The sequence below is a fragment of the Sminthopsis crassicaudata genome, chromosome 3 (assembly GCF_048593235.1).
Source record: "Sminthopsis crassicaudata isolate SCR6 chromosome 3, ASM4859323v1, whole genome shotgun sequence".
NCBI classification, from domain to species: domain Eukaryota; kingdom Metazoa; phylum Chordata; class Mammalia; order Dasyuromorphia; family Dasyuridae; genus Sminthopsis; species Sminthopsis crassicaudata.
In genome coordinates this window covers 152,726,132-152,870,310 of record NC_133619.1, presented here as the reverse complement: position 1 = coordinate 152,870,310, position 144,179 = coordinate 152,726,132, and the positions used below count along the sequence as shown (strand labels likewise).

General features: G+C 33.8%; 1 protein-coding gene across 2 annotated transcripts; it reads right to left on the bottom strand.

Annotated features, from left to right (window-relative positions):
• Positions 1 to 50,831: 50,831 nt before the first annotated feature.
• Positions 50,832 to 129,397, bottom strand: TM9SF2 (transmembrane 9 superfamily member 2). 2 transcript variants are annotated; one of them, XM_074299444.1, is made up of 17 exons: positions 129,009 to 129,397; positions 96,622 to 96,689; positions 94,444 to 94,537; positions 92,459 to 92,586; positions 80,952 to 81,081; positions 80,056 to 80,180; positions 79,229 to 79,340; positions 77,864 to 77,943; positions 77,214 to 77,322; positions 70,983 to 71,115; positions 68,668 to 68,787; positions 65,566 to 65,623; positions 59,599 to 59,758; positions 58,143 to 58,294; positions 57,300 to 57,411; positions 54,292 to 54,463; positions 50,832 to 51,543 (listed from the first exon to the last, which is right to left on the bottom strand). In XM_074299444.1, exons 1-17 carry the CDS (start codon positions 129,165 to 129,167, stop codon positions 51,476 to 51,478), a joined length of 1,980 nt encoding a protein of 659 aa, XP_074155545.1. In that variant the 5' UTR covers positions 129,168 to 129,397; the 3' UTR covers positions 50,832 to 51,475. The 2 variants fall into 2 exon arrangements, with proteins under 2 accessions (XP_074155545.1, XP_074155546.1); XM_074299445.1 differs by lacking the exon at positions 50,832 to 51,543 and adding an exon at positions 53,067 to 53,157 and having other exon boundaries at positions 54,257 to 54,463; positions 129,009 to 129,396.
• Positions 129,398 to 144,179: the final 14,782 nt, after the last annotated feature.

Sequence of the window (144,179 nt, the reverse complement as noted above, 5' to 3'; positions counted from 1 at the left end):
GGACACCAGCCCACAACACTCAAGTGCTATCAGAACCTCATTAAAATATAATTGGGAAATATTAAAAAATAAAAATACAATAGAATATAGATAATATTAATATGTGGTTTTCCAAGTCAGGGATCCTTAGGTATGATTTAGTGGTCTTCCTCTCTATTTGAGTTTAACATTACTGTTCTAGGCAACTCTTAAACTCATAGAGGAAGTTCTCTCCCTGTACCAATGCAATCACAGGTCTGGTTCTGAGCCTGTAAACAATTATAAGAGTAATATTTGGGACACAGGGGAAAAGGCAATTACATTCCAGAAGTAAAAAGGGGGAAGAATCAGGGAAGGTTTCCTGGGGATGATGTTTAGATTATACTTTGAGAAATAAGTAAATATTCAACCAGCTGTGGGGAAGTAAAGGAGGACATTCCAGGCACAAGGGACAAAGAGCAAAGTCATGAATTGGAGAAGGGCAAGGCATTTTCTGGGGACTTGGATGAAGAAAAGGCCCACAAGACAGAGTTTCTGTGTGATTAATAATGAATTTAATAATCAGTAATCAATTAGGCTAGCAAATAATAAATTGATGATTTCTGGCCACCTGGGTAACCAAAGATAAACCACTGGAGATCTTTGAATGATTGAATACCTCTGGAAAGAGAGGTGTCCCCAAGTGGTAAAAATCAAATCTGGTTGGTAAATAATGAGAAGATAGACATGTTCATGAAATGTTGGGCTAAAAGTCTTCAGCTTCTGCTGAAAAAATGATTTGCTCATGTACTCAGCCTCCTCAACAACCTGAACAAAGGAATCCATTTCTACCCAGACCATTCTGGTTTTCTCTTTCATGAGCTAGGTTATCCTGAATTCCAGTGGAGGTTGCAAGGACATATAAAAACTTCCTAAGGTGGATGATTTATCCCAATTGCATGGGGTCCTACCCAAGAATACAGAGCAAGTACATAGAGGAGTTGGGTAATTTCATCTCTCAGCAATGTCCTTCTGATTCAGACATACTGATGTTCAGGAGCTGGTCCCTGAATAAGGAAAGAAAAAGGAAAGCCTTTATCCTAATTTAATAATTTTATTAATATAATAGGAAATAATAATTTCTTTCAGGATGATGAGTTTCCCATTTTGCTATTCAAATTGTTAACATACTCATCATTCTTGTCAAAGTTTGGTCAGATTGTGGAGGTTTCCATAGAAGTTTGCTATGGTACAGCAGAAAGACAAAGATTTGGAGCCAGAAGTCAAAGGTTTGAATCTCAGTTCTACCAGGAGTACCAGTGTGGCACAATAGAAAAAGAACAAGATATGAAACCCTAAATAGGGTCATAAAGAGTCCAACATGACTAAAATGACTAAACGACACGAAACCTCAACTCCACTACTGCTGTTCTTCAGTTGGTCTGACTCTGTTACTTTATTGGGGGTTTTCTTGGCAAAGATATTGGAGTGGTTTGCCATTTCCTTCTCATACTTGTTTTACAGATGAGGAAACTGAAGCAAATAGGGTTGAGTGACTTGTCCATGGTCACCCAGCTAGTGTTTATGATTCTATGGACTTTCCTTGTGTGACAATGGGCAAATCTTTGGGTTTCTGCTTCTTCATCTGTAAAATAAAGAGGTCCTCGCGATCTAAGTTTATAAATTGTGATCATAGTTCCTTTAAAAAATGGTATTGGATATATATAGAAGAATTGCGCATGTTCAACACATATTAGATTACTTGCCATCCCCCAGGGGTGGGAGAAAGGAAGGGGAAAAAAATTGGAACACAAGGTTTTGCAAGGGTGAATGTTGAAAATTATCCATGCGTATGTTTTGAAAATCAAAAGCTTTAATAAAAAATAGCATTTCATTTTCCAAACATATGCAAAGATGTTTTTCAATATTCACCTTTGCAAAACCTTGTCTTCCAAATTTTTCTCCTTGGAAGATGTGTGTTTGAATCTAGGAAGAGAAATCATATGGATCAAAGCTTGGTATTTTCACCTTTTTTCTTTTCCTCTCTCTCTCTCTCTCTCTCTCTCTCTCTCTCTCTCTCTCTCTCTCTCTTCTCGTTCATTTTTTCTTTCTTTATTTATTTTTCTTTCAGTTTTTTTTCATTTTAGGTCTGATTTTTCTTGCACAACATGACAAATATGGAAGTATGTTTAAAACTACTGCACGTATTTAGATTACATTAGTTTATTTACTGTCTTGGGGAGGGGAATGGGGAGAGGAAGGGAGAAATATTTGGAAAACAAAGTTTTACAGAAGTGAATGTTGAAGGCTTTCTTTACATGTATTAGAAAAAATAAAATATTATTGAAACAAACAAAGAAATCATTACAAGTAATCAAGAAACTCAAGGATCTATATTATAAAGTGATGATTATGAAAACAATCTGACACTGGCGAAGAAATGGAGGGGTGGATCAGTGGAATAGATAAGGTACACAATATATAGTATTAAATAACCACAGTAATTTAGTGTTTGATAAATACAAAAAGTCAAGATTTAAGGGTAAGAATACACCATCTGACAAAAACTTCTGGGAAAACTGGAAAGGATTTTGGCAGAAATTAGGCAAAGAGCAATATTACTTTTTTTTAATAAAGGCCTCATTTCTCAAATGTAGGGGAAATTTAGCCAAATTTGTAAAAATGAGACTCAATCTCCAATTGATAAAAGATTCAGGCAGTTTTCAGAAGAAGAAAGCAAAGCTGTCAACAATCACTTGAGAAAATGTTCTTGATCACTATAGATTGGAAAAATGCAATTAAAACAAATCTGAGATATATCTACCATATTGAATAATATAACAGAAAAGTAAAATGGCAAAATCTGGAAGTGAAATAAGTAGTACCAAGAAAACATTGTACACAGTGACAGCAATATTATAAAGATGATCAACTATAAAAGACTTAACTACTCTGTTTAAGACAATAATCTAAGGACAATTCCAAAATATCCATAATAGACAACGTTATCCATTTCGTAAGAGAAAACTGATAACTTTTGAGTATAGATTGAAGCATACTTTTTCTTGAATTTTTTGTGTTTTCTTTTGCAACATGGCTAACTAATATGGAAATATGTCTTACATGACTTCACATATATAATTGATATCATATTGCTTGCTTTCTCAAGGGGTGTATAAGGAATGAAGAAAATTTGAAGCTCAAGTTTTTTTTTAAAAGAGATATTAATAATTTTAAAATTAAAAGTGGGAAATATTTAACAAAATAAATAAAAATATATTTTAAAAAGAAACCTAAAGTGAAACTACAGGAAGTGCTTTTGCCAGTCCAGGTCCATGTAGAAAGATCCAGATAAATATGGACAGTAGAGAAAGGATAGAGCCACAAAATTCTGACCTGGCATCTCAGGGAATTTTTCCATCGCCAGAGTCATAGGTGAACTGGGGAACCCTCTAGCCTGAAGCTATATGAGATATGGGAATCTGGATCAAGACTCTGGAATCTGCAGCTGTGTTTCTTTGACCTCAAATCCCTCTGAAGCCTGTGGGGCTAGGAGGATGATATCCAAAGTGCAACCTGAATTAGATTCTGAAGCAGCTTGCCCCTGCTAATGACTTCTAAAGCAGTGTGCTATCAGAAGATGCTCCTGAGATCCTTAAAAGCACAGAGTGATCATTCCCAAGCTCACTCTCCCCCATAATAGACCAGATTAAAAGATGCTTTATTATTCTTTCCAGAAGTGCACAGAGGTTGACTCCAATTTAAAGTCCTAATTCAGGAAGTAAGGCTGGAAAAATGAATAAACACAAGCAAATCTTTGGGAATCTCTGGGAAAGTAAAAGATGAAGTCACAAGGGGATTGAATGCAACTAAAAAATATAGAGAGGTCATTGAACTTGAATCTTTACAAGTAATACAGATTTTCAGAGAGCTATGGGATTGAAATTCATTCCTTCAGTTACTGTACAATATTTAGTACTGATATTCTTGACATAGTTTAAATTCGTTTCCAGATAAGTAAACAGTGATACATTTATTTTAATTCTCACTTATAGAATGAATGATCATAGACTAATGCTGTCTTCCTGAATTTGAGTCAGGGACTTTTTTGAGTTAAAATTTTTCAGGAAATGGAAAAATAAATACTTGTCCTCACTAAGCTTAGTAATCTTCAAACACATGGATTCCACAGTCATGCTTTTGACACATTAGCACACTTTAAAGAGCCATTGGAGAAATATGTCTAGTCAGCACCAACTTTCCTGTAACTGTTTAAAAATTAAACAACTTTCAGTTCTTGAAGGTTTATGATTTTTTTGGACAAGTTACTAATGAATGACTATATTATTCACCTATTATACATATTCACTATTAATATTACAAGCTACTTGTTGTAGCTCTTAAACCCTTCCATATCCCTACCTGTTCATAGTCTAAAACTGTCTTTTACGGGTAACTCCTGAGTACATCTTTGCAAAGATGGAAAAGGGTGGTCTATAATGTTTATTGACTATGAAATTCAAAGAAGGAATCCCAAACCTGAGGCTAGGGCAGTATGGGGGCTATTGGCAGACACCCAAAGCATGTCATTATCGCTCTTTGATGCTTTGCTCAGAGAATAATTACCATTTTGGAAAAAGTCCACTTATTCCTATGATTTTAATGTCTTTTAAAAATATAAATAAGTGATATATTTTGTGTATGTTATTTATACATGTGTATGTTATTTATACATATATATGTTTGTGTATGTATGTGTATACCAATTTTGTGATTTTATTTTTATTAATATAGTTTATTTTATTTAGAATTTACTTACTATTGAGCTGATCCTGTAATCCTGTTATAAAGTCCATCAAATTAAAGCATACAACCTTATAAATATGTTGCAGTGGTATTTTTACTAATGCTAATGGTTTCTTTTCTAATTCTAATTAGTTATTTTACTCAAATCTTTGCATCAAAATTAATTAAGGATATCATTTTATGGTTCACTTTCTAAATCATATCAGTGTCAGAGAAAAAAGTTGATAGAATCCTTTCTTTCCCTATATTTGCAAAAAGTTTATATAATATTAGAATTCATTGGTCTCTGAATTCTTTGTGGAATTCACTTATAAATTCATCTAATCCTGGAATCTTTTGAAAGTCATCTATGGCTTGTTCAGTTTATTTTAAAGGATTGTAATATTTAAATTATCTAGTTCTTCTTATGTTAATTTGGGTATTTTATATTTTTTTGTAAATTTCTTCATTTCTTCTGGTTTTACCTCTTAGGCATTTTTTGATCCATAATCTTTTTTTCATTGTGCTTGGTATCTTCTTTTGTTTATTCATATTTTCAGATTTAATTCCTAATTTGACCACACTCCTCCCTTTACTTCTAGATGATGTGAACAGACTTCTCTTTAGTCCTGTTTTTCATTTTTCTCTGCTTTTGTCACTGACTTCCCTGGTATTTCTGCATTTAGTATATTGGTAGGTTTTGTGTCCTCCTCATGCACACTAGAGAATACCAGCCCTGGAGTCAGGAAAATTCATCTTCCTGAATTCAAATATGTTCTCAGTCACTAGCTATGTGGCCCTGAGTAAGCCACTTAACCTTTGTCTGCCTCTGTTTCTTCATATATAAAGTGAACTGGAAAAGGAAATGGCAAACCACTTCAATATCTTTGCCAAGAAAATCTCAAATGGAGTCATGAAGAGTTGAACATGAATAAAATGACCGAATAACAACAAAGGATCATCCAGAGTCAGAGTGTTAAGGTCATCAAACCCCTTTAAAGTCTCTTTGGTCAGAGAATTATAGTTTTCAAATCCTCTTGTTCAAAGAACTGTTTTTTCAAGCCTCCTCCAAGTAACTTAATCAAAGTACTGACAACTTCCAGTCCCTCTGAGGGTTCCTTATAGACCTGTTGGCTCTTGACACTATGGAATCCTCAAAGTGGAGGCTTCAGGTACCTTCTCTTCTTCAGGCCCATTTCTATTTCAAGCAATTGCAAGTCTATTTCTTTGTGTTCTTGCTAAATCCCCTGGTGAAAGCCCTTTCTCACCACTCATTACCTCTATCTTTATGAGTTTAATCCTAGGATAAATGAATATATTTAATTTTTTCCTTAGGATTTCTTGATCATTAGTCAAGCTAATGCCTTTTTTAGATATTTACTGGAATATAAATGGGAAGGAGTATTTCATAATGTATAATGGTCTGTGAGGGCAAGAACTTTTCTGTTTTTCTGTGACAGAAATTTCTTCGGGGATATAAAGGGCTTGTTTCCATTGGGAGAATGCTTTCACATCTTATTTCTTGGAAATCTGAGAACTTGACTATATGACACCACCCAATGTGTTGTTACGCATTCCTCTGCAAACACAGATTCACAAAGCTCAAAGACAATTTATTTTTAGGTTAAAAAAAAAAAAGAGTTAGAACTCTTATCAGAGTTCATGGAAAAATATCAACATCTGTCAATAAACAGTCATTCCTCAGAGACCTCTGTGGTCTCAGTTATTTACTTAGTAAGCATCCTAGCAAATCTAAAACTTCAGCATATAACACCTGCTAAATCCTCTTCATAATTTCTAGAACTTGGTGCCTTTCCCTTTCTCTGTAAGAGATCTTACAATAACCCATCTCAAGGAGGCAGTATTAGTATCATCACTACTTTACAGATAAAATGGCATAGGGCTCAAAGAGTTAAACTTCAAAATGAAGTGACAGAGAACCAAACATGACTGAATAACAACAATCACATATCTGAGATACATTTAAATATGAAACAGTATTTTTGTCTCGGAGTCCTGACAACCTAAGTTCAAGTACATGTTCTGAAACATACCATTGCCAGAATTCTGAGCAATCACTCAGAGCCACCAATCAACCCTAAAATAATAAATTATAGAACAGTTGCCAATTTGCATGAAGGAGCTCCCTCATGTGGAGCACACCAAGTCACAGATCAAAAATTATGTCTTTCACTTTCTTCTTAACCTCTCAAAAACATGAAATATGACCTAGTACTCTGCTCAAGGTAGATACTTATTATCTCCTCTTTCCTTCCAATCTCTGATGAAAAGGTGATCTTTTCTCCCCAAACCAACCCCTTAGACCAGCACATATACTCCTCGGCCCTATCTGCTCATGATACCAATAGATTGTTCTTATTGTCATCTCCCCTTCTCTATAAGCTTTCTTGTTGTCTCCAAAAGCATTCAGTTTTAAAAGTCCTAAATAATCACTCCAAATCCCTTAAGTATGATTCTATATCATTCCTTGCTCAGCCAAACTTCCAGAAAAAAAACATTTGTTGCCTCCCTTCCTCTCCCCTCATTCAGTCATCAACTCTATATTACAGCTTCTGACCTCATTATTCAACTGAAACTACTCTCTCTAAAATCAAAACTTTTAGTTGCCAAATCTGATAGCTATTTCTCAGTTCTCCTCTTTCTTGACCTTTTTGTAGCATTTAATACTGCTAACCAACCTAGCCTCCTGGATAATATCTCTTCTCTAGGTTTTTGTGCTATATCTCATTCTTGCCATCTTTTCTCTACCCATTCTATAGTCTTTCACAATAGTGTCTCAACAGCTTCCCATTTCTATGTAGATGACTCCCAAATCTATATATCCAGCCATAGTCTCTTTTCTGAACTTAGGTCCGACATCATCAATTGCCTGTTGATGTCATAGATATCTCAAACTTAGTGATATAGAATGTGTGCAGGAAAAACTAGTACCCCTGTCTGAAGGCTGCCAGGCTCTTTACAGGATGCTTTCCACCTTTGGTGTCCATCTAATCCACCTAACTTTCACCTGTGGCTTCAAGAAGCTACAGCATGCACAGCAGACTCATCCCAGTAAACTGTTTCAGCAGACAAGCTAAATCAAGTTGAGGGAAACCAAAGGGTCTCCAACCCTATAATAGAGAATTCTGAGTTCATACTGATCTGATCAATCACAGTTGGACACACTGTAATTTGACTCTAACATAGTGATATCATTTTGATTCTCTTTGAGAACAAAGGACAACAACCATCTCAAACTCAACAGGACCAAAAGAGAATTCATTATTATTTTTTAAAAAACTCATTCCTCAATAAAACCAAGAGTTGGTTTTATGAAAAAGCCAATAAAATAGATAAACCTTTGGTAAATTTGATCAAAAAAAAGAAAGAGGAAAATCAAATTGATAGTCTTACAAATGAAAAGGGGGATCTTTCCACCAATGAAGAGGAAATTAGAGAAATAATAAGGAGTTACTTTGCCCAACTTTATGCCAATAAATTTGATAACTTAAGTGAAATGGATGACTTCCTCCAAAAATATAGGCTCCCTAGATTAACAGAGGAGGAGATAAATTGCTTAAATAGTCCCATTTCAGAAAAAGAAATAGAACAAGCTATTAATCAACTCCCCAGGAAAAAATCCCCAGGGCCAGATGGATTCACATGTGAATTCTACCAAACATTTAAAGAACAATTAGCCCCAATGTTATATAAATTATTTGAAAAAATAGGGGATGAAGGAGTCCTACCAAACTCCTTTTATGACACAGACATGGTACTGATACCTAAACCTGGTAGATCGAAAACTGAGAAAGAAAATTATAGACCAATCTCCTTAATGAATATTGATGCTAAAATCTTAAATAAGATATTAGCAAAAAGACTTCAGAAAATCATCTCCAAGATAATACACTATGATCAAGTAGGATTTATTCCAGGAATGCAGGGCTGGTTTAATATTAGGAAAACTATTAATATAATTGACCATATTAATAATCAAATTAATAAGAACCATATGATCATCTCAATAGATGCAGAAAAAGCATTTGACAAAATCCAACATCCATTCCTACTAAAAACTCTTGAGAGTATAGGAATAAATGGATTATTCCTTAGAATAATCAGGAGTATATATTTAAGACCGTCAGTAAGCATAATATGCAATAGAAATAAACTGCAACCTTTCCCAGTAAGATCAGGAGTGAAACAAAGTTGCCCACTATCACCATTACTATTCAATATAGTACTAGAAACGCTAGCCTCGGCAATAAGAGCCGAGAAAGAGATTCAAGGAATTAGAGTAGGAAATGAGGAAATTAAACTATCACTTTTTGCAGATGACATGATGGTATACTTAGAGAACCCCAAAGACTCTGCTAAAAAGCTACTAGAAATAATTCAAAATTTCAGCAAAGTGGCAGGATACAAAATAAATCCACATAAATCCTCGGCATTTTTATATATCACTAACAAAATGCAACAGCAAGAGATATGAAGAGAAATTCCATTCCAAACAAATGTTGAGAGTATAAAATATTTGGGAATCCATCTACCAAAGAAAAGTCAGGAATTATATGAGAAAAATTACAAAACACTTGCCACAAAAATAAAATCAGATTTAAATAATTGGAAAGACATTCAGTGCTCTTGGATAGGCCGAGCGAATATAATAAAGATGACAATACTCCCCAAACTAATCTATTTATTTAGTGCTATACCAATCAGACTCCCAAGAAACTATTTTAATGACCTAGAAAAAATAACAACAAAATTCATATGGAAGAATAAAAGGTCAAGAATTGCAAGGGAACTAATGAAAAAAAACTCAGAGGAAGGTGGTCTAAGTGTACCTGATCTAAAGCTATATTATATAGCAGCAGTCACCAAAACCATTTGGTATTGGCTACGAAATAGACCGGTAGATCAGTGGAACAGATTAGATACAAAGGACAAAAAAGGGTACATCTATAGCAATCTAATCTTTGACAAACCCAAAGATTCCAACATTAGGGATAAAAATTCATTATTCGGAAAAAACTGTTGGGAAAACTGGAAATTAGTATGGCAGAAATTAGATATGGATCCACACTTAACACCATATACCAAGATAAGATCAAAATGGGTCCATGATTTAGGCATAAAGAGGGAGATAATAAATAGATTAGAGGAACAGAGGATAATCTACCTCTCAGACTTGTGGAGGAGGAAGGAATTTATGACCAGAGGAGAACTAGAGATCATTATTGATCACAAAATAGAAGATTTTGATTACATCAAACTAAAAAGTTTCTGTACAAATAATACTAATGCAAACAAGATTAGAAGGGAAGTAACAAATTGGGAAAATATTTTTAAAAACAAAGGTTCTGACAAAGGTCTCATTTCCAAAATATATAGAGAACTGACCATAATTTATAAGAAACCGAACCATTCTCCAATTGATAAATGGTCAAAGGATATGAACAGACAATTCTCAGAGGAAGAAATTGAAACTATATCCACTCACATGAAAGAGTGTTCCAAATCACTACTGATCAGAGAAATGCAAATTAAGACCACTCTGAGATACCACTACACACCTGTCAGATTGGCTAAGATGACAGGAACAAATAATGACAAATGTTGGAGGGGATGTGGGGAAATTGGGACACTAATACATTGCTGGTGGAGTTGTGAAAGAATCCAGCCATTCTGGAGAGCAATCTGGAATTATGCCCAAAAAGTTATCAAACTGTGCATACCCTTTGACCCAGCAGCGCTACTACTGGGATTATATCCCAAAGAAATACTAAAGAGCGGAAAGAGACATATATGTGCCAAAATGTTTGTGGCAGCTCTTTTTGTTGTAGCTAGAAACTGGAAGATGAATGGATGTCCATCAGTTGGAGAATGGTTGGGTAAATTGTGGTATATGAAGGTTATGGAATATTATTGCTCTGTAAGAAATGACCAGCAGGAGGAATATAGAGAGGCCTGGAGAGACTTAAATCAACTGATGCTGAGTGAAATGAGCAGAACCAGAAGATCACTGTACACTTCAACAACAATACTGTATGAGGATGTATTCTGATGGAAGTGGAAATCTTCAACATAAAGAAGATCCAACTCACTTCCAGTTGATCAATGATGGACAGAGGTAGCTACACCCAGAGAAGAAACACTGGGAGGGGAATGAAAATTGTTAGCACTAATATCTGTCTGCCCAGGTTGCATGTACCTTCGGATTCTAATGTTTATTGTGCAACAAGAAAATGATATTCGCACACATGTATTGTACCTAGACTATATTGTAACACATGTAAAATGTATGGTATTGCCTGTCGTCGGGGGGAGGGAATAGAGGGAAGGGGGGTAATTTGGAAAAATGAATACAAGGGATAATATTATAAAATATATATATATATATATATATAATAAAAAAATAACTCAAAAAAAAAAAAGAAAAAAAAATAAAAAATAAAATAAAAAATAAAAACTCATTCCTCTTCCACTTCCTCACTCCTTTCATATAGGGGGAAGTTTGACCTCCCCATTCAACCAAGTTTAATGGATAAAACTTGAATAGAATCAGGAAAATTTGAGTTCAAATCCTGTCAAACACCTACTAGCTATATGAAATTGGGCAAGACATTTTAATTCTCTCAACTTCAGTTTCATCATTTGTAAAAGAAGGATAATTAAAGCATCTGCTTCCTGGGGCTATTGTAGAGATAAAATGATATAACATATAAAGTAGTTTGCAAATCTTAAAATGCTATATAGATAATATTATTATTATTATTATTATTATTATTATTATTATCCTCAACTCCTCACCATTACTCATACTGTATATCCAATCGGTTTCCAAATATTGTTCTTTAGAACATTTTTACATCTGTTTCCTTCTTTCCCCTCATATCACTTAGACTAGTACCATAACCTATACTAACTTGTGTTCCTGCTTTGTATTTTTCCTTTATCTAAGCCATCCTCCAAATTGCCAAGTGATTTTCCTAAGGTGCAAGTGAGACTATATCACTTCCCTTTTTAATCAGTTCCAATAAATCCTTAATATCTCTGGAATAAAATATAAACTTATCTTTTTGGTATTTAAAATCTTTCTTAGTCCTGTTCCAACCTTTCTAGCCTTATAATAATAATATATAATGATATCCCAATGCCTCGAACATTATTTGTCTTTATGAGCATTATTGGATATTCAAATTGGCCTTCTTATTGTTCCTCACTTACAACATTACATATCCTGACTTTATACCTTTGCACTGGTTTTCTTTTATGCCTAGAAGGCATTCTCTTCTCATCTCTGTTTCTCAGAATTCCTTCACATCTTAGCTCAAGCACTTTTTCATCCATTAATCCTTTGCTGATTCACCTAGCTGCTACAATCTTTCCTCTTAAAATTACCTTGTATCTATTTTACATATATAAGTAGCTATATGGTACAGTAGACAGAGTCCTGGAAGACCTGAATTTGAATACAACCTTACACTTACAAGCTGTGTGATCCTGGGCAAGTCACTTAGCCTTGTTTGCCTTAATTTCGTCATCTGTAAAATGAGTTGGAAAAAGAAATAACAAACCACTCCTGGATGTCTACCAAGAAAACCCCCAACAGGGTCATGAAAAGCCAGACATGACTAAAAATGACTGAACAACATTTTTCATATTTATCTATGAAAAAATTATATATAGTTTGTGTGCATGTATATAACATGTATATGATAACATGTGTATATACATACACACATATGCATGTAAGGGCTGTCTTTCCCAGCAAGATTGTAAACACCTGATGTGTAAGCAACTGTTTCACTTGTATTCATATCTCCATCATCTGACACTTGACAGACTCTTAATAAATCCTTGTTTGATTGAATATAGTTGACTGGTAGGGATTTCTTAGCATCTCTTATGAATTGGGTAGTTGGTAACATAATAGAACTATATGATACAGACTAATTAAAATCTTTAAGATACCAGGGCATTATATTTAATATATCAGACAGATTGTTAATAAGCCTTGTCACTGACAATTTCTGATACCAATTTCTGATTCTTGTACCTGAGTTATTCTGAGAATTATTAGGATACTGATGGGTCATTGAGAATCTTGGCAGTCTCTTTCAAAGAAAAACCAAATCTATTATTAGAATTTGTTTATTGGTGAAAAGAATATGGCTAAGAGGCATATATATTCTGTGAGCTTTTTTCAGAGAGCAAATAAATATTATAAAAGATTTGTTTATTTTTTAGCATCCTACAGGAGTCAAACTTTTCTGTTTAGGTCATTGAATTCTGATGATTTGAACATTTGGGGACTTTTAAAGTTCTCTTTATTTAATGTCTAATACATAAATGTTATGATCAACCCCCACTTACCCTCATCCAATTTATTAACATCCCACATACATGCCAGAGTAGACAACTACATGTATTATAAAGAGAGGAAAGCAGTAAAATGACAATCTGGAAGCTTGTGTTTTGCTCAAATTATATTACTAGTTTAATTAATTGTGCTGCCTTGTCAAGTCAAGGGATGCAGAGAAATCCATTTGGATTCAGGAAACCTAGGTTTGAATATTAGCTCTTCCTCTTATTTTTGGTTGGTTCTAGACAAACCCATTAACTTCTTTGGGTCTCTGTTTCCTTGCATGTAAAACGAGGGTGTCTAGATTTTTTTTTTTTTTTTTTGAGGCTGGGGTTAAGTGACTTGCCCAGGGTCACACAGTTAGGAAGTGCCAATTGTCTGAAACCAGATTTGAACTCGGGTCCTCCTGAATTCAGGGCTGGTGCTCTATCCACTGCGCCACCTAGCTGCCCCCCGAGGGTGTCTAGATTAAATAATCTCTTCCAGATCTAAAATTGTACAGTAATTATTGTTCTATAAGAAATAACAAGTAGGCTGATTTCAGAAAAGCCTGGAAAGACATATATACTGATGCTAAGTGAAGTGTGCAGAACAAGAGAACATTGTAAATGGTAACAACCAGATTATGTGATGATCAACTGTGATGGACTTGGCTCTTTTCAACAATGAGGTAATTTAAGGCAATTCCAATAGATTTGTGATGAAAAGTGCCATCTGTATCCAGAGATATAACTAAGGAGACTGAATGTGCATCAAAGCACAGTATTTTCACCTTTTTGGTGTTGTTTGCTTGACTTTTTTCTCTTTCTTATGTTTTTTCTTTTAATCTGATTTTTCTTGTGTAGCATGATAAATATGGAAATATGTTTAGAAGAATTGCACATGTTTAACCTATATTGGATTGCTTGCTGTTGGGGAGGGGAAGAGGGAGAAAAATCTGGAACACAAGGTTTTGCAAAATTGAGTGTTGAAAATCATTTTGACATGTATTTGGAAAATTGGAATACTACTTTAAAAAATAAAATTGTAAACTAGCTAACAAGCTATTGTTTACATATTACTGTATCCTTGGACCTTTTTAGCTTGGTCTAGTAGAAGGAACATAGAATTTGAAGTCCAAAGACCTAGGTTATAATCCTAGCTCTGCTACTTATTGTCTAAATGACTTACTTAAGAGAATTGCAGTATCTCCAAGTTGTAAGTCCCGCCTAAATGGCATCTCTTTGTAACAACTCTGACAAGTGGTCATCTAGCTGCACTTGAATTTCCAAATTCTCCATCATTGGGGAATTCAAGCACAGATTAAAACTCCAAACTTGTTGTTCAGTCATTTTTTTTTCCTCAATTATATCCAGCTCTTCATTATCCTATTTGGGGTTTTCTTGGTAAATGCACTGGAGTGGTTTGTCATTTTCTTCTCTAGCTCATTTTACAGATAAGGAAACTGAAGCAAATAGGGTTAAGTGACTTGCCCAGGGTCACACCTCTACTAAGTTTCTGAAACCAGATTAAAATCAGGATAATGAATCTTCCTGACTCCAGGCCCAGAATTTTATCTATTGTGCCACCTCCCTAAAAGTTACACATCCTCATTTCCTTCAGAACTCGGAATATACATCTTTTCATTTGAAAATAGGCTTGTTAGAGTCAAGTTTTTTCTAGATCTAATACAGTAACAAATCTATGCTTATGGGAATAAGCATAATGATTTCTATTTCCCTTCCTTCAATCTGAAATTAAATATGAAAGTTTTAATATCAATTAATAAATATCAGTTTAATAAATTGATACTTCAAACATGAAAATAATGCTTTAGCTTTTTTTTTTTCTCATTGACTGTCACAATTTCCCCAGTGATATGTTCCCTGGGATATTATTTCTAAAGCACTATGTTTAGAAAAAACCAAAGTTCAAATTAGAGGACAAGTTCTTTTGATATGGCAGAAACAAAAGGTATATGTAAAAGGCTTCAAGAAAAGTTGTGACAAAAGTTTTAGGTCATGAAATTGAGTTTCTAAAAAATTAGACATTCAAGTTCTTACTATCTGAAAACTTAAAAAAAAGATTCTTTGGTTAACTTTGAAGAGCATCTTTCACACCACAAGTTTCTATGTGAGAAGACATCTGAGCAGTCCTTCTATTTTATTCCATACCAAGCTAAAAGTTTGTGAAGTCTAGTTTTTGCTTCTTTTTTCCCAAAAAACCCTTTTAATTTAACTTATTGACCTTGGTATTTTAGCTCCATCCATTGCTAGGATCAAATCGTTACACTTTTCAAAAGCATTCCTTTAACCTAAGGTCGAATGAATGTGAAATTTGAAGAAGTTATAAAAGGACTTGAATCCAGAACAACTTTAACCCTGATGTACTTTACCCAAATTGTGATAACTTTGAAGTATACTGAATGCAGAGCTTTTATTTTTTTTTGAGCCAGAGGGGAAAAAAGAATAAAGAAAAGATCTTTCCCTTATTTCTTTAGTCAGTCCCTCAGCCCAAAAAAGGAAGTGGAGGGAGGTGGAGGGAGCCAAGTGAATCCAACAAAAATAAACTGCTGCCACTATTTATTGATAGAAAGATTTCTTGAGATGTATGGAACTAAGAAATCACAAAGAAGAAGCCTGACTCAAATCAATATATGTTGCTTTGATTTCCTTGAGGAGAGATTGTTTAAAGGATATTTCATTTGTAAAAACTACCAATAAGCTTCCTTGCAAGGAACTAGGCAAACAAAACACTGGGGTTTTTGTTTTTTTTTTATTGTTCTTTTTTTTTGTTTGTTTATTTTGGTGTGAGTTGGCAGATGAATAGGGATGGAAGAGGGGGTATTATTGAATTTTGCTTACTGTGAAAGTACAGTTTATTTGAATGAATACAATTTTAAAATCTTTTAATGAAGGACTAATTTACCATGTGCCAAGCACTGTGCTCAATTTTCTGCCTGTTTTCAAGAAGTAATCCCTCTTTAAGATAGGAATCCCAATCTTCTGAGACTTCCAGTGGTTTAGAATAGAGGTTTTATGTTAAAGAAGACTTCAATGCTTCAAGGAGTCTGTCTTTTGTTGGTGTGCGTTCTCTCCAAAGAAACAGATTGCTGCCCCTCCAGAAGATAGTCTAAGAAATACTGTAGCCAAGAAGAACAGGCACAAAGCCTTTATTGAAAAATGCCAGGTGATAAAGACGGATAGATAGGAGTGAACAAAATAAAGATCAAGCAATTTAGACTTGATTCTTTGTGCAGTGTGGCATTTTATGTGAAGAAAGTGATATAATGAAAATGATCGTTTTAAGAAGATTAAATGAGTAATCTGGTAGCACCAAGCAAGACAGATTGAGAAAAATGGAGACAAGGATCATAGAAGAAACCTCAGAGATCAGCCAGTTCAATTCCCTTATTACCTTATTTCCTCCAAGATCAAATATAAAATACTTTGTTTTTTAGAACCCTTCATTACCTGTTCCTTTCCTATTTTTCCAGTTTTCTTTACTCTCCTCCTAGTGCTGAGATCCGGCAATACCATCCTCCTTACCATTCTCATGATACATGAAATCCCAGACACTTTCACTGGTTGTCCTCCACCCCCGGGGAATCTCTTCCTTCTTAATCTCCTCTGTGTGATTTTCCCCTTATACAAAAAGTCCTTCCCAGACCCCTTTAATGCTGGTATAAATTGAAGAAGAGTAAAATGAGCAGAACAAGGAAACAAAGACAGAAACAAAGAAAAACGTTCTTTTATCCTGTTTGTATATTATTTGTAAATAGTTGTTTGCACATAGTCTCCCCCATTATATCAAGAGTTCCCAAGACATTTTTGCATGACCATATAAAAAAATATATATATATATAAATCATAATTTCATGACCTCACATTCAAATACAAGACACAATAGGGGGTCATGACTCATGTTTTAAGAAGAAGAGAAGTCAGGATGAATGATATAGATCTGAAAGTCAGCCAGATGGATGAAATTTGGCCATTGAAGTAAAAAAGCGAAATAGCTTTTTTGGAGAGACTTCAAGATGGGTAAACTTAAGCTCTAAGGATAAATCTACAGTTGGAGAACTTAGCAAGAGATAAGAATTAAACTAATACCACTATACACATACACACACATACATGTGTGCACATATACATATATGTACAATATTTTATATGCACATACATATGTGTACATATATGTGGGGATTAAAATTATCCCACCTACAATAAAAAGAGACTGAAATAAAGTTCTGAGCCAATGGCACTTTATTAAAGGGTCAATGGTTCCCTTTAATGAAGTGGACTTCAGATCTTTCTAATGATCTGAGATGCCTCCTCTTTCCAAAGCCCTGTTTTTATAGGGCTAGATGTCCAGTCATTCTGGAACAGCTATATCAAATATTTCAGATATTCAGATATTCCAAACATACCAGAATAATTCCATTCATTGACATGTGATGATACATAAGCTAAAAGAAACAAAATATTATATAAGCAAGGTCATAAGCAAGCAATATCTTCATACAAAATGGACAGGTTTCTCCTTAATTTGGCAGGAGGAAATAATACAAGCTGTCATAGTCAGTGGCCTGAGTGATCCTAAGACAGTCATCTGCTCCTGTTGGACTAGTGATTGGTCCAGAGGTACAAAAATATTTTGAAGGACTTTCCATATAGTTGTGATCTCTGCCATGTTGGGTTTGGTCACCATCACTTCCTATAGTTAAGTAAGTGAACTTAGAATCTGCAGTTTATAGCTTTGGGGCCTTATATACAGAACTTTGAATTGATTCTATTAAATTGCTTAATACTGATTGAATAGAATAGGAGTCCAAAATGAATTATTTCTCACATTCATATATGTATGTACATAACCTTATATATAATACACATATATAATATACGTGTGTATGTATAAAGGTTGTAAATACCTAAGAGGAAAGGTGTTAAGGACCACCACTGGACCCTCTTTTTTTTTTTAATAGTTTTTATTTACTAGATATATGCCTGGGTAATTTTACAACATTGACAATTGCCAAACCTTTTGTTCTAATTTTTCCCCTTCTTCCCTCCCCCCAGATGGCAGGTTGACCAATTGACCGCTACTACTCTTCCTTCTCAGACTGTTGCCACTGTACTTCCAAATTTCCAAAGGCATACATTCCTCTCTATACTGACTATGAAGATTTTTTTTCCCTTTTAAGTTCTTCAGAAATACAATTGAAAACCAGGACACTAATATATTGTTTGTGATCTAATCATTTAGGAGAGTAGTTTGGAACTATATTCAAAGGGCTATCAAACTGTGCATAACCTTTGATCCAGCAATGTCTCTACTGAGTTTGTATCCAAACAGATCATAAAAAAGGGAAAAGAAACTATATGTACAAAAATGTTTGTAGCCCTTTTTGTAGTGGCAAGGAACTGGAAACTGAAAGGATGCCCATCAGTTGGAGAATGGCTGAATAAGTTATGGTGTATGAATGTTATAGAATATTATTGTATAAGAAATGATTAGCAGGATGATTTCAGAAAAGCCTGGAAAGATTTATGTGAACTGATGCTAAGCGAAGTGAATAGAACCAGGAGGATATGTACACAGCAATAGCAAGATTATGTGATGATGAATTCTGATACATGAGGCTCTTTCCAACAATGAAGTGGCGCAGGCCAATTCTAATAGATTTGTGATGGAGGGAGCCATATGCATCAAGAAAGAAGACTATGGGGACTGAATATGGATCACAATATAGCATTTTCACCTTTTTTGTTGTTTGCTTGCTTTTTGTTTTCTTTCTCATTTTTTTCTTATTGATCTAGTTTTTTGATTTGAGGTTTTTTTTTTTTTCTTTTTTTTTTTTTGGTATAACATGATGAATACAGAAATATGTTTAGAAGGATTGTACATGTTTCGCCTATATTGGATTTCTTGCTGTCTTAGGGAGGGAGGAGAATTTGGAACACCAAGTTTTGCAAAGGTGAATGTTGAAAACTATCTTTGCATATATTTGGAAAATGAAATGCTATTTTAAAGAAAGCCAGCAGAGTAACTATCCTCAAGCAGAAACAAAATGTAGAGAACTATTTACATACAAGATATATGCAGAATAGATTAAAGACAATCTTAGAGAGAAGGCACTAGCAGTAGGAAGGGGTTGGTTAGAGTTGGAAAGATTGGGAAAAGTTGCTGAAGATGGTGGCATCCAAGCTGTACATTGAAGAAAGACAAAGGAGTAGGGGTGAGGTAAAAGAAAAATTTAGGGTGAGGTGATAGCCAGTGAAAAAGGCAAGGAATTGGGAGATGGAGTCTTGTCTGAAAGAAAAAAACAAGAAGTTTAGTATCACTGAATCATACATGGGGCAAATAGAGGGGAGTAAAGTAGAAGATGGGAAAGATAGAAAGGTTATATTTGGTTCTAGAGGCAATAGTAAATCATTGGATTTTACTGAGTAGAGGGACTAACATGATTAGATTTGTATTTTGGCAGCTTATATGAACTGGAATGAGAAGAGATACAAAACAGAGAGACCAAGAAGAAAAAGGCCTTCGTCAGGGTATGGCCATGAAAGAAGAAATATAGAGACAAGTTCAAGAAGTATTTCAAAGATAGAATTGACAAGACTTACTAACAGATTGGGTATTGGAAGAGTGGAAGAGTGAAAGATTTAGGGGATGGAACTAAGGTTATGACCCTGAGTGACTGAAAGCTTATGGTGACCTCAACAGTAATAGGGAAATTAGGAAAGGTTGAAATAGGGAAGATTTGGGGGAAAATATTAAGTTTAAAATGTCTATATTAAGTTTGAGAAGTCTCACAGGTAGTTAGAGATATAAGACTAGAGGTCAACAGAGATTTGGATTGAATAAAAAGAGCTGAGAATCATTTAGATAACACGAGTTGATGACATCACTAAGTGAAATAATATAGATAGAAAAGAGAAATCAAGACAGGTGTCTTAAGGGACATATATGAAACTCCAGCAAAGAAGCCCAAAAGGAATGAGTCTTATAAGTAAGAGAAGAACAAGAAAAAACAGTGTCATGAAAAACTATAGATGGGAAAATAGTCAAGATAAAAAAGGTGAGTAGAATAATCAGAGAGATCAAGAAAAATAAGGATTTAGAAGGATCATTACAAAAAATGCTATTCATATCCAGAGAAAGAACTGATTTTGTCTGAATACAAATTGAAGTATACTTTTTGTTTTTTATAATAGCTTTTTATTTTTCAAAACACATGCAAAGATAGTTTTCAACATTCACTCTTGCAAAACCTTGTGGTCTAAATTTTTCTCCCTCCATTTCTCCCTTCTCCCCTTCCCTATACAACAAGTAATCCAGTAGGTTAAATATGCAATTCTTCTAAACATATTTCCACATTGATCATGTTACACTAGAAAAATCAGATCAAATGGGGGAAAATGAGAAAGAAAAAAAGCAAACAAATAATAAAAAAAAAAAAAGGTGAAAATGCTATGTTGTGATCCACATATTCAGTCCCCATAGTCTTCTCTTTGGATACACATGGTTCTCTCCATCTCAAGACTTGAAATTTCTCTAAATCATCTCATTGTTGAAAAGAGTCAAGTCCATTACAATTGATCATCACATAATCTTGTTGCTGTGTTCAATATTATCTTGGTTCTGCTCAATTCACTTAGTATCAGTTCATGTAAGTCTCCAGACCTTTCTGAAATCATCCTGTTGATCGTTTCTTATAGAACAATAATATTCTATTCCACTCATATAATATAATTAATCTAGTCATTCCCCAAATGATGGGCATCCACTCAATTTCCAGTTCTTTGCCACTACAAAAAGAGCTACTACAAACATTTTGTACATATTTTTGCACAACACATCCTTTCCCCTTTTTATGATTTCTTTATCTTTATTATTCTTTATTATCACTTTTTGTAGCAATCACTATATATATATATATATATATATATATATAGTGATTGCTACAAAAAGTGACAATTGGGGTTTTTTTAAGATGGGGAGATATGAGTATGTTTTTAGCCAGTAAGGAAGTAGTCAGTGGAGATGAAGTGATTAAAGATTAGAGAGAGTGGGGAGAGGTAATAGCATGGGCAAATTGCTGAAGAAGATGGGCTAAACTAGGATCAAAAACTGATGTAGAATGGTTTGCCTTGGTAAGGTAAAGAACCCCTTTTCATGAGAGAGAGAGAACCCACAATAAAACCTGATAGACAGGAAGAGAAAATGAAGAAGAAAGAAGAAGGAAGAAGAAGGAGGAGAAGGAGAAGGAGGAGGAGGAAGAGGAACAGGAGGGAGGAGGAACAGGAGGAGAAGGAAGAGGAGGAAGAAGAGAGGAGGAGGAAGAGGAGGAGAAGGAGAGAGGAGAAGAGAGGAGGAGGAGGAAGGAGGAAGAGGAGGAGAAGGAGGAGGATAAGGAGGAGGAGGAGGAGGAGGAGGAGAGGAGAAGGAGGAGGAGGAGAAGGAAGAGGAAGAAGAAGAGGAGGAGGAAGAGGAGAGGAGGAGGAGGAGGAGGAGGAGGAAGTAGGAGGAGAAGAGAGGAAAGGAGGAGGAGGAAGAAGAAGAGGAGGAGGAAGAGGAGGAGGAGGAGGAGGAGGAGGAAGAGGAGGAGGAGGAGCAGAAGAGAGGAAGAGGAGGAGGAGGAAGAGGAGGAGGAAGAGGAGGAGGAGGAAGAGGAGGAGGAGGAAGAGGAGGAGGAGGAAGAGGAGGAGGAGGAGGAGGAGGAGGAGAAGGAAGAGGAGGAGGAGGAGGAGGAGGAGGAGGAGGAGGAAGAGGAGGAGGAAGAGGAGGAGGAGGAAGAGGAGGAGGAGGAAGAGGAGGAGGAGGAGGAGGAGGAGGAGAAGGAAGAGGAGGAGGAGGAGGAGGAGGAGGAGGAGGAGGAGGAGGAGGAGGAGGAGGAAGAGGAGGAGGAAGAGGAGGAGGAGGAAGAGGAGGAGGAGGAAGAGGAGGAGGAAGAGGAGGAGGAGGAAGAGGAGGAGGAGGAAGAGGAGGAGGAGGAAGAGGAGGAGGAGGAGGAGGAGGAGGAGAAGGAAGAGGAGGAGGAGGAGGAGGAGGAGGAGGAAGAGGAGGAGGAAGAGGAGGAGAAGGAAGAGGAGGAGGAGGAGGAGGAGGAAGAGGAGGAGGAGGAGGAGGAGGAGGAGAAGGAAGAGGAGGAGGAGGAGGAGGAGAAGGAAGAGGAGGAGGAGGAGGAGGAGGAAGAGGAGGAGGAGGAGGAGGAGGAGGAAGAGGAGGAGGAGGAGGAGGAGGAGGAGGAGGAGGAAGAGGAGGAGAAGGAAGAGGAGGAGGAAGAGGAGGAAGAAGAGGAGGAGGAAGAGGAGGAGGAGGAGGAGGAGGAGGAGGAGGAGGAGGAGGAGGAGGAGAAGGAGGAGGAGGAGGAAGAGGAGGAGAAGGAAGAGGAGGAGGAAGAGGAGGAGGAGGAGGAGGAGGAAGAGGAGGAGGAGGAGGAGGAGGAGGAGGAGGAGGAGAAGAAAGAAAGAAGAAAGAAAGAAAGAAAGAAAGAAAGAAAGAAAGAAAGAAAGAAAGAAAGAAAGAAAGAAAGAAAGAAAGAAAGAAAGAAAGAAAGAAAGAGATAGAGACAGGGGAGAGAGACAGAAAGGCAGAGACAGAGAGGGAAAGAAAGAGAAAGAAAAAGAGAGACACACACAGAGACAGAGTCAGAAAGATTGAGAGGGACACAGAGAGGGGCAGAAAGACAGAGGGACAGAGACAGAAGGAGATGACAGAAGACAGCAGGGGATGATATCTGAGTGAAGTGAAATGAAAAAAAAGGACTAAGAAGAAACATTCATAAAGTAGCTTTAATTTTCTCTGAAGCGTGAGATGAACTCCTCCAGCTAGACTATGACTCAGATTCCTTTCAGTTCTAAAAGGTTATTATTCTAAGGTTAGGAAAAAGATAAGTTGCTTGGTCTGGAAGGATCTGTAACTTATACACCAAGGATGTGATTGGAACAACACAGAGGACTTTGCCAAAAGCAATCCCACTTTCATTAAGGTTTGGCAGCATCTCACTGATGAGTCAGAAGTATGCCCGTCTATATCAGCAGGAGGAAGTCACTCTAAAGGTTAGATAAAGACAGATATTTCTGTAATTTCTAATAGAAATAGATGCTGAAAATTGCTAAAATGAAGAAAGGACAATGTGGTGACAAAATGCAGGCTGGAGGCTGGTGGTCCTTGTTCAGTATATCAGAAGAAAAGACAGGGAGCCAGAATGAATAAGAACATCTCCATAGCAACTGCTGACCTAAGTGATTGAGTAGAGAACTCAGGTTTCATTAAGAAGTAATGTAGATTCCTACAGAGGAAGGAAAGGAGGATCAGGCTACTAATAGCTTGATGACACTATCCCTTTGTTCTGATGTCACATTTATCAAAAACATCCTCATTTTATTTGAATTCTGAAATTCCCACCTACTTAGAAGACGAGGTGCTGACCAGCTTCTTCCTAGATAAAGAATCGCTGAACACCTCAATTTAATCTCCTCTGTGGCCATATGACCTGCATAGCAGACGCCATTTTTCCTGAGTCTAGCCTCTCTATCACATGAGCTCCTTGTGACAGCCACTAAATAGATTCACAGTCCTTATGTCTCAAAATTCATATTCCCTTTTGGGCTGACTCCTAATTTCCTGTTTCCCACCAAAAGGACATCTCTAGCTGACAGCTCATTTGCAGAACTGAGATGACTGATATGTCCTGAGCTCACTGAATAATTAAGTTAGCTCATATTACACCTACTGACCACTTCCCCAGGTTTCCTTTGATATTAGGAAGGAGATATCATCACTCAGATATTTCCAAGGGGGGGTGGTGGAGATTTTCACTAAGTCCTCTGTTTACATTCTTTCAGTACATTTTATGTTTTAAACATTCAACCCAGAACACAGTTCTCAGAAAAAGAGGACCATATTCAAAGACTCAAATGAATCTATGATCTTACTGATATGGCTATTCCTTCCACTCCTACAGATTTCATTCCATCCATGTTCTGCCTATCCTGTATAATTCCTATCAGTTTGCCACAGGGGGCCACAGGACATAAACTTCCTCATATTCTTGTGACATGACAAGAACATCAATATAACATATAAGGTATCTAAAGATTAACCCTTGCCTTTAGAGTAATATGACCAATTAATTTCCTTTTTCAGTCACATTTTGTTTTAATCGAGATAAGTAGGACTAGTTCTGCAATTTAATTAGCATCGGGAATCCGTAGCTGAGGAAATTTCCTCTGCCAATCAGCATGGCACCTTTCTGAAACTTAACTTCAAAAAGCTGTCTGGAGCATTGAGGTTAAGTGATTTACTCAGTCACATAGCCAGTGTGTCAGAATAAACACTTGAATCTAGGACTTTCTGTTCTGATGGCCAGCTCTCTGTCATCTTTTAATTCCATTCTTCTTTAAAATTATTTGTAGCTGAATGTAGCTGAATCAAATCAATTATGCATCCATCTGTTACCCTCAGTGTGACATTCATTTTCATTTCTTCAGAGATCCTAATGTAGGATGCCGATCTACTAGCAGACTTTTTCTACATTTAAAGACCATTCTAGCTAAGCATGGAGGACCCTCTCACTGTTCATTCTTTCCAAAGAGGACCAATGACATCATGGGTAATGTGATAACTTGCCCCTGAATTGTTTTTAAATGAGGTAGAGTTATATAAAACAACAGCCTCATTCTCTCTTCCTCCGTTATTGTATAATCCAGTATCAAGACAAAATTCAAGATGATTAGCAATGGCCCAGAATACATCTTCAATGTCTAACCAAGCTCTGAGCATTGTATACTACCTGCTTCACCTATCTTTGTGCTTCTTGGAACAAATTGTTCTCATCCACCCATTCCTTGAGGAGAAGTCTTCACATGCTTGAGGTAAACAACCTCACAACTCACTGACAGGTCTGAGAGTGGTCAGTTATCCTTTGCCTATCAAGACTGGAGTATGGCTGCTCCATGTGCTACAGCTTCTTGGCATCACAAGTGAGAGTTGAATGCCAGGTGGACACCAAAGGTGGATAAGCAGCTCTGAAAAGAGTTCAGCGAATCCTTGTATCAGAGATGCTAGCTATTCTGGAATACCCCCTTATGCCCTGGAAAACCCCATTGCAAGTGGGCTTAAGTGTCTTTGAAGACAATTCATGAAATAAAAAAGAGGATCATTTTATTTCTGAAATCAAAGAAAATGAGAAAAGAAAAGGCCACTGGATTTCTATAGTATATAGGGCTACCTTAATTCACCAACATGAGTTGGTTAAATTCCTGTGATAACAGGGTAATAGGATAAGGTTTCTGGAAGAGGCAGATTATTGTTTCTCTATTACTTTGGAGAAGAAATAAAAGTCCCAGTTGCACAACAGGCAACTAAGTATTCAGCTGTTTTTTTGTTCATGCTATCCTTCACCAGCCATGCTAATGTGTCAAGAGGATGTTCCCTATCTACTGTGTCCCAGACTTCTAGACTTTTGGCCAATGTTACCATCAAATATCTCTATCTAAAAAATTATGTGGTACAGTACAAAGCCAAGAAGTTTTATTTAGTTGGAGGACCAGGGTTCAAATCTTTCCTCTGTCATTTGTCATCTATGTGATGTTGGCCAAGTCACTTGCCTTTCTAGGTCTCATTTTCCTTATCTGTAAAATCAAGGGATTGAACAAGGTAGTCTCTGAGATATCTTCTAGCTTTTAGTCTATAACTTAATAGAGGTGCCTGTGGTATGGCCCCCTAATTTAATGGGGACAGGACTCAGAATCACTAAATTTACTTCAAAAGGAGACCAAAAGAGAGCTATCTCCTGGGAATAGCTACTATTCATCTCTGATCCAGGTCAAATTGAAATTACTGTCTTAGAAGTAAAAGGCTTTGTATTCCCCTAAAGTAAGGTTTTTTTTTCTTCTTTCTTTCAATAGACTCTCCATTATAGAACACATATTCTAGCTGACTAATAAAAGATTCCTGACAGGCTATCCTTTAAGGACAGTTCGGCCAAGTTTTAACAGCTTATCAAAGTATATTATTGTCGGTGTCTATGACTAGCTTGACCATTATAATTACCAAATAGATATTTGATTCTTGTATCAAATATCTATTTGGAAATTGTAATGTACATTGTATCTACATCAAGCTCTTGTGAAGTGACTAACAACGTAAAGCGAAAGATGTCTGACCCCCAGTTCCTCCTTCCTCTTGTCCATTCTCCATTATACTAGTATAGCAATCTTCCTAATGTCTCTCAATCTAACATCTAATCACATCATTCTAATCCTCATAAACTTTGACTCCCAATTGTCTAGTGTATTTCCCAGTCTTTTCTCAGAATATGTTCAGTAAGCATCTACAGGTATAGTGATACTATACTAAGTGATATAGGAAAAGCACAGACATATCCCATTTATACTGACTTTATAAAATACAATAGAAATAATGTCACAGTTGTTCCATAGGAACTAGGTTTTAAAAGTAATAAGTGGACAGTAGCTGAGATAGTTCACTGGGTTTTCATAACTGTATGATTTAACTACAATAAGGTTCACAATGATAAGTAATAAGATCATAGGATCTTAGACAGAGTTGGAATGAATTTTAAAGGCCACCAACTACAATCTCTTCCCCTTATAGATGGGGGAACTGAGGCCAAAAGGTTAAGTACCTTGACTTTACATAGGTTGTATTAATTAATTTATTAGTTATATGTAACAAATTAATATTAATTGAAAATATCAATACCAATTGATTTTTTCCCTAAGCAAGAATATATCCCAGATCTTCTCACTCCAAATCCAGTGTTCTTCTTTGTTTTTTATTTCACTGATTTTGGTTAAGTCAATATTCTGAAAAGTATAATCCAAAACTATACAATCCCTGCTCACCTATATATGTGTGTGTGTAAACATATGCAAATATATGCATATACATAATTTAATAATATATAATATAAATAATATAAACATAAAAATATAAAAATAACACTAAAATATCATTCAGAGCTTAAGGTGAGAAGGCTGGAAGTAAGTATATTGATTTCCCCCCATCCTTACCCCAACCCACTTTCATCTGTCACTTCGAGTTTGAGGGGGAAGAAAGAGAGGAGAAAAAGAATTTTTAAAAATTAGGAAAGGCATTTCTAGAATGGTATATGCCCTTTGCAAAGTGGGTATAGGAGTAGAAAGAGAGAAATAGAAGGATACTAGAATATGAATGTGGACCATTCCACTTTCCATTTCCATCGTGATGGACATTTGATTCTAATATAAGTAGGAAGAAAAGTTAAGATTTACTTTTAAAGTTGTTGATTTCTAAATCTGAGTAACTATCTGGCTGAACTTTTTCCTCCAGTAAATGCATAAAGCTATATATGGAAAATGGGAGGGAGAGGGCAGGAGGAGAATCAACAAAGTCATTCAAAAGCTTCAAGGAGGCAGAAGATAGAGAGAGAGAAGGACAACGGGGAAAGGGACACATCAAGAGAAGTGTCCTCATTCTTCTAGCCAATTGTTCCATTACCCTTTAGAATGTTTCTCTCCCTTTTCACTTTCAATGCTTTTTTTTTTCCCTTCAGTCCAACTTAAACAACTTCGGAGGCTTTTTGATCCAAAGCTAAAAGGTCATTCAAGAAGTTTCAAGAAAGACCCCAGGAAGAAAAGGTTCAATGACCCCTGAATGACATGAATTGTATAGACTTTTTTTCCAAGACGGATGCTGCCATATGCTATGGTATCCCCTAACTGTTAGCTAGACATAGGAAAATATAGGAGAAAAGCCAACTTGAAAAATAAATGCTGAAGAAATATAGTTGATATCTCTGAACCACTGGGTTTTTGTTCATTAATGTTAGTTAAGTATATGGGAAAATAGAGAAAAGCAGAAAAATACAAGTGAAAAAAGGTTATGCAGAAGATGTGGATTGAGATACTTGGAGAGAAACTCATGCAGACGCTCCCAGGAGAAAATAAAAAACAGGAAGAGAAAAACTGGTTAGACATGTGCTCACTTAACCACCAGGTGGTGCTGTGGGCCACGAAGGTTTATACACGTCCTCTGGGGCAGAAGTGATGAGTAGGTTTATGCTTTGTGTGACCACCAGAGAGTCCAAGACTTTTTATCTCTAAGCTTTGCTTTTCACTATTGGACAGCATCACTTGTCCACAGCTGTACAAATCTGTGTATTTATCCAACATGAACTTAGCTTCAAGCCCCCAAACACTTGGTAACCTACCTCTTATTTTGAATGTGCTCCCTTTTAACGAGCACCTGTCGTGTGCTGGTTGGCTCAGTGGATAGAATGTTGGAGTATGAGAGACTCACCTTCCTGAACTAGCTGTGTGACCTTAGCCAAATCACTTAACTCTATGTGCCTCAGTTTCCTCATCTATAAAATGAGCTGGAGAAGGAAATAGCAAAACATTCCAATACTTTTTTTTTTTTAAATAAAACAACTTCAAATAGTGTCACAATGAGTTAGACATGACTGAACCAATGAACAATGAACAGCAAGTTATGTGAGGGTGGTGTAACGAAATTGGTTCCACACAGAAGCAGTAATAATCTGTAAAGCTAGATTAAACTCTTAAAAAAAAAAAAAAAAAAAAAAAAAAGAAGCAGGGGGCAGCTAGTTGGTGCAGTGGATAGAGCACCAGCTCTGAAGTCAGAAGGATAGGTGTTCAAATCTGACCTCAGACACTTAACATTTTTTAACTGTGTGACTCTGAGAAAGTCACTTAACCCCAATTGCCTCAGCAAAAACATAAATAAAATAAAATAAAGACATAGTCAACAAGTCGTCAAAAATTAATAACATCAAGTAGATGGCATTTAATAATAAATAATAAACATCTATAGAGTTGCTGCAAGCCCTTGATTCTCTCAAACTACAAAAGGACCAATATGGACCTAGGAGGTTTTTTTTAAATGTACTATTTAAGTCTTCTCTTGAACAGGCAAAGAAGTAGAACAGTTCTTCTAGAATTTCTAACTCACACTTCTCATAGGACTGGTCTTCAAATATAAATGCAGAAACTCTGGAATCCGGATTCCAGCTCAGTCATGGCAACGGTATATTATGGATTACAAGAAGGAACTAGCACCACCACATGGAACTCAGGAAAATGTCGACTATCTAGTTAACTGAAAGGAGTCTTTGACCTCATCTGCCCAAAGGGGATGAATAGGGTCAAAAGAACTGACATAAAAGTCTCTCAAGTATTTGCGGCAGTTTTATATGTTTTTGCATGCCTTTCATTCAGTTCTTCTCTGTATGAGTAGTATTGTAAATCTAGAAGACTACAAAGATCTTCGTAAACTAGGTGCAGAGAACTGATTTCACTGTTTGTATGCTCGGATACAAATCTTTTGCTGGGTTTTATTTTGTTTTGTTTTTTAATTGAATAAACCTCCTACAGTTTGTTAGTCTGGATGATTGCATGAATCGTAGGTCCTTCTTCTTCTTCTCCTCCTCCTCCTCTCCTCCTCTTCCTCCTGCTCCTCCTGCTCCTTCTGCTCCTTCTTCTCCTCCTTCTTCTTCTCCTTCTTCTTCTTCTCCTTCTTCTTCTTCTCCTTCTTCTTTTTTTTTTTTTTTATTAGAAAGGCCCAGATACAAGTCAAAAATCTGATGTTTCCAGGAAAAAGCTTAGGCGGGGCATAAATCAAAAAGAGATTTGTATATTAAGTCCCTAAGATTAAATAAGTCCATGTAAATCTACTCCTTTAAAGTCTGGACTTAAGTTATACCTCCAAGAAGGGACTTTTTATAATTGCATACATTGTTACTCTCCTGTTGAGCTCTAATTATTATATTTAAGCAGTACTTTAACTAATCCCAGTTATCTGGGATTTCTATTTGCTACAGGTCATTAAGAAAATTGAATCAAAAGCTACTTGTGTGACCACCCTGGTATTGGAAGGTTGGGATGGCATTGAGGGACATCTCAGGTTTTGAATGTCTCATGCAATGCTATAATGCAAATATAGCACCATAGTATTTTGTAAATATTCTTTGCATCTAAAACATCATCTTCCCTTTTTCATTTACTTGAGTACATGGCAGCCTACTTTTCTCTTGAATGTTTCCTCTATGTTCATTTGGACTGAGGGAAAGGAGAAAAGCATTGACTCCAAAGGAAAAAGCAAAAGCAGTTTTAATTAATGACAACTGGCTTAGTTCTAGACCTAAGTTAAATAGAAAGTAAAAATTACAGTTACAAAAATTACACAATCAGAAAATCATTGGGAGCAGGTAGTATTATATACTTCTCAATAAAGAAGATTTCAGAGGAGGGCAAAAATACCCCAAAAAACTCATTGCTATTGGCCAAAGATAATGCTATATGGAAACTAAAATTAGCAGCAATGACAAATAAAATCATGAAGTCTTAAAAATTTACCTATAGAAAAAGCAGGATTGTAGGGGCAATGAGGTACAGGGGGGGAAATGTTGGAACTACTATCGTTGACTTTGTTCAATTGTTTCAATTCTTCATGACCCCACTTGGGATTTTATTTACAAAGATACTGCCTTTCCTTCACCAATTCATTTTACAGATGTGGAAATTAAGTGAATTGTTCATGGTCACATAGGGAGTGTCTAAGATTAGATTTTAATTCAGTGACAGGAGTCTTTCTGTCTTCAAGTCTTGCACTCTATTCACTTTACCACCTAACTACCCATTGTTATTGAACCTTAGTTCAAATTCCAGCTATGCTATTTACTACCTGTGTGCTTTGGGCAAATCATTAACTTTTTTGGCTATGATTTTCTCATTTGTAAAATGAAGAGCTAAGACTATAGGACCCTTAAGTTCCTATATAGTTGCATATTCACAAAACAGATTCCATTGTAGAGAATATTAATAACTTTTCAAGAGAATCATTTTACTTTACTGGCTCCAACTCTTCCTTTATTGTATTAAGAATCATGAGGGCCCTTCTAGAGGTAATAAAGTGATTCAATAAATAGCCCTAAGTTCAAATCTAAGCTCAGACATTACTAGTTGTGTGATATGGGTGTCATCTATTTGTTGTCTGCCTCAGTTTCCTCATTTTAAAATGAGAATAAAAATGATACCTAACTCTGAGTTGTGAGACTCAAATGATTTAATATTAGCAAAAGGCTTTATAAACACTATTTATTGTAATGTTATTATTATTTCTGTTCCAGTAGGTTTTTTGTAGAATTCTAGACTGGCTCAGGAACACAAGATTGAATTTCATTTATGGCCTTAGTTTACTTAAGTTGCTTTTTAATAATCTGAAAAGGACCAAAAGTAAGCCGATTTTGTGGCTTTGTTTACTTGGGCTTGACAAATTCGGTGACTGTAGCAATTAGCTTATCTAATTTTTCCCCCAATAAATTGAATGACTATTTTAGCATGTGGATAGGTAGATGGCACAGTGGATAGAGTGCTGAGTCTGGAGTTAGGAAGTCTTATATTCTTAAATTCAAATTGAACCTCAGACAATTACTATGATCCTGAGTAGTCACTTAACCCAGTTTGCTTCAGTTTTCTCATCTGTAAAATGAACTGGAGAAGAAAATGGCACACTGGTTCAGTATCTTTGCCAAAAAAAAACCCAAATGGGGTCATGAAGAGTCAGACATGATTAAAACAACTGAACAAGACAAAATATGTAAACCCCCCCAAGTCAATTGAGTGATATGCCACTAATTTGAAAATCCTTGCTCAATAAACTTCAGTGACTATTATTATTTTTAATATCAAACATAAAACCTGTTGGGCATCTAAAGATTTTCATAATTTTGACCATTCCTTTCTTTCTAATCTTTTTACACTTTTCTCCATGCATTTTACCATATAAAGAGGTACTTAATGCCTCTTGACATCTCAGAAAAATTACTTTTAAGGGCTTTCCACAATTCTACACTATGTTTAGCAAGTTAAAACAATAAGTATTTTTGAATATCTGGTAAATGCTTAGTCCCATGATAGCCACTGTGGGAAATATTAACAAGTATAAGATATGGTTAGACATCTTGAAAAGCTAAACTTTTTGTTGGAGGAGACGAAATATATACATAATCAAAAAAAATCCCTAAATGTTAACTCCTTGAGAGTAATATAACTCAAAATATAATCAAATGCAAGAATACCTGTCCAGGAATCCAGAAAAAAACAAAAGGTACTTTCGAATTCCCTGGGAAGGCATCATGGCAGTGGTGATAAGCATCTCCAGCCCAGAGATCAGATAGCATGAGCAAAGTTCAGAAAGTCATAGATACAGAAATAGAAAAGATCCTGGAGATCTTGTCCTTACCCTGTTATTACCCTGGGGTCCATAGATCCTAAGAGGGCTGTAGAGATATTTTACAGGCTCCATGAACTTAGAAGGAAAAAAAAATCTTTTTGTTACTTACTTCTAAGTGAAATTTAGTACTTCTGTATTTCTCTGAGAAGGGTCCAAGGACATCACCATACTTCCAAAGTGTTACTATGACACAAAAAAGAGAAAATCTAACCCAATCTCCTTATTTTATAGATTAGGACACTGAGGTCTAGAAGGATCGAGGATCAAAGTCGCTTAGCTAGTAATTGTCAGAGCTTAGGTTTGGGTTTTCTGGTCTTCTTGACCCTAGATCTAGTCCCCTTTGCTCACATCAACAGATTTCCATTCCATTAAAGCCTGACATATTTATTAAGTCCAATATGGCACATTCTTTTTTAAATAGCATTTTATTTTTCCAAATACATGCAAAGATAGTTTTCAATATTCACCCTTTCAAAACCTTGTGTTGCAAATTTTGCTTTCTCTCTCCCTTTCTCTTCCTCCCCAAGAGAGCAAGCAATCCAATATAGGTTAACATGTGCAATTCTTCTAAATATATTTCCATATTTGATATACTGAGTAAGAAAAATCAAATCTAAAGGGGAAAAATGCAATGAAGGAAAAAACAAGCAAACAAACAACAACAAAGGGGTAAAAATACTACGCTTTGATCCATATTCAGTCTTCATAGTTCTCTCTGGATGCAGATAGCACTTTTCATCACAAGTCACTTGGCATTGTCTTGAATCACCTCATTGTTAGAAAGAGTCAATTCTATCACAGTTGATCATCACATAATCTTGTTGTTACTGTGTACAATGTTCTCTTGGTTCTGTTCTTTTCATTTAGAATCAGTTCATGTACGTCTCTCTAGGGCTTTCTGAAATCATCCTGCTGATAGTTTCTATAGAACAATAATATTCCATAACATTTATATACTATAACTCATTCAGCCATTCTTCAACTGATGGACATCTACTCAGTTTCCAGTTCCTAGCCACTACAAAAAGGACTGCTACATTTTTGCACAGCATATTTTTATAGTGAAAAATCTTTATGCTATTAAGGATTGAGTACTATCCAGGTCTCACTCCCACCATTCCACACTTTTCCATCCCCTAGTATATTAACTAGGAGTTGGTATGAAGGAGAAAAGCAAAGTCACAAATAGCTCTGAGATCTTTTCTTTCTCTCCTAAAGTCCTCAAGCTCTTCCATATCCTGCCTAATGCATTTTCTATATTGATATAGCATTTCATGACTGCATACATTTTAATACTAAAGCCCTCCTCTGATGCCTCATTGTGCTATGGATATGACTTCTCAAAATCAATTCCTGCAAATTCTAGCAAGTTTTACCAATATACAAAATAGACAGGAATGGGCAGATAGTATTCTAGAGATTTGTAACAAACCGTCAAGAACAGGAGAGGTACAGATCTGGAGAAAAACAGATGGTGACCTGATTTTCAAAAAAAGGGTGAGGGAAATGAAAGAAGAGCATGTACAGTGTAAACTAAAGATCAATGAATTTGATTTTTAACTATAAAATTCAAGAATGTATTAGTAAGGAAATGATGAGTGAACAATAATGAGTAAAGAGGTAATCACATAAATCCAATAGGGTTTCATCAAGAATAGGTAGGGCAAGCTAGGATTACTATATTGGTTGATTTTATTTTTTATTTTTGAATTTTTAAAATTCTGAACTTAAGGAATAAAACAAGCATTTCCAGAACACAGTAAAATGGAGGGGTGAGAGAATGATTGAATATGAAACTTCAAATCTATTGTGTACAATTTGCCATTCCTTTCAAGTATACAATACAGTTATCATGAAACTTTCTTTTTTATCCTTCCCCCTACCTTAGATATGACTAGTATTAAACACAAATGTGTGTGTGTGTGTGTGTGTGTGTGTTAAAACGATTCAAGTTCTTTATTTGGAGGCAGATGGCTTCTTACTTCATAAATCCTTTATAGTTAATTTGGGTATTCAGAATAAGTCAAAATTGAGTTACTCAAACTTGTTCTTAAAACAATATTGTTGTTACCCTATATAATGTCATATTAGTAGATTTAAGCAAAATATTTCTATATTTTACATCTGTTTTAACTGTGAATAGTGTGAATTCAAATAATGTGACCACTTCACTAGAACTGTGTGAACTTGGAATAATTATGTCATTTCAGGGGAATTCATTATTTATACTAATTGAGAGTTAGCTGTACCTTACTGAGAAAGTGTGAAGCAGGATTGTATGTGAGCTATGATGCATTTATTATTCCTTCATTTGCCTTATGTGAGTACTCATGATGTAATTATTATCACTTTCATCTTATTGTTAAGCAAAAACTTAGATTCTAAAGTACAGTTAGGTTTATGTAAATTGAAGTGCATTGATTATGAGCAGGAGGAATGTATTACCCCCCACAAAAGGATTAGCCTGATGAAGGAGAAGTAAAGTGTCAAAGTAGATAGAGCACAGACTTCACTTGGATACACAAAACTCTAATGGGTCTAGTACCTTCTGAGGATAAAAATCAAATACTTAAGAATTGCCAAATCCCTGGAAGTATATGGAATTGACCTCGATCCTCTCTATGGAGAAGGCAAGTCTGAATTGACTCTTCCTGAGTTCAAATCAGGCCTCAGACATTTGCTAGGTGTACGACCCTAAGCAAATTACTTAAATTTGTTCTTCAGTTTTTTCATCTGTAAAATGAACTGGAGAAGAAATGGCAAACCACTCCAATATCTTTGTCAAGAAAATTCCAAATAGGTATAAAGAGTAGGACCTGACTGAACAACAACAATATCATTATACAGTTTGTGTTTAGAGACATGATGACGATCCTCTTTGGTTCCCAAGACCTGTCAATAGGAGCACAGGACCAAAAACTGAGAATAGCAGTATTAGTTACAGGGATATGGCAAGTATATTATGCAAATAAAGCATAAATGGCAAAAGGCTTAATTTTTTCTAGAGGAATTTACATTTAAGAGAGAAACTTATTAACCAAAAATATCTGGTAGAATATACGTAGTATTTTAGAAGCAAGCTGTTGTACCTCAACACCATAATCCCAAAGAACATAGATCAACTACTTGGTAGTTTACATCAGAAAGTTTGGGACCTTATGGCATATGCCATTTTAGTATATGCCACAAATTTCTGACATTTCCTAGTTAAAATGGTTGGAAACTACCTGCATAGCAGATTAATTTTGAAAACTTTGCAGACATTTGCTTGGGTGCTTTACAATGGAAAGAAAGGTACAAAAAAAGTAGGTTATAATAAAGGAACTTCAAAGATATAAGACAAAGGATTTCATCAGAGAAATGTTTTTGAGAAAAAGATGGTTAAGGAAAAAAGGGACTAAGCAAATTTTAATAATTTTTAATTGAAGCTTTATTTTTAAAGCTTATGTATAATTGATTTTCAATATTCACCCTTGCAAACCTTTATGTTTCAAATTTTTTCCTCCCTCCCTTCCCCCAACCCTTCTCCTAGATAGCAAATAATCCAATATAAATAAACGTGCAATTCTTCTATACATATTTCCATATTTATCATGCTGCACAAGAAAAGTCAGATCAAAAATGAAAAAATTTATCAAAATGCAAGCAAACAACAACAAAAAAGTGAAAATACTATGTGGTGGTCCACTCTCAGTTCCCACCCTCTCTCTAGGTGCAGATGGCTCTCTCCATCACAAGATCATTGGAACCAGCATCTATCTCTTTGTTGAAAAGAGCCACATCCATCTTGTATAATCTTGTTGTTGCTGTGTACGTGGTTGTTGGTTCTACTCATTTTATTCAGCTATAATACATGTAGGACTAAGCAAATATTAAATGCTTACTATGTGCTAAGCCCTTTTCAAGTATTATCTCATTGATAATTGGATAAAGTAGTCTAATTTGGTAACCAACTTGTGTCAAGAAAAGCTGAGGAAACCTTCAGGATGTTGGGTAGCTTCTTCTTATAAACATATTGGAGGCCATGGAAAAGTCATAGAATGGGCAGACATAGAAGTGGAGGGAATACTCTAAATCAAAGAGAACACAGATCTACTAGCATGTTTGAGATGGTGCATGGGCTTGTGGAATAGGAATACAAATATTGCAAAACTAATTCTCTGGAATCTATCCACATTTATATCATGGATCCTTGTGCAGGGAAATTTACTCTCTATCCTTTTCCTGGGATAGACTGGTGACTCTTTTTCTTCTAGAAGTGATCCTGAGTACTTACAGGGAAATGATGGTTACCTTCTACAGGAAGCCTTCCTCAAACCCTCTTAATTCCAATGCCTTCTTCCTTTTAATTATTTCCTATTTATAATATTTTATAGCTTCCTTTGAATTTACAAATTTATACTTGCTTCCATGTCCTCATTAGATTGCAAGTTCCTTGAGGACAATAATTGTCTTTTGCCCCCTTTTTTTTTTTTTTTTTAGTATATCTGGAACTTAACTACAGAGCCTAGCACATGGTATCAGTAAATATTGATTGATTGATTTTCCCCTTTTATTTTCTGGTACTTTCTGATTTTCACAGAAAAATACAGCAACAAGGGAAGAAGGGAGGGAATTGTTAGAAAAGTGGGGAATGAAAGAAGAGGAGCACTTCTGAACCTCAAAACTCAGTAGGAAATGCTGGACAGATGGGAACCTATCCATCTAAGAGTTAAGGAAAAGAATGTTCATGAAATAATTTAGTCTAACTTACTCAAGAGGAAGTAAAAATTAAGTACCTCTTCTTTTTTGCATTTCCCATCCCCAACTTAGGGAATATCTTTATTTCAATATGGCTCTCTAGGCTTGGAAAATTATTATAATATCAGTCTCTCTTCAAGTTTTAGAGAAATAGTTTAATATCTTAATGAGGAGGGAAGATTGTCAGAGAATATCTTCAGAAGACAGCCATTCTGATTTTGGGGATGAAGGCATAATTTTCTGGGAAAAGGACCAAACAAATTTGTGTAAAGGCAGACAAATAGCGTAGACTTCTACCTTGGGAAATTATACTGATCATCATGGGGTCAGCACTGTCATTTGTTGCTGTTATTGCTATTAAATAATTTCCAATCCTTGATGACCCCATTTGGAGTTTTTTGGCAAAAATACTAGAGTAGTTTCTCATTTCTCTCTCTAGCTTATTTTACAGATGAGGAAAAGGAGGCACACTAGGTTAAATGACTTATTTTCTACAATGGATTAAAGCAAATAAAGGTTAATTGTCTTGCCAGGGTCACATAGGTAGTAAACATCCGATGTTGCATTTGAACTTAGCTCTTCCTAACTCAAGCTTTGACACTTTTTCCACAGCTCCTCAAAACTGTGATGGGCAAGGAAATTCTCAGCAGACCAGTGTGAATTCTTTCCATGTTTATGTGTTGTATAAGGCCATTCTATGTTAAATGTCTTGTTTTGCTGAATATTTGTAAAAAAAAAATGATGCGATGCCCTCTCCCCACTGTGCTCAGGAAAGGATGAAATCTCATATAGCTTAGGGAAGGTAGCTGGATGAGATGATCTTGGCTGACTTTTTAAGTCCTATAGTTCTGTGAACAGTCAGCATGTGTAGAAACTGATGTTACTGCTTATATGAATTCAAACTTTCCTTTTTTCTAATTTCACTTTTTTTCTTCTTGTGATATTCCTAAAGTAGAGGTCTGACCATGTCATTCTCCTGTTAAAAATTTTCAATGGCTCCCTTTTGCTCAAGGATAAAATACAAATTCTATTTGGCATTTAGCACAGTCTGGCTCCAGCCTACATATTACTCACCTTCAAATACTTTACATTGTAGAAAAAGCTGGCCCAGTTGCTACCTCATACAAAACCTTCCATCTCTTGTTCTTGAGCATTTACCAGATTGGCCCCATTCCTGGAATGTACTCCTTTCTCACCTGGGCCTCTTAGAAGCCCTTGCCACTTTCAAAGCTCAGCCCTAATGGTACCTTTTACATAAAGCCTTTCTTAGCTAAAAAAGAGACTGTCTAAATTTTTTTATTTGTATCCCCCCAGAATTTAGCACAAAGTTCTTTGCACGTGGTAAATGCTAATTAAATGCTTTAATCATTCATTTATTTCCTGGTCCTCCCAACTGCCCTCACCAATCACAAAAAAATTCCTTTATATTTCCTTAATATTTATTTCATGTTTTCTTATATTTGTGTATATTATTTTCCACAAAGAAGGGAAGGGTGTCTCCAATCCCTGGCACAACTCTGGCACATAATAGGTTTTTAGCAAATGGTTGTTGATTGATGAGTCAGAAAGGGCATAGACTTCAGTGGAAAGGAAGGAAAGTAAAGGGAATAAGCACTTACTTACTATGTGCCAGGCACTGTTCTAAGCACTTTACAAATATCTCATTTGATCCTTACAACAGTTCTCTGATTCTCACAATTCTCTGAGATTGATACTGGTATTCTCCCCATTTTACAGGTAGGGAAACTGAGACACATCAATGACATGACTTGCCCCAATCACTGCCCAGATTGGAACCCAGGTTTTACTGACACCAGATTCAGTGCACTATCAGCTGCACATTTAACTACCAGATCTCTTTAAGGAGTCTCATTTTCTATAGATCTATGCTTAACAGAAGGCTAGTCACCCATTTGTGCTCCTTATATCCAGCCTATCTCACCTAGAGAAAGTTGTCAGAAGTTTAGTTGCTTTGATTCATTCTTCTCTATAACACCATTTTGTGGTTCAACCATAAGCAAAAGGCCATTGCCATTAAAAGGACCTTTAAAACTGCCCAGAGCAAAAAATAAAAAATTAAAAAAAGTTGTGCTCTAAAAATGAAGACAATTTCCCTATTGTTCTGTCAGTGAAGTATGTAGCTAAAACACAGTACCATCTGAAGTGGATATCTTCAACATAAAGAAGATCCAACTCACTTCCAGTTGATCAATGATGGACAGAAACAACTACACCCAGAGAAGGAACACTGGGAAGTGAATGTAAATTGTTAGCACTACTGTCTATCTACCCAGGTTACTTATACCTTCGGAAGCTAATAATTAATGTGCAACAAGAAAATGGTATTTACACACATATATTGTATCTGGGTTATATTGTAACATATGTAAAATGTATGGCATTGCCTGTCATCGAGGGGGAGGGTGTGGAGGGAGGGGGGCATAATTTGGAAAAATGAATACAAGGGATAATATTATAAAAAAATTACTCATGCATATATACTGTGGGAAAAAATTCTAAATAAAGTAAAAAAAAACAAACAAAACACAGTACTATCTAGTCTTTGTCACTTATTAGCTGTATTTCCAATAGGAAAACCATTTAACTTTTTGCCTTAATTTCGCTATCTCTAAAATGGGGATAATATTTTTATTATCCATTCCTCACAGGGTTGTTGTACAGTTTAAATCATATTTAAGCTTTGAGTATAGATCAAATGTATGTAAAATGTTTTGCAAACATCAAAACATTGAGCAAATAGCACCAATTGAGGCAAAGTGGACATGTATGTGGGTGTGTGCAGGTAAAATGTTCAACATCTGGCTCTCTGGAGAAAAAAATATACACATTCTCTCCATCACTTTTTAAAATGTATGCAGCCAATAAATCAAGCCCATATTTGTAGCATTTGCTGATTTCTGAGGTGTAAATTAAACTGAAAATTTAACAATTGGTTCTCACGAATGGATTCCACCTGGCTACAGTGTACCCCTGGGTGGAGGAAAATATATGTTATTATGTAATCACCTTGGATTCCTGATGTTTCTGTCCTGGAAAAAAATGTTGTTTTCCTTCAATAAAATTTTTAAATTTCCGTACACATGAAAAATACTTACAACTGGGTCTCTAGGGACCTAATTAGACCAGGCAGCCTTCGTAAGGTAAACAAACTGAAAGTTACAGTGTCTGGGTCCCACCAAAGCCAAGCTTGCGGGCACCTCCATAGAATCCCACAGAAAAGGCAAAAAAATTACAAAGAAAATCTTCCAGTCACCCTAGCTCAACAGATCAAAGGCCCCAGCCTGTCAGCAGGATGTCCTTTCACATCAGCCAAGTTGGTCACTTTGATCTGTTGCTTCCAAAATGGGGGCCCTCGACACCTTTGGGGAATTGCCAGGGAGGAGTGTAGGTTGAGGCTGCATTCCATCAGCTATGACTTGCAGTCCCCCACAGGGCTTCTCCTTATATCCTATGCCAAGAGTTAGCTTCTGGAGTCCCGCCTCTAACTGCTGAACTCATCAAATTCTGTTTGAAGACATGTGAATCAAGATGGCTCATGGGACACTTAATCTCTTCGAGATCCTGTTGTATGATGAGAGATGGAGGGTTCAGGATCACTCAACAACAAGGATGCATTAAGGCCTTTCCCTTTCAGCCTTCAAAGGACACTCACAGACCTCTGTTTATAGCTTTCCCTTTTATACAGATGGACAAACACTTGAGCATAATTTCTATGGTATGTAAATAGGGCTCTAAGTCAAACTCCATCATCACTTAAAGCAGAAGTTTGCTTTTTAAAGGGTCCTTGTTTTCATATGGTTGGTATAGTAGCAGAGAGTCAGGCATTTAGTACTCCCTCGGGGGTGTGGTACCTAATTTCATTCTTTTCCCTGCCTTCTAACTTCCATTAGATTAAACTTTGGGGTTTGTTGTTTTCTTTTCCTCTTTAGCATTTTATTTTTCCAATTACATATTAAGATAGTTTTTAATATTCATTTTAGTAAAATTTTGAGTTCCAAATTTTTCTCCTTCCTTTCCTTATCTTTTTCCTTCTCCAAGACAGCAAACAATCTGATGTAGATTAAACATATACAATAATTTTGCACACATTTCCATATTAGTCATGTTATAAAAGAAGAAATCAGAACAAAAGGGGAAAACCATGAGAAAAAAAAGCAAACAACCAAGAAAAAGGTGAAAATAGTGTGCTTCAATCCATATTCAGTTTCCATAGTTCAGGTGGCAGTTTCCATTCCATCTTTTTGCTTGGATCACTTCATAGCTGGGAAGAGCTAAATTCATCATAATTGTTCATCACATAATCTTGCTATAATATTGTGATGAAAATCACATATTGCTACAATGTTTTCCTTGATACCATAATCATATAATCACATTGCTACAATGTTCTCTTTGATATGACACTAATCATATATTGCTACAATGTTCTCCTTGTGCTACTCAGCATCAGCTCATGTTAGTCTTCCCAGGCTTTTCTGAAATCAGACTAAACTTCCCTCCCTCTTCCTATAATTTTGTGTTTTCTGTTCATCAGATACCTAAAAAGTGACTTTCCAATTCATGATCTATAAGAGGATCTCAAACAGGTTGCTATATAATAATGAGAGCATAAATTTACATAATGTTTTAAGATTTATAAAATGTTTTACAAATATTATCTCATTTAAATTTCATAAAACCTTGAAAGGTTGTTATCTCCTTTGAACCTCACAATCCTGGGCAATGGATGCTATTATCCCTATTTCACAGATCCGGAAACCAAGGCAAAAGTTAGTCACAAAGCTAGTAAGTGTCTGAGGTAGGATTTGAGCTCATGTTTCTCTGATTCCAAGTTCAACGCTCTATCCACCATGTCACCTAAATGCCTATTTCCTTCCTCCTCCTCATTTTTAGGCCTAAACAAATTTCACTTCTACCTTCCTATGAGCAGTTTCATAAAGAACTGGGATAGTTTGTGAGATAGTCTAGAAAGTGGAAAACTTATCCATCATTCCCTTGCCCTCTTTTTCTCCCCTTCCTTGTCTTCCTAACTTGTAGCTTACTTTAGATAAATGAGACTTTGTCCCAAGTAGTAGACATAAGAGAAAAGTAATGCTTCTTGGGAGGGACTACATCACCTTACCAATTTCATGGTCCTCCAAGGACCTTTGCCACTCATTCTACGGAACAATCACTCCCAAACTCTACACACACATCCCCATCTTATTTACATGGCACATTCTCCAGCCCATTCTCTCTTTCCCCAAACCCTGTGAAGGTAAAATACACACCAAAATAAACTTTCCTCTGTACCTTTACCTACTGTCCCCACATCTGGAGTAAAACCATCCTTGGGCCTATGTCAAAATATTCCTAGATTAGGACCATCCCTTACTTAACCACCATTTCCACCTCCCCTACTCCATGGATTTTTTCACAAAATCACTGTTATCAAAAGATTTTGTGAATATCAGGAAAACATTAAAAACTGCTGTGCAATTTTAGATTAGACAGTCTATAAATTCAAGAAAGGAAAGAATGAAACAATTATGTTTCTGTATCTAGGACATCATGTTTCATAGAAGCTGTAATGGTTTAATATATAAAAAAAGCATTTGTCCTCATTTCCCTGACTTATCTGTTCCTTATTTGTTGAAAGACTTTCATCCCATTTTACTTACATGTGGCACATAGCAGCTTACATAATGAGGATCTAAACCTCAAAAATCTAGTCAAGAAACATTTATAGAGCACTTACTGTATGGCAGACTCTGATGCAGGCAGAAGAAATACATTTTGTAGATTTTCTTTATTGCTTTGAACAATGATAATGGCATTGATAGAGCTTTCAGCTTCTTTGCCCATTAATGCAACTTCATGTGATGTTCCCAGCAATTACCAGTCCATCATATTTTGTCTTCATCAGTCTCTTGAGTCATTGGTTTCCCTCAAGTCTCAGGTTTGGGTCATATCCTATTCAAAGCTTTTTTACTTTAGTTGTTAATCCCCACCTCCCTCTTTTTTTCATTCTGTTCTCTTTCCTTCTCCTTTTTCTCCCCTCTGCTTTTTTTCCATCCTTTCTGTCCTTCCTCGGCCCTCTTCAAATCATTTTGTCCTTATTTACCTCTTTATTTGATACAGCCCCATATGAATATAAGTTCCTTGATGGCAGAGACTGATCTTTATTTTGTATGCTCATCTCAGCATCTAAAACAGTGTAAATACTTAATAAATATTTGTGGAATTGAATCTAATCACCTTTGCTTTCTGATCTGCAGTCTTGGAACTTGAGGCACATTTTAGAACTTAAGTTTCCTCATCTATAAAAATGGGAATATCTGCTCTATGCATGGAAAGACTTTTTTATTGCATAAAAACAATTCAGTAGATTAGAAAGTATAGGGCACACACAAATTCTTGTAAAAACTATAATAAAAGAGGAATGATTACAAATATGAATCTAAAAATCAAGTCTATCCATTATAGTCATGCTTTTATGAATTCTTATTGTTTCTAATGTACAATATTTCATTTTATTTACATATAAGTTTTTGGCATTTCCCCAATCATTCCAAAATCTGTGGAAATTTACTTTATTTCCTGATTTTTTGATGCTACAAAAACAAATTCTATTATTGCTTTGTTATTTACGGGGATCATTAAGTCTTTCTCCTCCTTAGGGTATATGCTTAGCAATGAGATCTTTGGGTCAAAGGGCATTAATATTTCATTTCTTAGCAGAATTCTGCTAATTCTCTGTTTAAGAGGGCACTCATTTCATAGATAGATATGGAAAGTGATCATATAGTAGCTTTGGAGGGGAACGGGCTGCCTTAAGTCATGCATGTTTTCTGTTCACCAGCATTTATTAAAAAAAAAAACTTTATTAAAGCTTTTTAATTTCAAAACATATACATGAATAGTTTTTAACATTCATTCTTGCAAAACATTGTGTTCCAAATTTTTCCCCTTTCTTTACTCTATCCTCTCCCCTACATGGCGAGTAATCCCATATATATATATATATATATATATATATATATATATATATATATATATATATATATATATGTATATAATGAGCAATTCTTCTATACATATTTTTATAATCATCATGCTGCACAAGAAAAATCAGATCAAAAAGGAAAAATATGAGAAAAAAAAGCAAACAAAGGCGAAAATGCTCTATTGTGCTCCCCACAGTTTCCATAATCCTTTCTCTGGGTGCCATTAGCTCTCTCCATCACAGGACCATTGGAAGTGGCCTGAATCATCTCATTGTTGAAAAGAGCCACGTCCATCAAAATTGATCATAGTATAATCTTGTTGCTATGTACAGAGTTCTCTTGGTTCTACTCACTTTACTTATCAGTTCATGTAAGCCTCTCCAGGCCTCTCTGAAATCATCCTGCTGGTCGTTTCTTACAGAACAATAATATCCCATAATATTCATATGTCATAATTTACTCAGCCACTCTCCAACTGATGGGCATCCACTCAGTTTCCAGTTTCTTGCCACTACAAAGAGGGCTGCCACAAACATTTTTGCACATGTGGGTCCTTTTCCCTCCTTTATGATTTCTATGGGATACAAGCCCATAGAAACACTGCTAGCAAGAGGTATTTCAATGGGATATGATGAAGATACCAGGGAAGCTGATGACTAAGTAGAGGATGTGAAAAAGGAACATCCTGTCCCTCTGCCCCTTTCTTCCACTTAGGCTTTAAAGCTGGAGACCAAAGTTAAGTGGAGGAAAGGATGATTGCCCCATCTTCCACCTGTCCTCCATGTGGTTATGAACCCTTCTAATCTCTTTTATGATTTTTCTTGTGTTTTAGGTAAATGAGTATTCATTCAAATGACAGACATATCCCAGATTGTAGTGACATTATCAGTTCAAAAGATCTGAAGAGAGGGTGAGTGATGCAGCAAGCACAATAGTCTGGTAGCAAGGGAAGCGTTTGGGTCAGAAATGGGAAAAATTGACCAATATGGTCAATTTTACTAGATGTATAGCTGAAGTAATTCTTTTCCAAGACAGGGTAAAATATAATTTGCCCAATTAGCAGTATTACAACTCTGCTTTATGTTTTCATGACTAAATATTAGCCTTTTAAATGATTGTAGTTTGTTACTGAATTGTTCTAATTGGTGTTCTTTTATTCTTAGCAATTTTTTTTTTTTTTGAGAATAGGAATAAACCACCTGTCCATATTAGATTTATATAGTATAGTGATTACCTTTTTAACTTTCCTTCTTTTGGACAATCCCTAAACTTGAGAATCATAGCTACCCTTGTTTCGGGGCTACTGAAATGGAGACTTGTTTAGGAAGCAATGAATGTGAGAGTACTTTCTCCATTGAGGCCATGCTTCCATATTTGATTTACAAACTACAATGACTGGGCTTAGGACAGGAAATAGCAAATGCCCTGCTTACCCCAAGTAGTCTATTTAAATCAGAGGAGGAAATTCACATTGTGAGATCACAGATCCACTTGAACACTAAAATTTTTGTTGCAATAGCATTTGTCATGAATTATCTTTATATTAGAACACCAATATTAATTAGTGATTCATTCATAAAACAAGTTTATCAGACTCTTGAATCAACCATTTCCTTTCAAAGGAGTCCTTCTTAAATAGATATAAAAGATCCTTTTAAAAAATGTTGAATATTAGTTCAAGTACATAAATATTAATTATTGTTACAATTATATATTATATATAAAAATATTAAAAATTAAGATTAAAATTTAAATAATTAAAAAGATATTCTTCCTAAGATGAAACAATGTGCTTACTAGATATCCCTGAGACTGCCCTAGAACCCTCAAAATGGAAAACAAGCTGGTTTATTTTAAAGGTCTTTTTTGAAGTGTCTCTTACCACAACATTTCTGTAACTATTTCTAATTCTTTTAAGGAGATGAGTGTGTGGGAGTTGAAAAATCATTCTTTCCCAAGTGTGACAGAAGTGTGGCAGGGAGTGCCATCTGTTTTGTTTGAAAGAGAAGTGACCCAGCGTTCTTCTTTCAATTAGCCTCTTTGTAGCTTTATGTTTGGGCTCATTCCATGAGTAGCAGTTCAAACTAGAAATTGGTCAACTTTTGCCAGTGCTGATTTGTTTTGTGTGACATCATTTTAACAACTGTCAATGAACAAGGAACAAATGTACAAGACAACATTGCTTGAAATATACTAAAAAACATAATCTTACCAAATCAAAATAACCATGAATCCTAGAATCCTAGATCCAAACAAAATATGGATATAGTGTCCCACAGAAGGAACATTTAAAAGTGTATTAATATGACTAGAAATTTGAAAACTTCAATAATTACATCAGCTAAATTAAGTTCCTAGTTTCAAATCGACAGATATTTATTAAGCATACATTGTGTGTAAGGCACTGATAGGGAAGACACAGTCCCTAAACCGTTTTAGCAGCTTACACTTTGTGGGCTGAAACATTTTAAGAAATTCTTAAGACTTTCAGTAACAATGGAAATGATTTAATTCAAACAATAATTCAAAACAATAATGGCAGAAACACCCTTAGAAACAACTCTCCCATTTGTCAAAAAGTTACCACCACCATTCAAAACAGTAAGAGTGATCAAGCTGATGGAGTTTGACTCCAACATAAATTATCTGTTTGAGAAGCACTTCTACATCTAGAAATATAAAGATATAAATTAAGTAAATTAGTAAGATCACAGAAAGCTTTACAAAATGAGACCAGATTTGAGCTGAACTTTGAAGAATATTAATAAGACTTGGATAGTTAAGAGAATAAGATGTAAAAAGTGAAACCAGATAAGCAAAAACATGTAAACAGGTTAAGTGAAAGACTAGGAGATAACTTGCACTAATTCCTTTTTGTTATTCTCTTTTTATTCACTGCAACCTTCCATTCCTCTAGCCAATACTTTCCCATCATCTTGTTTGCTATACTTGGAACTGCACCCTTAATAAAAGTCAGAGCAATCCCTCATATTTCTATAATTTCATACTTTTCAAAACTTTCATTTTCCAGTTTACCTTCCTCAAAACTATCTGGCAAAAGAGGTAGCATTATTGCTGTCATAATGAGATATAGAAGGCTAGTGATCTCATTTGAACTTCACATCTGTATTGTGGTTTTTGTTTTTTTTTTTTTTTTGTTCTTCATTCTTGAAGAGGACCATGTCATCAGGGGGTGATGCCATGAAATGCAAGTGAATTGGGTTTTGGATTTAAGTGAGGAAATATGGGCCCCAAGGAAGGTAAATGATTTTCCTTAAAACTCCACATTAACCTGGTGACAACCTGATGTTTATTTTGACCTGATCTGTTTAATTCTGGAATTGAGATTCTCTCTGAAGTTAATGATAGTAACCAAACTGCAAAAGACAAACCACACCACATCTGAACTGAGAATTCAGCCCAAATACGGATGCTTATGTCAGGGAAGGTCTAATGAAAATAGATCTTAATTAACACTAACTTGCAATGTAACCAAATCATTCCAAATTGATATCCAATTCTTATTCCTAAAACAAATATTGTAACTCATGTTACCCAACACATATAACCAAAAGATAATATTTATGTCTATATTTATGTGCTCAAAAGTTTATGGGAACAATAGTAATTTTTCAACTGAAGGTTTTCTTTCCATATAGAAATTAGTGACTGAATAGAGAATTGTAAGAATGTGTACAGATCATAAAAAGCTCTTCCTTCTACCCAGCCAAAAAAGAGAGGAAAAATATACATCCTAGAAAATTCATTTATGTTGTCAAAGGACTGTTTAGAATTTAATAAGATTAAAACATTACAATTATATAATAGGATGTATAATAAAATGCCAGATTTGGTTTCTTTTGTTAAATCTCTGATAATTGGGGGCAGCTAGGTGGCACAGTGGATAGAGCACCAGCCTCGAATTCAGGAGGACCAGAGTTCAAATCTGATCTCAGACACTTAACACTTCCTAGCTGTGTGACCCTGGACAAGTCACTTAACCCCAGCCTTAAAAAAAAAAAAAAAAAATCTCTGATACCTTGAAAAAGTTATTTAACCTCTCTAAATCCGTTTCCTCATTCATAAAACTGTGGGTTTGAATTAATGATTAAATCTATGATCAGGCTTGAAAAAAACTCAAGATTTTAATTTAAAACTGTATGGTTACTCTTGAAATCAAAACAATGAAGAATCTTTATAACAGCCTCCTGTTATTTAAAATCTATGTCCCGAATGGTGAATTAGTAGGATGAGAAAAAAAAAAATGGCACAAATATGCTTTTCCTATTTATGCAAATTAGTGGTGTTTGGAACTGGAATGGTACTGCTCATATGCAAGTCATAAATATACCGATATGTTAACAAAAAAGAATGACATATTGAAAACTAAGAATAAATCAAGAAAACACAGAAATAAGATTTTTTAGCAAAAAAGTACCTTAGCAAATTCAGCTTCACTTTAGAGAGGTATGAACTGAATGCTAAAGAAGCCAAGTGGAATGGTCAAAGTATCCATCCCAGTTCAAAAGCAGAACTGGGACCAAAAACTTAGGGTGAGCCAGTGCTTTTTCTTTCTTTTTTTTGCTAAGGCAATTGGGATTAAGTGACTTGCCCAGGGTCACACAACTAGGAAGTGTTAAGTGTCTGAGACCAGATTTGAACTCAGGTCTTCCTGACTTCAGGGCTGGTGCTTTATCCCTTGCACCACCTCGCTGTCCCAAGCCAATGCTTTTAAAAGTTCATTTTAAATCGTTTGTTTTTTTAAAATACTATTTAAAAGAATACCTAAAACTGCACATTTTAATTAATTTAGAAACACCTTGGAATTCCAAGCTGTGGAGTAACTAAAAGCTTGATAGTAAAAAAATGTAGGATAATACAATTTAAAGTATCTTCATAGAGTATCTATTCTCATCTGAAGAAAACAGATTTTTAAAGATACATGATACCGATTTGAGGGCTACCAAAAGGCCCACAAATATTTTCTTTCCTCTCATCCAAAATGACTCCATTAAAAGGAGAAAAAATAACATTTTTTAATCTAACAGAAGGCATTAGAATATAGACATATACCTGTCAGGGTAAAAAGCAGCATGAGGGTGGGAGCAACTCTTAGGGATCAGGTTCATAACTAAAATTCTAAGGAAAGGACAGGACAGTAAATAGGGTACCTTGGGAACTCTTAAAACAATGGAATACAAAGGCACTAGAGAGATGAATCTCATCTCATGATAAAGTGTTCAAAATAAGTGGAGCTTGTATTTAGAGTGGGTGGGGAAAAGGCACATCATCATTGGGGTCATTTTGCTCTAACTTCATCAGGCTCAGTGCTTATAAACACATGAAACACTAGGTGTTCTGAAGTTCATCTCAAGTAAAAAAGCCCTCTTTGAGGTTTGTGGAGTGTCTTGATGATTCTATGGTGTTGCTCCTTTCCACAAAAACCTCTGGATCAAAATCAGACGCTGTGATAGGAAAGGCATTGGCTGGCATCTAACCAAATGAAGAATGATTGACCCTTGGCACTTTCCTACTTGAACCTCCCCCTCTTTCTTTTTTACTAACTGCATTTCCTTCTGCCTCTCCTCCTCTTCATGTTTCTACATTCTTAATTGTATTTTTGTGTACTTGTTTTTTCTCCCTTCCTGTCCCTCTCCAATATGAAATACCATCATTTAAAGAGTATTCCTAATAGATGTAAAGTTTATGTAGAAAAAATTCATGACTTCTAATAAAACTTGTCAGTTATAAAGTTGCTGACTGCTTATTATTTTTAAAAAAGCATTAATATTTATGCAAAAGATATATAAAATTACAGAACTTAGTCTTGATCTTCAAGAGCCAGTTATCAGAATTTATTCGTCATATTCCTTTTGCTCAGACTATATATTTCCTTTGTTAAATGGCATCTAATACAAAACTGTGACAGAAGTAAAGTAAGGTGGTTTGAAAGGTGGTTTTCTAATGACAAAAACAAATCTATTCTAATAAGTCAATCTTATTCTTAGTTAAATATTTTAATGAAAAGTTTTTAAACTCAAATCCATCTGTTGATGGTAAAAATATCAGGTCACCTTACTTAATGATATTTTATTGGTCTCACTATCCAAATAAATGATCATTTTTAAAAAGCATGTTAAAATGAATTTTACAAAAAAGAACCCATTAACATCATGACAATGTGAATTAAAAATTTAATGATTTGTCCTTGTATGAGACAAACATGCAATCCTTAAAAACAAAAATGAATAGTGTTTTTAACAGATGTAAGCAATCTAGTATCTCTAAAATTGTCTGATATTTGAATAATCCAAATGAATTTTGATTAGTCAGGTTAATGAGAAAGTTGCTTTCCTTAATTTGAGAGAAAGAGATTGCATGAATAGAACCTATATATAAAAAAAAAATAACAAAAAAACCCCAAACAATCCTTACCTGACATGTTAGCATATAAAATCCTCAATGACAATTTAATCTTAAAGACATTAAACATTGGACTTTCAGTAGAGTGCACTGGCTGGATGTATGGATATGACTTCACTGTTACTCAACAGTTAAATTTTTTGGATTAGTTATGTAGTGCAGAAGATTAAAACAAAAAATGCTACATTAACAAAATATAGCAAAATTCAACAAAATATTATAAATAATTTCAAAACATTCTTGTCAACTAACTATATTTCTATTTACAGAACTTCCAAGAATACAATCATAACAGGTAATGATGCAATGAAGACATTTTTACAATATTTATTAAGATAACAAATTTATAAATCCAAAGACTCAGAGGCACATAGTTTAAAAGGCCAATACCATGGGAATAATGAAGTCAACATAGAGAAGTAGGAATATATGAACAATTACAACCAGTACAAGATTTGTTTTTTAAAAAAGCCACATCCCAAATAAAATTAACACATCATAGGAGTCATCCTTCAAAATTACCATGATAAAAAGTTATTTCATTCAAAGAAAAATAATTCTTTCCACCTACTGAGCCTAGAAAATCCTATTTACAATTAACTGTCCTTTATTTTGTAAGCATTAAGTTGCTTAATACAGTTTCCTCTATTGTCATTAGAAGTATTGTAAATATTATAGCTATTGTATTTACAAATGCACATAATATTTAAACTTGCTCTCCATAGAGAAATGAAAATATATTTAAAATCAAATCACAATACAAATGTTTAGTGGAAAACACATTTTGTGGGAACAGGTGTATGGGAAGAGGTGTATTTAGTAACATGTTGTTTCTGAAGGAATACTAGGGCCAATACTTCTGATAAATTCAAGGTATTCACAAAACATGTCTTTGTTGATGAAGAATTTAATTTATTTCTGTTTTAACTGGAGCACATTAGCTTCTTCAGTCAACCTTCACCACACTGTATATTTTGGTCACAAACCAAAAGCATGCAAAGAAGCCAATTGTTCCTAAAAAAAAGAAAAAGAAAAAAATTTAATAAAAGGTTAATAAATGAGAAAAACACAAATCTAAAATGACTGAACATTCAAAGTATTCACAAAACATTTAGTTGTTATAAACCTACTAAACTTTTGTTAACTATATTGCCATCTGAAATCACTTGGCTCAGAATATTTGCTCTTGTCCTGTGCTCTATTTTGATAGTTGTATTTAAATATAATTATTTTTCTTTTTAAACCTATGTATTTTGTTTTTTCCATTTAAAAAATGTTATTCTGGGGGCAGCTAGGTGGCGCAGTGGATAGAACACCAGCCTTGAATTCAGGAGGACCTGAATTCAAATCTGATCTCAGACACTTAACACTTCCTAGCTGTGTGACCCTGGGCAAGTCACTTAACTGCAGCCTGGGGGGGAATGTTATTCTTAAGAAGAGAGCTAGGGGACTCATGATGCAAAAAAAAAAAAAAAAAAAAAAAAAAAAAAAAAAAAAAGTTAATAATCCCTAAGTCAGTTTTTTTTTTTTTTTAAATACCTAAAATTACTTAAAATCCTCTTTGATATTTAACTTTGGTGCCTTTAGGTCACTTTGAAATAAGTGTTTGATGACTGCTTAAATTTCCTAGAAATTGTTATCATAAAAACTTTCACAGTTATAGAATCATGAAATTTTAGAATTGAAAGGATTCAAAGTTATTCTGTTCTATGCATTATTCCCCTAAATTTTCTGTGAAGTGGTCAGTTCAACCTCTCTTTCAACATTTCCCCTGTGATTCGGGCGGATGCTTATTATAAACAGGTCAATTTTAAATGAAATTTAGGGTTCTAAAACAAAATGTTCAACTAAATGAGGGTATTCTGATTGACTTAAGGTTTCCGAAACTAAAATAAAGGGATTACTAATTTTCCAAGGCTTGAAATACAATAAAACACACAATACTACACTTATAGTAAATAGAATCTGTTTTGATAGAGACATTCCACAACATTACAATACCTCATTTGTCATTTTGAGCACTAATTAAGAGTTCATAGCAAATGAAATAGATCTCCAACTTCTGTAGATATTTACTATATAAATAGACACTTGGACTAATCAATCCCATTAGATGCCCACCAAATTTTTTCTTCTCATCCTGTCTTGGCTTGAGAATCCCTCCTCTTTGCTACTGTAGACCCAGCTGCTTCCTGGGATTACTTCTCATACCAAGTCAGTCTCAAATTCTCAACTCAATCCAATGTGAACTATAGAAGCAAGACTGATGATTAAAAGGAGGAAAAGGATAGCAAAGCAGGAAAGAAATTAAAGAATGTTTTGGGCTTTTTTTTCCTGCTGCAGTGGGGTATTCATTACTATTGAGCATTTAAATTAAACAGAAAAGAGATGGGAGGCTATATCTAAGCATTTCATCTTTCTGAAAGTTCTCAGAGAAATGAGTAAAATTGGCCTAACTTGATTTTAACTGTATTGACAAATTACATTTATTGATTAAAATTAATATCCTCAATCTGTGACAAACTTGTGATATCTACATTTTTGTAATTGGCAGATATTAATTTAATCTATTTTGTTTTGGGTTTTTTTTTTTTGACTTTTTTTTCCCTTGAGGCTGGGGTTAAGTGACTTGCCCAGGGTCACACAGCTAGGAAGTGTTAAGTGTCTGAGATCAGATTTGAACTTGGGTCCTCCTGAATTCAGGGCTGATGCTCTATCCACTGCGCCACCTAGCTGCCCCAGTTTAATCTATTTTGAATCCTAATACAGGTATTTCCCACTTAAAAAAAAAAAAAAAGAGAATATAATGAAAAACAAAAGAAATCTAAGTAATTTAATAAATATTTAATTTGGTGTGGTATCAAAATTAGGATGAAAATTCACTAGGACGTCCACACAAAAGAATTCTTTAGGTTTTTGGGCATTACAAAAGTCAATAATAGTATTTTGAATTGGTAGAATAATTGTACTTTATGGAACAAGAATACTAAGTCACAAAGAACTTTATAGATAGTACACACATCTTGGAATGAATTCAGATAAAAAATTGAGCAAACCTTTTCATATTATGCCTGTAAAGTCAATATAAAGTGTTTGAGTGTACACACACACACACACACATATATGGAAAAATCCACACAATAATTAATCACCCAAGATCATTGCTGTTTTTAGCAGACTGATTTTCTGGAATGTGTAGCTATAAGTTCATATGTATCTATCATGTAACTCTAGGAATCATCCTAGTTCTATGTGATAAATGACTTAGATCATGCATTCCAATATGAATTTAAGGATGATACAAAAGCAAATGATGAAAGTATGTGTTATCTGCCCTTCTCTACTTGAATTTTTTCCACTAGTTCCAATTCCCAACCCTTTCATTTTTCAAAGGAGAGATTGTTCCTTCAAAGCTAGAGTACTATTTCCTCTTAAGCAAAAGGAGTTTAATTTGAATTAGTGGGTATATCCAAGTGAAAGTTTATGAAGAATGATTCCCATAATTCAGGAAAGTACTTTTGCATTGCCTTCCATAATAAAGCTATTTCTGAAAAGCTACAATTATCCCATCCCACATGATTCTTTGCTCAACCTGCCTTTTAAGCCTGGTGGATAAATGATTTTGTTGGAGATTGGAAGATTTTGAAAGACACAGGAGAGCTCAATCATTTAAAGAGTTTTAAGGAATTTTACAGAACCTATATGGACCACTAACTTCAAAATAAACTGAAAAATTCTAAATAAAAAGTTTTTAATAATTACCTGTGAAAAGGAAGAAGATCAAGACCATTATCATAGTGTAACCAAAGTACAAAATTGTACTGGCTGTTCCTATGATTTGTAGCTTTGAAAAGAAATAATGTATAGCATATATTAAGAAATATACTGCGGTAAAGCCACTGGTAAGAAATGAACGCCACTGCCAATGATAATCCTAGGATGAAAAAAAAAAAAGAAAAGCCATTAATTACAAGAAAAAATTCTTAGCAGAATTCAATTAAACAAGATGAAAAAAGTAAAATAAGCAGATTGTCCAAATGTCCAATTTTAGCCTTCAGTTCATACTTGCCAAACTCTTTCCTTTAAACAAATTTAACTGATTCCTTTTGTGTTCATATCACTTTTCTGCATAAAATCGACCACCCCAGAATCAAAGCCTTCTTGTAACATAGAAAAAGAATTAAGGAAAAAAAAAAAAAAAAAACCTCAAACAAAACAAAAAACCCCAACAATGGACAGAGAATGACAGTGTCTGACAATATACAGAACTTCCCACTCTCAAGCCTACTGCTTTTCTGCTGAGAGGAGGCAGTATAATTTCATTTGTTTTGGGGGCAAAAACCAAACCCTTTCCAAAAGCTGCTGAGAAAGATCAAAATCTTTTTTCCCCCTCTCTATTTTCTCTTGATAGTTCATAACTATAATAGAGTTAGCAAGACTGGACAAATTGGGGAAAAAAAGAACTGGCTAAAAAGTCCATGAATATCAAGAGATGATTATATTTAAATTTGAGTCCCATCCTCTACTTCAAGAATGTAATATAAATACAAACAAGTTATTTATATAGTTCCATATTATTCATTTATAAGTTTTTAGTTTTAGTTTTTATGAAGAATTAGGTTACAAACCTGTTTTCAGTTCTCATTGAGAGAATTAAGCTAAGTAGGTTTTTAAAAAATCAATTCGTTGATATGACCTTTTATTTATTTTTTGTCAGCCATGTAGCTTGTAGCCCAGCTGGAACCCTTTTAAAAGAGGTAATATGACCTTTTATTTGCTTTTTGTCAGCCATGTATCTTGTAGCCCAGCTGGAACCCTTTTAAAAGAGGTAAAATCAAAGGCCAAGTTGACCATAATAAATATTAAACTGGCTCTAGAAAGAATTTAACCTTCTGCAAAGGGTGAGGAAAAGGAGTAGATGATAGAACCTAGCAACTTTTTACCTTCTAATTTAGGCTTTCATGGTACACATTAATTTCTACTATCATAGAGGTGCCATCTCTAACACAAGTTTTCCAAATATATGCCAGATCTCCATTCCTTACATTTATTATCAGCTAAAACAAATAATGATGAAAAAAGTCATTTGAAACAATTTAATCAGGAGTCAAATTCTCCCTCTCCATTTTCTCCCCCCAAAATCTTCCAGATGGGTCTGACACAGATTAGAATGTAATGGAGAAATCTTTAACAAAATAAATAAAATTATAATGCAACAAAGATAATGTTAATTTATGGTTTTCTAAGTCATTTAATGCAACCCAAAAGGATCTATTTCTATTTGAGAATCGATGCAGAGTTTTTAAAAAGGAAATTTCTAATGAACTTCTTGAATAGTCTAAAGTAAAATTATCTAAAACATATCTCTTAGGGCAGTATATTTAAATCATTAGTAAAAATTTTCTTTTAGTAGATTGTCTTTTCTTCAGTCCAAATAAAGAGAGGTATATAGCAAGGAAACAGTGTTCAAAAAAACAGAAACTTTGATCTTTAAGTATCTTTCAAAACGAGTTTTAAATATTATAGTAGAATCCACCCAAAGCTTCTTAAGTATATAGTGGTGTCCAAAGTAACTGGGAGATGAGGTATAATTCTGACATTATTTTATTTTGTGACAGCAAATGTCATGATTATATGGCCCTGGACCCTAAACTCAAGAGCAATGTTTGCACACCAGTACCTTTAGTCACCATCCTGGGAAGCATCATCCCTCTGTAGATATACAGCTTGGCATCTACTCCTGCAAGGGCTATAGTCCCAGCTAATTAAGATTCAGAAATAAAACTTCTTTCTATCAAAGTCCTTAGCCTTGTCAAATAATTCAACATCAGAAAATGGTATGATCCTACAATAGGACCTTAACTATCATACCATATTACACTACACTAACTACAAAATTAACCCAAAAAATGGGTATAAATATATTTCAATGAGTTGTGGACTTAATGGTCCATAATGGGAAGAACAGCTAGTACAGAGCTTTAAGGTTAATAAAACAATCTATATAATTATTATATTAGCCTCAAAACAATTATAGGCCTAACGGTGAGTATGACATTATTTTCTCCATTTAACAGATGAAGAAACTGAGACAGACTGAGGTTAACATGACTTGCCCAGAGATAAATAGCTAATAAGTGCTTGTGGCAGGATTTGAACTCAGATCTTCTCAACTTCATGATCAGTGTTTTATCCAATGTGCCATGCAGTTTTCTCTAACCTGATTTAAACTCCTCTGAAAAAAACTTATGGGCTATAATCAAGGATTAATGTTGGAAAATAGACTTTGTCAAATGACGGTATATTTCATAGCAGATGCACTAGAAGTATGGTTTCATAAAGAAAAAAAATTTATATTTGTCTAAGTTTTGCAATCTCAATATCAAATCATGTAAATCAACCAACTGTGACACAATGCTTAACAAGTTTTTAAAAGATGCAAAAATGTAAGGTTTATTTTATATTGTAACTTTAATTTGCATAACACTGTGATTTTTAAAATTCAGTAACAATCATTTTGTGTAATTCCCAAAACAGTCTAGGCTTATTAATCTATTTATTATGTTTTAAAGAGCTAATGTTATAAGCTCATTGTTAAGAATTAACGAAACCTATTAAATTAAAAAGTTGTATTTTAATTACTGATAACTCTGGAACATATGTAGGTCAAATCTTGCTAAGATGAACTTAATTACAGCATGGAATTTTTATAAAATGAAAATTTACACATTGTTTAAAAATGAGCATAGCTGAAGATTACTAAAACCTACCTCTGCACACAGATGGAAATAACAAAGCAGTATAGTTGCTTCAGAACAAGTAATAACCAAAATGATAAACACCAGAAACAGGAAGCCAAACATGTAATACATCTGATGAGACCTAAAATGATAAAATGCCATTTTGAAATGAAAATTATTGTCTCCATTAAAAAATATCACATTAACCATGTCTCAAAATATATAAAAAAATCTGCTTTAATTCTGAAGCCAATGGAACAAATAAAAAGTCATACCAAGTTCTAAGAAGGTTGAAGAGAGCAAGGAAGGGGAAAATACTGCAATTTCATTTATCTTAGATTTTTAAAAACATCTACTCAATCTAGGATACATAACGAACTTTTTTCTTTTATCTTTGGCATTCAAAAATTCATTCCAATATTGTAAATATGTATGTAAAAGTGAGAAAAGTTTATAGCCTGGTACGTAGTACTTTAATCTGATAATTTAAGTAATTTAATCTGACAAATCAAATATTCTTAAAAATTCATTATTCATGGAGAAAATGAGGCTTAGTCAATGCCATGTTATTTTCAGAAAATCAGACTTGGCATGTCATGATATTTTTAATAGCAACTCTCCCACTGCAACTGATCATGAAATGATCATTATAAAGGAGGTCAGTTACATTCAAGCTGTAAAGTATAGAATAAGGAATTAAGAGTATAGAACTTTCTTCTTTTCACAATTAAAGATTTCTGATTACTAGGTAACTGCTTACATTCATTAGATCCACAAAAGAATTTTAAATATATCAAGCATAAAGGAAAAAGCAGGAGTTATTATCATACGTAATATTTCTAGGAATGAATAAAGTCTTTATAGTTAGCTTACCAAATACTATTCAGAATAAAAAAAAGTTGTATAAAGATGCACCCAAAGGGTAAAATGCCTCCCATAATAATACCAGGTAATGGTTTTGTGTAAAATGATTGTTCAGGAATCTGACGAGGAATCTGATTGGTACGTACTGGGTGTTCAATGGCCTTTAAGGAAAGAGGAAAAGAATAATTACACATCCATTTAAAATATTCTCTGTACTAGACTATTTGCCAGCTTTTTCCTCAGCTTCCATGCTGACACTAATGGTAAGAGAAGTCTACTTAAGTCATCAAACTGAAATTTGTATTTAAAAGCAATGAACTAGAGACCACTAAGTGCTATATTCAGATTTGGCCTATTGAATTAAGTCACCACTGTTTCCAGCAGCTATCCACTGACTAATGGCTTCAGACAAAGTAAGAAACATACAAAAGTAGATGATGTAGTACTGTGCAAATAGTAGTTAATAACAAGGTACCGCTAGAGTTTTCTTTTTAATTATATACTTATTGCAGGGAAAAAAAAAAAATCAGCTGGTACTGAAAACTTTGTCAATGTGTTGTTTTTTTTTTTTTTAATTTGGAGGTGGAATACTGTCATCTTTACTAAAATTGCCCAATTTTATTAAAAACACAGTGAATATAATAAGGCTGTATGAAGCTTTATGACCATGGGCTATTGGTGATACTCTCAATTATTGCCCCTTTCATAACACACTACATGATACTATGAAAATAAATGAAATTAAAAAGTACCTAAACATATTCATTTTTGACTAAAGAAGTTCATTTTTTTCTCTAAAGGTTTCAGAAATATACCCTATAATTTCATTTCAAGATAGTGATGCCAAATTAACATGGTTTAACAAATGTTTTGAATATTGGCACTTTTATTTCATTTGTTGTTGGATGAATAGGTTGAAGGAAATTTAACATTTTATATATCTATATATACACACACACGAACAATAATTTTATTCTTCTCTATCATACAAATGGACGACATTTTTTGAGGATATAATTTTGAAACCCAGAATGCTTATTCAATATATGAATCACTATCATTTGGAAATAAACTTATTAAGGAAAATGTGCCTTTATAGTAAAAAATATTTCCCCTATAAAAATATTTATCAGTGTATTAAGAGATTAAAGTTGTAAAACACAAATCTCTCTCACACACATACCAGCGTATGCTTTTATGAACTTATATTTAATTAATAGTGGGAGCAGAGTAGAGAAACTATCAAAAAAAAGTATTTGAAACTCCACTTTCCCCCAAAGGGGGGAAAAAAACTCCCACAAGTTTGGAGACAAAATACACTGAAGAATTAATTAATCACATTCCTGTGAAAAACTAATAATACATAAAAAACAATGAAGAATTTTCTCCTTTTAAGCTCTTTCAGATCTAAAGTTTTGAATATAAATTTTCATTATTTATTATTCATAAAGGTCTATGAACTTACATTTTTCTTAAAACCAAAGTAGGCACCAATAAATGTCAGTGGCACTGATATGCAAAACCAAAGGGCCAATATGGCAACCAAAGTCCCAAAGGGAATAGCAGCAGAAGATCCTTCTCCCCATAAAATCAGGTTCATAATAAAGAAATCGGCAAATACAATCCTGAAAAACACAATAGTCTTTTTGATTAAAAAAAAAAAAATCACAAGAAAAGCCAAAAATCTTATGTTAAGCCACTATATAAATGAGTCATGGATTAAACTTTATCATTCATAACCTATAGTTGCGAGAAAATATCAAACGAAGAGGTAAAATCAACTTTGTAACTTGATAATCATTTGGGAATGAGCTGTTTTAAATAATTCAAAATATTTTATTTAATATTTTTATGGAAATATTTCTTATATGTAATGTGTTTCCCTTTCCTAAACAATAACATGCCAACATGCTTTCCTTTTCTTAAATTACATAAGTATGTATATGTACACAGAAACACAATTTTTAGTTTTGCTGATGATAAAGGATCACTATCATAATAACTATGTTACTGTGCGTAGTAGGCATAAAATATGAAAACAGAAATCTGCTTTTTGCCATTTGCATTTTTCTAAAGAGTGGAGTGAGTGTGCATCTTCATTCCTTCTTTGGCAGCATAAAGTAGTTGTTTGCCTACAATATTGAGTACTGAATCAAAGATCTGAACTATCCTGTCCCAGGTTGTTTTGTCTTCCAAAAAAAAAAAAAAATCACCTTCAAAATAGATGACCAATGTTCTTTAACTTTCCAACATTTTTTCAAAACAATACATGCTATTTCTGCCATGTTTAAATGATAAACTGACTATAGGCTAATTCCATGTTAGCTTGCATGTATACTCTTTTTTGAAAAATGTGAAGGAAGAGCCTCATCATTTTAAGGATTTGTGCAAGTACATTTTGGAACAAGCCTATTACAAAGCCTTACAACTTATCGCATACACCAGATGACAATTTTCTACATGATAACTTACTCAATCAGTTAATAATGTTTGATTCTGAACAGAATTTCAGGTTCAAAAAATCTTAAAAATCAAATTCCTATGATGGCATAACAAAGTCTTTTAGACTTTAGAGTCAATGCATCACAGATCAACATTCTCATGCAACCTTTTCTCTGGTAGCATTTGATATGCTAAATAACTTGGTCCTAAAATCAGCGAACAATAGGAGAGAAAGAAAATGATTAAAAAAAAAAAAACAACTTCATGGAGGCTGCCTGAGTAGTAACTCCACAATTTTCTAAAAATAATAATAGTAATTATAGACCTTACATTTATATAATGGCAAATAATTTTCAATGTCATTAAGACACAATTTATTCACCATAACTATCCTCTAGAGCAGGCTGAGCAATTATGATTACCATTAGATGAAGAAACTGAGACTTGTAAAATTTTAGCTATTTGCCAATACAGTTAATAAATAATGCAACTGGAACTGAAACATAGGTCTTCTGAATCTAACTCAATGTTCTTTTTATTATACCATATTATCTACTTACCTCTTTTTAGCAACAAGTTAGCTTTGCTATCTTCAAGCAAGCATGTATATACCAGAATCAACAGATTATGAAATTGTATTCCTATGAATCTACTGGAAAAAAATATAGACTAGCTGGAAAAAAGCATTTGCTTCATAATGCATCAGCTTATTATATAAACAACAAATAATATGAATGTTAAATCTCCTGGAAACAAATTAAAGGGAGAGGGAGGGAATCAGGGAGATGAGGCAGGAGATGGGGAGACTATAATTTCATTAAGGTAGGAAACTTGAGATGTAGATACTTCCTTTACTAATGTAGCTCCTCAACTCATCTATAACTTAGTCTCAGAGTCTTGTTTAGGACAATGAATGGTTAATTGATTTGCCCATGGACCAAAAAGTTAGCACAATTTCAGAGGCATGGTTTGAGAATCTACATCTGATTCACTCCAAGGCCAAGTATACCAACATAACTTTCAAAAATAAAGCCAAGAAGGGGCAGCTAGGTGGCACAGTGGATAGAGCACCAACCCTAAAGTCAGGAGGACCTGATTTCAAATCTGGTTTCAAGACACAACACTTCCTAGCTGTAAGACACTGGTTATACAGTGACAATAGTCATAAGTGACTAAATACCCCAAAGTGATAAAAGTCACTTAACCCCAATTGCCTCAGCAAATAAAAAAAAAGAAAAAGAAAAAAAAACAAAACAAAAACCAAGAGTTACTCAAGTTTTTATTTGTAACATCATTAACATGTAAGAACAGATCATTTAGCCTTACTTTGTTTAAATTTAGGGGCCTAAATGAGTCCTAGCTCCTTACTCTTACTAGCTAATTAGAAACAAATTATTAAACATGAGTACCAATTTCCTTCATCTATAAAATGGGGAGAAAACTGATATCAGTTCAGAGGCTTCAGAGTAAAGTGCTTTATAAACTTTAAAGCACTATGTAAACATGAAATATTACTATTTTTAATTCTTCATTATTAATTGCCAAGGCCTAAGTTGGCTAGCAGTGCCAAAATAGCCCAGTTTCTTTAGCATGATAAAACTGCTCAAGAGGATAAAGTATAGCCAGAGACAGGTTTTCTCTTTAAAAAAAAAAAAAAAAAAAAAAGTTTTTTTTTCTTGCAATATCACCTTCTTTAAATCAGACTTATAATTTTGTGTCAAGGTAGAAAGCTAAAATACCATTTCAAAAATACATATAACTCAATTTTGGAAGTATTTATAAAATCTTTTGCCATTCAATTACCAGTGGGCGAGGAAAACAAAAATCTAACCTTTTCACTTGAAAATTAGTAACACAATACAAAAAATAGTATAAACATTTTAATGTAGATAAGTGCTTAGTAAAGTTCAGGACAACAGTTAAAAATAACTCAATCTTTTAATATGAACAACCACCTTTTATGAACTTTACTGTCACATAAGGTAGATCAAGCAATAATACAAAAATCCACAGATGTTTTATAGGGTCAATCCAAATGGACTTTTTGCTTTTTTAAGATAAAACAACTTTTTTATACTTCTGAGCTTTTCATTTATTAAGAATGTGGAATTCATGTCATAAAATGGTTTCTACAAAGTCATGAAAACTCAATCCTGTAACTTATCGATACTATAATGTATACTAAACATATGGCTTCCCTGTATTACTATACAGTAAATAACACCTCTCCCCCAACACCAATTGTTTAAATATATGAGCTGGTGCGCTGCTGGTATGGCATACTTATTTTTAAGGGCTGAGCTGTAGGAGGCCAGCCGTTTGTACATACAGTTAGAGATTCCCTAAGTCTTTGCCTGCTAGAGCTTATTGAAGTACCCACTATAGAACTAGTCTATTCTTTGAATCTGTTGCTGGCTCTTTTCATTTAGATTGTCTGGTGCTAGCTCTCCTGGCTAACTGCTTGTGATCTCTACCACTACTGCCACCTCCCACATCTCCTCAAGCACCTCTGAGTCCCTCTTTTCTGCTCCTTTTCTTTCTTGTCTCTTCTAAGATCTCCTATAGTCTTTCCTGTACTTCATAGTTTTCAGGAGAAAAGGCAGGCCTAGGCTTTTACAAACACTGCCAGACAATCAACCTGCTCCTCTCTCCTTCTGATAAGGAAAGAGTCGATCATAGTCCATAAGCTACAATCTTTAGCTCTTCTTGGCTATTTTTGTTGTTGCTGGGAGCTTGGAAGTTTTGGCTTTTCTGCTCAAGCATTTCCACCTTATTTCAAAGATCCAAGCTTTTCTAGATATGTAGACATGTCAGAAATTGGCTTTCAAAGGTTTGACTAGTATATTCCTTGATCTAATGGTACTAGAAATTAATATTCTTAGTTAGAAAGCATAATTAACTCAACTATCTTCAGAAAGGAGGTCCTTATAATTAATGCAGACAATTTTAGACATAGGAAACTACAAAGCAGTTGAAAGATGAGCTGAGAAAAGAGCAACAAAGTTATTTTCAAGAAAAAAAATCATTCTTCCAGCTAAAAACCTTCTGCTGAACTACAAGTACTTAATTTTTTCACAGATAAAAAACAAATATCATGAAGGATCCAAACAGTTCTTGAATAATCTTCCCTTTGGGCCTTAACAACCTATTTTACATAGTAATTATCACAACTATTTGTTACTGGTTAAAAAATTGAAGTTGATTGAGAGCCATATGAACATAGTAGTGCAATGTTTGAAAAAAAAGCCAAAGATGCTGAAAATTCATTAACAAAAATAGCTGGGACAACTAGAAAGCAGAAGGAATTATGTATTCACCAAAGTTCATATCACAGACTCAGTTTAAAAAGGGTACAAGACTGAAATATAAAAAGTGACATAATAAACAATTACAAAAACAAATAAGTATCTTTCTAACTATGACCAGGGGAAAAGTTTATGACCAAAGAAGAGTAGATTAAAAAAAAAAAAAAAAAAAGATAAAAATGGACAATTTTGATCACATGAAATTAAAGTTTCTGAAACAGATCATTGCAGTTAAAATTATATGGAAAATAATTAACTGAGGAAGAATATTTTGCAGCAACTTTCCTTGATAAATGTCTGGTATATTTTACATATATCAAAAGATATGAACAGGCAGCTTTCAAATAAAGGAGTACAAGCTATGAAAAAGTACATAAAAATGCCACAAATAATAAAGAAAAAAGAATTTTAAAACAATATGAGGATTCTACTTGCCTATCAGAATGGAAAAATTATCCAAAAAAGAAAGTGAAAGGAACTGTGATAAAATAGGCACATTAAGGCATTGCTGATGTAGCTGTGAAATATTTCAGACTTTGTAGGGAAAAAATTGAAACTATCCACCTATTATCACTAAACTGTGCACTTATCTTTTAATTCAGTGATATTCTTAGGCCTATACCCCAAATAAACCAAGAAAAGAAAAAAAAAAAAGACCTATATTTACAGAAACATTAATAGCAGCAAAATTTTGTTATATTCAAGAACTCAAAACAAGATCTATCAATTGAAGAATGGCTAAAGAAATATGATGTGTGAATGGAATGGAATATTTGGAATGACAAAAGGGATAGTTTCATAGAAAGCTACTATGACTTGTTTCTATGAATTAATAGAGGGTAGAAGCAGAATTCTCCCCAAAATGTATATAAAAACATTAATACTATAAAGATAAACTACTGTGAAGAACTTAAGAAATCTAGTCAATGAATACAATGTCCAACTACAATTCCAAAGGTCAAATAATAGACTCAAAAAGAATTAGCACCCTATCTTTGGACACGGTCACTGTGGAGATTTGTTTTGCTTAAATAAAATTATTTTTACAATGGTTATTGCCTGCTTTGCCATTCCTTTCCCACAATGGACAGCAAAAAGAGTTGGAAGAGTCCCTGAGATATTGTTAAAAAAAAAAAAAAAAAAAGAAAAAAAAATCAGATGATTAGTGGAAAGTTTTTTGTTTTGTTTTGTTTTTAAACAGGAGAGAAAAAAAGGGAAATGACAAGTAAGACAGCTTTCAAATTTACACAATGAATTTATTACATATTTAAAAATAAATGCAAAATTCATGTAATCATTTCAGATGTTCTTATACAATTTTTCTTTTCTATTTTGTATATGAAATGTTAATTTTATTTAAGTTTAACAAAAAAAGGAAAAATTTTAAATTAAAAAAAATTTAAAATTAAAACAAGCAGTTCCTCCTCCACTCCTTTTTAACATGCTTATTATAAAGCAGTGGTCCTCAAACTTTTTAAATAGGGGGCCAGTTCACTGTCCCTTAGACTGTTGGAGGGCCGGACTACAGTAAAAACAAAACCTCACATTCTGTCTCCGCCCCTCAGCCCATTTGCCATAACCTGACAGGCCGCATAAATGTCCTCAGCAGGCTGCATTTGGCCTGCAGGCCGTAGTTTGAGAACCCTAGTTATAAAGAAAGATGATTACAGAAATAATTCACTTACCCAGGACAAAGAAATGATGTTAGCAACACATTTGTTTTCCATTTCTCACCACCAAATGCTACAGAAGGAGATAAAATGGTAGAATACAGGGTCTTTTAAAAAATAGAACACAACTTCTAATTTTATGTTTATTATGTTTATTAGACAAAGCACTAAAGACAAAGCAAAGAATGTCCTTAGTAAAAAAATAATTTTGCTTCCTTACCAATGGAAAGTTCAAAGTGTGAATAACCTGAAGGTTCTATGTTGTGCCTGATTTATACTATATGCATTTTAATTTCAGTATCATATGAAGTCTATCATTTGGCCTCTTGAATTAAGAGGCCAAATGGTAAGAGTGTATGCTGGAACAGCACTATGAAAAAAATGTATTTTTGTTTAAAAAAACAAAAACAAAAACAAATGCACAACTAAATTAGTTCTGTTCTGCCTAAGGACTTGTCATGTCCTTATAGATTTCATCAGGCTGTCCAATAATCTATCATAAATAAAGTGAATTTGAAATGTGGGAAGTTGGAAAAGATTATGAGAACTGAAGAATGTTTATCTGATAGAAAAAAAGAACAAGGGAAAAACTGCTGCTTTCAATCTCTCTTTCCCAGAACTCATGGTTATCAGGTTTAATCTATAATTGAACAGGAATCATTTCTATATTATTTCAGATTTTAATTAATTCCATTTTACCAGCCTAAATGATTACAAATTTTACCTTATATCACATCTCAATTTGCCTCTAATTTCCACCTATAACTTTCACCTATTATTCCTTGTAGTTCTACCTTCTGGGGGCCAAGAACAACAATTATAATCCCTCTTCAACATTAGAATCATCAGAATGTTTTTAAGATAGCTATATATAATTTTATTCATAAAACTTAATCAAGTATTATAGACATTTTTGTAAGGACAAGGATTAGTTTGTTGTGACAAGATCAGCATAAATCTAGTGTAATCTAGGAAATGGTTGTATCTTCATTGTACAGTATGTTATTTTGTAATGGGATTTCATTTACAGTATATTATTTTAGTAATAGCTAACCTTAATCAAGATCAAAATTTTAAAAGATAAAGCCTTTTTTCCTTATCTTAAAATAATCATTCCACTGACTTGAAAAACCTATGTGATAGGTCTAACTGCAGGAAAAATATTATAAGTAATTTACAATTACAATCACTGTTTAATGATGGAATTTAATTTCTCAATATAGGAATTCTCAGTTCTCAATATTCTCAACAGGAATATGAAATACAAAGTCTAACACTTAATTTGTCAATAGGAATATGAAATACAACATATTGCCTTTAAACTTTGATACTAAAGCAATGAAACATTTAAACTTAAATTTCGCTTTAACAAAGCCTACACAGAAAAGCGGCAAAGTAGTCACTTCAAAAAAATCAGCAAAATGGTCCCAGGAGGGTTGACACTATTATTTCATATACTTAAAATCTACCATTTGTTAAAAGGAATTCTGTATGCTTAGTGGCAACTAGATTTAACCTTATATTTAAAACTATAAAATTCTTATATTAAGAAAATCATTTTAAGACAGCTACTGATAAAAATATTTCAATTCCACTATATACTGATCAACTATTTATATATAGTTGATATATATACACACACACACACACACACACACACACACACGTACGTGTGTGTGTGTGTGTGTGTATGTAACTATCTATACATACACAAGGTGTCCTAAAAGTCTAAATATGGATTTAAATTCTTAAGAGTTTAAACTTTTGGGTCGCCTTGTACTTGACGACTATTGCTAGAGAAAATGTAAACCTTTATCTTTTATTACCCTCTGAAAGGTAGTTCTTAATATAATCTTTTATTTTCTTACACAGATAGGTATATTCCTCTCAAATATAGGCATATTAATTTGGAGTGGTCATTTTTTTTTTAAATTGAAACTATGCCCAAAGAGCTATAAAACTGTGCATACCATTTGATTCAGCAGTGCTACTAATGGGTCTATATCCCAATGAGATCATAAAAAATGGAAAAGGATTCATGTTTGTAGCAACTCTTTTTATGATGCCAAGGACTGGAAATTGAGGGGATGTCCATCAATTGGGGAATAGCTGAATAAGTTATGGTATATGAATATGATGAAATACTATTGTTCTATAAGAAATGATGAGCAGTCAAGATTTCAGAAAACTTGGGAAAAGTTAAAATAACTGATACTGAATGAAGTAAATATAACCAGGAGAAAACTGTACAGTGTAACAACAACATTGTACGATGATCAACTATGATACACTATGACAAATTTAGCTCTTTTTAGCAATATGGTGATCCAAGACAATTCTAATAGACTAGGAATGGTAAATACCATCTACATCCAGAGACTGAATGCAAATCAAAGCATTCTTATTTTCTTTTTGTTTTTCCTTTCTCATGGTTTTTGCCTTTTGTTCTGATTTTTCCTTCACAACATAACTAATATGGAAATAAGTAAAAAATGGCTATACATGTATAATCTATTCAGGATTACTTGCTGTCTTGGAAAGAGAGAAGAGAAGGGAGAAAATTTTGGAATTAAAATTTTTCTTTTACTCTTTAGTAGTGTTTTATTTTTTCAAATACATGTAAATATAGTTCCAATAATATCCCCAAAACATCAAGCAATCTGATATAGGTTAAATATATGCAGGAATTCAAAGCCTTCCAAAAATGAATGTTGAAAATTATTTTTGCATGTAATTAGAAAAAATAAAAACAAAAAAGCAACAGAGCTTCTCTAAATACTAGGTTTTTGGGAGAATGTACTATTTGGAGATATTTCACTTCTTAATGCAGGAAAAGCTAAACGATTAAACAACTTAAACTTAACATATTAAATATTGCTGCCAAGAGAGAATCAATCAAAAATATAGCCAAAAGAGCCCTACAATTATAATGTAAAATCAATGGAAAGAATACTGGTAACTGCATTACTAACAAGTTATTAACATACAACTAAAATTTAAAGAAAGCTGGATGCCAAAATATTTCCACATTATTCTTACAAATTGAACAAATCTATGAAGAGAATACTATGGTAAGTTGGACTAGTTATACATTTGTTTTAAACAGCTTTTACTTACATTTATAGAACCTGGCAGCAACATAACCTGCTGGAGTTCCAAGCAGCACCCATAGGACCACAGCACAAGTCATAAGAGCTCCTCTGTTAGCAGGTGACAAAAATCCCAGGCAAGCAAAAACTAAAAGCAAAAAAATTAACTATTAAACATGAATATTTGAATTACCTGGCTTCCCCAGCTGTTAACTGATAACCTGAAGATCCATATACATGAAAAGGGAAAGAATAAGAGGAGTTGCCAAAGCATACACTATGAAAATATAGTTGTACTTAAACTTAGCCTGTTTAGATGATGTTCAATGTGACAAATGGGCTGTTAACCAATAGTTCTTTATCACTTGATTATCCCCTGCACATCGAAGCCAAAATTGAATTTTATCAATTTTATTTTATCAATGATCTAATTTAAAGTATTATTTCTTTTAAAGGAACTGAAATGTTACAACGTAAAGACATATCAGGACATTAGCCAATAAGTAATTGTAGAAGAAAACCCAGTTTTATAGTAACATGAAGATTATTATCGGGGCAGCTAGAAGGGGTAGAGGATAGAGCACCAGCTCTGGAGTCTGAAGGACCTGAGTTCAAACCCAGCCTCAGACACTTAACACTTCTGAGCTGTGTGATCCTAAGCATATCACTTAATCCCAGTTGACTCTGCAAAAAAAAAAAAAAAAAAAAAAAAAAAAAAAAAAAAAAATCTTAAAATAATGATAGATAAAACATGTCTAGCTCTTGGCAAAGACACTGGTCAGTTCTATCCCAGTTCACTCTTTCAGGTAAGCCCCTATGAGGATGTGTTAACTACCATGGCAATAAATTCAGAATATGGCATTATTCAGAATTCCTTCAAGACTTAAGTCTAGCATCTCCTTTGACAAAAAGCCTGTTTCCCAAAATGCCTTTGCCTTCTGCTCTCTCCACTAGTTTGAATTTATTTATTTATTTACTTATTTATAAACAGGCTGCCTTCCACAATAGGATAGGAGTTTTCTGAAAGCAGGAACAGGTTCATTACTGTCTCTGTAATCACATCAGCCAGCATAGTGCCCAACATACAAAAGACACTTAAAAGAATGCTGATTGTTTCCAAGGAAGGCTACTAGCAGTTCCGGGATCTTGTTAATGACTAATATAAAACATTATTTCAGTGATGCCTACTCAATGAACTAACTGATTTTGGTTGTCAAAAAAACAAAAACAAAAACAAAAAACAAATCACAAACCAAGACATCTCCTGGTTTCTGTCACATTTCCCCAAAACCAACTTTGAAAAATAGAAGGGGCTTCCAAACAGTAGGTCAGAGAAAAACTAAAAAAAAAAAAAAAACAAAAAAAAAACTGCATAATAGACCTCTGACCTTCCTTGTACCTGTTCTCTAGTTTATGTCTCCTCTTTGGCCACATTTTTTTTTAAATGAGAAAAAAACTTTCTCTAATATCCTTGACAAGGAAAAGAAAGGAAAGAAATGAAACTAAATAAAATTTCAAAGCAGGAAAAGTTTATCTTTGACATTCCAGTTGTACAATTTCAAGTGGGTAATCCAATCCTGGCAAATTCATACCTAGCTACACTCTTGCTATATGGCAAAGTCAAACTGTCTAGAGTTTGCCTCTTGAGAGTGTCAGTGGGATTATATTTTTTAAATCAATAGTTAAAGTCTGTTCGTATATACTTAATCTTATAGCTTAGGTAGGTAGGTGGCACACAGAACAGAATACAAAGCAGAATCAGTAATATCGGAGTTCAAATCCTGCCTAAGATACTAACTAGCTGTGTGATTTTAAGCATATAGTTTTCTCAAATATAAAATGGGGATTAACAGTAATCTCAGGGTTGATATGAAGATCAAATGTGACAATATTTAGAAAATATGTAGCACATAGCTCTATAAATATTAGCTAGACATTATTAGTCTTTTATTTGTTCATAAGTTAAAATCAAGGAAAAGACTGGTTCATACCACAGAGAATAGGATCAAACATTTAAAGATAAACTAGTTCAGCCCCTTCATTTCATGGATTATAAGATTATAAATTAAAAATTCAGAGGGGCCATAAGACTCATGGTGGCCAATCTCCTACATGTACAGAAAAGGAAACTTAGATCCAAAATGGTTAACTAAATATTCATGCAAGAAAACCAGAGGTAGGATCTAAATTTATTTTTAATGACTCAATTCAATACATTTCCTTTCATGCTATACTTTCTTTCCTGAATTCAAGTCTACAGGAAAGATGTCTTAAATTAACTAGTCCATTCAGCAAGTTATTGTAAAACATTTCTCATTTTCTTTACTTTTACTTAACACTTACATAAAGTCACAAAAGTCATAATTAAAATTTGTGTCCCTGATCCCAGAAAGACTGACAGCAGCATTCCTTTTCTTGGAGGACGGAATATATCACCATGAACCAATTTCCAGCCAAATTCCTCCTGAGCATCTTCCTATGAAACAAATACAGTGTTAAACTTGCAAAAAAGGGCCTTTCAATTTAGTGCCCAAATAATAGAAATAAAAACCCAACATTAACAGTATTAGTTATCCTAAATTTGGAAGCAACAAAATCTCAACTAGAGATAAATGCTAAGACTTTGTTAATTTTTTTTTTTTTACATTCAGAATTATGATTTTAAAGTGTGGTTACAAAAGAAACATTGCAAAGATGGTCTCCAAATCACTAATAACTAGAATTAAAAAAAAAAAAAAAATTAAAGCAACTAATGAGTTTCTATCTTACATATATAGCGGATTAGCAAGGATGACCAAAAAAAATAGAAAATGACAAAATGTTTGAAGGGCTACAAGAAAACAGGCAGATTACTGTTGTGTATAGGTTTGGCCATTCTACAAAGCAATTTGGAAGTATATCTAAAAATTATGAAACTGCATAAGCTTTGACTCAGGCTATTACTAAGTTTAAACTTTGAAGAAATCAAAAATGAAAAAGTTGGCTTTTTGTTTTCTATAAATGTAGTTATGGGAAAAACCCTTCAATGATAATCTTCAAATAATTCAGTTAGAGAAATGCAAATTAAAATAACTCTGAGTTTCCATTCATATTCGTCAAATTAGCAAAGATGACCAAAAAAAGAGAAAAACTACAAATATTTGAATGGCTACAAAAAAAACCAGGCACATTTCTATAATTTTGTGAAATGGTCCAGTCATTCTGAAAAACTATTTGGAACTGTATCCAGATAATTACTTAGTTGTATGTGCTTTCTGACTCAGGCCATTACTAGACCCCTTAAAGAGATCAAACAAAGAACAAAACACCTATATACAAAAATAAGTATAGCTGCTCCTTTTGTGTTGTGAAGAACTTGTTTATTAAGTTTATTAATATTTTAATTATTATTAATTAATTAATATTAATGTTTATTAAAAAGGGAAAGACCAAAATTATGGTATATGAATGCAATGGATTATTATTGTGCTACAATGAAATGATAGAAGAGATACTCACAAAGACAACTGGATAGAATTGTACAAATAGATACAGAGCTCATACAAATAAGCAAACAATTTATATAGAAACAAAGTTAGAAACAAAAAACATCTTTGAAAAATTTAAGAATTCTGATCACTGCAATGATCAATCAAGATTCTATAGGACCAATTAAGAGGGGTGAGAGATTCAAGATACTGACAGATACATATTCTTATATATGCTCAATGTACCAGTTTGTTTTACTTGACTATGTAATCTGCTAAAAATGGTTTATTTTTCCTTTTTTTTTTTTTAATGAGGAGAAGAAAATTTTTGTTCACTGAGTAACAAAAAAAAAAAAAAGAAACCCTACAGGTTATATAATCCAGGGTAAAGTTGGAAAAAACGAATGAATTGTTCAAAGATATACTTAATATTCTCTGTGGTAAATAAAAATGTGGTTTTATGATGAAGATCAAAGAATATGTCGAAATCTCATGGATGCAAAAGCCAATTATGAAAAACAAGCACTTTCAATAAAAAGACACGTTGCCTACTAAAACATTTTAAAATGTGTATAAAGTTATGATCTGGAGGCAAGTAGACACTGCAATGGACAGGACACAAAGTCTGGGGTCAGGAAGACCTAAGTTCAAATCAAAATTCAGATATTTACTACCAGTGTAGAACATTTAACCTGTCTGCCTCAGTTTCCTCATCTATAAAATGAAGATAATAATACCTATTTCCCAAGGTTGTTAGGAGAATCAAATAAGATAACATCTGTAAAGCATTTTATAATTCTTGAAGTGTTATATAAATCCTAGCTAGCTAATATTGTAAGATTTACTGTATATCAATAAAGTGATGTTAATCCCCCATCCCATTAAATTAAAAAAAGATTGAGTTATTTATTTTGCCAATGCTATTTATGTAATAGAGTTTTACCATTTATCCCAGTCATTTAAATTTTACATAAATTTTATTCTTTTGTGGATGTTTTGATTTAAATTAAAAATATATAGAAGAAAATATATAGAAAATAAAATATATGTATGCAATATATTAGCTTTCAAACTTTGCATTTCTATGAAAAAAAGGGTGGGAGAGAAGAGGCATTAGGCTGCCTACCAATTTGAAGGTCACTACAGAGCCACGGCATTGACTTAACATTGTTATATGCCTGTGAAACTAGTACAGTTTACCAGCACCATACCAAGAAAAGTGAACCACTTCCATTTAAGACAATTGTCTTAAGAAAATTCTAAAGATTACATGGCAGAATAAGTTACTGGACACTGAGATTCTCTCTTGAGCTTAATTACCAAGTATTATTCAGACTCTCCTGCAGAGAGAGCAATTCTGAAAGGCTGGCAGGATAGCTCAAATGCTTAACATATGCTTACCTTAAAGGTTATTTAAGCACTCAGAAGTAGTACAAAGACACCTTTTCTCTCTCTCTGAAGAACTTTAGACAAGGGAGATACTGGCATAGGACCACCTAGCACAGTGTGCTTGCATTAAAGAAGGCACTGTGTTCCATGAGCAAAACAGAATCACAGCAGCACAAAGAAATAAGAAATGTGCATATCTAGAGATATCTCCAGCCCAAATGTTCAAATGGACTATTTCTTCCCAACCTCTGAAAGAGCCTTCTGAGCTCATACTGGACTAATCAGCCACAGGTGAATGCACTGTACCTTGACCCCAACATCATGATGTAATTGGTCCTCTTTGAGTACAAAAGATAAATAACAACTTTTATGAAATATTATCAAATAGCTTTGAAGACTTAGCTGAGCAGCATACCACTAAAGCATTTTGAAATGATCTCATATTCTAAAAAAAAAATGGATGGATGATGTAGGGTAGATGCCAGGGTACTCTGTCAAGAGAAAAATCAAATCTACCATTTTTCCAATTCACAAATAACAAAGAGAAAATTTCCTCATCATTCTACTTCTGGACCAAGAACCTCCTACCCTCATCCTTAGGCAAATAATAAGTGATTCCATTAACATGGAACAGAAGGTTAGCTGTAGCTCAATCTTTTGTTTAATAAGCTTGTTATTCTAGAATCCCATATAAGATTATCAATTTTTTAAAATAATTTATACAATAGAAACTATATCTTAATCTCTGTGATGCTTTTTCTAGAATGAAAATATTTATTATTCTATTGTTAGCCTCTCAATGGCATATCGGTCATGTAAGTTTAAGGTAATACAAAACAGAAATGTCTATACTAATTGTTCTCAAAAGCTGTGCTGCTGTGAGCTTTGCTAAATGTACTCCAAACTTGCAATTACTGTACATGTCTGATTTCCTCTCTCCTGCAGCATGCCCCAAATTCTTTTGACAAAGAGTAATGAACTGTGCCAAGATCAAAAAAGTTTTGAAAAACACTGATCTAAATCTTGTAGTCAAATAGGAAAATTTGCAATGTGACCTTCAAAGTTTAATTTCAATAGTGTCCCAAAAGTATTAATGCATTTTTAAGATATTGAAGCTTAAATAGGGTATCCCAAAAGGCTTAGTGCAATAGCACTGTGAGTCTGAGAGATTGCACTGTTTCTTAGATTTAAAAAAAATTTTTTATCCATTTATATCTATTTATATATGTATGCACATAGATGTGCATGAGAAAAAGAGAAAAGAAGATAAAATATAAGAGAAATATAAAAGATAAAAAAGTGCCACTTCCTATAGTCCAGGAGAACTGGCAGATGTGTTTTCGTAGGAAGAATATTTTTACCTCAAGGGATTTGTCACAATTATTTTAAAAAGCATTAATCATTTTAATTAGACATGAATACTTGTTTTTATAATAATTTAAAACTCCATCACCTAATTCATGTGCTTAGTTCTCTTTCCTCCCCATTTTAGAACTTCAGGAAGAAAATCTGTCCTGGAATGATAACAAGTCTGATTCTTTACAAAAACATGTTAAAGAAAACTTTCAATCATATATATTACTGAGGTTACATGTTTACATGTGAACCTTTCTGCTGCTCTGAATTTTTCTTGCATGTACTGATTTATTTATATTGTCTCTCCATTAAAATGCAAACTCTTTCAGGGCAAGACAAGGTGCATTAGCATTATCCAGTTTCACATAAGACTGATGAACAGCAATTAAGGGACATAATGACATGTCCTCAGTTGGTATAAACTAATTGCTTTGGCCCAGAGATCAATGTTACAGTTAGTATTTTAAATTTGTTTCTGTTAGTAAATGTATATCAACTGAGATTTTATAGCTAATAAAATTAAGTGTTTATTATTTTTTTTTGCTCACAAAAAACCTCAACTCAAGCCCCTATTTAAATGTCTCATTATGGCATGGAAGTGTCATTACATTTTGGAAGACTGTAAGTAGTGACAGGCTGTATTAAACTGCAAAGGCTTGTGATGGATTGAATGGTTGCTGTCCAACAGTCAAACAACAAATCTGGAAAGGCTCATAGAGGAGGGGAGAGGAAGGGATAGAGAAGGGAGGGGAGGGAAGGAAAGAAAAAGGAAGAGGGGAGGGAAAAAGAGGGGAAGGGAGGGGAGAGGAGGAGAGAAGAGGGGAGAGGAGGATAAGATAGGAGAGGGAAGAAGAAAAGAAGGGAAGAAAACAAGGCAAAAATATTAGTGGAAAATCACTATCCCAGACTATAAATAAAACCAACTTGTTCAAGGCCCAGTTCCACCATCGAATACATGACCTTAAGAGACTGATAATATATGTTTACATTTCTGCATAACCTATACCTATTTCAAAGTGGATTCATAAAAATGAGACCAATAAAAGAATATAGTAAAACTAATAGTAATAAAATATACTAGCAGTGTTTTCAAAAGAATATCAAAGATGGTTTAGACATAGAAACTGATGGATCTGAGAATTAAGATATTAAAGATACTTAATTATCGCCATCAGAATTAGTATAGAAATACATATACACACAATCATAATGGAGACTAGAGATAAAATCATAAGCAATATCAATGCAGACACACACATGTGTGTATATAAAATAGAAATGTGATGTTTTATTTTAGTGAAACTTGAATATTTTCCAAATGGAAAATCAATGATTCATGAGAATTATTTTTAGAAACAGAATGATGAATGATAATGAAGATGCCATAATGCTAAAAAAAAAAAAAGTAGCATTCTGACTTCCTCAAGATTTTCTGTATGATTTTGTTTTCATTCAAGCTCTCACACTAGCGAAATGGATAAAACTATCAAATACTATAAAGTAACCAAGTCAAATTAATGGGAAATTGGTTCTAATCATATGGACACTTACATTAACATGAACAATCTGAACAATAAACAGCCTATCTTGACCAACAACAATAACAAGAAGCCTCAAAAAAAAAAAAAAAATAAATAAAAAATAAAAAATAAAAAGATACTTAAAAGGCTTTAAGAAATAGAATCAAAACAAAACAAGGATTATATAGGAAATCCTTAACCTAAGAAACTTCTTAGTAAATTCAGTGTAGAGTTTCAGCAACTGCCCCCAAAAAAGTGTGTAAAAGATATTCTGGGAAAAGCAAAAATAACGAAGTCTATAAATGTATAAAAATATAGGGAAAACTAGATAGAAGGCTGATATGTATTACAGAAAAGAAAAAAAAATGTATAAAAACAAAATATTGTAAAGTTGAGTGTATAAACAACTCTCTATGAAATTCTATCAATTCAATTCAGGTGGAAAAAATAACAAAACTTATACATATGCATAATGTGCAAAATATATACTAATTTTCAGTGATAAATTTAAAAGTATGAGTGATACTTGGGTGCACCAAAAGAAAAGCAACAAAAAACTGTATAAACAAATTTAAAACTGCTTAGAGTGTCCATTTCCCTTCTAACATGTCATAAATAAGACAAAATGACACAGCTGAAGACATAGATTAAAAAAGAAAAAAAGAGTAAAGCCGTAGTAATTACTCCTAATAGTTATGTTTTCTTCAATAAGCTAATTTAACAGGGTCTATACAGAAGTAATCTATGCTTTTAAAAATGTTTTATAAGATACTATGGAATTTAAAATGTTAAATATCACCACAGAAAAAACTATAAGATAATGGTATAATGTTTTTACTCACAGTTGAATCCATCTGATTATATCTTGCAATGTCTTTATGAAGTGTTCTTAACATAATCATAGCTACCATTCCAGATAAGAAGAGAACAATCACCAGGGAATTCATTATGCTACAAGAAGAATAAGTATTTTATCAATCAAACAAAAAATTTACTCTTCATAATACTAACAGTCTATAGGAGCAGGTCATTATATGTTGCAGGTGGACTTTAAACCCAGGTCTTCTTGGTGTTGAGGCCAACTCTGTCTGTATTCACCACACCTGCTGTTGTGTCATAAGCCCTCTTTAGTTTGGTGAATCCCAGAAATCCCTTCTCAGAATAATATTTTTATATGCATAAATATACAAGATTAGAAAGAAAAGTAATAATAATTTAATATAATTATCATTTAAGAAATCAAATCCACAGTATCCCGTGCACAAATCTGAGATCAGATGCAAGATTAAAAATCCCAGCATAAGTGATAAAGGAGGAAACAAACTAGGGAAAGGAAATGAATACCTGCAACCAGGGAAGCTTTTTCAAAGTTAGAATGAATCAAATACTGTCAAAGGAAAGAGTCATAAAACAGAAAAGGAAAAGAAAAGCATTATAATGATATATGCAAAGGCTAAAACAAGCAGATAAGAATATAACTCTGCTGTCTCACCTAAACCACTGAATGTGGGTATGAGGCATGGATTCCAAAATATAGTCCCATCTGGAAGCCCACCTAATAGTTTTTTCTTCCTGAGGGAAAAATAAAACATAAGTAACTGAAAGCAAAAAAAAAAATTCAAGGAAGGATGCAAAGCACATATCATGACAAGCTATCACATATTATAATGGCAAAAATGCTAGATTGGGTATCAAGAGTTCTGTGTTCAAATCTACATTTTTAACTACATGGTCAAAGGTAGGTAACTTAACATCCCTGAGCTTGTTTCCTTATCTTTAAAATGAATGGGGTGCTATTACTTGTAGAACATAATTCTTCTCACTCAAAGAAGGGTGTTTATGAGTTGCTGTAGTTGAAAATTTTATTATCTTATAGATAATGAGGGGACAAGCCTCTATGCTCTTACTATCTAGGATAGTCCAAATGACAAACTTAGTCTGTATTTATTTATTTATTTTTGTTTGTTTGTTTGTTTCTTTTTTTTTTTTTTTTTTGCTGAGGCAATTGGGGTTAAGTGACTTGCCCAGGGTCACACAGCTAGGAAATATTAAGTGTCTGAGACCAGATTTGAACTCAGGTCCTCCTAACTTCAGGGCTGGTGCTCTATCCACTGCGCCACCTAGCTGCCTCTCACTCTGTATTTACAATTGAAGCTTTTCTAATCTAGAGGCAAGGACCTTCCAGCATTAATACTGTTTTGTCATCATTTTCAAGAACCCAACTACTAAATCTGAAGTCAGGTCTTTCTGACTCTAGGGACAGCGCTCTGTCCACAGTGTGATCTAACCACCTCTGTTACACAAAAGGTTACTGAAGTTTGGACAGGTTCAAATTTGGCAAAGATCAGAAGGGTAATTTAGTAAAAGAAGCCAGGCCTTCTATTCCTCTAACCTTGCTTCTTTTCTATATAAATGCTATGTGTAAATGTCAATTAACAAAGTGGAAAAAGATAATAAATAAAATCATTGGTAATAATTCCCAGGGTAAGAGATTTCTTTGGAATGGTTATTCTAAATACATGAAAAGTAATCTTTAAAACTATGTAATTAATTTTTGATATTTTCAGGTTACATGAACTAGGTGTTGACTTTCATGAAATACAAGTTTAATGAAACCTAAAGAGAATTATCATTGCTTTATACAGCAAAAGATAATGTTACAAGTCACATTAAAATGTTTCACCACCTTTTTACAAACTAATAAACAGAATACCCATAAGCTAAAATTATTTGACATTTTAAGTCATTTATCACTTCTTAATAGTTTTGCCATTTATAAAAGTCAAGTATTTTGGAATAACTTTAAATAATGAAAATTTGAAAGAAAATGTTATATTACGTAAGAAAGAGTACTCACATGAAAACTAACTGAATAAGTATATGCAATTTTGATTTCTCCAGTAGCCTTATTGCTTATATCCATTGGGGGTCCAGTACAGTCAGGTTTCTCTACATGTGTATGTTTGAAACTTTAGGAAGAAATAAAACATTTAAGCAAAATGTTAGGATGAGTAAATCTTAAAAGTATGCAATCTATGGAGTTAATAAAGACATTTTTAGATATGAATACTTTTGAAAAGCACTAAAAAATTTTAAGAAATGCTGAAGTTCTCTTTTTATAAAATTAACCAATTTCTTATCATGACATAAATTTCTTTACTATAAACAGCAGGAGATAATGGCTTAATCTTGGGGAAGGTAGTGAGCTTAGCATGCATAGAAAATATTTTATAACTTTATTTTATCTAAGGATTTCATAAGTGACCAATGAATGCCTTCCTACTCAGCACCAAGAGATATTCTTTCAATGTATCTTCAAAAACTAGAATGTGAACACTGGGGGTTTTAGAAATTAAGCTTACCTCATAATAATGGATAAAGTTATCAACACTGTAAATTAAGGTATTCTTTAATAATAAAGTTATCAATAGTCTCTACTCCAAAATGGCAAATGGAAAAACACTCAAAGCTTTCTGATAAGGAAAAACAAAACATAAAGGAGGCATCTTCCTTTTCTGCTTCTATAACATGCCATAATACTTAGGGGAAAAAAAATGTACTATGTGTTGTTGGTTCTTCAAAATATAATATGAAACTAAGATAAACAGACTTTCACTCAAGTCATGAAAAGCTAAATTATCATATCAGTAGAATTTTATCTATTTTATCCAATAACATGATTACCTTTTTGGCTCAAGTTTAGCAGCCACTAATCTTGCTCCCATGGCCCCACTTTCAACAATATGATAATGTATCTTGATGTCAACATGGTTGAAGATATAAAATGTATCTTTTTCATGGAATTCTGACTGTGGGACAGAATTTAAAAGTTAAAAGAAGAAAATTAGGTCTGTAACAACGTTTCATAATAACACTGTCAGTCCAAATTAAAAGCAAGCTTCCTCTAGCTCTAAGCCCAAAAGTTTTCTCAATTAAATCTGAATTTATGCTTTCTTTTATAGGTTATATAGTATAAAAAACTGAATATGTGGACTTTTAAAAACAAATTAAAACATCTAAATATTCACTTGCAATATATAGTACATACATACAGTAGCCTAGTTATTCAAGTATTTCTAATTAATAAGGTCATTAATGTATCCTGTTTCAAAATTCATGAGCCATGGTCTACAACAATATCCATAAATACCAACTGAATTAAACTAAGATTTATCACAATTTTAAATCTACCATCTTTGTTGAATAATATTCAATAAGAAAACAAATGATATCTTTTCCAATCCAGCCTTTTTTATAATCACAAACTTCACATTACAAAGAAAAGAGAATTAAAAGAAAAATTATTATAAAGAATCCAAGTCATAATTGGGAGCCATTTCTTGAGCCTAACTTCTAACTTAGACTGAAACTCTTTTAGTACTTATATATCCAATTTCATTATACATTAAATCCAAAGTTAACATAATGCTTCAATAATCTGGTCAGGTCTAAATAAATTGTGAATTGCAGATTACTGTTACAGCAACTTTCAAAGTTTCACTTATTTCCATGAAATCTGAGCTGAAAGGCTAATTTTTATTTATTTAGAAAAGTGATCTTTAACATATTAAGAAACTTACATTAATAACACAAGCATCCTTTGCGCGGCCTTTATCTGTAATGTAACAGCCAATTGGAAATCCAGGATTGCAGAACCTTTGTCCATCTTCAACATCATAGCACCATGTTACAGGCATGTTATCCACAATCCTATACACAGGTACACACAAACACACAGATATAATTTTTTTTAAATTCCAAAAGAGGTCACCATCATCTGTGACATAGTTATTTACTGAAAATTATTTTATAAAAACTATCCCATTTAAAATTTGGTTTTAAAATATGTATAAATTATCAAATTTGGCAATGACACCAGCTTAAATAAGGGAAAATTAAGGCACTGGACAACTGAATCAGAATTCAAAAAGTTCTCAGTTTCTTAACAGACTAGAAGAATTGACCATATACAATGAAATATATAATATGGATAAATAAATGTAAAATCCTACATGCAAATAAAAGAGAGCAATCAAATGTACAACTACAGGATAAGCATAGCAATACTAGTCAATCATTTATATGAAAAGAACCCGGGAGTCACAGCTAACTACAAGATCAACAATATCAAGATAAATGTGGAAATATTATACATATATATAAGAACTGCATATGTTTAACAAATACTGGGTTACTTGCTAACTATAAGAGATGGTGGGGAAGACAGGAGGGAGAAAAATTTGAAACACTAGGTTTTACAAGAGTGAATGTTGAAAACTATCTGTATATATTTTGAAAAATAAAAAGCTATTATTTAATTTTTTAAAAAGAATATCATGATAGCCAAAAAAAGGTGAGTCCAGCCAGCCTGTATTAAAAAAGATATCTGCAAGAAGAGACATTCTTGTTCTACTGATTTTGACCTGGTCAAACCAAAATGAAAGTATTACATTTAATTCTGGGAGCCATATTTAAGAAATTAGGGTAACCAAGATGGTATAAAAAATTAAAAACATGTCACATGATGAGAGGTTGAAGGATGGTTAGCCTCCAGTCAGTAAGCAAGCATTTATTAACCATTTACAATGTCAGGTAATGTGTCCAGTGCTGACAATTTAATTAACAAAAGGCAACACTGCTCTGACCTCAATGAGTACACATTCAATTGAGTAAGACATGTAATAACTAGATGGAAACAAAATGCAGAGTAAGGTAACTTGAGAGAGAATTCTTCAATTGTCTATAAGGTTGTCATATAGAATATAAGTCCCAGAGGACAAAGGGTTTTTTTGGTCTTTGTATCCCCAGTTCTTTACTGCAGTGCCTTGCACAAAGTAATTGTTGAACAAATGTCTTACTGCAATGTTAGACGTGTTTCATTTAGCCCAGAAGTCAGAATTAGGTACAACAGAAAGAAAATACCAAATGCATATTTTTACTTGAAAATCTGATTAGAGTTGTCCAAAGTAAAAATGGACAGCGTTGAGAATTAATAGGTTCCCCAATGGTAGAAGTCTTTAAATGGAATACTGATGACTACTTGTAAAGCACTAATAGAAAAAAAAAAAAATTCAGGTTAAGTAGAATTAGATTATGGGACATCTTAGGTCCTTTATAACTCTAAGTTAATATAATTCATAATGAAGGAATTCTAAGAACACAGATATGACTTAAATCTGATGTAAATATTAATACTCCATGTTTAATTAATACAACTTTTTAATTTATTGTAGTCAATAAAATAGTATATTTAATATTCTTCTTTAAGATATACTCATATTAGAAAATGATTTTATAATATGATTGCAAAACATCTGCAGTATAACTGATGATCTACCAATATAGTAAGTATTCTGGAAGCCTGAAACCTATTTTCCTTTAGCAAAATACCCAGTCCCTGAGGAACAGCCTAGAGAATAGGAAGGAAAAAAAGACTTTTTGTCACTCAAATAATTCAATAATAGAAACAGCTGCTGAAGAAGGGCATAACAACAGGGTGTGAAACTTAAGGTCAGGGTCAAGAAGAAAGTACAAATTACAGGATTATAATACTGTGCGTTTCTAAGCAATATTTCTTGGAAGAAGCATTACTTTGAACTAGAGAATCAAATCTCTCAAAGACCTTTAAAACTCCTGAGGTTGTCAGTACCACTGCAGAGATACATATCCTATTTAAAGAATTAAAGACTAAGGGGGAAAAACGGTTTAAAAAAAGAGTTCTATGGCAGTGGAAAAACAGAACCTAAAGTCCTAGCTAGCAGTTTCCTATATTCAAAGGACATTGTGGTGGTGCAACTAGGAAAAAAATAGTTACTAAAAATGGTAGCTATATTATGACCACATTAATTCACTCCAGGGCATGTTTTATTTGTTAATTAATGTGTGCCTCCAGGAGTGAAATTATGAATCTGTTCTCACCCCAAGGTATATATTAATGAACTAATAAAACATATCTCATCACATTTAAATGCTACATAATGATGCAGATTCTATCAAATTTCAGAATCACCTGTACTATTCAGTTAATTATTATTACAAACAGCAGGCTGGCAGACCATGGTCAAGCTATAAAGTATCTAGAAGCACAATGTCAAGATTTTATAAATTAAGAAACTCAAGACTTTCTAGAATAGTTCCTAAGAGGCCAAAAGAAATGGTTATTAATTGCTTTAATTTTTTTTTAATAGAGAATGAAGTACAGAGTCAATAACAGTTTTTTTTCTTAACACGACATCAGTATTACTACTATATTATTTATGTGTTAGCTCTATACTATTGTAATAGATATAGCCTACTGGAAAAATTAAGATGTTGTATATATGAAATATGAATCAGCAGCAGACAATTTAATTATTATTACTTTTTACCTTAAAGTCATACCTTAAGTTTATTATCTAAGCTAACAAATTCATTTTGAAGTGAAACCTTAACACAGCAGCCTTCTCCAGCTAGCTACCTATGTGAAATAAATATAGAAGGAACACAAGGAACACAAAATTTAAGTTCACAGGAAGTTTGAGAGACTGGTATGTACCTAAATAAAATTTTAAACTTTTGTTTCATCACTGATTGTTAATAGTTGACTCAGTAGAACAAAATATAACTAAAAGGTGTCTCATTTTCATTTTTAAAATATACAAGATTCCTAGATAGAGATAAGCAAAGCCAATAATACAGTGTTCAGCAAACACAGTTAACTGCAAGTCAATTAGGTTCTGTTTTACATGTTACAGAACTCTTTTAATGGCATCTTTATCACAACCCAAAGAAGTCAAAGAGGAAAGAAATCCATATCTACAAAAATATTTATAGCAGCTCTTTTTACAACAAACTGATAACTAATGGATATTTATCAATGGACGAATGGCTGAAAAAGCTACAATATATAATTGTCTTGGAATACTTTGATGCTATAAGAAATGATAAAGGAGATGGTTAAAAAAGCCAAACAAACTAGGAAGATCAGTATGAACTGATACAAAATGAAGTTAACAGAATCAGGACACTTTACACAATAACTGTAATTACTATAAAGATCATCAACTGTGAAAGACTTAGTAACAATTCTGATCCTTACATATGATTCATGACAATTCCAAAGGATTCATGATGAAAGACTATTCACCTCCAGAAAAAGATCTGATGGAATCTGAGTACAGACTGAAGCATATTTTTCTTCTCTCCATTTCTCTTGCTTTCCACACACACACCTACACACACACACTCTCTCTCTCTCATTCTCATTCTCTCTCTCTCTTTCAGGTTTTGCATTTTTTGCCTTCTCAAGGACTTGGGGGAAAGAGTAGAGGAAAGAAGACATTTTGGAAACAATTTAAAAACAATTTTTAAAAGAAATTTATTTTTGATGTGATCAAATTGTTATGGTTCAAATCACAGTATATAAATGTAATGATATAATTCAAGAAATGACAAAAAGGACAGTTCCAGACAAATCTGGAAAGACTTGTATTAACTGATGCAGAGTAAAGTAAGGAGAACAAAATATATTGTTTATATAAGTTATATGCTATAAAAACAAAAAACTATAAAAGACTTAAAAGTTCTTCCCTTATTAAAATGTAAGCTTGTTTATATTTGTATTCTTAGTGGTAAGCACATCATAAACATTTAATAAACTTTAATTATTATTGCAATGATCAATCATGATGTCAGAATATCAACAATAAAGGAGGCTACCTATAATTTTTTTAAAGACACAGCCAATATTTGAATCTGTTTTGTTTGACTAATTTGTTATAAGAATTTTTTTCCCCTTTTTTCAGGAGGGGGACGGTGCAGGGGAAAGTCAGGGGAAGATATTAGAAGAGAAAATAAATGCTTGTTAATTGAAAAAAAAATTTTTTTTAAATTTCATCAGTGCTTTTCTGAAAAGGCCAGGGCTTATACTTATGAAAAGAATTTCACAGAGGATGTCCTGGAAAAGGTCTTTCAGATATTCTCATTTGCACATGACAATGTACTGGTTACAATGGTCCTTGAAATAATGCATTTGAGAAATTAAGCAACCCTTTCAAAAATTCTAAGTTGCTTCTTTACACACTCATTTTATAAACATTTTTTTTAAACATCAACAGTGATCTTATATTATATAGTTGTGACTCATGTAATACTATAATTTTGAAAGAATTAAAACTCTAGTTAATCCAAAGGGCAATGAAAAGATATATCATAGATATAAGAAGGCTACAGTATATTATCTATCAATGATTACCTGTCCACAAGAAATAATGGGGAAAAAATCATGTGAATAAATGACCTACTATTTCATTAGTGTAGTAAAACCTTTCACCACCTCAACCCATTCATGACTTAAGATCTGAAAAAGTTCCCCAATTGTCAGAGAAATGACTTATCTCTTTCATACAACTAAGAAGTGTCACTGTGGAATTTGAAATCAGATCTTCTTGACTCTACATACAATAGAACACGCTATCTCATGATACAAAATCATTCAGAAGGCATATGGCCAGAAAAAAGGAAATGGACCTTCCACTGAGACCTGGGTCCTAGTTTTAGATGACATACTTACTAGCTGTCCACTAAGCAAATTATCCCTTCTTTCTGTTCCTCATTTTCCTACTCTGCAAATATGAGGTTTAGATAAGATTATTACTGAGATTCCTTTCAGCATTAAGATTCTATGACTTTGTGGTTCTATGATTAAGTTATGAGATTATAGGTATTCTGATTGTTTTTTCATTTAATAGCATTTTATTTTTTCCAATTATGTGTAAAGATAGTTTTCAACATTTAACTTTTGTAAGATTTTAGATTTTGAGTTCCAAATTTTTCTACTTCCCTACTTTTCCCCATCCCCCCCAAGGCAGTAAGCAAACTGATAAACGTATTTCCATATTAGTCATGTTATGAAAGAAAAATCATAACAAAAAGGAAAAAGCACAAGGGAAAAAAAAAAACAATCCCTCCCAAAAAATGTTTGCTCTACATTCAGTCTCCATAGTTCTTTCTCTGGATGTGGATGACATTTTCTATCCCTAGTCTACTGAAATTGTCTTGAATCACTATTTATCTATATCTCTGTCAATTCATCCATCTACTCTGAAATTATGTAGTTAAAAAAAAAATCTGAAATTGGATAGAAACAAATTGTTGAATCATGGTTCTTTAAAAGTATGCTATGCATGTACTTTAACATATTTAACATGTATTGGTGGTCTACCTGTCATGTAGGGAAGGGGGTGGGGGAAGGGAGGCAAAAAGTTGGAACCTTTTGCAAGGGTCAATGATGAAAAGTTATCCATGCATATATCTTGTAAATAAAAAGCTATAATTTTAAAAAATGTTATGAAAAGCTTTGGAGAATGATTTATGTGTAAGAATTAAATTCCTTATTCCCAGATTACTTACATCTTTAGCTCGATCAATTGGGGTTTTTCCAATTAGTGATAAAATGATAAATTACTAATTACTAAGTGCTAAGCCAGTACTTAACAGTTCTCTAGTTCACACCTTTGGTTCTGGCCTTTAAGGGGAGTTTACCCCTTTGAACTTCTGAGGAGGAGTTTACTTATGAAAATGAGTTTACACCACATTTAAAAGGAGCAAGTTCATCAATTGAAGTAATTTTCCCACAAGCCCTTGAGTTCTTACACGACCATTCTCTGGGAGGATAAAAGAAGACAACATTGAGCAAGGAGTGAGTCTACTCTAGGTCAGAGTTGAGACGTCTCAGGAAGAAGAGTCTGGCAGGGAGATTGATTTGAGACAGCAGATCTCCTCCCAGAGAGCGATCGGCAGTTTTTGGAGACAACGGAACTTTACACTACCATTTTTCTAAGTATTCTTCAAGAATGACACATTCTAAAGTTAGAGTATTTAATTAAAGAGTATTTAATTAAAAAAAAGTTTCACAAGCATTAAACTTTAATGGTTTTGAATTTTTTTAATTATTCATGATATTACAGTATTTCTCTAATTCTATAAACTTCTTGGCAAATAAATTCAACAAACATCCATTAAATGCTGCCTATATGCAAAGTATTAATTCAATTCTCAAGATGAAAAATGAGCAATAAAGTTAAGATAGCATATCCCTGTTCTTCCCTACTCCTTTAAAAAACAATCTACTTAGGGGATTATGTGAAAATACACACTACAAAATAGTAAAGATCTATAATCTCACCAGTGGGAGCACTTCTCATATCTATGCAGACTACCGGCCCAATATGATTTAAGAACATAAATGTCAAATTGAAAAGGCCCTTACAGATAATCAAGTCTAACTCCTCATTTTATAGATGAGGAAACAAGCTATGATGAGTAGTAACACAAGTTTAGCTTAACTAAATAAAGTCACACAGAGAGCAGCATCAAAAGTAGGATTTGAATTTGGGTCCTCTGACTCCAGGGCCAGTAGTATACTGTAGTTATATTGGTTCTCAAATAATTAGCTGTTCATTTCCAGGTCTATCATTTGAGACATTTCAGCGTGGAAAAACCTGTCAGAACTTTTGCTTTGTTGAACAGTCCTCATGAGTGACTAGAACTAAGGGAATATTGTACACAGTAACAAGCTTATGTGATAAATCAACTGTGATGGATTAAGCTCTTTTTAATATGGTGATCCAAAGCAATTTCAATAGACTTGGGATGGAAAATGCCATCTGCATGCAAAGAAATAACTGTGGAGACTGAATGTAGTTCAAAACATAGTATTTTCACTTTTTTGTTATTGTTTGTTTGCTGGAGTTTTTTCTTATCTCCCCCCACCCCTTTTTGGTATAATTTTTTCTTGCATAACATGACAAATGTGGAAATATGTTTAAAAGAATTGCACATATTTAACCTATATCAGATTGCTTGCTGTCTTAGGGAAAGGGGAGGTAAAAAAGGGAGGTAGAAAAATCTGCAACACAATGTATAACAAAAATGAATGTTAAAAACTACCTTTACCATGTATTTAGAAAAATAAAATACTGCAAATGTAAAAAAAAAAAAAAAATTTTTTTCTTAAAAAAAAAAAAAATAGTCTTCACGAATTTATGGTCATCTCCATAACACACTAAAGTATAGGAGGAAAGGTCAGAGGAGTCATATACTAAAAGGTTTTTTTAAATTACACATAAAAAGTTCTTAAGGTCTGGTCAGATCACTCTTTTGCTCAAATATTTTTAGTGGCTCCCTATTCTTTACTGAGAGAAGTAAAAAATTCTTATCCTGACATTCAAGGTCTTCCATAATATACTGATACTCCACCTCTCCAGCTTGTGTTTCCTATTTCTAAACTGTATACATCCAGAGATCCAGTCAAATTGGTCTCCTATTTGCCCCTAAATTTGCCAAAATATTGGCCTCAATACTTCAATTTTGCTCATGGTTCCTATATTTGAACTGTGCACTCCCCTTCTCTCTATTAACTTTTGAATTCTTATGTATTTTTAAAGACTCTAACTTCTTCATGACATTAAAAGGAATCCAAACAGCTTTTATATGAGACCTAAATAGGATGAGAGTACCACTTACTGAAACAGCTCGAAGAATGATAAAACTTTAGACAAACAGGTTTCCTGGGAAGCTATTAAGGGTTGGTTGTCTTCTCCTACACCAAGTCTTCTACCTCTTTGAAAATTTGAAAACCAAGGGCAGCTAGGTGGCACAGTGCCCTGAAGTCAGGAGGAGCTGAGTTCAAATCTGGCCTGAGACACTTAACAATTCCTGGTTGTGTGACCCTGGGCAAGTCACTTAACCTCAATTGCCTCAGCAAAAACAAAAAACTGAAAACTAGAAAACCACTCAAGACAGATAATGATATTCCACTATTCTTTTTTTTTTTAATCGTTATTTTTTTTAAATTTATTTATTTATTTTATAATATTATCCTTTGTATTCATTTTTCCAAATTATCCCCCTCCTCCCTTCACTCCCTCCCCCCAATGACAGGCAATCCCATACATTTTACATAATACATGACTATTCTTAATTTAATCCAAAGATTGGGCAAAGGAGCAATCCATTAGAAAGATACCTAAAAGGGAGGACATCTGTAATAAGGCTCTTGCCCTTCTTGGTGGGGGAACATCTGCTTCTCTTCCATGAAAAAAAGGAGAGTAGGGAGAAGGATGTTTGTTCCCAAGAGAAGGATCTGACCTAGGAATTTTGGGGATCCCAGAAGCAAGGGGACAGTTTTTGGCCATTTTGCTTACTGACTAAATCTGGAATAAAAAGGAGAGTTAGAATCCCATTATTTTAGTCCCTCGTGGAAAACCATCTCAGACTTGCTGGAATAATCAGATGGGACTCAGAGGACAAAGGCCCCCAGGTCTGAATGCACTTACTTTGCCCTCAGAGAAGTAAGACATAATAAAGAGAGGTAAAAGAATCAAAGAAGGCTCCTAAATGAACATATCTGAAGAACAAGGATGAGAAAAAAAAAGTTTTCCACATCAAACTCCATACTCCAGATGCCCACAAAGGTTAAAAATAAACATGTCACCCCACTGAAACAGTTTCTAAAGATCAATTCTTCTGCCAAGAAAAAGGACAAAATGGACAATACGAGACATTAAGAATTTGTGAAAATCTAGCTTTAGATCAATCCCAGCTTCTCTGGCATTGAAAAACCTCTACACTCTGGCTCCAACTAACTTTCTGAGACTTTTTAGACAGGATTTCTTTTCTGTGCTTCAGCCAAACTGCTTCTCACAGTCATCTCCTCACCTCTGCAGAGATGGTACTCCATGTTTGGAATGCCTGCCCTTCTTATCTGTGTCTCTTAGAAGAGCTAGTTTCTTTTAAAGCTCAGCTCAAATGCCACCTCATTATTAATGGCAACCTACCTCCCCTTCCCTGTCAAATTATATGTATGCTATGTATTATATAACTGTGTAATTTATATTATATGTATGCTATATTTATATTGTTTCCCTTGACAAAATATAACTTCCTATCTCTGTATCATCACTGTGGCACATAGAGGTGACTTATGTGGCTATGTGAGCATAGACAAGTCCCTGAAGCTCTCAGTACCCCAAGAAACTAATCTCCTTCAGGGAGGTTTTAACACAGGAAGTCACACCAATGAAGTCACCAAGCACCTGAATCCCCTAAAAGAATTTTTTTTCATTAGGACAGATTAGAATTAAAATAAGCAGAAGATGGAAGAATCCTTAGAGAGTAGGCACCAGTTAGTAGAAAGGTTATATAATTTAAAAATGTAAATTGATTTCATATATAATTTGGAATTATTATAGGGCTTTGAAAAAGTGAATGGTGTGATCCAAATGACAATGACAATGAAAGATATAAATTCTTTTTACTACAGAAGAGATCAGAAAAATGTTATTGATATGAAGTCTATTCCTTGCAGGTAATTGTGATACAGAATAATTAAATCCCAGGCTAGCATTGTGGGAATGAATGATGAAAAGAAGTACATGCAAAAAAATATGCTATAAAAGGACAAGCAGGACTTAACATAATTGGACAAAAAGAGTGAAAAAAAGACACATATTTACTTCAGTTTAGAATTTCAGGGGCATCGAGAAGTAAAATCTAGAAGGCTGTCAGTTTGGCTAAGAAACAAAATAAGCTAACATTTAGACATGTTTAAGGTGTGGTTGTGATAACAACAAAAAATTTCTTGAAAACAGCATGAAACATTAAAGATAACTCAGAGGCTTGAGTATATTCTTATCATAAATGAAATGTATGGGCATAATAAGAAAAGCAGAAGAAATCTAGGACTAAAAAGTGCTATATAAGAATAGAGAAAAAGAATACTCAGAAAAGAACAGTTCAACAAACGTGAAGAGAAACAAAATATTGGGGTATTTAAAAGCTGAGTCTAATAATTAAAGAGTAGGCGAGGGTGAAGAGAGTTAAAGGCAATGAATATGATGAAAAGAGGCTGCTGAAAAGGATCATAAAAATTTGACCAAGATAAAGAACAACTAGATTGCAAAGAACTCTGATACCAAGAATGGAGAAAAACTACATTAAATTATTATCATAAAGTGGAGAGAACAAAGATGACCTAGCTTTAGGTCTAATCACTTTAGCTATCTGTTTCTTTTTCTATCTTCAAATATTATATACATACTACACAATTACAATGTAAAGATAATTTACTTTCAAAGGAAAATTTAAAAGAATAAATTAATAATAGTCATAAAATCTTTGGACTGTGTCAGTTCTTGATTATTATGCTTATATATCTATAAAGATGTCCTAGACTTATAGACTACTAGGTCTTTGTATATTCAACTTTATTTACTTATCAATATATATATTAATCTATCAAGAGCCTTCCACTAATGGCTCCTTTTGGCATGAAAGTGACTGTGGATTCCCAAAGGCAATGCCATCCAAATGCAAGGTCTGGCAGGTCAAGCTATAAAGGTTTACAGCAGTGGTCCTCAAGCTTTTTAAATAGGGGGCCAGTTCTCTGTCCCTCAGACTGTTGGAGGGCCAGACTATAGTAAAAACAAAACCTTACACTCTTGTCTCTGCCCCTCAGCCCAATTGCCATAACCCAGCGGGGCACATAAATGTCCTCAGCAGGCTGCATCTGGAACCCCTGGTTTAGAGTGTAAGAACAGTGATGAACACAAAAGACAAGCTTAGCAAAATTCAGAATGATTCACTATCAGGTTTGACAAAGAACAATTAAATTTTCCATTCATAAATAGTCTCAATCACATAAAGGTTGTGATCATGTCACCAATATCAATGATACCTGACATACACAAGTGCATGATCTAAAGAAAAACTCTTAAGTTTTCATGGGGAGTCTTCAACTCCTCTCTCAAATGCATAAATAATGAGAACAGTCTAGATTAAAATAAAGAATTATTATATTCTGCCATAATAACAAAAATTAATACATATATCTAAAAGGTTCTTTTAAAAGTTGCTATATTAAATATCCTTTAAACTGAAATTTTCCACTTTTCATGCAGTTAAATGTTACTTATTAAAAATTTCAAAGCATAAAAATTGTTATATTTCAAAGACTTTCAGTCACCTATAAAATAAAATTTGAAATTAGGCAGACAACATATAATTGTGAAAAGAAAAAAGCTAGCCTACTAATAATTCTATATCTTACCAATGATGTTGATAATTCAGTAACATACTTTTTTTCAAGAATTCTAATTTTTGCTTGTCTTCTGCTTTGTCTGTATGATATGTTTTTGTACAAACAAGCTTACAGGTTTCCTCCTTGTTAAATGAAAACTGCATTAAAATAAAATGGAATGTTAATTAATAGAAGATACCTAGGTATAATTACAGCTATGTCACACATACTGAACACAAAATTATTCCAATATTTTAAAATGAATTTTAATCATAAATAGCATACCCTCATAATAAAAAATTTTAGTAGATTAAAAGTACTCTAAAAGACATTCTTCATCTATCTTTTTTTCTTGTTTAATAAACAATACTTTTCTCTCTTCCTTGTGATGGAAATTCTGGCAGCTATATAGATTTCAGACAATATGTCACAAGATCTGAATTTGTTCTTGACAAAACAAAAAGGCAGAAAATAATGAAGCACTATTCTATCAATAGTAATAATCACAATTTTTTTCTGAAGCAATGACTTTTTAAAATAAGCACAGAATAAGTGATGTTGGAGAAAATCTCATTAATTTAACGCCAACATATGTTTCTCTTTACCCCCTTATGTTCAAAATACTTCTTGCTCTATAAACAAAATTTAGAATAAAGATAACTTTTTTTAAAAAAACAAAAGACCGCCCAAATTTAGGGTTTTTTAACATTACTTCAACTTATGAGCCTACCAATCAATTTTTAAATGTATAATATTGTGTCAAAACATATTATATTTATATAAGGGAATATATTTTATTGTTATAAACAAATTATAATTCAAGATGAGTCCCTGAATGTGATTTGTTTTATTACTTACTTCAATATCTATCAAATTCTAGTATTGAATGTCATATTGTTCTAAAAAATGTTGTCAGTGAGGTAAAAAACAAGAAATCAGTAGAAAAATATGTTAGAATATATATTCTAAAGTACTTAAAGTTTCAAAGAAGGGAATACTTAAGCATAAAATTGCATTAAGATTTTAGGGGCAAATTGTATATGCTTCTGAGCTATACTTTTACTCAAATTGAAAATAATAAAACTAAAATAAATAGTATACTTTAACCTAAAGAACTCTAGGCAATCAAAGAAGAGGGCAGTAATAAAAACTTTGAGGTATAGTGTGAAAACTATCTTGCTCCAGCTTTGCTGCTCTAGTTTCCTCATCTAGAAGAGAGTAAGACTGACTGATTGCTTAGATTCCTTCAGAACCTCCACATTATATAACAAAACTTAAATAGATCTAAGAGGAAATCAGATTCATATTCATAATGCTTGATGCAGAATTTCTTTCTGTTCTATTTTGTTTTAGATATGATTATGTCCCAGCTTCATATTTGCATTCCTCACATACAAAGATTATGCTATCACTAATGAATATTTTCTATTTGTGTGGAAGGTAAATAGTCACTATTCTCAAATAAGAAATTTTTCTCTATATATAAAATTTTATTTATGATAGTAATCTATCCTTCAAACCTATTTTTAAAAGATCAAAATATCTCCTTAGGTGGAAGAATTTTCATGTCTTTTCCTCTATGATTTTGAGGTTCCTGAAGTCTGTAACTTTATTCTATACCAATAGCTCAGAGGCAATAGTCAGCTCTCAAAAAAAAAAAAAAAAAAAAAAAATTCTTTTAGCTGCTTGTTACTCCCTAGAAAGATCCAAAGGAGATCTCAGAATGGATGTTAACAGTTTCCTTGAAACACAAATTAGCCAATATGACAAAAAATCTCTACACAACAGAATGCAAGAATTTCTTAAGATGTACTTTAATAAAACATTTCTGCATTTTTTAATAAAACATTTCTCACTTAACAATATTGTGGCTTGTGCCTAACAGTGCCCTTGTGATAATTTATTCCTATCCTAAATTATATTTTAATAAAATGTATACTATCAAGTTTTTATGTTGATAAAATCTAAGAATTAAGGCATGTGCTTATTTAACAATTACAACAGGAAATACAAACCTTATATGGAGAAGGTTCAATTCTTTCTCCAAATAATACCTGACCAAGATTTTCAGATGGACGTTTTCCTCCTGCTGCTTGGCAAAAATCAAACCTGGGGGAAAAAAAATATTGGTTTTTCAACAAGAGAAAAGCAAAAAGCGAAACATATATTTCAACCATCTTATTAAATGGATTTCATGATGAGAGTAAGTGATGTTCAATGCTTCTACTTCAATGCAAAAATCTGATAAACTTTCTGGTCAAAATCCTGTCTGGGTTATTTATGCTCCTAAATGACTATAAAATTTAAACTAATAGATGTGTCTTTAAGCCACTGATACTTTTTTCTTTTTGTTGATTTCATACTATTTTTCCCCCTACATGACCAAAAGGGGGGGGTATTTTTTCATTCCCAAGTAAATTCTAGTTCCCAAAAGTTGCACATATTTAGACTGAAAATAAATTAGTGCCACATTGGAATAATAGACTAGGACTTATATGACATAGTTTTGCTATTAACTAGTTGCATGAATAAATCACCTAAGCCTAAATGGGCTTCAAAAATAAATGGCTAGATGGGCTTCAAAAATAAAAGGCTAGACTGGATCAATGTTACTGAACCCAGATTACATTCCAGAAAAGTAAAATATCTAAATTCTCAATTGCATTGCCCTATGTAACTCAAAGGTTAAAAGTAAAAAGTAAAAAGGAAGAGGCACCCAAAAAGAAAAGGAAGATGTGGGAGAGTAAGAGGAAGGGTGGTCTTTTTTTTAAGTTTACAGATTTTAATAAAGCAGAATCTTTATTTTTTTAAAAAAGTTGTTTATACATATGTAAGAAGTTATTAATTGTGAACTGATTCAACCATTCTGGAGAGCAATTTGGAACTATGCCCAAAGGACTATCAAACTGTGCACACCCTTTGATCCAACAGTGTCTCTACTAGGTCTGTGTCCCAAAGAGATCATTTAAAAAAAGGAAAAAGACCCATGTACAAAAATATTTATAGTGGCAAAAATATTGTGGTGGCAAGTAACTGAGGATGTCCATCAGTTGAGGAATGGCTGAATAAGTTACAGATATATAATAATAATAGAGTGGAATATTATTGTTCTATAAGAAGCGATCAGCAGGATGATTTCAGAGAGGCCTGGAGAGACTTCCATAAACTGATGCTAAATGGAGTGAGTAGAACCAAAAGAATATTGTACACAGCAAGAGCAAGAGTATGTGACAATCAATTCTGATGGACGAGGCTCTTTTCAACAGCAAGGTGATTCAGGTCAATTCCAACAGATTTGTGATGGAGAGAGCCATCCGCAAACCAAAGAGAGGGCTATGAGGATTGAATGCAGATCAGAGCCTAGTATTTTCACCCTTTTTGTTGTTAGCTTGGTTTTTTTTCCCCTTTCTGATATGATTTTTCTTATGCAGCATAATAAATGTGGAAATATGTTTATAAGTATTACACATGTTTAATCTACATTACTTGCTATCTAGAGGAGGGAGATGAAGGAAAAAGAGAAAAATTTGGAACACAAGGTTTTGAAAAGGTGAATGTAGAAAACTATCTTTCCATGTATTTTGAAAATAAAACGCTATTATCTAAAAAAATTAAGATATTAAGCACTGAAGATCAATAAACATTGGACTAAATAATGCTAAAGTTCCTTCCGGCTCTAAGATTCTCTAGGTCTTCCTAATTGGGAGATTATTATAAACACACTATTTTGTGTAGTTCCACCATAAATAATAAAAAATAAAACAAAAAAACACTTTTAATTCTCTATTTCCATCGTTTCTCCATTTTCATATGCTGACAGAATAAGGACATAACTGTTTAGAGAGCTTAACAGAAAACTTAAAAGAACTATATGTGACATGACACAATATTCAACTAGTTTTAACTAAAAGTGGCTTAGTTTCTGATGAGATAAACAAGAAAGAAATAAACATTTTAATAAGTAACTCTGTATCTAATGAAAAAATCCCCACAAAAATGAAGTTCATATTTTAATACTATCTTAACTAAAAAGCTTTCTTTTTAAAAATTTTAATATCCATTACATAAAAAGCCAAGTTTTCATATGCTCTGTGGAGAGAGGAGGGGATATCAAAAAAAGTTTTAAAATGCAAACATCTTTTGATGATCAAAGACAGAAAACTTCACATATAAACAAACTTTAAAACACTTACGCAGTATATTCATAAGGAAGAACAGATTCCACAGAGTCAAGCCTGTTCACAAACAGTTCTATTCCAGACTGAAAATGATGAAATACAGAATTAGGATAACAAACAACTGTATGTTGAAAATCAGTGACAAAGATTTATCATGCTTGGAATTTAAAAATATTTTGATGTGTTTGAAACATGGAACTGAATGAACAAAATGGAGCATTCTTAGTGTTTTACCTATGTTACACGTCATATATACTGTTTACTTAAAAGGTTAAGCTTAATTTAGTTGAATTTAAACTGAACCAGAGGTCTGAGTATTGCTAAAAGTCTTAAATATTATAAAAGCCTTTTCTACCTCCACAAACTTTAAAATATACACTGGTATATTTTCACTGCAATTTTCACTTCAATATTGATGCTATTAACAAATTTAAAAAACTGCAAATGTTAGTTTTCCAAATTCAGCATCCCATTTTTAAACACTAAAAGTATTTTATTTTTGAAATACATTTTAGATACAACATTTTCACCACTCAAGTCCTATAAATCATGTAAAATGTTTTTTGACATGAAGTCTTTTTTGCCCATAAAAGTAATTTGTAAAGTCTTAATAGAAAAAATGAAATTTCTAGTCAGTAAGGAAGAAAGGAAAAGGAAGAAAGACGACGACAATGACAATCTGGTACATAGAAAAAGTCATTCATATTGGCAAGACAATACTGTAGGAAGAAAAATTCTGAATTCCTAAAATACTAATTTCTAAACAGTCTCTCCCCCAAGTGCTATTCTTAACCTCTCAGGATTCAAAATACCCAAAATATTTGCTCATCAGTTTACCAACAAAGATTCTTTATCATGGTTACTAAATCAATTTTAAAAGCTAGTGAGTATGCTTATAACTTTGCTCAGAATTGATAAGTGCTCCTGGGTAAAAGTTCTGTAAAGCATGGATACAAGCATCTTTGATACATAGTTATCTCTAGTCCCTGTGGTCCTTATAGGCTCACCTGACTGCATGGAGTCAGATATGAAGCTCTTATACTCACTTTCAGCAGTCATTATATTGAGATGACTATATTGAGGTGATTTGAAGGAAAGCCAAATAAAAGTTCAATACTTGGTTTCTTGATATAGGTTTCCAATGGAGAAAGAACAAGATTGTCTTCCTTATTAAAAGCAGATTATAATATGTATACAGTGTTTTACATACATAATTTCACTAGATTACCAAGAAAACTTGCTGTGAAGTGAGTCTTATCTTAAAAGTATTATTGATTGAACAGATGAGGAAAAAGAAATAGAAGTTAAGTGATTTATCCAAGGTCATACAGTCAGCCAGTACTGGATGGCATTGCATCCCAGTTGTTTTCTTAACTCAATCTCTAAATTTTAGGGTAAGATTGTCAAAACAAGTATCTATTTCAAAAGTACAAATGAGAAACTGGAAGTTCAAGATATCAAATCATTTAGTGGGGGGGGGGTGGAATAAAGGTAGGGTCAGTCCTCCCATATCCCCTGTAAAACAACGTGAAAATAATTCCTCAAAACAAACTCTGAAGTGGCAGAATCAACAAAAGGACAGGGCAAAACAATTTTCTAAGGTGAGTGCAGTACAGCAGCAAGTAGGCTAGTGTGAGAGAAGAGCATGACACATGACACACTGAATCTATAGTAGTAGCTTCCCGAGCTCTCAAGCCTACAGACAATAAGGAGGTCCAGATAAGTAGTCAGGAGATTACAGGTGACCCTCTGTTGGCACTGGGACTGTTGCATTGTTCATATGCAAATATAAAAGTTGCAGTCTTAGGGCAAAAAGAAGGGACTAGCAAGAGCAGGGACTTTAGACACAGTTCTAGGACAGAGAAGAATTCTTATGGTGACACGCCAAAGCACAGACCAGGAGAGCAATGCCTACATTTCATGCCAACTTGGAAGAACTGAAAACTTACAGATCCTTAAAATTAGCTTTGAAAACAACAAAAAACATCTGAAACTTGGGAGATATTTCCTCCATCTTAGGAGCACATCCCAACTCTAATAAAAGTTAAAAGTCATGAAAAAATCTGGAAAATTGAGTAAACAGAAAAAGGAGAACTTTTTAAGAGAAATTTACTACAGTGACAAGAAAAATCAAAACAAATTCAAAAGAAGACAATGTCAAAAGAGCTATATGCAAAACTCAAAGGAAAAAAGTGAACTGTGTCACAGGCCCAAAAAAGAATTTCTGGAAGAGGTCAAAAAGGATTTTAAGAATCAAATAATGGAAGTAGAGAAAAAAAACTGGGAAAAGAAATGACAATGATGCAAGAAAATCAAGCAAAAAAGTTGCCAATAGATTGTTAAAGGAGGCACATACGTGCATGAACACAAATGTACACAAAATGAAGAAAATAAGGCCTTCAAAAACAGAAAAGGTAAAATCTACTTTTTTTAAAGTAGAAAAATTGTTAAAAGCAGAATTGGCCAAATGTAAAAAAAAAAAAAAAAAAAAAAAGTAGAAAAATTCACTGAAGAACTCATTAAAAATCAGAATTGGCATGAAAAAAAAGATGTACAAAAATTCACTGAAGAATTCTACAACTTTTTAGAAACAAAAGCTCATTGAAGAGAGTATTTCCTTAAAAACTGGGACTGGGCAAATGGAAGCCAGTAACTCCACCAAGACATCAAAAAAAAAAATAAAATAAAATAAAAAAATAAAAGGATGGAAAAGAAAAAAAGTGAAAAATCTCACTGAAAAAATAAGTGACCTGAAAAACAGATTGAGAAGACATAACTTAAGTAGTGAACTACATGAAAGTCATGATCAAAAAAGCTTAGACATCATATTTCAAGAAATTATCAAGGAAATTACTCTGATATCTTAGAAATCAAAAGAATCCACTGATCATCTCTTGAAAGAGATCCCAAGATGAAAACTCCCAAGAATATTAAGGCCAAATTCCAAAGCTCTTAGGTCAGAAAGAAAATACTGCTAACAGTCAGAAATGAACAATTCAAATATCATGAAACCACAATCAGGACAACACAAGACTTCACAACTTTTACATTAAATGATTTGAGAGCTTGGAATATGATATTCCAGAAGGCAAAGGAGCAATGATTACAACAAAGAATCCCCTATCCAACAAAACTGAATATAATCCTTCAGGGGGAAAAAAAATGGAAAATTAATGAAATAGAGAACTTTTAAGAATTTCTGATGAAAAAATAAAAGTTGAGTAGAAAAATATGACTTTCTGAAGGTGGTCTAGGTGTACCTGATCTAAAGCTATATTATATAGCAGCAGTCACCAAAACCATTTGGTATTGGCTAAGAAATAGACTAGTCGATCGGTGGAACAGATTAGGTACAAAGGACAAAAAAGGGCACAACTATAGCAATCTAGTCTTTGACAAACCCAAAGATACCAACATTAGGGATAAAAATTCATTATTTGGAAAAAACTGTTGGGAAAACTGGAAATTAGTATGGCAGAAATTAGATATGGACCCACACTTAACACCATATACCAAGATAAGATCAAAATGGGTCCATGATTTAGGCATAAAGAATGAGATCATAAATAGATTAGAGGAACAGAGGATAGTCTACCTCTCAGACCTGTGGAGGAGGAAGGAATTTATGACCAGAGGAGAACTAGAGATCATTATTGATCACAAAATAGAAGATTTTGATTACATCAAACTAAAAGGTTTCTGTACAAACAATACTAATGCAAACAAGATTAGAAGGGAAGTAACAAATTGGGAAAATATTTTTAAAAGGAAAGGTTCTGACAAAGGTCTCATTTCCAAAATATATAGAGAACTGACCCTATTTTATAAGAAATCAAACCATTCTCCAATTGATGAATGGTCAAAGGATATGAACAGACAATTCTCAGATGATGAAATTGAAACTATATCCACTCATATGAAAGAGTGTTCCAAATCACTATTGATCAGAGAAATGCAAATTAAGACAACTCTGAGATACCACTACACACCTGTCAGATTGGCTAAGATGACAGGAACAAATAATGATGAATGTTGGAGGGAATGTGGGAAAACTGAGACACTGATACATTGTTGGTGGAGTTGTAAAAATCCAACCATTCTCGAGAGTAATTTGGAACTATGCCCAAAAAGTTATCAAACTGTCCATACCCTTTGATCCAGCATTTCTGCTATTGGGCTTATATCCCAAAGAAATACTAAAGAGCGGAAAGGGACCTGTATGTGCCAAAATGTATGTGGCAGCTCTTTTTGTTGTAGCTAGAAACTGGAAGATGAATGGATGTCCATCAATTGGAGAATGGTTGGGTAAATTATGGTATATGAATGTTATGGAATATTATTGCTCTGTAAGAAATGACCAGCAGGAGGAATACAGAGAGGCCTGGAGAGACTTACATCAACTGATGCTGAGTGAAATGAGCAGAACCAGAAGATCACTATACACTTCAACAACAATACTGTATGAGGATGTATTCTGATGGAAGTGGAAATCTTCAACATAAAGAAGATCCAACTCACTTCCAGTTGATCAATGATGGACAGAAACAACTACACCCAGAGAAGGAACACTGGGAAGTGAGTGTAAATTGTTAGCACTACTGTCTATCTACCCAGGTTACTTATACCTTCGGAATCCAATACTTAACGTGCAACAAGAAAATTGCATTTACACACATATAATGTATCTAGGTTATATTGTAACACATGTAAAATGTATGGGATTGCCTATCATCAAGGGGAGGGAGGGGATAATTTGGAAAAATGATTACAAGGGATAATGTTATAAAAAAAATTACTCATGCATATATACTGTCAAAAAAATTTTATAATAAAGTGACTTTGTTTTCAATAAAAAAAAATCTGACTTTCAAATATAAGACTCAAGAGAAGTATAAAAAGGTAAATAGGAAAGAGAAATCATAAGAGATTCAATAAAATTAAACTATTTACTTTTCTACAGGGAAAAATAATACTTAATCCTCCTAAGTACTTTCTCATTATTAGGGCTGTTAGAAGGAATATACATGGTGTAAGAAATGAAAATTTCTCTCTGGTATTATTAATTGATAATCCAATCAGAACCAAAAATCCCCACTCCCTTTTGTACTTTCTCATCTAGAAATCAACTAGTATAGGAAATCTTTCTGAAAGATCTACCTGGGTCAATATCTAATCAGAGTAAAAGAAATTCTAAATTTAGATTAATGAGTACATTCCTGCTCATTATGTTTGCTAAGGTTTGGGAAGTGCTGATTCTATCTTTTGTCAGACAGGTGATAGGGCAATTGATAAGTCTCTTGTGACCAAGTTTTGGGTCATTATTAATAAATTTATTTCTTCATCTGAGAACTGCCAGTACACATTCTTTGATCATTTATCAATGAATATGAACTGGCAGTTCTCAGATGAAAAAATAAAAGATATCTATACTCATGAAAAAATGCTCTAAATCCCTGATTAGGGAAATCTGATTAGGCAAATGAGGGAAAACTGATTAAGCAAATTAAAACAACTCTGAGGGATTACTTTATATTATCAAATTTGGCTAATATAACAGAAAAGGAAAATGACAAATGTTGGAGATGTGAAAAAACTGGAATACTAATGCACTGTTGGTGGAGTTGTGAACCAATCCAACCATTCTGTGGAAAATATGGAACTATGCTCAAAGTGTATGTATCCTTTGACCCAGCAATGCCATCATTAAGGCTATAATATCCCAAAAAGAGGGGAAGAAAAAGGAGAAAGACCTATATGTACAAAACTATTTATAGTACCTTTTCTTGTGTTGGCAAAAAACTGGAACTTGAGGAAATACACAACAACTGGGAAATGACTGAACAAGCTGTAGCAAATGATTTTGATGGAATGCTATTTACTATGCTAGAAGAAATGATGATCAGGATGCTTTCAGAAAAACCTGGACTTACATAAAATAATTCAAAGTGAGCAGAACCAGGAGAACAATATATACAATAACAATAATGTACAATGAATCAACTATGAATGACTTCGCAATTCTCAGTAATACAATGATTTAGGATAATTCTGAAGAACTATGATGAAAAATGTTCTCCAATTCCAGAGAAAGAACTGATATAATCTAAATACTAATCAAAGTGTACTTTTGTTCAATCTTTCTTTTTCTTGTGTTTTTTTTTGTTGTTGTTTATTTTCTTCTGTACCATATGATAATATGGACTGTATAAGCTATAATAAATTTGGAATTAAAAGTTTGGAAACTACAAATTTAAATGTCACTTGAAAAAATACTTAAAGAAAAAAAGATATTTAACAATTTGAAGAAAATGGAAACTAGAATCCATAACTTTCCAATAGACTCCAATGAATGGTTTTTCTTCTAATCTATAGCTACAACCCCACTACACAGCAAAATATCATCTTAATTTTATCACAAATTAAAACCTATTTACTATATGAAGCAGTATTTTTTATCCTAAAACCTTCCCTCCTTTCAAGTTTCACAATATCCTCCTTATAGTATTTGAGGATTTTTGCTGAACACTTAATTTTCCTCCCTAGCTCATAAATCTTTCTCAGGGTTTAGGCAGGTTAAACCATGATTTTGTATATTTATTTCTGGTATCTTTCAGTGTTCTTAACTGTGGAAGCATGATGAACAAATGTCTTCAAGGAACATTCTGTTAAATTCCTTTCCTGGGTATATGTAAAAAACACTTTGGATTCTATTATTTTAAAAGTAAAGTACAGATTAGTTTTCTTGAAATTTATTGCATGTGCCCACAATAAAATTTATTTATCACTTTTTGTCTAGTGTAGCTTTCTGAACTCTTCATAAAGCTTATCCCCATTGACTTGATAGTTCAATAATAAAAGAATTTAATATCATCTATACAATAGTGGAGCTACAGTTTGAACCCATGGTTTTGCAAAATTACAGTCCTATTTTTCTTTATGATCAACAAATACTAGATTATGAAAAGTTAGAAACATTTTAATATTGCAAAGACTTATCCTAGATAAATTCTGGCAAATGATTTCTTAAGAAAAAACCATCAGAAACTGAAATACGCTATCTATCCTCCTAATAGTGTTGTAATGAACTCATGGTGAAGAATGAGGCACAGATTCAGAAGTGGCAAAGGTGGGGGATTTGTTTTTTGTTTTTTTTTTCTTTCAAATATTTTTTGGAGGTTAGAGGTACAAATAATAACATTATCAAAAAACTTTTTTAGAACAAAAAAAGGCCATTGAAGTAATTAGAAATACAAACATATATAGTGAAAGTCAGCAGGAATATAGATAAGCCAGATAATTTTGAATATGTTTATGTATACTTAGCCAGTGAAGCAACTTAAGAGATGCAGATTCAAAGACTCATGTTCAATCTTATTTTTCTTTTTTGACTTTGTATATGGAAATGCATATCTCAGTTACATCTAAATTAAAATAAAATAAAAATTAATTTTTAAAAAGAAAATAGGTACACTAACGTTCTGTTAGTGGAGCTGTGAAATGATCCAGTCATTCTTGGAACAAGAACAATAATAAACATGTCTACCCTTTAACCTAACTATATCACTACTGAGAGTATATGCCAAAGAAATTTTAAAAAAATATTTCTCATGGTAGACAAAAAAAAAAAAAAAAAGAGGGGGGAATAAGAGGTAAAGCTAAGAAAACAAACTGCATTCATAAATGCAATAAAATACTATCATAAGAAATGATGAAATGAACAAATTCAAAGAATCCTGGAAAGATCTCTGTGAAATGATAGAGTGGAATGAATAGAACTAGGAGGACAATTTATACAACAATAAGGAAAAACAAACTTTGAACCCTTCTTAAGAATTCTAATGAATATAATGATAAAAGCACAAATCCAAAATAATAATGATAAAACGTGACTTTCCTGAAAGAGAAATGATGAACTTATAATTCATAAAGAGATAAAAAGATATAATATTTTTAGGTATAACCAAACTTTCAACCCTTCTTAAGAACTCTGATTAATGCAATGATAAACTGCAAGTCTAAAGGAGTAACAATAAAATATGACCCTCCTGAGAGAGAAGTGACGATCTTTTTGGGCATAGTCAACATGGCCCAAAGATCTGGGCTATGATTCTGGTTTTGAGAGCAGAGGCTGGAAATTCATCCAGAAAGAAAACAAAAGAAAAAAAAAAAAATTGAGATATGAACGCAAGCGAAAGAACAACTATTCTAATATTGAATTCAACCTAATATGTAAAATATACACATATCATCTATATATTATCTAATATACATGCTTCAAAACTGCATTAAAACTTCTGGGACACCCTGGGGGAAAAGAGTCCAAACTATCAATAACCTCATGGAAAAAATGCTCCAAAGCACTATTATTTTTTTTATTATATATTTATTTATTTTAAAATATCTAATAGTTTTTATTTACCACATATTTGCATGGGTAATTTTACAACAATAACAATTGCCAAACCTTTTCCCCTCCTTCCCCCGTCTCAAGATGGCAGGTTGACCAAAAGATGTTAAATATATTAAAGTATAAATTAAATACAATATATGTATACATGACCAAACAGTTGTTTTGCTGAACAAAAAGAATCGAACCTAAAGCACTATTATTAAAGAAATATAAATTATAAACAACTCTTAAGGTTATATTATGGGAAGATAGGCACTACTGGTGTTTCCCTGAAATGAACTACTCATTCTGGAAAGCAATTAGCAATCACTAAAATCTTAGATTCAATAGTATAACTAGCTAACTAAGATCTTCACTTCAAAAAAGATCAAAGAAAGAAAAAACACCCATACCACACCATAATATTATTAGCAGCTTTTCTTGTTTTTATCAAAGATCATGGCAATGACCATCAACTGGAAAATAACTGAACAAATTACTGGCATATAAATGTAAAAAGAAAAAACAAAAAAATCTATTACTATGCCATAAGAGATAACAAAAAGGAGAGGTTTTAGAAAAACTTGGGAAGATTTGTATGTACTGATGCAGAATAATGAAGTAAGCCGAATCAGAAAAACAATATACAGCCATAACATCATTGCTGAGAAAAACAACTTTGAAAAACTTAAAAACATGGCCAATGTTCTGGCCAAGCCAAAAGATGATGATCCATCTCTTGATGGATGAGTAATAAGACTCAAGATGTAGAATGACATAATTCTGGACATGGGAAATATGTAGATCTGTTTGACAATACATGATACAAGAATTATTGTTCCTTTTTTAATTTGGAACGCAGGGATTTGTGGGAAAGGGGAGCAATTCCAAAAAAGGAAAAGAAATGAAAGGGGGTTGCCTATTTTCTAAAATGCAAAGAAGGGGAGGAAACAAAGTTCAGGGGAAAAACACAAAAAAAAACTTTGAGAGTAACATGTTGAATTTGTTATTACTTCTTTTTTTTCCAAAGCAAGCTTTACATAACAGACATTTCACATATAATCCTTTCTTTTCCTCTTAGTTGTATATGGAATTTTTTTTCTTCAAGTGGAGGGGAGGCTTATTACCTATAAAAATATTTAAAATTATCAAATTGTGCTGAAGATTTGGCCTTCCATTCCACTCACATAGGTTCATGGTTCATAGGTTTAGATAGAAGATGTAAACCTATAGTTCTCCACAATTTTCAGTTGAAGATATTAATATAAGCATATAAAAATGCTTTAAATCGCTATTGATTAGAGAAATACAAATTAAGACAACTCTGAGGTACCACTTCCCAGCTCTCAAATTGGCTAAGGTGACAGGAAAAGATGACAATAAATGTTGGAGATGTGAGAAAACTGAGTCATTATGCATTGTTGGTGGAGTTGTAAAATGATCCAGCCATTGTGGTGCTTAAATTGGAATTATGCCCAAAGGGCTATAAAACTGTGCTTACCCTTTGAATTAGCATTGTCACTACAGTATCAGTATCTCAAAGAGATCAAAAAGAGGGAAAAAACCCATATGTGCAAAAAATTTTGTAGTAGTCCTTTCTGTAGTGGCAAATTGAGTGGATGGCCATCAATTGGGGAATAGCTGAATAAGTTATAATAAAAGAATGTAATGGAATGCTATTATTCTATAGAAACGAGGAGCAGGCTGATTTCAGAAAAGGGTAAAAGACTTACATGAATTGACGCTGAATGAAGCAAGCAGAATCAAGAGAATATTGTACAAAGCAACAAGATTATGTGATGATCAACTGAGATGGACCTGGGCTCTTCTCAACAATGCAGTGATGTGAGGCAATTCCAACAGACTTGGGATGGAAAAATGTCAAATGCATCCAGAGAGAGAAATATAAAGATTGAATATGGATCAAAAAACATAGTATTTTCACTTTTTTTTGTTTGTTTGCTTGTTTTTTCCTTTCTCGTGGTTTTTTTTTCCACCCCTTTTTGTATGTTTTTTTCTTGTACAACATGAGAAATATGCAAATTACTTGCTGTCTTGGGGAACAGATAAGAAAAGGAGGGAAAAGAGAAAAATTTGCAACATAAAAGTCTTGTAAACACGAACATTAAAAATAAAATACTATTGAAATTTTTTTTAAAAATTACTGTATTCTCAGTAAATCTCAGTTCCTGCACGATTTCTCTTAGTGTAAGTATTTTACCCCACTGAGAAAGATTCTAAAACCTCCTCTTCAACATATTTAGTTTTCTGTTCCTATTGCCAATGCTAACAAAAACTGACCACTTCTGCTGGGCTTTCAAGCATTATTAATTATCTAGAAGATCCTGCTTATATGATCTTGAACTTCCTGATAGCCCTTGCAAAAAGAGCAAGAGAAAAAAAAAAAAAATCACAGAATTTGGGAATCCAAAAGGTGCAAATATTAAAGGGACCTCCCAAATAATTGAAGTGCTGTATTTACCCTTTAATATTAGATTTAGATGTGAATTTTTTTTCAAAAAGTTTTTTCTCCAAGATGGCAGAGAGGACACACATTTCTTCTTGACCTTCTCTTATAACCCTCAGAGTAATTCGCAAATTCAGCCTCTGAATTAGCTCTGGACTGACAGAATCTGTAAATATTGGGAGTGTAACAAATTACCAGTAGAAGATAATTTTGAAGATCACCAGAAAAGATCTGTTTCTATCGAAAACAGAGGGAGGCAGGCCAAGTACAAGCAGGCTGAGCACAGACACCAGTGCAGAGCCAGGCAGTGTGATGGAGAATCTATGGAGAGGACTCTACCACAGTGTTAGCCACTCTGCCCTGGTTGCAAGCCAGCAGATCAGCAGAGAAGTTATAAAACATACAACTCAAACAAAAAGGTAAATAGTGAACCCCAAAATGCCAGAATCTCAAGGGACCTGGCCACGCCCACCCAGTGCTGGGAGTGAGTCAACATTGACCCAGAGCAGCCATAGTCGTTATAAAGGAAGTTGCTGCTTATAAGGGAAGCTTTTCCTCCCCTGCTCCAAAAGCAGACCATAACATTTTTTAAAAAGTGAGTAAAAAAGCAAAGAGCATGCTGACCATAGACAGTCTTTATGGTGGAAGAGAAGAACAGATTTCAAACCCTAAGGAAACTAAAAGTAGATCACCTCCAGATGAAGCCCCAAAGGGTGATATAACTAGTCCCCATCACACAAGGCTCTCCTTTAAGAAAGATTTTAAAAGAGAGCTAGAAGAAAAATGGGGAAAGAAAAGGAAAACTTTGCAAGAGGGTTGGAAAAGGCATATAACTTATTAAAAGATAGATTTGACAAAACAGAAAAAGAAAACAACTTCCAGAAAAAGAGAATTTGTGAAAATGAAAAAGAAAACTCCTTTAAAAACAGAATTTGTGAAATGGGGAAAAAAAAAACTCCCTGAAAAACAGAATTTGTGAAATAGGAAAAAAAACCCATTGAACAAAACAACTCATTTAAAAACTTAATTGGACAAATATAAAAAGTTTAAAAAAAAAAAAAAAGTAAATGAAGAAAATAATTCCCTAAAATTCAGAACTGAATAAATGGAAATGAATGACTCAATGAGATATCAAGAATCAGTCAAGCAAAACTGAAAAATTGAAAAAATAGAAAAAAATGTAAAATACTTCATTGGGAAAATAACTGACCTGGAAAATAGATCTAGGAGAGACAATCTAAGGATTATTGGACTTCCTGAAAACCATGATGAAAAAAAAGAACTTAGACACTATTTTTCAGGAAATCATCAAAGAGAACAGCCTAGATGTCATCGAATCAGAAGGTAAAATAACCACTGAAAGAAATCACTTATCACCTCCTGAAAGAGATCCCAAACAAGGAATATTGTGGCTAAATTTCAGAACTATTGGACCAAGGAAAAAATATTACAAGCAGCCAGGAAAAAACAATGCAAATACCGAGGAGCCACAATAAGGATTACCCAGTACCTAGCAGCTCCACCTTAAAGAATCAAAGGGCCTGGAATGTGATATTCCGAAAGGCAAAGGAACTTAGAATGCAGCCAAGAATAAATTACCTGCTAAACTGAGCATTTTCTTTCAGGGAAGAAGATGGACATTCAATAAAACAGGTGAATTCCATTTATTTTTGATGAAAAGATCAGAGTTAAATAGAAAATTTGACCTCCAAATATAGAACTCAAGAGAAGCATAAAAAGGTAAAAAGAAAAGAACTCTTGAGAACTGTATCTGTTATGGGTATACATAGAGAGTGCATGTACAATTTGATTTTACTGTTATAATATAAAAAAGAAAACTAGAGGTAGAAAGAGGATTGTACTGGAAAAAGGGAAAAGTGAAAGTAAAATGAGGGAAATTACATCCCATGAAGAGGCAAAGAAAATGTATTACAATTGAGGGAAAGAAGGGAAGGGGATAAACAATTGTGTGAATCTTACTCTCATCAGATCTGGCTCAAAAAGAATATTAGACATATTTGGTTCACTGGGAAACTTCTCTCACTTTATAGAAAAGTGGGAGGGGTAAGGGAAAAGGGAAGGAATAGGCTAAATAGAAAGGAAAACAGAAATAGTAGGGGAAAGGTATAATAAAGAGGGAAGGTCTCTAAAGGGGGAGGGCTTGTGGAGGCAAGTAATACTCAGAAGTAAAATACTGGGGAGGGGAAAGGGGAAAAGGAAAGAGAAAAGTATAATTTGGGGTTAGTAAGATGGCAGGAAATACAGAATTAGTAGTTTTAACTATAAATGTGAATGGGATGAACTCTCCAATAAAGCAGAAGCGGATAGCAGACTGGATTAAAAACCATAATCCTACAATATGTTGCTTACAAGAAACACACTTAAAGCAGAGTGATATATACAGAGTAAAGGTAAAAGGCTGGAGCAGAATCTACTATGCTTCCGGTGAAATAAAAAAAGCAGGGGTAGCCATCCTTATCTCAGATCTAGCAAAAGCAAAAATTGATCTAATTAAAAGAGAGAAGGAATGAAATTATATCTTGCTAAAGGGTACCATAGATAATGAAGCAATAACAATACTAAACATATATACACCAAATGGTATAACATCCAAATTCCTAAAGGAGACATTAAGAGAGCTGCAGGAAGAAATAGACAGCAAAACTATGGAATCTATACAAAAATTGACCACATATTAGGACATAAAGACCTCAAAATCAAATGTAGAAAGGCAGAAATAGTAAATGCATTTTTTTTTCAGATCACAATGCAATAAAAATTACATTCAATAAAGATTTTTCCCCTAATAATTAGTTTGTCTGCCAACTAAAGTTTACCTGTTCTTGTTTCTCGGAGTTGGACAATATTCTCAGGAATAATAGCTTAGCTGGGTGTACTAAAAAAATAAAATTTACATTCAATCATTTCCATAGCAACCACCTCAATAGTATCTGCTCTGATGCAGACTGCTAATCTATTTAAGAGACCCTGGCCTAAAACCTTCCCAACACAACTATCAAAGGGCATTGTATTATACTTATGGACAGTTTAGAGATTTTTCAAGGATAATTTTGACTCTAATTTTTTCTCAGATTTGGGTTAACTAGGGATCTATGAACTATTTGATAATTTCATAATTATATTTCAAATAATTTCCTTTATAATCTATGCATTTTATGTATTTAAAAACAGTATTCCAAGGAATCCATAGATTTTACCAGACTAGCAAAGAAATTCATGATATTAAAAAGTTTATAAACTTCCCCTTAAGCTAATATTTTGTTAATTTGTCACCAAAAGAAAAAAAAAGTTTTCTGCAGTAAGGTTTTTTTGGGTTGTTTCATTATTGGGGGGGAGGGGGAAGACCATCTCAAACAACTTATAAGTACAGGGACTACTTACTCATAGCCTGATTCCAAAACAAAATGGCATGGGACTTTGATCTGCTTTGCTTTCAACTCAGAGTATTTATCCATCTTCCTTAAAAAATCGGATGGCTTCCCTCTCTTAAAGGTTTATTGATACCAAATTTGGTTTAGACATGCAAGCTAACTGGCTTCGCTCACAGCATCTCAGAACTCATGAGATCTTCCAGCCTCAACTTCCCTTGTAACTGTGATTAAAGGCATGTGTCTCAATAACTCTAAATGAATATTTGACTCGAATACAAAAGATCACAAAACAAAATAAATTTAAAATCAATGTAGTAATCTTTCATGGGGAAAATTCTTTTTTTTTTTTAAATAAGTTTTATTGACATTTTTTCATATTACATACATTACCTCCTTAACCTTGTCCTCCCCATTTTAGAAGGTCCTCATGAATATTTTTGTAAAGAAAAAAATTAAGTAAAACAAATCAACACATTAAAAAATATGATGTTATATAAATTGTTTCCCATTTGTGGAGCATTTTCCTCCTCCAAACTTTGCAAAACTATCTCCTATCTCATGTTGGGGGCCAAGCTTGGTCTTTTTATGATTTCACATCATTCAGTTTTGATTATTTTGTAGTTGTTATTCTTTCCATTTATACTGTTATAAGCATACTATTTTCTGGTCTCTGTTTACTCAGTTTGTATTGCATTTCCATACTTTGCTGTATTCACATTTGTTGTTTCCTACAGCAATACCACAATTTTGTGATTTCCCCAGTCAACAGATATTTTTCTTGTTCTTTGCACAAAAAAAAAAAAAAACAAAAAAAAATTAAGTTGTTTTTTATCTTATTCCTCTTAAAAAAAAAACAAAAACATAAAACTGTCATAAGGGATGGCGCTTTGTTATAAAGGGGAAGGGGAGAGCTGTTAGGGTTGAGGGTAAATCTCAAGAGCAGAGTCTGAGGTACTTGGAGGCGGAAGCCCTCCTCACTCTTGATTGATTACTGGCTCGGACACTCTCTGACACGTGACCTGGGGACTACAGAAAAAGGGGTTGCAGAAAGGGGAGGGGAGGAGAGTGGTAGAGTAGAGTAGAGTAGATTAGATTCGTTATGTTTTAGGATTAGAGCATTAGGATACAGGGAACTCTATGTAGTAAAATAATGTAGTGAATAAAGATTAATTGCTGCATATTCGTGTGTATCCGGTGTTCTATGGGGGACCTCTTGAGGTTGTTCTTCGATTCAGATAATGGAGGCCGTGATGACAACGACCTGGTGAAAGGTAAGACGCTAATTGACCCTGCTGAGGTGAGCAGCGGGAGTTAACGAGGAGCTAAAAGGATAAATGTAGGTTTTGTAAAAGCAAAAGATTTCAGTAAAAATCTACTTTTAAAAAAATTTTCCCAATGAAAGATGACTATCAATTGGATCATTTATTTTGTAATGTGACCGTTTATCAATCAAGTAATCAAGTATTCACTGAGAACTCATATATAGTGTGAGATACTGGCCTAAATTTATTCGGGCCTATTTAATGTGGGGGATTAGTGTATGCTTAGAGTTTCTTAAATGATGTTTCCATGAGGAAGATGCAAGGAAAAAAGATAGCTCTCCATGTGAAGGATAACTAGGGGCTGCTTCCAAAAGAAACAGAATATTGTATAAGGGAAGTACCTTGGAGAGATAGAATATGACATAGATATTTCATAACATGCTAAGGACATGTTAAAGATGAGGCTTCTTTGCCTGTAGAGGCATTCAAAAAGGTCTCTCAACTTCTTTTAGCTTTACTCAGTTCTGGAGAATATTGATAACTACTTTCATTCAGAAAAACCAATAAAAAGAACAGAGCCTCTGGTGTCCCGAGTTTCCAAAGGCTCTAAAGACTGTTTGTATTCCCTCATTCCAAAATTCAGGTTTGCAGTTAAATGCAGCATGGATGCCCTGAGAACCAAGGCCCAAATTATGGTAGTGGCTTTTGGGAATCGAATCTAGTTGTGGCTAAAATGCAATCAAACTGCACCTGGATAAAAAAACATGATCAATGCTATGCAGCAATTGAGCCAATTACTGAGTCTAAACCAGATCTCTTTGAAGCTCAGAGATTGTGTTTTGTTCAGTAGCAAACAGCTAAGGGTTAGAACTTCCTAACTCCAAAGTATAATACTCTTTCAATTCTACTTTATCACATTCATATACCAAAGGAAAATGAATCTGGCATTTGTATAAGAGATGAGGTGAAAAAGGAAGGGATTAGAAGCACAGAAGACCACTACAATAATACAAGTTTAAGGTCTTTGGGAGTCTGATCTAAGCAGCAGTGAAAAAAGAAAGCAATAAACTTGTTCCTGATTTGACCAGAGAGAATGATGGTCACTGACTGGGTGGTCGCCATGAACTTATCTGGTAGGAGGAAGGACTACCCTTTTCTCTTGCCCCCTCTTGCCTCAGTCCCAAGAAACTAGCCTGGAGGGTTGGCATTTCATTTTAGTTCTATTTGTCATTTTCAGTTCTAGGTTCATATGGTAGAATATTTACTGGACCCAAGAGTTTAAGCACAACAGAAATGCTCTGAGAGGCCAGAGTGCCTGGAATTCAAGCTTAAGATAGGGCTATGGACTTGGAATTTGAAACTGCATTAAACTGCAGACATTGCAAATGTTTGCTTACAAATGTTTGGACTGTGTATTTGTGTAGGAGATTTTTAAGAAAAATTTTTTGTACTTCTAAGTTTCTCTGAATATTTTTTCTGACATGATGCTTTGAACTAATGGGTACTTTTACAGAGTTTATTATTATTACAGTTACCAAAGCACTGTACTGTGCAAATGGATGAGAAAAAACAATGCCTAAGAGAAAGAAGACATTCAATAAATACTAAAAACAAATTGAACTGAGACAGCTATTTATATGGTATAATTGAGAAATGTCTCATGCTTTGGGTAATAATGTACTCAAATGCACATAACAAAATGTTAGAGATCATCTAATTCAAACCCCTTACTTTACCAGATATGGAATCTGAGAGGTCATAATAACAATGATTTAGAGCTCAAATGGTCCTTGGAGGTTATCACTCTCATTTATAGATGAGTTAATGGAGGCACAGTGAGAATGACTTGTTTAAGTCATAGTTGCTAAGTGATAGAACTACAAGTGAGATTTAATTACTCTTGATTCCAAATCTGATGATTTTTCCATTCCATCATGCTGCCACTCTAAATAATTGTAGGAAAATCTGAAGTGAAAGGAACTTAGGTTTCTTACAGTTGCTTATCTCAGATGACCTAGATTTTCTCAGGAAAAGAGAAGGAATGAGTGTGACAAGGGATACAAAAGTGAGGTTGAAGTTTGAGTACAAAAGGTTTAGCAGTATGTAAAATGAACAAAAATTGAACCCAGCAACTGTGAAGCAGCAGTGATAACCTAGCTAAAGGATGTAGCATGATCAAGTCAGCAAGGTTTTATGGTTTTTTCCCAGAATCCAAGTAAAATCAATGAATGCTAACCCCAGTGAAAAGTTTAAAGAATGAAAGCTCCGAAGGACGTGTCATTAAGTAGATCTCTAAAAATGACTCACCACTCCATTTAGAATAGGAAAGCAAGCAAATCCAGAATAAGAGTAATAAACTAAAGTTTAGGACCAAGATCACAAGAGGATGGAAAACAAGTTCAAATAGAGGGAAAAGAACAATAGAGATGAGATGATGAGATATTATGGATAAAATAGAAATTTCTGAATTTAAGGTCTTAGAAGCAGAGTAATTTAAAATAATAAAGAGAAGAAATGGGTAACAAATGTAGCTTTGCCGCAAAGTGGCTAGATTAAAATACAAACAGTACCTCTTAACTAGAAGTGATTTATCTTCCATGGTATTTTTATATTCCTCTCATGTATTTATCATAGTCTGATTTATTTACAAGAATGTCTTCACTGATAACATATGTTGAATAGTCAATGATTTGGAAGTCCCTGAAATGAAGACATTAAATCCAACATTTATTAATCATCAACCAAATTCAAATCATTGTACAAGAGGAAAAAGGTTTCAGGAAGACAGCTAATGGTGACATCAAAGTGAGGAGAGAAGTAATCTGTAGCTAAATGCTACAGTCAACAATCAATTTAATAGCTTTTCCTAGTCTCACTTTCTCTAAATGAAAGCTTTTCCTTTCATCTTGCCTTAAAACAACAACAACAGCAAAGTATATCTAAGAAGAAAAAAGGCTGAAAACTGGGACAACACAATAATAGTGCAATTATTTGTTGAATAAACATATGTAATTGATATTTATAAATTTTAACATATACAAATTAGATATGATAACAAAGATTCAAATTTATTCTGTCACAGCTACACTGCAGGAAAGCTGAGGAGACATGGCCAAAAAATACAAAATCATAACAAGGTTACAAAAAAAGCTTTGGGAACTCAATCTATTATGCATAACATGGAATTTTTGGTGGAAAAATTGAAAAAAGAAAACCATTACATATCAAAGAATCACAGAATTCAGGAGCCATCTAGTCCAATATATATACCAAAGTCCCTGCTGACAAGGCAATTCCTTCCTGAACACAATTATTATGTTTCTCTGGTCTTCTCTTCTCCAAGCTAAACACACCTATTTCCATGTTCCATATTTGGATCAAGAGTGCTATACCACTCATTCTACAAAATGAAATCAATAAAAAGTTCAGACCTCTTCAGCAGCTCCGGCTGAGGCCCCTCTATCTGAATACAGAGGATAGAGATTGGACATTAGAGAATTCCTCCCTACACCTCTACCATATAAAGAAGGAACTTTAAGAATTTACCTAATTTAGATAATTCAGGAATCATTTCCCAACCAGACATGATCTTCTGGATTTCCATGCGCTCCAGAAACTCATCATTTTGCCAGATGAAATCAACTCAGAAACCCACACTTCCTCAGATCACTTCCTACCCCATCAGTAGGACTTCATCATGTTCTACCCTAGTTATCTTTCCTCTATCCTCTTGCTTTTCAGCTTCCTTTTATATGTTGCCTTTCCCTATTAGACTACAAACTCCTGGAAAGCAAAGACTGTCATACCTTTCTTTATATTCCCAATAGTTGGCACATTATAGGGCTTAATAAATGTTTACTGACTACTAAAGACCATTATCAGCTCTGGTATTTTCGTGTACTCCTTTCAATGACATGTCTGTGTATTGAGAAGAGCGGGGAAAAGATATTATCACTCTGGAAATTCATCTCTTTTACTGTTTTCTGCCTATGAATCATTGGAGTAGAAGCACATAGACGTTTTCCCCAATTTTCTATCAGAATGATTAAGTTGGATGAAGGCAGAAAACAAGAGGGAAATTTATAAGGCTAACTAACTAAGGCAACTGCAGGTGATGGTGGGCTAAAAGCTAGACTACAACAATTTCCCACTGCTTGGGTTCTATAAAATGATAATATTATAGGCTTGCAAATGATGTTATAAATATACAAATGGCCCTCATCAGAAAAAAGGTTCCTACCACTGCTTTAAACCCAAGGATAAGAAAAACAGACTCATTCAAGGAACAATTTTATAGACTTTGGCACTGATGCTACGTGACTTTCCTTCAGTGGCAAACAATGAAATCCCTTTTAAAACTTCTGTCCTATGAAATTTCTACTTATTTGATATTGTCATATCTGACTCTTTATGCCCCCATTTGTCATTTTCTTGATAAAGAAGTGGTTTGGAGTGGTTTGCCATTTCCTTCTCCAGCTCATTCTACAGATGAAAAAACTGAGGCAAACAGGATTAAAAGTGACTTGCCCTGGATCACATAGCTAGTAAGTATCTGAGGCCACAATTGAACTCTTCCTAAGTCCAGACTCTGCACTCTTATCTACTGCATTAATTAGTTGTCCCAATTTTTAATCATATCTTTCCATAAGTCTTCATGGCAACAATAACTGATCATACTTGATGATTTAAAAGGGGAAATGTTAAAAGATAAAAAGATATTAAAATTTCAGCAAAACATGTGAGAAAGTCTCTGATTATCTGTGTACACAAGATGTAGATAACTGGTTGGATGATACTATCAATTCGGTATCCAAAACCTATGATATGCATTGGATTATAAACAGTACAATCAGGAATACTTGGGTTGAAGTCTCACTCTGACATACTTGCTTCAAAACTCTGTTTTAATTACTTAGATGAAGTTATAGAAGGTATGTTTATCAAACATGCAAGTGAGAACTGAACTAATTAATGTAACATTAACATAATCAAGATTCTAAAAAAGCCAAAATGAAGACCTGAAGCAAAAAAAGAAGAAATTTAGCAAAGATAAAAAATGAATGTCATAGCTTTGTTAAAATGCCACACAAATATATACTATTATGACTACTTCAGTTTTTAAAACTAAGAGTAGTGCCATGTCCAGATCAAGAGAAATGAAGTCTTATAGAATTCCATAGTGGTAAGGTCACATGTAGAATACTTCCAGTATTTAGTATTAAGAATCAATCAGTTTGTGGGACACTGATACACTGTTGGTGGAGTTGTGAAAGAATCCAGCCATTCTGGAGAGCAATTTGGAACTATGCCCAAAAAGTTATCAAACTGTGCATACCCTTTGATCCAGCATTTCTGCTATTGGGCTTATATCCCAAAGAAATACTAAAGAGCGGAAAGGGACCTGTGTGTGCCAAAATGTTTGTAGCAGCTCTTTTTGTTGTAGCTAGAAACTGGAAGATGAATGGATGTCCATCAATTGGAGAATGGTTGGGTAAATTGTGGTATATGAAGGTTATGGAATATTATTGCTCTGTAAGAAATGACCAGCAGGAGAAATACAGAGAGGCTTGAAGAGACTTAAATCAACTGATGCTGAGTGAAATGAATAGAACCAGAAGATCGCTGTACACTTCAATGCTGTATGAGGATGTATTCTGATGGAAGTGGAAATCTTCAACATAAAGAAGATCCAACTCACTTCCAGTTGATCAATGATGGACAGAAACAACCACACCCAGAGAAGGAACACTGGGAAGTGAATGTAAACTGTTAGAACTACTGTCTATCTACCCAGGTTACTTACACCTTCGGAATCTAATACTTAATGTGCAACAAGAAAAAATGGTATTTACACACATATATTGTATCTAGGTTATACTGTAACACATGTAAAATGTATGGGATTGCCTGTCATTGGGGGGGAGGGAGTAGAGGAAAGGGGGGATAATTTGGAAAAATGAATACAAGGGATAATATAAAAAAAATCATTCATGCATATATACTGTGGGAAAAAAAATCTAAATTAAAAAAAAAAAAAAAGAATCAGTTTGTTTGGGATTTTTGTGTGAAGCAATTGAGGTTAAGTGACTTGCCCAGGGTCACATAGCTAGGAACTGTTAAGTGTCTGAGGCCAAATTTAAACTTAGGTCCTCCTAACTCCAGGACCAGTGCCTATCCACTATGCCATCTAGTTGCCCCAAACCAACCAGTCTAAAAACATTAACAAAACTATAGGCAGATCAGAATAAGGGGTCTGGAAACTATATCATAAGAAAAACATTTGAATGAATTTGGCAATGAGTAACCTGAAGAATTAGAAATAACATATATTATAAATATATGAGAGAAAATAGGCATATTCTACAATATTTCAAAAGGTAGAATAAGGACCACAGCATAAAAGATATAGAAAAGTTTACATTCAGCTCATTTTGTTGTCTTAATAATTGCAGAACTGAGTGATAGGATTTTGAGGGATTGCCTCAACAATAAAAATTAAAAATTACCAAGTTCCATGTCACTAGAAAGGTTAAAAAAAAAAAAAAAAAAAAGGCAGCTGCAAGTCTAGCAAGATTATGGAAGATTCTTACATTAGATAAGCTCTGGATCACACCACATAAAACTGAATTGTCCCACAAGAGAAATCTGTGGCATCTTAACCTTGAATTTGCAACTGGGCCCCATGAAGTAAAGAATACAGTGGAGCCAGGAAATTACTAAAACATAAGAGGGAGGCAAAGCCAAAATGGCAGCAATCTATCTTTGATCAAACCATTCTGGGAATCATGAAAACACAACTTAATACCCAAGAAACTAGCAACAGATCCAGTCCAGGGCACCCCTCCAGAAGTAAGAGAGAACCTAGCCCTAATATTAAATCTGAATTCAGGAAGTGCGTTGTAAGAATAACCAAAATTTAAAAAAAAGAAAGAATCCCCCCATAATGAGTTATGATGTCAGAAATGTTTTAAACACACCTAAAGAAGATAACTTCTAAATATCTACAAGCAATGTTGAGAAAAACACAGCCTTGCCATAAACCTGACTAGGAGTCCTAGAAGAGGTAACGAATTATAAAAATGAGTTTAAAATTTTTTAAAAATGGAACAAGAATACATACGAAGAAATTTGGAGCAGAAACGAGAGGTAGGGAAAAAAGAACTGCAAAGTTTGACACAATAAGTATAAAACCTTGCCTAAGCACATTTCCTGAAAATTAGAATGGATCAAATAGAAGCCAAAAATCTAAAGTTCATCAAGAAAGAGAAATTCCATTTAAAATAACTATAGACAGAATAATATATTTGGGAACCTAATTGTCAAGACAACCCAGAAGCTATGTGAACCACAATTACAAAACAGTTTTCATACAAATGAAGTCAGCTCTAAACAGTTGGAAAAAATATCAATTACTCATGGGTAGGCCAAGCTAATATAACAAAAATGACAATTCTACCTAAATTAATCTACTTATTCAGTGATATTCCAATCAAACTGCCAAAAAATTATTTTTTAGGGCTAGGAAAAAAATAACAAAATTCATCTGGAATAATAAAAGGTCAAGAATATCAAGGAAATTAATGAAAAAAAATACAAAATAAGGTGGCTTAGCAGTACCAGATTTAAAACTCTATTATAAAGTAGCAGTCATCAAAGCCATCTGGCACTGACTAAGAAATAGATCACAATGTACACAATAATCAAGACTATGTTAATAATCTACTGTTCAATAAACCCAACACCTCCAGCTTGTGGGATAAGAACTCACTATCTGACAAAAATTGTTTTTGGAACACTGGAAAATATAGTATGTCAGAAATTAACCACAGAGCAATATCTCACATCCCATACCAAAATAAGGTCAAAATGAGTACATGAATTGAGGATAAAGAATGATATCCTAAGCAAATTTAAAAAGCAAGGGATAGTTTATCTACTCAGATCTTTGGAGAAGGGAGAAAGTTATGCCTAAAGAAAAACTTAAGAGAACATTATGAAATATAAAATGTATAATTTTGATTACATTAAATTAAAAAGTTTTTGCACAAACAAAATCAATGTAGTCAAGATTAGAAGGGAAGTAGAAAGCTAGGAAACAATTTTTATAGCAAGTGTCAAATACATAGAGAACTCAGTCAAATTTATAAGAATATAAATCATTACCCAACTGACAAATCATCAAAGGATATGAACAATTTTCAGATTAAGAAATTAAAGCCATTTATAGTCATATCAAAAAATTCTCTAATCACTATTGATTAGAGAAATGCAAATTGAAACAACTCTGAGGTATCACTTCACACCTCTCAGATTGACTAAAATGATAGGAAATGATAAACACTAGAGGGGATGTGGGAAAACTGGGACACTAAGCATAGTTGGTAGAGTTGTAAAATGACCCAACCATTCTGGAGAACAATTTGGAATTATGCCCTAAGGGTTATCAAAAGGTACACCCTTAGAAGGCACCAAAGGACTGTCAACTTGGAGTCCATGATGCTGAGGTTGTGCAGGCAGTTTGCTAGACAGTTTCTGCAGGACAACGTAGTTGCATATAGTCTCTGGGTTTCCAAAACAGAGTATAGGAAAGGGCACCAGCATGTTCAGCAGGAGGAGAAACAGCAGGAGCAGCATCAGTGGGCAGAGGTGGCAGACTGCTGGAAACCCTGAGCCCCAGCTTCCATTATCTACCCACTCTCCTCAAACTCTCCTCCACAAGGAACCTTAGACAGCTTAGAGGAGACTTGGGATGAGGGGAGAATGGAGTGAGAACGGGGAGAGTATAAAGGCTACAATTCCTCTCAGAAAGTGAGTTGGGTCAAGAAGGGCTTGGGCCCAGTTGGATACCCCATTTGTTCTTTGGAGAAATGGGGAGGAATGGATTAGGCCAGAGACTGGAGATGTACTTGTTATGGAAAAATTCATTTGGTATTTATCATTTTCACAACTCATTGTACATTCTACTGTATTTCTATCAGTATTTTCCATTTTACCTTATGGAAGTCATTTCCCATGGACGTGTATTGTCATCTAGGAAACTAGGGAGTTGGGCTAACTAATCCTGTATATTCCCTTCAAATTCTAAAATTGGAATATCCTAAAATAATCACAGATAAGATTCTATCCAAATCACTGCAGGCATAAAGGAATGCAAAAATACTTAATGAGCATGCACTATGATCCAAGCACTGTAAAGTCAAGTAGAGATAGAAAAGTAAAGATAGATAGAAAAGCCAGGGCACTCTTCTCTCAAAGTTCTATAATTTATTTATTACCCTTTTAAATATTTAAGGAAATATTCCTTTGCCTCAGTCTTCCAAATAAAATATAATGCATGATTAGTCTATTCACTAAAAGTTTTTATTATTGGGTGTGAAGTGAGTAATAGGGTTGAATTACATCTTATCTGATTTTAATTAACTTATTTAAAGGACTATCCCACCCTCCCTTTTCTTTTTTTTCTCCATTGCAACCTTATTTCCTGTCCAGTTTTACACTATGACTAATCTCAAATCTCATCACAATTGCACTGTTTTATTATATGAAGGACACCTGGTTTGCAACCTACTGTAACCTATTCATTTCTACACTGATCTCTTTCACACCTACTTAACCAATCCTTTTTTTTTCTTCCCATTTTTTGAGACTCTAAAGTAGCAGGCAAACAAAGGTGATTTTGATAAATAATCCCAACTATATTAAATGGATGACTGACAACACAATGTTCAGTCTAAGGCAAGGTTGCAGAAGTCTTGTTTGCTTATAAGCTAAGTCTATGGTTACATCAAGAGATTTAGACCATCATTCCTGCCTACAAAGACCAGGTATTTTCAGGCATCCCCCAGACTAAATTCAAATATCATTTAAAAATAACTGACAAAATAAATAAAAATACAATAATAGATAATGTCACTATGTGGTTTTCTATGTCAGTATGCACCAAAATGGTTTAGAGGCTCTGTTTCCATCTGAGTTTGACACCAAGTGGTTTAGACCATTTGAACTTGATAGTAATATCTATTTAGACAATTTGGACCTAGTAGAAAGAAGGAATAAAATGGAGAAGACATGAGGTCCTGCTTTAGAAATAATCTAAAATTCCAGAAGGAATATATGAGGTCAGAAATGGATGTCCATGAATCTATTACTGAGCTATGTTATGGCAATTCCCCAAATTCTATTCTTCCCAGAGTAAAAAACTTTTACATGCTTCAATAGACCAAGTCACTTGAGTTTTAGAGTTGGTGAGGGCCTTAACTAGTTCAACTCCTCACTATATAACTAACCTAAGGATAGCTGGAAGATATCTCCAGTTTATATGCTTCAATGTCTGAGAATACACTGGATATATAACTTGTCTGAGTGCACATACACTTTTTTTTTTTTTTTTTTTTGCTGAAAGTTTAGAGACTTAATACTCCGAGAGAAGTAGGAAACAAGGTTGAAGTGAAAGATTATAAAACATCATATAAACAAATTACAAGAACAAGATAGAAATTTCCACTCAGATCAATAATGGAAGAATTCATGGAAGTTTTCTCATGGAAGAGAAACCAAAGATAACTCAATTTTTATTACATGAAATTAGAATTTCTGCACAAACAAAACCAACACAGTTAAAGAAAACCATGAAAAATTTTCACAGCAAATTTCTTTGATAAAAGGTTGATTTCCTTAAGGAGATGCCCATCAATTGGGGAATGGTTAAATAAGTTATGGTATACAGATGTAATGGACACAATCAGCAGGCTGATTTCAGAAAATCTCTAACTTATGCCAAGTGAAGGGAGTAGGAGGAGAATATTGTACACAGTAAATGCAAGCCTGTATACTGATCAACAATGACTGATTTAGCTCTTCTCAACAATATAATGATCCAAGAAAAATCCAAAAGCTATATTAGATGATAGAAAATGCCATCCACATCCAGAGAAAGAACTATGTAGTCTGAATGTGCACTGAAGGATGCTATTTTACTTCTATGGTTTTTTCCCCTTTGGTTCTGTTTCTTCTTTCACATTAGTCATATGACTAATGTGTTTACATGATTACACATGCATATTCTGTATCAGATTGCTTGCTGTTTTAGGAGGGGATGAGATAAAGGAAAGGAGAAAAAATACGAAACTCAAAATCTTATAAAAAATGAATATTGAAAACTTAAAAATAAATAAATAAATAAGAGCCCTTGCCTAATTGAGCAAATATGAACAGCATATTTTCAAAGGAAATTCAAAAATCATTATCTATATTAAGAAATGCTCCAAAACACTAATAAATAGAGAGATTTAAATTAAGGAACGTTGAGCTTCTACTTCACACTCATCAGATTCATAATATCTATAAAAAAGGAAAATTATAAATATTAGAGGAAATATGGGAAAATAGGCACATCAATGCACTGCTGGCGAAATATGATTTAATCCAGCAAACTGAAGGCTATTTCCAACAAAATTAAATTGTGCATTCCTTCTGACTCAGTAGTATTTCTGCTGGGTTCATATACCCCAAAGAGACTGAAAATGCAGAAAAGGATTCATATGAACAAAAAGGTTTACAGCAGCTTTTTTTTGGTAAAAAAAAATTTGGAAACTAAGGGAGTACCTATTAAACAGAATGGCTGAACAAATTATGGTACATAAATGTAATGGACTACCAATGACAAAATGTCCTGTTTTATCCTGAACAAAAAGGACTGTATTCAGAGAAACACAGGGAAGAGTGTATGAACTAATGAAGAGTGAATTGAGCAGAATCAGGACATTTTACACAGAAACAAAATTATCATAAAGACAAACAACTTTGAAAGACTTAAGAATTCTGTTCAATGCAATGACCCATCATGATTCCAGAAGACCAATGGTGAAGCATTATAAATGACCTAGTAGAGATAATGGACTCAGAATAAAGAATGGGACCTGCATTTCTGAACAAGCAAATGCAGAAATTTATTTGACTAAGCATATGTTATAATGTTTTTCCCCTTTCAGGGATGGGGAGATAAACTGAAATTTTCCAAGGATCACTAATTTATAAACAACTGAAAGACCAATAAGTAATAGTGAAAACGATAAACTGACCCAATCAAGGCATAGGAAAAGAGCAAAGGTTTCCAGACTGAGGTGAACAAAAAAGGAAAGATTCAGAAGACACATTTAGCATGTGTATGCAGTAGGGACTCTGGGAATGGAGGGATAGTGGTATGTTAATGTTACTTTGAATTAAGTTGTGGAGTTTTTCCTAGAATCCTACCACATCAGCTAAAGACTCAAGAGAGAGAAGGTATTAGCTATTATTTATTTCTTAAAATTTTCCTACAAAGTTCCTGTGCCTAATAGGTCCTCTACAATGACTTCACACAAAGATGCTGGGGGGGAAGGGGGGAAGGGAGAGACACCACCACAATCCTACTTTATTTTAAAAATTGTTTTAAAGTGATACTTTTGATTTTTTTTGGACCTCATTTTGAAACAATAAGTTCTGTAAGAAAATATGATACAATATGCTGAAGGTGATCAAATACAAAAGAGACAAAGCAATGAGCTAGATTTGAAAGACCTGGATTTGAAATCTAGTTGTGCCATATGCTAATATGCCTAAAAACAAACTATTTGACTTGTTTAGATCATAGTTTTCTCACCTTTAAAAACAGAGATATTAATAATATGTTGTCTTGGGACTTTTGTGAACAAAGTGATTTGTAAATGTGAAGTACTGTTAAGAATGGCAGATATATAAAATTATTATATTCAGGAAGCAAGGAATTGAAGGCTTTTGTCCACAAAACAATTGACAACAATATATCTAAAATTTATACACTCTTCAAGCAAACTACCTACAATAAAGAAATATAAATGAAAATTCTTTTTGAGCAAGCATCTTTTATATTGTGAAATTTTCATAAGGTTGACATGTGTCTACTTGCACTTCTTAATATTTATAACTTATGTACAATATTCCTAGTTCTAGGAAACCATAAGAGTGCATATTTGGCCACTCTTTATCTAAATAGGAAAGAAGTCCCCGTTCCTTCATCTAAGAGAATATGATCTACACTTCAAACAGTTAAAAATTTGGCACAAATTTTATAGTGCTAGTGGTGCTAGTTGTTCTAATATCTAAATTCACTGTTGACAAAAATAAAAAGACATATTGTTAATCTTAGGAAATTAATTAACTTTCTAGATTTCACTAATTTGCATTTCTCAATAGTTGATTAAATGCTCGGCAGTATATCCAACAACTTTAAAAATCTGAAATAATAAAATTTTGTAGTTTGAATTTTTGAATAAGAAATTGGCACAACAGTACATCACAGACATAGAATGTACAGCAAATCCTATTCACTTTTACGTATTCCTAAGATTAGCCAATATGGAACATCTTCTTGATCTGGAAAAAAAACAAAACAAAACTGGGATGGATCTAGAAATAAAAGGAATACTATGACTATACTTCTATCTACCTACCTTACTGTGATTACAAAAAATGATGGAAAAGACAAAATGCAGAAAACAAATGAGAATGAAAAGAATGGTGCTGAAAAACAGTGATTCTGGGATTTACTTGAAATTTTTTCGCTTAAGACATCATCTCAAACTATATTATCAAATTATTAAAACACCAAAATAATGAGACCACACAAGAATTGACATAAACCATAAAATAAAAATACACATCTTCCAAATTCACCTAAATACAAAAAACTGTACAATGAGAGACTACAACTCATATTGTATTTTCCCATTAATTTAAATTACCTTGCAAATATTAAACATCATAAAATACTATTAAAATGATAAGCACATACTGTTATTCTTATTTTGTAGCTGTAAAAACTAGCAAAAATATGGAATCCAACATTTTTTAAATTAATGTTTAAAATTTTTGTTTATATGTAATTGAGAAAAAATACAATTAAGTGTTTTAAAAAATATCGAACAACTTGTCTGAAGGCAGTGAAAAAACTAACATAACCCAATTCTTTCTACACATGCTCCATGTCTGAGGTAGTAACTATTATGCCTTCTTTTAGAAAAATTCCTTTCTGTTTTTTAAGACATGTTCTTCCAGCTGTTTAAATTACTTATGACTTGATATTCCTTTCCAAATATGGACTTGGTCACAACAGATTATCGGGCTAATAAAATCTAAACTGACTCTTGCTCTTTATAGACTCTCCTTACCTTAAAGGTAACTGAATTTGACAAGCCAGAGTTCTTAGGGAAGGAGGGCCAAAGTTTATTTCAAGTTCCATTAAGTGGAACTTGATTTATTTTTTTTCCTTTTTCTGAGGCTGGGGTTAAGTGACTTGCCCAGGGTCACACAGCTAGGAAATGTTAAGTGTCTGAGATCACATTTGAACTCGAGTCTTCCTGAATTCAGGGCTGGTGCTGTATCCACTGCGCCACCTAGCTGCCCCAAGTGGAACTTGATTTAAAGAAAAGATAATTACACTCCACTTTTTTTTTTTTTTTTTTTTTTTTTAAATAAAAACAGCTCTTTCTGGTCCTCTCTGACCTGTTTTCTATCTACCTAAACCAATCTTAGATGTATATGAAACACTTCTTGAGTTGACACTATGGTTACTCCTGAAAGAAAATTCAAAACCATCTTTCTGATTTGCCAAATACTTTGCTACACAGAATATTTCTTGTTTATTATCTGGTCATCTGTATTAAAATTAAAGAACCAATTATTTTGAAATACTTGGGTAACTGTCTCAGTATTCCACTTCAATTGAGATTAGGACTTTTATTCTGACTAGGCAATCCTTGAGCACACACACAAAAAAAATCATAGTATTTAGTCAAACTTAAGTAAAACTATCTATACTAATTTTTTAAGTTTTCTAACTAATCTAGATATATACTATCCAGGTGTCATTAAGAAAAGGTAATAGATATAAAAGGAAATGTCTTTTACGTAAGAAAAGGAACATATAATACTTGTAATATAAATTTTAAAATATAATGAAAATAAAAGGAAATTTTAAAAATTTAATAAGCTTATTTCAAATAACTTACAATCATATCTATAGGGTTTTCTACTATCAATCCTTAAATATTCTGTTAAAAGATTATTAAAAATTTGAGGAAAATCAATTTAAGTTCTTAAATTATTAAAAGGAAGAGTTTGTGAGTTATGGGTCCAATTGTAAAATGTAACACCTTATATAGTAAAGTATATTATGTTGTTCAATTATGTTTAACTCTTCATGACCCCATAGGAGGGCTTTTTGGCAAAGATAAAGAGAATGATTTGACATTTCCTTTTCCATCTTATTTTACATAAGAGGAAATTGAGGTAGATAGGGCTAAATGATTTATCCAAGGTCACACAACTACCAAGTGTTGGGGCTGAATTTGAAGTTGGGTCCTCCCTACTCCAAGCCTAAGAGCTCTACCCACTTAGCCACTCCATGTGCACCATTTTAAAATGTACTTTAAGAAGTGACTGAACATACATTACAACATTCTTTACTATTACTCAACCTGAAATACTTTAACCACTAAATATTTAAGACTTGCCTTTAGAAAGACCCTCTTAAGAGTTTCATCAACTACCTGCTTCTTTCCTGTCTCTCAATTGTAAAAAAAGAAATTCTTGGGAGCAGCATGTACTTTTCCCCCTGAAGCAAGTAATAAGAAGAAAATGTGGAAAGTAAAGTCTTCAGTGGCAAAAGTAATAGTAGTAGGAATTTTGTGCATTTCTCGGTGTAACCATCTATAAATATTCTTTTTATAATGATGTGATTGTCCAGGGCTGAGACAATATTTGGGCAACAGTGCCTTCCATATAGTAGTTCCTTAGTGAATGTTTGTTAAATTAAACTGAATTAAGTTCAGTGCTTCTATGCTCAAGTTTCCTAACTTAAAAGATTGTAAACTTTTTTTTTTAAATGTAATATAACTGGTTTCCTTAGTAAATCTATGTGCTTTATTTTATGGTATTTAAAAATATTATTGGGGAGAAGGGGAGTAAGTTTAGAGGTTTCATCAAATTGTCTAAGGCCTCATTGTCCTTATCTGCAAAATAAGATTTATTTGATTCTCTGCCCTACAGGCTCTTAAAGCAGCTAGGTGATGCACTGGGCCAGGAAGCAGGAAGATCTGAGTTCAAATTTGACCTCAGACACTAGCTAGGTGACTCTGGTCAAGTCACAATAGCAATAGTTCACACTGCTTGCCTCAGCTTCTTCAACTGTTAAAAAAAAAAAAAAAATAGAATATAGCACCTGCCTTCCAGAGTTTTTCTGAGGTTCAAAAAAAAATGTCTTTAAGGCACTTAGCATCTTATAACTTGTGCCTGACTCCACAGAAGTGGTTTATCATTCATTTCCCCAATGCATCCCCATTTTACAGACAAGAATTAAGGTAGAGAGTAAGTGACTTGTGCAGGGTCACCCAGCTGGTGTCTGGGAGAGGATGTTTACTCTGGTCTGCCTGACTCCAGGCCCGGTGCTCTATCCACTGCACCACCCTGATGCCCTATAGGTAGACGCTATACATCCGCTGGCTGTTTGTTACCATCATTGCTATTAGGAATGCGGATGAATTGCTACAAACAGCCTCAAAGTAATTGGTGTGCCCCAAAAGGGCATTGGTAGAGCACCTTACTCTTCTCCCTCTTCCTCCCCCGGTGGTGCCTAGGGCAGTGCGATCCAGGTGACTGCTCCGTGCCCTGCACCCTGAGGGCCCGGATAAGCCTTTTAAAGCTGGGATTCAGAGACCGGAAGGGGGTGGCTGCAATGGGTTCCATGGCTAGCCCCAAGCCCCCGAGGGCCGGGCCTGCACCCTCAGAGGCCTGGGGCCTGGCCGGCCTGCCCTCGACCCAGCCCTCCCCACTTGTCTCGTGCTTTCGGTCTCCACCACTATCATCCCCTGGCCCACCTTGCACTCGGGGCTCTCCTTTCCTTCCTCGCAAAAGTTGACAGGCGCCAGGCCCGGCAAGTAAAAGGCACTGCCCGGGCCGGGGGCGGCCGTCAGCAGCAGGGACAGCAGCAGCCACCGCCACCGGGGAGAAGACGACGACCGGGGCCCCGGACTCATGACGGCAGGCGATCTCGGGAGAAAGGCTGTCTGGGCCGCGGGGAGGGAGGGACGGGGAAGGCCCGGAGGGGACACACGGACTAGCGGCCCGGGAGGAGGCGGCGGCAGCCGAGCAAGAGGGCGGGTCGCCGTCCGACAATTCCGGTTGCACTGGGAGATACGACCGCCCCCGCAACAGAAAACCGAACTAGGTTACGACAGAGTATGTGCGCCTCGACTGCGCAGGCCCAGTAGGAAGCTGTCCCGGAGCTCCTTAAGAGTTTCCGGGAGCGCGACTAAAAAGAAAAATCCAGTTTCCCGTGTTTTCCTAGACTCAGAAGTAGGGAGCTGAAAGAAAAACACGGTGGGCGGAGTAAAGCTTGTAAATAGGTGGGAACCCGGAGGAAGCATCTGCTACATTGAAAGGCAATATAATTATGACACCCATTCTTATCCTTTTCTTATTATCTGTCTCTTTTAACAGCGTGGTGAAGTCTTTCTCGGAATAATGTAACACATTTAAAGAAAGCCTGTAGACTTGAAAATAATGTTCTTCAATGCATAAAGTGGAATACATAGAACCCAAAAGGAAACAATATTGAAATATATTTGTATAAAATAATGTTCTTTCACACAGGTAGCTTGCCCAAGGTCTTCTTGACCACCTATTAATAGATTATTAAAAGTTGGGGGGAAATCAACATAACTTCTTAAATTAATAATGGGAAGAGATTGTGGAGCACCTAGCTCCTAGGCAATGGTCCCAAATTGTCCATTTACTAGACAAATGATCGTCAGTTTCCTTCTATATAAAACGTAAATAACAAGGGTAGTTAATCTGGGTTTTGTTGTGGAGAGAGTGCTTTATAAAACTTAACAGTTCAAAAGAAATGTGATTTTACTGATGTGGTTTCTTTTAACAGTACAAGTGACAGCTCATTCACTGTCTAGGTTTAAGAACTGGAAAAAAAAAAAAAAAAACTTTTAAGGGCAGCTAAGTGGCAGAGTATCCCCTGAAATCAGAAAACCTGACTGCAAATCTGCCCTCAGACTGGGCAAGACTTAATCCTGTGGGAAGCCATTCCATATATCATCCAACAAGACACCCCAAATGGAGTCACAAAGAGTGGGATGCAGCTGAAAAATGATTAAACAACAAAACATTCATTCAACCAACTAGCATTCAATAATCTCCTATTGTGTACCAGACACTGTGCAAAACTCTGAGTATAAAAAGGTAAAAGGTACCTGCCCTCAAGACATTCACCTTCTATAAAAAGAAACAAGAAAACATGTACACATAAATAAATTCAAAATAGATTTATAATAAACACACTGTGTGGTACGGAAATGGTGAGGGAACACCATTTAATAAAAAAGCTGGAGAGAGCTCTAGAGAAAAGCAAAGTTTATTGTACATTCTAGCGAGAAGGGCGTCCCACTCTTCGAGTAGACTATCGAAGAGAGGAAGCACCTCCTGTGGGCAAGACAACCCCTTTAATCCCTAACGCAAAACACCCCCTCCCACCACTGACCCTCATCCTCATTGGCTGAGAGTCTTACATTCTAAACGCGAGATCTACCCATGAAATTGAACTTGACCAATAAGTACATAGTTGCCCATATTTGGATGAAATAGGGAGATGTCATAGAGGGGAAGGCAATGCCCTTTGCTGGAACTTCAGAGTCCTTCAGGCCTACTCGAACTCTGAAGTAGATGAAGCCTTACTCGATTTTCACAACTGTCTTGAAAGATCTCACCTCATCTCATTCAACACTGAAATGGGAGGAGAAAGGGAATTGGGAATAGCAGCTAAAATTAAGATAAGCTAAAATTAAGAAAGACTTTGTCAATTGGCATTTAAGCTGAGTTTAAAGAAAGGAGCCAGAAGCATGATAAATGTGGAAATATGTTTAGAAGAATTGCACATTTTTTAAAGTTTTTTTTTTATTTTGAAAACATATGCATAGATAGTTTTCAACATTCACCCTTGCAAAAAAAGCCTCTTCATTGCACATGTTTAACCTATACTGGATTACTTATCCAGGAGTGGAGTGAGAGGAAAGGGGGAAGGAAGGAGAAAAATTTGGAACACAAGTTTTGCAAAGGTGAATGTTGAAAACTATCTTTGCATGTATTTTGAAAAATAAAAAGCTATTACTTTTTTAAAAATAAAATAAAATATTTTTTAAAAAAGAAATGAGACAGAAATGATAAAAAGTTCATTCTACTATGGCAACTACTTGTGCAAAGGAATATTTTGTATGAGAAAAAGCAGCTAAGCCACTTTGTTTGGAATGACACATTCATGAAGAAAAGTAATGAGTAAAAAGCCTCGAAAAATAGGGTTAAGTGAAGGTCTTTAAGTACCAGAAGAATTTGAACTTTGTCCTGGAAGTAATTATGATCTTTCTGACTCCAGGCTTGGTGCTTTAACCATTAGGCAATATAAGTGTGCAATGTAAATGTTAAAAAATGTGTTTTTATGGCAGTGAGCTATTTGGAGTCATTTTAAGCAGAGTAATAACCAATATTAAATGAGACTCATAGCAGAAACTATTTTTTGTTAAAAATATAGAAACAAAAGAATGGCCAACCTTGGATAAGTCCCTCTATGCCTTAGTCCTCTATTTGAAAAACTGCAATAACTCTGTTCCAGAAAAAAATCAAAATTTAATATGTTCTTAGCCTGTTTTCAAGAGAAAGCTCATCTATATGAAGATAAGTAAGTTTTAAAACTAGAAAGTAAAAGTCAATGCAATTCAATGATTTGGAGTTTTGTTAACTGTGCACAGTGGGAAGGACACTATACTAGACTTATAACTCGTATAAGTTTTAATTAATTACAATAAAAAAATCAATAAGCATCCTCCAATCCAAGGGCAACTTTTAAAAGTTCTATCCTGTTCTTTCATGGAATTAGAGAAAACCAAGCAAGGAAATGAACTCCCTTCATGCAGAATAGATATACAAACTTCCCTATTACTATAGATGACATTCCATTCTTACATTCCCTCAGGCTTCCTCTTGCTAGATCTCACCCCACAGTATCTAATCTATTGCCCAGATCTACGGGACTCACCTTAGCAACATCTCTTAAATAAGCCCTCTTGTCTCCCCTGATACTCTGGTGCATTCCCTCATTACCTCAATCCTAGATTTATAACAATAACAAGTCTTTGACCCAATCATGCAGAAATGTTACTCTAAATCTGACTTTGAGCATTGCTCTGGCTTTCTCCCAAGCTTATCAAATGAGCTGGAGAAGAAAATGGCAAACCATTCTGGTATCTTTGCCAAGGAAACCCCAAATGCAGTCATGAAGAGTCAGACACTGAAATTGACTGAACAAAAGAAACTTGACTTAACAGAGAATTTCCTGAAAGCTTTGAGTAAGGAGGGCTCTGGTACAAACTGCAAAATTGGGCAAGTCACTTTATCTCTAATTCCTCCAGGAAACTCTGAAACTATAAAAGAGTATTGGATTTGGAATCATGGATGAAATTCTGATTCTGCTACTTACCTGTGTGACCTAGCACAAATTTACATTTCCTTGAAGTTCTTTTTTTTTCTTCTTCTAAGATGAAGGTGTTTTACCAGATGATATTTAAAGTTCCTTCCAATGCTAATTCTATGGATAATTCCAAGTTATGAACCATTTACTGATTTGCTTCAGTGACAGAAGTTCCCTATAAGTCCAGACCAAAAATATATAGATGGGACTTTGTTTTTAATTTATTTTTCTTTACAGCACTCTAGGGAAGTGAAAAATCTGTGGTTTTCACCTTCAGTCTATGCCAGATAGTAAATACAAAGGCTCACTGGCATACAATAAGCACTTAATAAAAGCTTATTTCTTATTCTTGTATTTTTGTAAATCTCAGCTAAATTTCATATCTTCTGCAAGAAGTTTTATTTAATTTTATTAAATTAAATATTTTAGCCATATTTAATTTTAGTGCTTTCCCTCTAACATTATCTCCAATTTATCATTAGTATAACTTGTTTGCATACAGTTGTAAGTTTGAGAGTAGAGACAATTTTGTTGTTGTTCTTGGTTTGCTTATTTAAAAACTTTGTGCAGTACTTGGCACAGTGCCTAGTGCATTGCAGATGCTAAATAAATTAAAGATGACTGATTTCCTATCAATCTAGATTGAATTATAGTTATTAGTATTATTTCTGTCTTATTCCCCTTCATAAAGTTTAAGCCATTTGAGAATAAAGATTATGCTGGGCATTTTCTCTGGTTATCACCTATGCCTGGAACATATTCTCCTTTGTTTTCCCTTCTCTACAAGGACCACTGATTTTTCTTGATTCCTTTAAATCCCAACTAAAATCTCATCTTTTATTGGAAGGCTTTTTGAACTTCTTAATTCTAGTTCCTTCCCTCTTTATCCCTTAAATAGTTTACTTTCCATATATTTTTTTGCAGCTGTCTTCTCCATTAAATTGTAAGCTCCTTGAGGGTAGAGGATGTCTTTTCATTTCTTCTGTGATTGTCAACACAGGTGTTAATAAGTGATTTATTGATTGACTGCCAAGACTCCTGACTTGCTTACTGACTTACATCTCCATTTTATAGAGAAAGCCACTAATAGGTTAAATAATTTGTATAAAATCACACAATTAGATCCATAATATAGTGGGAAGAGTATTAATGTATTGACAGCAAGATGCCCTGGGCTTAAGTCCTTTTTCTTCTTACCCATGTAAGGAATTTCTCTCTCCCAGGGATCAGTTTCTTCATCTGTAAAATGAGAATTTGGCCTAAGCTATGATTAAAGTCCCTTGCATTTCCAACCTTCAATGATTTTATAGACCCTCATAAAATTACATAATATTTAGAATTTATAGTCTAAGTCCTAAAAATCAAAGGAGAGATTAATAAAATTGAAAGAAAGAAAATCACTGAACTAATAAATTAGGAACTAGTTTTATGACAACAACAAAAAATAGATAAACCATTGGTTAAATTGATTGGAAAATAAAGAAAATAGAATACAAATTACTAGTATCAAAAATAATAAGAATAAATGCACTGCCAGTAAAGATGAAATTAAAACAATAATTAGAAGCTATTTTATCCAATTACATAAATCTGACAACCCAAGTGAAATAGATGAATATTTGCAAAAAAAAAAAAAAAACAGATTAACAAAAAAGAAAATAAAATACTTAAATAACTCCATCTTAGAAAAATAAATTGAACAAGCCATTGATGAGCTCCCTAAGAAAAAATTCCCAGGACCAGTTGGATTCAAAAATGAATTCTATCAAACATTTAAAGAAAAATTAATTCCAATACTATATGAATTATTTGGAAAAATAGGCAAAGTAATCCTACCAAATTCCTTTCCTGACACAAATATAGTGCTGATATCTAGACCAAGAGGAACAAAAAACAGAGAAAGAAAACTATAAAGCAATTTTCATAATGAATATTGATGCAAAAAAATTTCAACAAAATACCAACAAAGAGATAAAGGCGATATATCACAAAGATCATTTACTATGTCCAGGTGAGATTTATAACTGGAATGCAGAGCTGATTTGATATTAGGAAAAATGTCAGCATAATGAATCTTATTAATAATAAAAGCAACAAAAATCATATTATATTAAGAGATGCAGAAGAAGCTTACAAACTCTAGAAAGCACAGGAGTAAATGGAACTTTCTTTAAAATGATTTTATCTCTCCAAAACTATCAGTAAGCATTAAATGTAATGGAAATAAGCTAAAAGTCTTCCCTATAAGATCAGGGGTAAAGCAAGGTCTTTACCCCTGAAGGAAGGTGATCCAACCATACCAGATCTCAAATTGTATTATGAAGAAGTAATTATCAAAATAATCTAGTACTGATTAAGAAATAGAGTGATGGATCTGTGCAATAGATTAAATACCAATTATATTATGGTAAATGACCATAGTAATCTGGTATATGTTAAGCACAACTCATTCATTCTTATCATTTTTGATACTGGTAATTTATGTTCTTTTTTCTTTATTTTTTAATCAGTTTAACCAATGGTTTATCTTTGGAACAAAAAGTCATCATTACTTTTTTTTTAAATAGTATTTTATTTTTCCAAATACATGCAAAGATAGTTTCAATATTCACCTTTTGCAAAACCTTGTATTCCAAATTTTTTTCTCTCTCCCTCCTCTGCTGTCCCCCAAACAGCAAGCAATCTGATATTAGACATGTGCGATTCTTCTAAACATATTTCCATATTTATGCAAGATGTGCAGGAAAAATCAGATCAAAACAACTACACCCAGAGAAGGAAAACTGGGAAGTGAATGTAAATTGTTAGCACTACTGCCTATCTACCCAGGTTACTTATACCTTCGGAATCTAATACTTAATGTGCAACAAGAAAATGGTATTTACACACATATATTATATCTAGGTTATATTGTAACATATGTAAAATGTATGGGATTGCCTGTCATCAAGGGGAGGGAGTAGAAGGAGGAAGGGGATAATATGGAAAAATGAATACAAGGGATAATATTATAAAAAAAATTACTCATGCATATATACTGTGAAAAAAAATTATAAATAAATTTAAAAAAAGAAAAATCAGATCAAAAGAAAAAAAAACACAGTATCACAACTATTATTCAATATTGTACTAAAAATACTAAATATAGCAATAAGATAAGAAAAAAGAAATTAAAGGTGTGTGAGGAAACAAAATTATCACTCTTTGAGATAATATGATAGTATAGTGAAAATCATGAATAACTTCAACAATGTTACAGAATATAAAATAAACACCCATAAACATCAACATTTCTATATATTTCCAACAAAGCATAATAGAAAGAAATAGAGAAATTCCATTTAAATAACTGAAGACAATGTAAAATACTTGGGAGTCTACGTGCCAAAATAAATTCAGGAATTATATGAATGCAATTACACAACACTTTTAACAAAAAATAAAGTCAAATCTAAACAACTGGAAAAATATCAATTGCTCATGAGTAGGCTGAACCAGCATAATAATACTTATTCAATGCCATGCCGAGGTACCAAAAAATTATTTCATAGAACCAGAAAATAATAACAAAATTCATCTGGAGAACAAAAGGTCAAGAATATCATGGGAAGCAATTTAAAAATGTGAACAGCAATATCAAATTTGAAACTGTATTACAAAGTATAATTATCAAAACAATGTGGTACTGGCTAATAAACTGAGTGGTGTATCAATGGAATAGATCAGGCACATGATGCATAGTAGTAAGTGATAATGGCAAAAATCCAAGTTTTGGAGGTAGGAAATTACTATTTGACAAAAACTTCTGGGGAAAACTATAAAGCAATTTGGCAGAAACTAAGTATTGACCAACATCTCCCATTATATGCCAAAATAAGGACAAAATGATTACACGATTTAGACAGTAAAAGGTGATGCCATAAACAAATTAAGAGAGCATGGAAATTTTTTCCAGGAAGATCTATGGATAAGAGAAGAATTTCCGCCCAAACAATAGAGTGCATAATAGGATGTAAAATGGATAATTCTGATTACATTAAATTAAAAACATTTTGCACAAATAAAACCAATGTAGTCAAGATTAGAAGGAAAGCAGATCAAATATGTAGAGAACTGAATTAAATTTATAGGAATACAAGTCATTCTCCAATTGAGAAATGGTCAAAAGACATGAAAAAGAAGTTTTCAGGTAAAGATGCTAAAGCTATCTATAGTCATATGAAAAACAACTGTCAGATACCGTCTCCATCTATCAGATTGGCTAACATGACAGCAAAGGAAAATGATAAATGCTGGAGAAGATATGGGAAAATTGGGAACTGATGGAACCATTGTGGAGAGCAATTTGGAACTATGTCAATAAGACAATCAAACCGGACATAACCTTTGATCCAGCAATACCACGACTAAATCTGTATTCCAAAGAGATCAGAAAAAAAGGGAAAAGAATGTATTTGTACAAAAATATGTACAAAAATTTTGTGATGGAAAAAAATTGGAAATTGAGGCTATACACATCAATGGGGAAATGACTAAACAAGTCATGATATATGAATATAATGGAATGCTATTGTGCTACAAGAAATGAGTCAAGATGGATTTAAAAAATAAATTTTTAAAAGTTTACAATCTAACTTGAAGTCAGAACACTCTCCCTCTAAGAAGAACTAAGGTTGCCAGGTAGAAAGCAAGTGTCAGAATAATTCCTTGATGGATGCTGGGAATGTTTTCAGGTTCTTCTGGTAGCCCTGTCGCTCAGAGGCCAGTATCCAACAGAGTGCTGCTTAATAAATGTTTTGTGAATAGAATATTTTCGACAAAATAGAACGGAATTATAAATCTCTGCAGTGAGAGGATCGTGCACAGAGGTAAATGAGGTATGTGTATGCTCTGTGACCCTTTAAACATTATCTAAAGACTAGTTCTGAGGCAGATGGGGAAACTGATACCAAAGGAGAATGAAAAACATATTCCCTTTCACTTCAGAAGTTGAATAAAATCCAACGTCTAACCTGCTAATTAATTTTGATTTAATTAACTACTTTAGTTAATTTCAGCCAATTAATTAAGGTTGGACCCACGGAGTCCTCTACTTCCCAAGGAATCCCCTTTCTCTTAAACCTAGGCGACAACATTCCACCTCCTCCAGCCTCTTTCCCCGCCCTTTCCGAGCTACGACAAAGACCCGGAGACGCGATGCTTTTTTTCGTTTATCCCTGAAAGATGAACCGGACTCCAAGAAATCAGCCGACTGTGATTGACGCCTACCTCAAGTTCTGATTGGCTGGCACACGCCTTAGCGTGTCGATTCATACCCGCCCACTTCCGCATTTACTTTTCTCAGACACGTCATCCTACTTAGGTGACGGGAAGGGGAGGTCAGGAGGAAAGAATCACCACTTCCGGATCCGGGCCTCCTTAGGTTCCTTGTCTCCTTCCTCCGTGGCGTTTCCTCGAAGTTTTTCTTTTTTTAACCTGAGCCTACCCAGTGTACTGTTAGGAATGGAGGAAATAAGAGACTTTAACAGCTGGGATGTAGCAGGGCTTTAGGGGGAGGGCCCAGAATTTGGAAAACCGCCCTGGGGCCATTGCTGAGTGGAGATGGGGGTGGGGGTGGGGGCGGGGAGGGAGGAATGTGGCGAAAAAATGAAAAGTCCTTCGGCGCCCAAATACATACACCCTGTGGAATGGAAGGGCTCTCCTCCGTCGTTTTCTTGGTTATTTTTGACTGTGACATCTTTTCTTCGAAGGACTTTGAGTCTGCAATGCAACTTAAGGGAAATGATTTCCCTATTGTAGATTTTTATAAATCACTTCAGGATGGGAGGGAGTGGGGATTCAGGTTTTGTGTGTGTGTTGAACACAGTTGCGATTTAGACTTATGATCACAGTTCCAATTAAAAGATGATGTTAGGGATTACTGTACTTTGCTGTGCAGCACGTTGTACTTTGGGAGTGTTTGATTTGCGGCTCTATTTATTGTTTTTTGTCTGTTTTGATGGGTAATTAAATCACTTGTGTTAAGTGACTTGTCCAGGGTCACACTCTCGAGTTTTGAGATGGAATCGAACTCAAGCCCTCAAGCTTCTAGGGCTAGTGCTTTTATCCACAGTGCCACCTAGCTGTGCCTCGAATCAATTAATTTTAAAGATTTTCTAGAATAAGATGAATTATTTTCATTATTTTTGCTTCCAAAAGAAGAATTTAAAAACAGCATTTGATTTTTGTCAGAAAGCGTTCAGTTTTATTTAACGAACATAAGGGATAAAATGTCAGTTTGTAGTAGGCCCATGAATGTTGGCCTGATTTTTAGCTAGATTGTCATTTGCTCTTCCTTCTTAAAGAGGATGATGACATCAGGGATGTGATGCCATGACATGCAAGGGAGTTGTATTTAACGAGAGAGGGCTGTGCAAAGTCATGTGCCTCACTTTCCCCTCCAGAGCCATCTGGGTTCAGTGGCCAGATATAGATCAAAACAACTGGAAATAGCCCTGAATGCAATGGGAGACCTTCCTCTTTTTTAAGCTAATATTTTCAACAAGTCTCAGTTTGATTGAGGCCATACTCATTAAGGCTAGAGATAAGTTGTCCTCAAACTTTTTAAATAGGGGGCCAGTTCACTGTCCCTCAGACTGTGGGAGAGCCAGACTATAGTAAAAACAAAAGCTCACACTCTGTCTCCGCCCCTCAGCCCATTTGCCATAATCGGACAGGCCGCATAAAGTTCTCAGCAGGAGAGAACCCCTGCTAGAGACTGTAGCAAGAATATGGATGGATCTGAAGTGAGAAGTAGATGCCCACTGATTGAGGAATGCATGATGAAACTCATTGTGATACATAAAGGAAGACAAATATTAATGTACTGTAAGATATGACAAATTGACTACAGAGAAGCATGGCCACATCTACATGAACTGATGCACAGTGAAGTAAGCAGAGACAAGAAAAAAGTATATGCCATGACTACAATGGTATAAATATTTTTTAAAAATTAAAAATTGCAAAATTATAAAGAGTAATCAGGGCTGGAAGAAAATGTATGAGAAGACCTTTGCAGGTCTATAAGTATTTTACATTGTGTTTATATTCAAACATTTTTGCTGCATTCAGTTTTGCTGATTTCTCTCTTTGTCTTAAAGATTTTTTGTTATATGAATTGTCTCTTTGGGAAGGAAATGGGAAGGGATGTTGTAAAAACTATAGTGATGTCAAAAAAAATTAAGGAAACATCTTTACAAACAATTGGATATTAGCACAACTAGGTATTGTTGCAGACAAGGACACATAAAAGCATGTGCACAGGCACATACACATACATATACTTGGAAAAAAATCTTTGAATGTATACGAGTTTCTCTTATTGGAAAAAAAAATTAGTTGACTATATCATCCCCTCAAACTTGTCCTATTCTCCATTAGTTTGCTAGATATAGACAGAAAGACAGACATAGATGGCAAAGGAATTACTGTTATGTGGGATTTTGTTGTGAAGTCATTTCAATTTTGTCTGACTCTTTGTGACCTTATTTGGGATTTTCTTGGCAAAAATACTGAAGTTTACCAATTTTGGGGGCTCATTTACAGATGACGAAACTGAGGCAAACAGAATTTAGTGACTTGCCAAGCTAGCAAAGTGTCTAAGGCTGCAAATTTTCTTAATTCCAGGATCAGCACTCTATCCACTGAATACTCACCTGCCAAACCTTAGAATACTAAAGTATAAATAATCAAAATAATCTCTTTCATAATCTGATAGGAGAGAGAAAAAGAAAAATCTAGAAAGGCAAGCAGGAAAGGGGAGGTAGGGCCCATGTAGAACATTCCTAAGACTAGGAATGGCCTCAAAGTGTTATGGAGGTCTGGTTCCTGGCAAGATGGGATGAAAGCTTTTCAGAGCTAGGAAAGCCAGGGGAGAAATCCAAGGTTTTCATTATGCCAAATCTGACTAATAGAGTCGTATGAACTTTAGAAAAGTATAGGAGTGTCTATTTGGTAAGCTGTTTTAAATAAGAATTGAAAGAATTTCCCAGTACTATGATTACTTGTGAGATAAGGAGAAAAACATTTATATGAGAAAATTAGTATGTGGTAGACTCAGTTAAACTCAGTAAGCATTTAAAAGGGTGTCCAAAGTATGGTTACTTTTGAGGTATATTAACTTAAAATGTATGCTGTACATTAATTCACATGTTACATAAAAAATATGAAATTTATGACACTTCATATCTATTAAAATAAACTTCAAATTCCTTAATTTCACTGGATTTTTATATCAAATATACTAGAAACGAGTAACTACCACTTGGAACTTGAAAGTCTTAATTTTCTTTGGATTTTTGTTGAACAGCACTGTAACATGTTGATTTTTATCTATCTTCCTTAAGATTGAGACTTCATAACACCAATGTATACATTTAATCAGAATTAAGGCTTCTTGTAGAATCTTCAGAAAGTTGGGGTTTTTTTTTGTTGTTTTTAAAGATACAACAAAATAAAGGCAATAATGGTCACCACGCTTTAAGGAAACATATGAAACCCTTTTCCATAATTACTATAAAGCAGCTTCAAAATAAATTAAATCTAAAAATTTCTTCAGAAAATGGTTAAAAATAATTAAGAATAAAAGTTTATTGAGGAGGAAAATAAGGAAATTACTGGGAAAGCTATAGTATTCAGTTATCAATTGTTGATAATGGAGTTGAAATCAAAAGTGTTCTTTTGAAATGGAATTATATTTTTAAAAAATGTATTATTGGGTTTAAAAGGGCCCTTGGTTCTGAACAATGTGAAAATGGGGAAATAGAAAAAGACCCTTGATTATTGGAGTTCAACTAAATAAAACTCTAGATTTGTGGTCAGAAGTCTCTTGGGCTCTAATTCTGTCTCAACACTAGCCATTATTTTTGTCTAAGACTTAGTTTAATTATTTTTAAAAAATCTCTCATAGACACAAGCCAAATACTGATTAATACCTCTAAAATCAAGTCTATTATGAAGAAAGACCTTGATAAACATTAAGGTACCACATATATGAGATACATGTGAATTATTCTTATCTAAATTTTGATTATCATTCTGATTTGGGACCACTTCATGAAATAGAAAGACCTTCCTAGGCAAGTCACTTAACCCCAATTGCTTCAGCAAAGAAAAAAAAAGTATTGGAAAATGTTTATAATTCTGATCTTGCTACATCTTTGAAGTAAATATCCTAAATTGATAATTAATTTATGGAATTATAAAATGGAGGACAGCACACCTGGTTCTTTGAGTACTTTCTAGGAAAACCCACAATGGCAGGGGGAAGTGGGGCTGCAATCACACTTTACTAAGGCACAGACAGCACAAAAACAAGCCACAAAATGGGTACAGAGGCAGATGGCAATTGGACAAGTTGGGGAGATGGAATGGTGAAGAGTGGCAGATAGTGTGGGAACAAAAATTCAGAAGGGGAGAGACAAAGATTATTACTCATATAACCATGGATTAGAGTTGGGAGCATAAGGCAGCATGGACTCAATGGAGATAGAAAAGTGCTTGGGGGGTGAGGGCAAGCAAGATTTTAAAGTCTTATTTTTAGACAGTTTTTATAGAACAGACTCTTATCTGGAACATCTTGGGTTAACTCATCTCAAAGTTATCAATAAACCTTTAAAGTTAACATGTGTGTCATCTCAAAGTTATCAGCATCTTGATATTTTATCTAAAACTATGGAGGTTTGGAATTTGGGATTTACATATAGAACCACAAGGCTCTGACAGAAGCATCTAGATGGCTTTTATTGACTGAGCACATAGTACTTGGATGTGAATTTTGGTTCATGTATGGTACATGATTTTAAAATTATGCTTCTTTCATCTTTGAGCTAATTTGTATATGACTTCCATGTTCCTCTGTAATTTTTTTTTGCTACTGTTCCTTTATACTAGCTGTTTAAACATACTATATTGCCTAGAAGGGGGAGAGTGGTCAAGGGGACTAAAACAAGATACAATTTTAACATATACTCCTTTGTAGAAGCTAATTGACATTAAAGAGTGTTAGAATTCTTACAAGGTGCTAAGCCACTGAAATTGATAGAGGCAATAATTATCTAATTTAGCATGTTCAGGAAGATTGATTTGATCCTACAAGGAGATGTTATGATGCCAGAACTTGAAACAAGATGCTTAGTTCATACCTTTAAAGGAGTTCATATCTTTAAAGGAGTTCACTCCTTGGTTCACACATTAAATTTCACACCTTTAGAGAGCATATATAAGGAAGAAAGGAAAAGCCTGCTCTTGGACTTTGAGGAGATTCACAACTAGGATGGACTTCCAGGAGATTCACAACTAGGATTGACTTCTTGGAGATTCACAAGCCCATAGAAACCCACAATCCCACACTCTTGGAAGCAAAGTCTGATTCATTCCATTTTCCACCTTTGTGCTGGCTGGAGGCTTTGGATTCAGAGGGAGCTAGAGGCAGAAGCTGGCAGAGACAAAGGACTAGAGGCAAGATGGGAAGACCTCTGAAAACTAGCTGAGCCCCAAGTGAAGGAGATAAGATTTTGGAAGAGACAGTCTCCTGGCTACATTTGAGGTGATTATTTGAACTGAACTGAAACTAAGGCTGCCTCCAGAAGCTCCTCAAGAGATCTGCTCCCAGAGAACAATATAAATTTAGAGAAGAGAACTTTACAAAGGGGTTAAATGAAATGGTCTCATCATAGGCTGGTAACAATGGAGGGAATATCATAGGTGGGTGCTCAAGCAAATGGCAATGAAAATAAAAAATGTACTCTAATCCAGAAACAAAACCACCATTCTTTGCAGATAATAAGATGATACACTAGGAGAATTCTAGAGAATCAACTAAAAAACTAATAGAAATAATTAACAACTTTAGTAAAATTGTAGGATATAAAATAAACTCACATAAATCATTAGAATTTCTATAAATCACCATTAAAGTCCAGAAGGAAGAGGTGAAGTACCCAGGGGAGAGAAAAACAGGGCAGCCAAAATAATGAAGTTTTAAGAGTGCTTTATTACTGGCCAGGACTGAGTCCCCAACCATAACTGGAGGGGTCAGTGGCCTCACAGCTATATAAAAAGAAGAGAGAGACATCAAAATGTTTTTTGATACATTTGTCATGATAAAGGAATTTCTATTCTAAACAGGAGGCAAAAAAAAAAAAAAAAAAAAAAGTGTTCCATTACATCTGTATACCATAATTTATTTAACCATTCCCCAGTTGATGGGTATCTCCTTACGGGAATCAACCTTTTATCAAAGAAATTTGGTGTGAAAATTTTTCATGGTTAATTGGTTTTCTTTAACTTTAATTGTGTTGGTTTTGGTTGTGCAGAAATTCTAATTTCATGTAATAAAAATTGTGTTATCTTTGGTTTCTCTTCCGTGTTTAGTCATGAACTCTTCCCTTATTGCAGTGGAAATTTCTTCCTTGTTCTTGTAATTTGTTTATATGATGTTTTATAATCTGTCACTTCAACCTTGTTTCCTACTTCT

Bases quoted from the DNA above. Each gene is read 5' to 3' on its own strand.
- TM9SF2 (XM_074299444.1), bottom strand. From the start codon at position 129,167: ATGAGTCCGGGGCCCCGGTCGTCGTCTTCTCCCCGGTGGCGGTGGCTG. The intron at 94,538-96,621 runs GTAAGTGTTTTA...TTTTTCCCCCAG, and splicing joins CTTCCTTATGAATATACTGC to GTTTGATTTTTGCCAAGCAG. The intron at 71,116-77,213 runs GTGAGTAAAAAC...TTTGTTTCATAG, and splicing joins ATAATCAGATGGATTCAACT to GAAGATGCTCAGGAGGAATT.